We start from the raw sequence: 144179 nt of genomic DNA on the forward strand, positions 1-144179 counted from the left end.
GTCAGTTACTAATCAAACGATTGTTGCCCATTTCTGTTGCTAATTGAAATCAGCATGATTAATTTAAGAGTAACCAAATTACTGTTGCTATGAAATTTTAGCTTTCTTCAATTGTTGATTTCATAGCAACCAACGATTTGCATTAGTATGATGAACTGCACACAAAATACAAATTGGTGTTTGTGTATGTGTTCATGAGTAAGATCCGCAAAACTCTTTGACCACGTGTATGAATAAATATCAAATATAACTCTTTACTACAAAGATTGTTAAAATTTTACAATCTTTTTTTAACACTCAAAACAATTCAAACAATTTTGTTTTACGAACACAACTATAAATAAAAATATCAACACTTTTATTAAAAGGGGAAAAAAAAAATGTCCGCTCTCAGGACATAGAAAGATCTCAGCACTATTGATTTTAGCTACTTTAAAAGAGCATTAATACCATTTATTTGTTGTCTCTAACGTTTTCCAAATACATTAAGGCAGATAAAAATATATTCCTGACGGTTCAGGGTGTAACCGACAGCAAATTCCACCCCATTTGCTGTCTTTGTTTAATGGAACATCGCTAAATATTGTGTATATAGAATTCACTCAAACAAAAGCAATTTTTTTTTTGTTTTTTTTTGAAACTCAACGACACCCCACGAGGGCATTGTGAATGACGCACAACTGGCAATGAGCATTTATCGCGACTGTACAACACAAAAATGAAGTATAATTGTCCAATTTCAGCTCTACTATTGGCTGTGCAGCAGACAATCGAGTCTGTTATGTCTCTTTCTCTCGAGACTGTACAACAATGAATCGTCCATTTCACAATAAGCTCGCGACTGTACAGCTAACAATAAAATTTGTCCATGTCACGAGGAAATTTCCAAAATTACTACAGCGCGTTACTCCTCGCGCTCACTCAACAAAAATCGTCTGTTTCTATAGTACTACACTGGAATGACAACTGTATGTGTACACATTGATAAGCACGTGTCTGAAATAATGCTAACAATGAGTCATTACCCCCTTCCTCCAATTCTTGTAGCAATTCGGGTTTTTTTTTTTTTTTTAAACAATTCGGCATAAAGCGCTAACATTTGCAAAGTAAAGAACAAAACACTGTTCAAGTTTCTCTATCATTGCTATACATTCACTTTCCCAACATTCCCATGTCTTCCAGTAATGGGAAACTCGTATTGCCAGGATCACCTTGCATGACGTGATCAAAGTTTAATAAGTCTGAAGCACTGCAGTCCAGGTTATCCAAAAAGTCCAAACTGAAGTGCGAATTATCGTGGACGGGGGGAAGAGGTGTTGTAGGGGAAGGTTCACTCTGAGAAAAAACCTGATTGGGCATTTGATGATTTGCTGACATTGTGACAGATGATGTCATCTGCATCGTTACAGTTTGTCCTACGTGAGGATTGTGGTCGACGCTTGGATTTCCCTGCACAGCGATCTGCTGTTGCATCATCTGACCACCACTTATTGAAGGTTGTTGAAGTCTACTCATGGGAAGATCGGTCATTGTCCGCATCTGGTTGGCCATTATGGGATTATTGTCTAAAGTCATTGTCGTAGTGGTACCGGTCCCAAAATTGTCTTGGGTCCCTCGAGGATAGGGCATCCGTGTTCGTGGAGAATTCGGTTGGATAAAGGCCTGTCTCCATTCGCCCGACATTGTCTGTGCACGATTGGAGATGCCTAAACTTTCAGCTCCTAGATTCGGATTTACTGGTCGTTTCATTCGGGTCATGGATCCACCGTAAGCCTTACTGGAGTTAGGCCTAACGGCTGGCTGAGGATCTGGTGACACACCTTGGCTAAAGGCCTGTAAGGTACTGGGCATCATCACTTGGTTTGCGATTCCATCACCAGCGAGACCATGCTCGGACCTATTCATCAAAGATGGAGCAGTCGACATCTGTGGGTGCGTACGCTGGCCAACATGACCAGGAGAATTTTCGGTGTAGTTCCTTGGCACTCCTCTCCTGTGATCAGAAATTGGACTGTACCGTTGACCCTGGCTTCCTGGAGTTAACATCATGGATACCTCATTGCCCATGAGCTGTGGTGGTTGTTGAGACTGGACATTAGGGACTGCGAGCTGCCCTTCAATACTACTTTGTCGATTATATTCCGGTGGAGGACGGGACATATAGTGTCGCATCTGAGCTTGACGCTGAGCTGCTGCTACTGAAATACTTGTTGGCTGTTGCGGTGGTGGTGGTTGTTGTTGTTGCTGCTGCGCCATCTGATGTTGTTGATGCCTTAGATGTTGAGCCATTGTACTACCAGGTGGCGTTGAGCTACGGCCGAAGTGAACACCAAAATTGACATTCTGTGACTGGGACATTTGAAAGGATCCTTCGCCTGGCGTAGGAGGGACCTGTCCGTAGCTGAACATTCCCGTTTGTTGTTGCTGTTGGGATGTGGATACAGTTGCTTGTTTCAGGTCTTCACTTATGAGGAACTGCTGTTGTTCTTGAGACACCTGAAAGAAAAAGAAAGAGATTTATGTTAAAGCTGATTTTAAATATCACTGGTGTCATTTGAGATAGGAATAATTGTTAATTTTCCTATTTCTACATGGACTTTCTTAATCAATCACCTCAGAACAGCTCAGTTTAGTTTCGGACCAAAACTGGGCCCTTCTAGATACTAAATAAGATTCTATGTATCAATTAAAACGTAAAAAGAAGTGAAATGTATAAGCATCAAGACATCTAAGGTCATGGATGATCGCCTATTGCTTCTCTGCGTGCATTTCCTACCAGTTTATTTGCAGGATGAAAAACCCGAGTTTCTGCTTTTCTCCACGCAATCTAGAAACCAGACTTCGCTCTCGTTGTTAACAATGCAGCATATTATGTGACGTCGTGCAGATTCGACCACGCGATATGCGGAATTCTCTATTTATTTCTGACTATGCCTATGTATCTGTAAAGAATACACCCTCTCTATTAAAAAGGATTACAACAGCCACTGAAAATTCAAAATAAAAAGGATAGCTTGAACGAAGAAATAAAAAAAGGGTAAAGAAAATAGAACAGGGGAAAAAAATCGGAGTGAGCGAGAAAACAGACTAGTTCTGGGAGAATATACAAGAAGCAGGTCACTAAAACGCATGCAGGACACCTTAACATGCTTCCTCGATATCACAGCCACAAAATTGCAAAGCGATGTTCTGTCGAATAGCCAACATGTGACACGGTCTACAACTTCGAAGGCGATCCATCAAAACGACAGCTCACTAGCGCCACCACAGCTGCTGGCCAAATTTCTCTGAAACTATCGAAAATATCCAGTATTAATACAAAAATAAATCTGACTTTGTAGTATAAGTAAAAGCGTATTTAAACTGATATTTTCGAAGAGATTTAAAAATAAACCGAGTTGTAGTTTGTCACTATTAATGCTATATTAATTTTACAAAAAAAAAACAAAAGTTACACGCGATTTTCCTGGCATAGTTCGAATCTTTTCAAATTAAACCGATGCGAGTCCTCTTCTCCCTTTCTGCACTTAGCACAGCGCCAGCTACCCAGTATCTACTGTGATTAACGTGCCTCTGTTTAAAAGCAATTTCTAGGCAATCTTTAATAAAAGCTAACGGCCAACTTCAAAATTAGCATAAAACAATATTTTATTTTAAGTATCCGACACACATGATAATTTAATATAATGACCTGACACTTTCGCGCTTGCTAACAAATGGTAGAGCTGTCTGTGGGCGTAGATCGCCTGTTTATTATTCTAATTGTGGATTTATCCCAGGGGCAGTTAACTTTACTCATGAAACCGAATCCGCTTTCGCTGCTTTTCTAACCAAACACTTGTATTTAACAACTACGATACAAGTTCTTAAGAACGTGACTAAAATTTGCAATTTCGGATTAACCCACGTATTAAGTGGAAGCCAATTATAAGAATTCTAACTGTAAAGATGAACAGAATGTAGGAGAGGGGGGGGGGAGTAAAACAAGTAATGAAAGAAGCAAGCAAGCTCCCTATTTAATATATTCAATTGATTTCGGCCGTTTTAAACTTCGAATCACTGCATCCAAATTCTTATGGTTAAAAGCCAGTTGGTATTTACAGCAACATGGCCATACACAACGAATGTTTAATACACATCTCGATTGAGGAGTTCCTAAAACACACACACCTCAAAACCAACATTAACGACCTGCTAGGTCAACGGCCGCGAGCCATGGCAGTCGCCCTAAACTGGCGGGAGTCTAAAACTCGTGAACGAATCAACAGGCCAGCTTCGCTCGAAAGCCACAACCAGAAAAGGAACGCTACCTGCTGCGTCTCCAAAGGGACGCGCAAAATTCGACTTTCCCCTTCTCGTGAAGAATGATGGGTACTCTAAGGGTGTCGACTGCGCACTCTCACTAAACCAACAATTAGCCATTGAGGATGATAATTAGACCTAAGAGACTCTACCAGAGATGAGTACTTTGTCTTTGGCACAGATTCTACAAATAAATATCGATTACAAATTAAAATATTTAGTTATTGTAATCAAGTCTTATATACATTCAGCAGTTAGCTGTTTTAATTCTTTAAACATATCAGTTTTAAAAACAAAATCAATGGCAATGTGTGGTAATGATGAGTAAAGAGAGCAATAGATGGGAAAATCATTGAACAAGTAACTGAATTTAAATATTTAGGAAATAGGATTTCAGAAATTAAAAAAGGATATGGAATACAAACGAAATTACGAATACATAACATCAAATGCTGCACTTAAATATGGTTGTGAAGTATGGACACTTGGGAAGAGGGATAAACATCTGGAAGCAGCCCAAATGAAAATTCTCAGACCACTATTGGGATTAACAAGACTAGATCACCAAAGAAACACATAACAGAAAGACTAAACACCTTCAACATAATAGAAGAAATACAAAATTATCAGTTAAAATGGAAAGAACATGTAGAGAGAAAGATGGAAGAGACTACCAAAATTGGCATTGAACTACAAATACCTATACCATTCAAAGAACAGTTCTTTGAATGGTATAGGCTTCATAAGCTAAAATCCACTAAGTACAAGAAGTTGTAATTTTTTTCGATCATCCAATCACACCAAACCATTTCGCCAATTGTCTAATTTTTCGAAACTACAAGTAACCCTAAAAACTTTCAGATGGATATTTTAAAAACAGCATAAATTTTCAAATTTTACTTAAACTCTGAAAATTGTCTTTGAAAAGTATTTAACGTATTTTACAAATAAAATGGTAGCAATAGGGTCAAGTCCATTACAATTAAATTAAATAAAATTAGGATGAAAATATATTATATGATGACATCGTGTACAAAAAAATAGATGACGTAAACGATCAAACCGACCACCCTAAACAGAAGTATTTCAAAACGGAATTGGTTCAAGAAAGATATTCGTCAGATTTGCTGAAACCGGATATTCCACGAGACATGCACGTGTAGTTGTAACCGAACCGTTTGCGAAATCTTAAAACTTCCTTATGTCATCTACGAATACGGCCAGTCCCGAACAACTTTTAAATTTCGAGACAAGTGCCGCTGCCGAAATCAAACAAGCACGCGCAACACTTCGCGACGGACATAAAACACGCGATAGTGCGCGTGAAACGGTAGAAAACTTAAAAACTTCCGGTTTACCTTGGTTTACAGCAAAATTCAATTAACGTGCGCAGCATTAGCATTCCACTCATCGACCACAATCCAAGGACACGTAAATGCTCACTTTTCGGCTGTTCCCTGCGGCCAACCAAGAAAATGTTGAGAGAGTGTGAGTGAGAGAGAGTATTATTCTCTATAATCGGTTCCAAAATCAGCTCTGACATTGTTCGGCAATTCCGGAACGAAACCGCTCGAATCCAGCATGGCATAAGAGCTTTTGAAAGCATGAAAGAAATCAATATCTGACTGAAAAACACGAAAAACGAACTCCTAAAACTTTAAAATTAAAAGTGAATTATTTAAACAACTTCGGTATTTTTCTTTTCGAATTAATGAAATTAAAATATTTCAATATACAGAGTTTTTTATTTTATTTTTTTAATAATTCATTGTACTGTGGATAGCGATCGTTGTGATCACTTTGGGACTCAGCCAAACTGAAAATAATCACGACGAAGCAACAGCAGTAACTGGACACGCAACGTATCGTACTTCAAGAACAAATCGTGATGTAATATCCCGATTTGTTCTTGAAGTACGATACGTTGCGTAATCACTTCAACTGTGCATGATTATAACGAACACCTTTTTTTTCTTTTTTTTTTTATGTATTCGTAAACGTCTTCTATCTTTGTCATCTAGATAAGAAACAGTTCGTCACATTTTGGGAAACAAAGCTGTAAATACCTGAAGTTCTGAATATTTAGTTTCAGTAGCTTGGAAAACATTGATTTCCGTCACAGGTGGTTACAAAAACTTATTATTTATTTGTTTTCGATGTGAAAACATCTTTAGCAGCACCTACTAAATTTTCGGGCTGAAGTAAAACTGATTGGTAACGAAAATACGAGACGGAAAATTACGTAACTTCCTAAATGCCGCTAACTGACAAATATTTTCTGGTCATTTCGTCACTACATTCTGCAAGTCTACCCACTGAATTTGCCTCGGCGTTTGACTCACTTTGGTGGCCAAGTGTCCTCGGCAGACTCAAGGAGCCAAATATTCCAGGCAATCTCTCTGACAGAATGGTCACTGTAACTACTCCCTACTGCCAAGTCACCCGACCTGTTCATCGAAGGTGCCCACCAGGGCTCTGTACTGGGGTCACTACTTTGGAACCTTCTCCTGGACAGCTTTCTGGGCCTGGACCTTGATGGAGTAGATACCCAAGCATATGCGGATGATCCTGTCCTCATGCTACAGGCGGACAGAAGAGCCCAAATGGAAGCTACTACAAACCAGGTCATTGACAGACTACAAAAATGGGCCAGTCTCAATCACCTGAGAATTTCCTAAATCAAAACATCCTCGATATTCCTGAAAGGTTCTCTCGACATACACAGGCCACCGCAAATCAAGGTACAGGATATCACAATAAAACTAGCGACAGAACTGAAGCATCTCAGATTTACCCTTGACAAGAACTTATCTTTCACCCCACATCTTGTACATTTGCAGAAAAAAATTAAGAGGTACTCAGCATTTATTGCCAGAGTTAATTGGAAGAACTGGGGCCTAAAGAAGAGGATACTCTCCCTCTTTTATAATGCCACATTTATTCCAGCCTTCTCATATGACGCGGGTGTCTGGTTTAAAAAAGCCACCATGGCAGTCAATAAGAGAAAATTAGACTATACAGCGCAGAATCCTACTAATCGTCTCAAGGGCATACTGTACCGTGAGCTCGCACGCACTCCAGGTCCTGGTGAGCTGTCTCCCCCTAGATCTGAAATCATCCGTTGCGGCCTACTCTACCACCTTTCAAAGGAAAGAACAGCAACTTGTATTGGTTTCACCACCAATCCAATCAATAACACTAACAAAGAAGAAACGCCTTACAACCTTCCTTGGACAAATCTGGCAATCCAGATGGACGGACTCAACCAAGGACGCCGTGACCCGGAAATTTATCCCTGACATTCTGCAAGTCTACCCACGTCAACCACCCTGGTTCTCACCTGGCCTCTACACCACTTTTCTGCTCACAGGGCACGGATCTTTCAATGCAAAATTGGCCGCTTTCAGTATTGTAGAAACGCCACTATGTCACTGCGGTAAGGAAATCTAGAAGCATTTAATGCACGATTGCCCCCTCTACGAAGACCTTCGTTGCCATCTCATCACGAATATCCATTTCAACCCAAAGGATCAGGAGCACCTCATACTGCTGGAGGAGGACCATTACCGGGCTCTCTCACAATTTGCCCAAGAGATGTTTACCAGACTAAGGACTCTACCGCGATCACCCTAGAGCCTACTGTTTAACCCTGAAAAAAGCAAACAGACAAGACAAAACACTGGTTACCCACTAGTGAATTTCGAACACCACCAACTCGCAGGACCGAAAACACAGCACGTAACCATACTAATTACTATAGAAGGACTAAAAGAAGACACCTGCATCAAAAACAAGAAGAACTGCACTAGAAGACAACATCCCAAACTTAGACCTGCATCTTAAGCATGAAAAAATACTGGACTGGACCACGTATCATCGGATTTGAACCGGACTCTCTTGCCTGGTTCCCTTTTTAACTCTCCTTCCCTTGGCAGGGGGGAGGAGACGTCCCCCGTCTCCTCTCCCCCTGCCGCCCCCTCCTTTTCCCTGGTGAGGCATGGGCTTGCCTCACTGACTCTCTGGGGTCGCCTTCTCTATTATCCCCATATATATACACCTCTTCCCCCCCAGCCTCCATGGCACACAGATGTGGTGTTTGCTGACACACCACATCTGTGTGTCAGCGAACATCCTACACTTCCAAGTTTAACTACACCCAAATTGCTTCGCCCACAAAACTTTCGGCCCTTCAAATTCTAGCGCAATCCCTGCTGCGATCATCATTCCATATGTGTGCGTTTTTTGAGGCCCTAGCCACTGAAATCTCAGGAAATTAGGTGGCAGTACCTGCCAGAGTAATCTTAAAGTAATAGTGTACTTGGTTTGCCTCCACGGAGGCCCAACAGCTAAAAGGTCAGAGGAACAACACAACATAACCTTACACTTTTTAAAAAAATCTGGCCTTTCACAGAGTACACAACAGAGATAAGGGGGACGGTACACAATAAACACTTTACACTTAATTCAGTCACTAACATTGATTACGTAGAGGGCATGAGCATAAAACGTTACATCGTTCATACTAAATATTTCGCACTGAAGTAAAATAGACTGGTAACGAAAATGGGATACGGAAATGACGTCACTTCCTAAATGACGCTAACTCAGTCTCTAACACTGATTCGGTAGAATACGTAGCGGGCGTGAGCATAAAACGTTACATCATTCATAATTTGGTTCTAGCTATTCGATTTTAAAAATTTAAACGGTTTTGATTTTCGTCAAACATGTTTTCACATAAAAAAAAACATCTTTCGTGCGTACAGGGCACACACGCATTTTTATTTTTAAAATTAATTATCGTGTATTATTCTTTGCCACTCAATCAGCGAAATGACTGTAGCTCCAAGTAATATGCAGTTAATCTTTAGGTTTAAAGAGTGCATACTTATCGAGATACCGTTCAACTAAAATGAACCTGCTGTCCACGGTTACAATCATGAATTCAACCCTGACGTTTACTTTGTGGACCACAGAAAACTATCAAAATCATTGCCAGTGTTATTCCCTCAAATTCACATTTTGTTGGCCCCATCAAATCATCGGAGTTTCCAGTTGTTTCTCTGTCAAAAATCGAGGAAAGATGTGTTGACAAACCTGGTCAATGTTCATGAAGATGGTGGGTATGACAACTTCCAACTAAAATTCCAACCTTATCAGCTTTTGTCTGTGCCCCATCACTTCGCAAAATATATTCTACGTACATCAGATGAGGTCAAAGTACACAATAGTTCGTGGATCATCACTGACAGTTTTACGACCTTTACGGAAATGTCTTTTCTTTTTCTTAGCCTCTTCAACAGCGCACAAAATTTAATGTTCGTACGCTGCTCACTTGCCATTTTACAATTTTACAGGAACGACGGAAAGCATGCATAAACCTTCAAAGAATGTAGCTAGAAGACCACGTATACTTGAACATGACTGGTTGTTTCACAATAAGCGCCGAGGCAACTAAGGACAAGAGACGTCGTGTTGTGTCTGAAAGCTGTATTCTATGGTTGGTTTGTCTGTCAGAGAGATGAAAATCACCAAGTTTAAACTGCCCTTCATGAATATTCTCGTCTCAAAGTAATAATGGAAAGAGACAGAATGAAGAGAAACGCACAAACAGGTGATAGAACAGGATGAGTCCTGTAGAGCGAAGAGAAACGAGGGATGCGATAGTAATAATGAGAATTTTCAGGGAAGGAAAGAAAGGGGGAGGAATCGATATTGTTTGTTTTATTGATTTGGAAAAAAATATTTGATATGTTAAATTGAAAAAAGTTGGAGATACTGAAGGATGTGGGAACTGATTGGAGAGACAGAAGCTTGTTAGAGGAACTGTATTGGGGTAAAAAGAGGCTATGGCTAATGATTAGTATGCTGACGATGCAAGAAAGTGGCATTTTTCTGCATCTGCCAAGAAAAAAATAATATATGTTTCCACTCTCCAATATTTTCTCCATCACCAAAAATTTTCAAAAAAAACCTGACCATTCAAAGCAGTTATGAATTTTACCAAACTCTGATACACAGTTCCACACCAAATTTCACGAGATCTAGCCTTCTGTCACTTCCTAAGATATTAAAATTTTAAGCCTAAGTTCTTGTCTCTCCTACCATCGAATATACACCTCAACCAGATCCCCATTCCCTAAGATACCTAGCTACCAAATTTCAAAGCCCGCACTCTCTAAGCCGTTCTTCATATGGACATTGATTCGCGTCTGCTCGCTAATCTGGTTGTCCTTTTTGAACCCCCTCTCTAGGAGCTCTTTTTTTGTAATGTGTGGCTTGCAGGCCTAAGCATAACATTCGAAATTCTCTCTTACCATCGCATAATACAGAGGAACAATATCTTTCTCCCTACTTGCAAAGGTCCTACAAATCACAGAGAACACCATGTGCATTCTTAGCAGTCTCTTTATACTGCATGGTAAATTTCAGATCACACTGCACATAATCTCCGTCACCCCCACCCCCAAAGTTTATTCGTCCAGAGTTCCTGTACTTTCACTCTCGAGATGCCAAACTTTACATTTAGAAACATTAAATCTTTTGAATTTCCATTTTTCAGCCAACGATCCAAGTCATCTTGAAGTATCGTAGCCTGGTTTCGATCGTTAATCACCCTCCCCACCTTCAAATCAACAGCAAACTTTGACAGTTTACCCTTTACTTTCTCATCTGTTTGGGCCCCAACATTGATCCTCTAAGGAACTCCACTGGTCCACACTGACCAGTTTCCATCCATGACTATCCTCTGTCGTTTATCTTCATGTTGTGTGTGTGTATCTAGGGAACAGAAATCTAGGAATTACACAAGGGGGGCAGTGGATTTGAGTTAGAAGTGGTCCAGGACGAAAAGAACCAAAGGGTTACTTTTTATAGAAAATATCAGTGAAACAAAATTTTCCAAGTAGTGGCTAGACATCTGAGGCAAGGGAGGGGCTTAATAAGCGAATAACTTCGAGGAACCAGTACCATAATTTTCCATCGAAGCAAGTTTGACAAAGTATTTTGAACTCCACTGGTCCACACTAACCAGTTTCCATTCATGGAAGCAAGTTTGACAAAGTATTTTGACCCAATAGTTTCTTTTTGTTTTTTTAAGTGATTATTTATGAATTTTTTATAAATATAGTAGGCCTATCAGTTCCAAGTAACAAAACCTACAACCGCATAACGTGTTTTGAGACATACGTTTCAAGTACCCATAAAATCGACTACAGGATCTGCAACTATAGACAATTTATAATTGAGTAGTATTGTTCTGGGGTTTTCGGGAAGTTATGGGCTTTTAAACTTTAAGCTATAGCGAACATAATCGCTGGCTCTTGCTCTTGACAATGATGCGTGAAATTGCATTTCCTCTATACGATCAAAAAACACTAACCGTGAAATTTAACTCCCTATTAAAGAACAGGAATATAAAAAAACAAGTACAAGTAACCACTTGTCGTTGTTATTATCCTTAAAAATAACATCCCCTGTACCGATTTCACCCATTACGAATATTTACAGTAAATCGACCTATGCTGTATTCATAGAGCGCCAACTGGAGGTTAATTCGCCATTTACTACTTATAGGTGTCGCTGTTCAGGGCCACAGAGACAGCTGTAGCCAGAGGGCAGGATGGTAATATCTAACAAAAGCCACTCCACTGAGGAGAAGCACTGATTTCCTGCTTTTCCACGAAACCAACGGAAAGCGGTAAGAAGATGGATTGTTACTAAGGGGTGGGGGGTTCGCCTGGTACGACTGGGGAGGAGGCAAGCGTCTGAGAAGGTTAGTCGACGGAGAAAGTTGGGAAAATGATATCACGGCTGTCTGAGACACGTTCACCTACGAGGAAAATCAATACTAGGGTAAGCAACAATCGTTGGCAGAGCTAAACCAGAGCTTGCACATAGAACGCTAACTAGTAATTACCAGACAGAAGAGATAAAATTAACACTGCCATCATCATATACTGAACAAGTCTTCAAATTAGTGAAACCAGGCCAAGATTTCATACACTGCTGTTCAGGGGCAAAGCTCGTAACTTCAAATGAACCAAATAAATAAAAAAGATGGTCTTGTTCCTGTTCTTTGGCTAACTGGTTTTTATTTCTTACCTCATCTCTCTATACCCTTGTCCATTTTTGTTTTTAATTTATAATTCTTCCCCTCTCCCAACCCACCATAACGGCTCTACATCTAATTATCTATTGTACTGCCCATATTTCACTGTTGGAATGACTGACTGAAACAGGGGTCTACGACCTTTTAAGACAAAGTAGTGCCTGAAAGACAACACTAGATGCAGACTGCTGTACCATTTGCAAGCTAATCTCCTATCTGTCTTTTTGGTTTTCTTTTTTAATTATCGACAAATACAAGGCAATGTTATATGCGCAAATGTATTTGATTTGTTTTAATTCTGATTTCAATTTAATTACTGTAATTTTTATTTCTACTTAAGGATGGGCACAGGTCTCATTCTCTGATTTACATCTTCAAATTGTCGCATGACGCAAAAGTATAACAATATAAAATGGATGCTGCTATCTGGCAGATAATCGATTTATTTACACAGAAATGGAAAAGAACTTTGAAGCAATTTTGAATTGCATATTGGCTCACCATTGCATAATGTCACTTATCTGATATTTCTCACAAGAATAGATGAAAGCAAACAGAACAATACATTTGTAATGTATTGGAACTGGGTTCAACGTTACTTCCCATGGCCTTCAAGAACCTCCAATTTATGTTTCGCATCTGCTCGTGGTCATAGTATACAGCAGAGACACACCTAACCTATTTCTCCCTCTTGTCAATACAGCCAACAAGTGATCGTCCAAGTCCCGGACCGTACTCTCCCCCGCAAGGTTCAATTGTAAAAATAACGACCTAGTTTCTAGTGAAACGCTTAATTTCACGAGTCATTACATTGCATGGCCTTACTGTCCTACATAAGGAAGGGATAGTAGATTCTTCCCCTCATACAAAGTACCCAATGCATCCATTTCTACATCGATAAGACATCAACCACTGTTCTGATTACGTCATAAGTTACGTCACCACACCTCGGTAAACAAGTGACACAATACTGCTCCATGTAGGTAACCTGGACTTACTGGATGAAGTAAATAAGGACGAGAAAAACACGTGAAAGAGATAGCATTAGCATAGTTTCGATTTTTTTTTTTTTTTGGTTAAACGTGTAAAACACATTTATTGACATATTTCTAAGGATCAGAAATATATAATTAAGTCAGTTCAGTTCTTACGTAACTTAACCTAATTTAACTATTCTGGTCTAACTATAGATATTATTTACAATGGACTATACATCAGTTTCATTCAATTGTTGACGAGAATGTGATCTGTTTCAGTTGTTCCATTCAATTGTTGACAAGAATGTGATCTGTTTCAGTTGTTCCATTCAATTGTTGACGAGAGTGTGATCTGTTTCAGTTGTTCCATTCAATTGTTGACGAGAGTGTGATCTGTTTCAGTTGTTCCATTCAATTGTTGACGAGAGTGTGATCTGTTTCAATTGTTCCATTCAATTGTTGACGAGAGTGTGATCTGTTTCAATTGTTCCATTCAATTGTTGATGAGAGTGTGATCTGTTTCAGTTGTTCCATTCAATTGTTGACGAGAGTGTGATCTGTTTCAATTGTTCCATTCAATTGTTGACGAGAGTGTGATCTGTTGCAATTGTTCCATTCAATTGTTGACGAGAGTGTAATCTGTTTCAATTGTTCCATTCAATTGTTGATGAAAGTGTGATCTGTTTCAGTTTCATCCGATTGTTGACAAGAATACTAAATTTTTCGGTTTCATCCGATTGTTTCACGAGAATAGGAAAGCACGTGTCTGTCAATTGACATTCAATTGTGACAATTGTTCAATTCTCGATTAATTATGCAAAACAGTTAATTTAAAATATTAATCGGTATTTATTTTGCATTATTTAAAATGCTGTTTTGCTAAACGTCTTTTTTAAAATTATCTTTCGCAGATGGCCATTTTCTTTTAGACGAACAACAGACGCGTACTTTAATGTTGATGCTTCTATGCCTCAATCCTGCTGTCTCCCTCCCTCCAAGAACCCTTCCGGAACGCTGAGAAGAGGGTAGAAAAAATGTGTGTAGTGATGGCCTTTCGCTCAGCAGTCATCCAGCGGCATAGCATCGCACTTTATAGCTGACTGCACGAAATGCTGACGACACATACATACATACAAGGGCAACCATATACACCATGGCAAAGACCTTTACGGAATATGCCCTGGAGGATTTAGTGAAAATTCCACTCGGTACCCAACTCCCGTGTCTGGGTGGGGCTACGCTTATGCTTTTAGTATTAAAGGGAATTTTGTGGTGGGAACAACAAACAATGACTGTTTTATTTGTGTTTTAGGGGGGATCGTGTGATTTCGTTGAGGCAGGTTTAAGAGAAAATTGTGACCCGCTCCTTCCAAGGAATTCTTTTCTGTGCTTGGCTAATCAGTGGCTCGTGGCCATGAAGCAAACCACGATTACTGGTATTTAGTCATGCTGTACACTAATGGAATCAGTTTTATTTTATTTTTTTCTTAGAAAAGCCTAGAGACACAACCAATAATAGGCTTACAGAACATTACGCAAACACTAATGGGAAAAATCACCGCTATTAGTAGTGAGAATTCCTTTTTTCATTATTGTGCCTTGAATATTGACAAACTACGTTTCCTGTTCAAAATTAGTTATGTGGGCAATTAAGTACGCGAGATTACCATTAAGATGTACCAATAAGTTTCAATTACCATACTGGATATCCCAAGTACAAATGTCCGCTAGACACCATTAAACACAAAAGACGGTGGATTTTCAGGGCTTTGTCACACTTCTTTCTACCAACATTTCTTGTCTCTTATACACAAAGAAGCTTGAACCATACTGTTCAAGCTTCTTTGTGGATCATTTTGACAACAAAATCCTTCTCTTTTTTCCTCCAAGGGGAATAAAAAAACAAAATAATGATATGGTGTAGCAAGCATACGAGATTTTAACTTATAACTCATCCAGTACATTTGTTGCAGTGACATGTGGTTCAAGTGTTAGCTTTCACTGCGCAGAAATCTTGGGGGAGGGGAGGGGGAACTGCTGTCACAGAGGATAATGTGAAGAAGTGGAGGAACTGGTCATAGAAGAATGTCAAGTAACAATTTGTGAATTGGTTCAGCAGCGAGTTTTGGTTCTGTGAACACCGTACAAAACCACTGATAAAATCCGATGGATCCATTGCACTTTGCAAAAAGATGTAAGGGCAGAATTGTGCAGAGCAACTGTTGGCTATATTTACAATGACCAGAATGGCTACGTTTCCCCCTACTGGTGACTACCGATGGGACTGATTTTGAATTCTGACCCTGAAGGGCACATAACTTAGTATCCCAAAACCCATATGTGCTATTCCTTGTGCCTACAAGAAGGCAAAATACACAGAAGACAGCTCAACTTAATTCAGAATCCTCTTAGCAATCAGATAGTATCTTACCGGGTGTAGTTTGTCAAACTCTTAAAACAATCATAAATCTTTGCATTATCAGAAGACGATTTGGATGTTTGAAATGAATGCTGCTCATAACCGATGTACAGTGAAAAGAACCAAAATATTTTTAAGCTGGGAGCTTTCTTAGGATTAATTCAATACTCTAACAGAGTGTATGAAAAGGGTGCAGTCTATTACAAGCACCAATAACAAAACTATGTGACGTTGTTGTAGTAAGGAGCATCAGCAACTAAGGTCATATTGTTGAGTGCATACTGTATGTAAATTGCATGTTTGAATTTTCTGGGAGAAAAAATCATGCTGCCCTTGTCTGACACCGACTAACTGGGCCACATTTTAAAAAATGCCCCATAAAATTATCGACGCGGCTGAAACTCGGGTATGGCGATCTTCTCAACTGTGCTACTCACGAGGGCGTTGGGAGAGGTAAGTCTATGAGATTTCTGGCTTTGTCAGGGAAGTTGTAGTTTGGAACAGCTAAGCGAACCAGATTATTGCTTGTAGCATTTATTATTGCAGGTATTGATGATCAGTTTATGCTGATCACGTAGATAAGCTTGCTTACTTATTATTATTATTTTTTTTATTTATCAAACAGGTATTTAAGAAGATACATTGTTTGAATTAACGCTGCATTAACTAGTTTGGATTAAACTGGTTATACCACATTGTGAATTGCTTTTGAGAAATGGTTCATAGTTCAGCTCCAACTTTTCTAAATCATTTTAAAGAATGCAATTTGTCTTGTTAGCATTAGCAAAAGGCACATGATGCAAGAAAGCAAGCTTATATAGCATCAGCCAAAAAAAAAAATAAAATAAAATAAAAAAAAAATAAATACATAAAAATTCTAATTTGACCCATCCATTTGCTCCAAATATTTGTCTAGTTCTGCCTTGAATCTATTTAAGCTATCAACTTCTACAACGACAGATGGAAGTTTGTTCCTGCAATCAACCACACGTTGGCTAAAGGCAAACTACCGCACATCTATCCTACAAATATCTTTCCTCAATTTGAATTTATGCCCTCTCAGGCGATTATTCTGAGCAAGAGGAAGAATCCCATCAGCATTGAGCATGCTCAAACCATTCAAGGCTTTATACACTTCAATCAGTACACCTCGCAGGTGCGTAGTCTCCAGACAGTGTAATTTGCAAAACTTAAGCCTTTCTTCGTAAGAGCACCCCTTTGTTCCATTCACTAATCTTGTTGCCCTTCTCTGTACTCTTTCCAACAGCTCTACATCATTCTTAAAATGAGGTCTCCAGACCTGTATACAGTACTCAAGTTGTGGCCTGACCATTGTTTTATACAAGGGGACAATCACCTCCTTTTCTCTGCTAGAAAAATTCCTGTATATCACTGACAAGACACCATGAGCTACTCTTGCAGACCGTTTGCACTGCACAGAAAACTTCATATCTGTCTGCACAATTACCCTCAGGTCATTTTTTTTTTTCACTCTACCACTGTCAGTGTAGTACCACACAGTTGATACGTTACTCTGGGGTTACTTCTACCCATATGCAGCACTTTACATTTGTCAATGTTAAACTTCAGTTGCCACCTCTCAGCCAACCTGCTCAACTTTTCTAGATCCTGTTGCAGCAGCGTACTATCATTAGTGTCATTAACAACCCAGCCGACCTTCGTATCATCTGCAAACTTGGACATACCATCATCAATATCATTAATTGTTGAACAGGTTTGTGATCGTTTATCTGTTTGTATTCCAAAATGTGTCAGAAGAGACTCATCGGGAATGAAAAGTGCAATATTTAGATTCGAAAAATTATCTCGTGTATTTTAAGTAAATAGGAGGCTGTGGCTATTGGTTTCACGAGGTGGATTTTCCAGTCGTCTGAAAAGTATTGTGCATGTTCAGCACAAATAGTGAATGTTGGTAACAGGGTACTAATAGTCGCAGTAATTTTGTTGCATGGACTCTTGGAACATTAGTGAAAACAAACAGATAGAGCTGTATCACGAACATTAATGCTGTCTACGTGACAAGATTGAAATGTGGAGCCTGTCCCAGAATAAACAGTTTTGCCATCATTGAATTTTGAAGCTTTGCATATGAGATGGAGCTCTTGCATGCTTCTGAGTTAATCCAGGTGACAATTGAAGAAGAGACTATTGAAGCGCATTTCTCGGATGAGGCAGCTGATTCTCCGCCCATTCTGCACTTGTTTCTGACATTTCTATGAAACATGGCATTGTACAGATCAGCTATCCACTTTACTGTCCCGATCTAGCACAAGCGGTCTTCTTCCACTTTCCCAAGATGAAAAAACTGTCCTCAATATCCTCAGGACGTTGAGGATATGGAGAAAAATGTAACAGCCGAAATCTCTTTGGACGCCTTCGCCGACTCTTTTCAGAAAACTTTTAGATCGGTGTAACAAGTGCATTCAATCAGATGGTGATTACTTTGAATAAAAATAAAACCATTTTTGAGCTCTTTCACACTTTGTGTTCTTTTCAATGCCACACCTCATACATACCTCTATCAGGTCCCCCTAAATGTCTAGCTGCCAAGCTTTGCAGTCCGCACTTTTAAGCCGTTCTGCACATCGATTAGCATCCCTTGCCAATCTGGCTATCCTTCTCTGAACCCTTTCTGGAATTCTGTCCTTCTTTAAAGGTGGCCTTCAGCTTTTAACACAATACTCTAAATGCATTTTCACCACCACCATCTTATATAAAAGAGCAATGACATTCTTTCCCTTCGTGCGAAGATCCTGTATATCACAGACAGGACACCATGTGGATGTCTTGTCTGTGATATACAGGATAATAGACATAAATGGTCCTGGTCCTAAGGTGGATCAGGATTATTTATGACTACTATGTCTCCTATTTTTTAGCTAGCCGTTGATCCAATGAAGGATCTTGCCATTAATCCTAATTTGCTCCAGTTTATATAACAGCGTTTCGTGGAGATCCGTATCAAAAGTTTAACTGAAATCAAGGTAAATAATATAAAAATTATTTCTTGCAACCAAATGTTTTACGAATTCGCTATAATAATCCTGTCTTCCTGCCGTGATGGACATTACATACCTTTTACTTTGTTATTTATTGGTTATGGTACATTCAATAGAGATTTAATTATTTATAATTAACTAGACTTGTCAGACAAGACTTCCCCTTCACGAATCCATGCCGTTGTCTATTGAGGATACCATTTCTATCGAGATGGTCCTTTATTGTATCCTTAATCAGAAACCCCATGACTTTATCCACCACTGAAGTCAAACTCGGGGGTCTATAGTTGCCTATCACGTCTTTCGCATCTCTTTTGTGGACTGAAAACAAGTAAATGCTTCTCCAAGATCTCCCCGGAGTCTAATGATGATCTTATTACCATCCCCAACGGGATGATACACCCACATGCAGTTTTTTTTAGTACACGGGATGCATACCGTCCACTTATGGAGCTTTATCTTCGCTTAGCTTCTGTATTTTTTTCCGTAGACTATTTTCTTTAATTTACAGCAGTCTGACTCCCTGTACCCGATTCTCAGAGGGATCGAATGATGTAGATCTCGTAGAGTGGTAATGAGTGCATCAATATGAATAAGTTTTACAGTTCTTGGTGAAACGCAGCGCAAGCAAAGTGGGAGATCATCTCTTAGCAATGAAAAGATACGCGTACGGTGAGTATTGCCAATACGTGTTCTTGCCAGCACAACCTCTTCGCGTCTGTTGGAAGCTGGATTTCTATAGATGTGGATTCTGTTTCGTTTCTTAACTTGTATAACTGATTATGCCAAATTTCTGTCCACTTTTCATTGCATACTCTGCATATGATTGATTTATATTCTGTATAAGGGATCTGGATGCCGCCGTTATCAGAGGGGTTTCTTACTGCTTTATCTGCACGTTCATTTCCTGGTATTCCAGAGTGCTCACGTGTCCAGCAGAATATGGAAGTCTGTTAATTGTTATCGAGTTGCAACATTTGAAATCTTATTTGTTTTACGAGCGGATGTGAAGATTATCACGGAGGGTCGTCACTGCACTCAAAGAGTCTATAGATTATAGTCTTCGGACTGAAATCATTATTAATTAAGGTCAATGCCATCACAATGGCATAGCGTTCTGCAGTGAACACACTGCATTCCTGTGGTAATGAGAGATACTGTTGTTGTTGTCGGTAGGACCACAGCAACTCCCATAGCTGTCAGTATAAATTTGCAGAGTTTATGCATTTGCCAAGGGGTGGGCTACATGTAGTTTTTGAAAGGTTTGATTGTCTAGGGACTATTTCCCCCAAAGACTAAGCAGTTATCACACAAGGGTATGCGCATTTTCTGTCGAAGTTGCAAGATTTGTGTCTCGATAAGTACTGGTCAGATGGATATTCCACCGCTGAATTAGCTCTTGGGTGGATTACTGTAGGTTCGTTTCCACAAGATTTATTCTAAAAAGGCATACTCATTGAGGGTCACAGAGGTATGACCCAGGACAACTGATGGAAGGAATTATTCTTCTCCATGATAATTCATGCCCACATCTTTCTAACACGATTCATGTAATGATTCAAAATACGCACTGGAAGGTATTCAAATTTGTCACCATGGCAAATCACAACCTCGATTGAAGAATATGTTAGAAATTCCTCTATTCACTGATGGGAATCGAATTGAGACCTCTCAAAAATGTAGAAGACCTGATGATGTATCGTGATCACTAAGCTGCCACCGAGAATTGGTTCACCGAAATAGTCTTTCCAGCCACCGTTTTAAAAGGCTGTTTCAATTTGATCATTGAAATCAAAACAGCTGAAATTATTTTCGAAGAAATATATAAATTACTGAAGCAATGTGACGCATGTTAAATGCTAAAACTGACTTTAAAAATAATTTAAATTATTTTGTTTTAATTGGACAACTTCACACATTATAAAGAAAAATAATTTCACAAACTTCAGAAGTGTGGCGATATTGAATTTTAAATAAATAAAATTTACTGTAATAACAAAAATTAAGTCATCCACTCGAGGGAATGAAAGAAAGCCCAAGATTTGTATTACAACAATACAATGAACAGCTCTTTATTTTTTCAGGCAATTAGGAAAATTAACTTAAGACTGCCGCGCGAGATCGCATACAAATCGATTTTCAACTTCATTTGAAATAATTTTCTCACTCTTGTTGATGTAACAAAGCAAAACCCAGGGAATACTAAGGGCCATTTTAAAAGACTTAAAACGCTAAAGTGACTCTCTGCGTTATCCATTCAGAGAAGGCAATTTGTTAGGCAAATTGTTTCACAGACAGCCAGTGACAATGAAGGTGCTCTTCACAATGATTTCACTGGGTTGTTTTGAACGTGCACGGCCCCATTTGCCCCAGGTAGACTTTAATGTAGTCATCGCTTTTATTGAACCCTCTCGCTCTCTCCCCTTCTCCCGGTTCCTTTCCCTTTCCTTCGAATCTCTAGTGGAAATTATTGTTCGTGACTTGTTTTGAAAAGCCGCAACCCTTTCGCTCACTTTCAACTGAGCTAGCCAGTCTTTTGTATAGCTTCAGGCACTTTCTTCTTTCATTCCCCACAACTCCCCACCTCCCTCCGGGAGTTTTTAGGGCTGTGGTAGGCGATAATGAAAGGTAGATGGATACAGAGCAAAGAGTAGTTGTCACTTAGCGACTCTTCAAAGGATTTTGCTCATCATCATAAGTAACAGGTGTAAGATGACAAAGCTAATTGAGAAATGTAATTGTGGTGATAGTATCCCAGAAGAGAAGCCGTGTAGAAAAGTGATTTTAGCCACTTAAACCAATGTTTCTCAAACAGAATGCCGTCTACGTAAGATGATTGGTATTCTATTTCAGCCATTTTGAACAACCAGTGGAAGACCAAAGTGTCGGGATTTTTGTTTGATGTGCGACGAAGTCAGAAGGAATCTTTTAAGCATTCTTATTATTATAACACAAGTCGAATGGGCAGATATGTTTTGGGAGCTCAAAACTGAACGTGGAATAGGTTAACAAAAAGAATTGCCACCCTCGTTGTTCATTATGGAGTTCGTACGATATTTTTCAAGAAGAATGTGCATAAGCTGTACTACTTAACGTCCAGAACACTAAGGGCTGTTAAAGAGAAGAGTAAAAACTCCGGCGAATTCCACTTCAGAAACAGAGGGTGGGGAGATGGGTGACTCAACAAGGGGCACAAGTCCGGCTTATCGCAGAAATAAGAGCCATGTGCTTACTACGTTTGAGGAAAATTGCGATAAAAACAACATAACTAATACGGGGACAACTGCATCGCAATATTTTGTATATATTTTTAATTTTGATGATAAAATTTTTTTTTTCCTGCTGAAGAACAAATTAATAGACAAATAAATCGATTTTATGTTCACGCTTGGAATGCTGCTCAGGCCATCGACACAGGAAGAAAAAGAGGTCACCATCTTCTCTCAAGTCATGGACTCGCCGTAAATTCCTCTGGATGGTATCAATGAGCTGGGTTTCCGTGGAAAAGGTGTTACTGTATTTGCAAAATCGTTAGCACGATTTTATAGATTGTAGGATGAAAAACCAAAGTTTCTGTGGGTGGGGAGGGGGATAAATAAGAAAACAAATGCAACCCTTATGCGATATTGATCAACACGGCCGAAGTGTGAAAGAGTCTATAAAAGTTCTAATTCAGATGGAATTGGAAGACTGTTCTTATATGATGTAAACCTATTAACTGTAGTCACTTTGCTAGCCCCGAAAATTCCACCAAAGTTTTGCGCATACATTAAAAACATTTTCCAGTTTATCAAGTTCTTAGATTTGTTCTCTGAAGATCACATCTGAACCTATTAAACTGCAAACTGTGGGAGCTATTGTGTTACTGAAAATATAACATTGGCTGGCAACCTTTACCAATTATGATCTTTAAAAACAAACGAGGTCTCCAAATCCAACCTTTACAATCTTTATTAGTGTATCACTATTTCAAAAATATGCATATTGCAGAATTATGGGATGAAAAACCCGACTTTCTGGAGGTTGGTTGTTCTAGGGTTTTAAGCGCATCAGCAACTTGGGCCATATTGCGAGGCATATAACATGTGTTCTGTGGTCACTTTGCTGGATGAAAAAACCAGAAGTTTCTGGGAGAAAAAAACACGGTACCTTGGCCTGAGACCGACTAACTCAGTCACGTTGTGAAAAGGCCATAAAAATTCCTCACTCCGACGGGATTCGAACTCGGGTCTTTCCTTCCTGGTGTGGGGAGGGCGGTGATTAATTTAAATTTAAAATAAACTTAAAGTCACATATAGCGGCCCTCCATGGGGCAAATCTCCATCACATGCATAAAATTTCCAAAATTGTATTTCATAGTTTCTAAACAAAGCCTCCCTACAGGCGTTCCAGCTCGATTCAGCTCCATCTATCATCGAATTGAAGAACTACGATCAGATATGGAAACACCATAAAGAGATTTAATACTAAAATCTCATATATTTTTTTTTTCTTAAGCGATATGATGCTCCTTAATATACCCTTATTATTCAAATTCCGTAGGAGCTAAACAGTAACGTCTTTCTCTCTCCCTTCTTTCCCATAATGTCTACGATTTGCAGTATTTTTCACGTCCTTCCTTCCTCACACACACAGCATCACGAACTGAGCAAGCGATATTATCACTGCTTCCTGCCAGCCCTTCAACTAACGGGGGAAAAGAGCCACAGCGAGCAATAAATCTTGATGTCGTGACCGGTACGCCTGTGCTGGAGGATGGGTTGCGATGCTGCCCGCAGATCCACTAATTGGGTTCTGTTTTTCAGCGGTTGATTTCCATAATGGCCGACACATAATGGCGGACGTTACAAAGACCGCTTTTATTATAACGATTACAGTTTCTTTTCCCATACTTCACTTAAGAAGTCTGGCTGACTGCTATAAAAACTCTAAGCAAATATCCAAATAAAACTGTCCATTATCTGTAATTGATCTCTTACTTCAATGGAGGCTTATTTCTTCAATACCATTTAGCCAATATACTGATTGAATATTTCTTGTAATATGAAAACTCATGAAAATATACACTGCCTTTAGCCATCAAAAGAAACTTCAAGAACAGCCAATAAACCCAAGTACAGGAGGCCGAGTGAGCTCATTGGCCTGTTTTATAAACAAGACGTTACAAAGACCAGAAAAAAAAATTTAATTGGACTTCTATTAGCGCATAGTTCTGACTGGAACTCTCCCAGGTTCTTTAAAGGTAGGAATTCCAAAGAGCATGTAGCATTGGGAATAGAGGATGGAATTCATCCCATGCTTATCACTGACTTTTAGACGACTATGCAATACCAGCTGACCTTTTTATAGCACAATGTAGCCTAATAATATTCTTACTACGGACAATCAGTGCTGGAAGAGTCATACACAATGAGGAATAGAAGTATATCGTGATTGTCAACACAACAAATTATGCAGCTAATATCAAGGTTAGTTGCTGTCACTGCATCATCCATTCTAATTAAGATTATAATATGATTTTCTCTTTTCAGCTGTGTTAAAAATCCTTCATTATATACAGGGTGTTTTGTAGAATGTGAGCCGTACTTTCAGGATCGATTCAGAATCTGAAAACAATGAAAATAGTTCATATAAACAAGCCTCCGATATATAAAAGTAATTTTTTTTTCACTTCGCTGTACATACCTCAACATAATGTTTATTCAACCTTCTGTAATGTATTTCCTTCTGGATCTTAAGTAAAATTGAAGTGCAACACGTATTTCACGTTTCTGCTGCGATTAGTGGAATAAGAAAATATCAATATTTCATAATTTATATATTTAGTAAACTGATAACAAAAAAAAAGTTAAGTTCATATGCGCGAACCAGCCATATTGCTCATTTATTCCTCCAATGAGCGCACAACAATAAATACAATATCCATTGATTCTGCTAAAATTTACAGTACATGGATAGCTTATGTAATATCTATGAAAAAACTATAAATATATATAATAATAATAATCGTTGAATTTTAATTGGTCCCATTTTAATGAAATTTGAAATGGCTCGACAAAAGAGCCAAATATAAGGTGTCTGTTTTAGGACTACATTTATAAAAAAAAATGAAAAATCGAAATCTCAAGGACAAACATTTATCATTTAATCTTCAAAGTATATCGCTCGTAACTCGATACACCTCTTTGCACGGTCGCATAGCTTCTGGATGGCTCTGTGGAACCCTGTTTAACTCCATCGTCACGCTGGTTTGGATCTCTGAAAGGCTGTCAAAATGGTTGCCCTTCAGGTGGAATTTCACCTTAGGGAACAGAAATTAATCAGTAGTTGCCGAATCCGAAGAAATGGGGGATTGGTGGAGTACTGTAACCCTTTACGTGCAAGAAACTGCTTGACGATGGTCGCGTTGTGTGAGGCAAGGACCATTCACCTGACTCGGACGCGCGTCTGGCCTAACATGCCGAAGTCTTAAGTCTGTCCACCACTCCTCTTTAAAATTCAGAGTTAACTGTCTATCCTTCCGGTATAAATTCCTTGTGCGTAACTCCATGTCAATTAAAAAATAAAATAACCAACATCTCTTGGAACCGGAGTCTCTTCGGCCTCGGCGAATTTTCTCCAACTCATGCACCAGGATTCATCACCAGTTATGATTTTTTTTTTAAGGTGCCTTGATCATTGTCTGCCACTTCGATCAAATCTCGACACGCAACAACTCGTTCCTTCTTCGTCTGCCGTCAGTGTATGTGGTACAGAGTGAGAGCACACTTTCCATTTTTTCGAATCTTCGACAACTAAACGCACAGCTAATGTGAAGCTGGTCTGCAACCATTCGGAGAGCCAGACAACGATCTTCCATTAATACTGGCGAACTTTTCGATGATCGAGTCCGTACGACACTGGGATGGGCTACCACACCATCCTGAACATCTTCCTACCCTTCACGGAAACGCCCATACCAGCGAAAAACGTTAGATCGTGATAGTCTATGCCCATAAGCTGCACTCACCATTGGCAACTGTTCCAGTTACACCTTTTCTTCATTAAAACAAAATTTGATCGCTACTCTTTGCTCGGTCCTTGAATCCAGGACGACCTGATTTCACTGCGCCAACTTAAACACGACTTTCCAGTAGAACGCTTTTGTGCACACTGATGAAACTTAGCACAGAGCCAGCCAGCTCAGACTTGATAATGAATAGTTTCAACAGTGGCCAACGTATGGCACTAGTAGTGTCATTAAAAGAAAAAAAAAAAAAAATCAGTCCTTAAACCTTTCAGACACACCTTGTACAGTTTTACGAAAATACATCCTTTGGGCGTCGAGTTATGTCATGTGGACAGACGAACGGACATGTGAAGGCAATTGGCACTATACGCTTATATGAAAATCATGAAAGTACAGCTACGTGTTATGAAACACTGACCTCCCCTTCCCCACACACACCTCGCGAATATATCTACTATCTTGTTCTCTTATAGAGGATGTCTAATTTTGGGAAACAAAGTCGTAAATAAATGTAGAAGTACCGTTTATTTCCACAGTTCTTCCCAATTATTTTCTTTAACTGGAAAGCACTGCTTTCGTCGTAGACGGTCGTAAAATGAGCAGTTTTCCTGGTATAGCGGAAGTTCTTTTATTTTGCATTCGATAAACCGGAAATGGTAATAAAGTACAAAATTCCCCAACTGCGTGTTATTGTAGACCAGCACAAACACAAAACAATAGTATTCGTATCCTATCTAAGCTCTTGGTGTTAACTGGACAGATATTAGGGAATGTGTAGATATAAAACACACAGTAACCAATTTCGTATGTTTAACTTAAGAATTTTTTTTCTTCTGCGCATTCTCCATAATATCCATTCCTTCCTCCAATCAGTGCACTGCAACAAAATACTGTAATGAAATGGAATGGGACGGCTTCACAAATCTTTCTGAAAGAGCCAAATATAAAATCTCATGAAAATCCGCGCACCGGGAAGTGAGTTATTTCATGCGGACGGACATGCAGCAATATTCGCTTTTCCGAATACACCTGAAAAGTTTCTGAAAGTGACAGAAAGATAATATTCTAAAAATCATTGTGGAACCTACGCGCAATAAGAGGCAGAACGGACAATTTCTGAGGACAGAGAAGAGAATGCAATTGGTAACATTATATAGGAAAACAGTGATATCTGACAGACTCAAAGCATCCATTCGTACGTTCTTTAAAAATGGCATATTCTATCAATCAATATTTTCAACACTTCAGTCAACTGTCTGACGGTCGGCTGTCACTTCAAGCACAACGACTGCTGAAGGAAGGTTGCCACGACGTTGTTTCTAGACAATATCCTGCAAGCTTCAGTAATTTTCTTCATGTTTGCTTGTACATTGTTCTGAGTTTATCCACAACGAAGTTAAAGCGACTTACAATTGTCTTATGTTTGTTGTAACAAGTGAAGATACTTTGGGAGTACACTATAGTGACAAGTTGATGTTAGACCAAAGATTTCCAGTTTGTGCACAGGCAATAATATGGTATTTGCGCAATGAGAAGGACATCTGCAAGATGCATATGTTCCTTAGTTTTTAGTATTAAGAGGAAAATTGTTTATCTCTATGACGAAGTGCAATATTTCCCAGCAATCAAAAATAAATGGTTTGCAATGTATTTATAACAGTTTCCCAATCCATATGGCACAAAACGCTATACCCATTGTTCTTTATACATGTATACTGTAAATATAAAGAAAAACAACGGATATACACTGAGTGGCCATTTCATTAGGTATAACCTAACTGCGAGTGGGGCTTCCTTTTGATCCCAGAACACCCTGGATTCGTTTGCATGAACTCAATAGATATTGACCAGCTCCTGGCCCTATCTAAGGATGCCACAGAGATGCTGGTCCATGTGACTTAATTTCTTTCTAGAGTTGTTGCAAATTGTATGGTTACGACTCTCTGCTACAAAGAGCCCTGTTCCACCAGAATGCTCAGTTGAACTGAGATCTGGTGATCACTGGGGAGGCTACCACAGTAGGCTGAATTCATTATCGTGCTCTCAGAACCAGTTCTGTACAATTCTGTTCTTGTAACGCCAGGCATTATCCTGTTGGAAGAATCCAATCGCAGATCGAAATATAACAAGCATGAAGGATGGGCCTGGTCAGGAATAATTTCCAGATAACGTGTAGCATCCAAATGTTGCTCCACTGTCATCAAGAGGCACCACGAAAACACTTCCCACAATATTACATCACAATCATCCCATTGCTGACACCTAGTAAGATAAGTCCACGGGCTCGTCGTTTTCACCATCCAATCAGCAGGGTATATATTACACTGAGTTGTCCGGACACGTTTCCAGGCTCAATCCAAAAAAACTCAAAGTACTAGTACCCATAAAAAAAAAAAAAAAAAGAAAAAAAAAAAAAGTAACCTGCTGCCATTATCAATCCACAACAGAATAGAAACCTCAACAATTCATGTAGAGGAAAAAGCACCATAATCTGCCACGCTGGTCCAGTGCGGGTTGGTAGATCGACCGTACTTAGCAGTCAGGAGCTTGAATCCCGATCTACTCAAAGAGCGTGTGCTACTGCACTCCCGCTCCTGACCACTCGGCTACGGAGGCCATATAAGTAAATAACAACACAAAAAATAATAAATAACATCACTCACCTGCAACTGTTGGGCGTTCTGTGAGATCTGTAACTGCTGACTCTGGCTCAAATGCACAGTTGAAGATGGAGCAGCCGAAGTTGCAAATGGGGGTGGCGTAATTCTCGGCGCAGAAACTCCTCTCATGAATTGATTAGGAAGCGATACGGGACTTTGACTCGATGATCCCGTTGTTCCAACGGCATTAGGGTCACTATAATGAGATAATGGCCTAGTGCTACCATAAGTGACACCTGGTCCCCCTACAGACGATTTCGGATCGGGACTTGGTGCAAACCCAGATGTAATATTTCTATTCGCTGGCTCAGGGGCAACCCTTTGAATCTGTTGGTGTAGCTGGATGGCTTGCCTCCGCTTATGCATCTCTACATCCGGGATGTTGGCATACATTGCAGTTCCAGCTTCTTGCTTAACTGTCCCTGTAGGCCTAATGTTTCCATAACTCTGTTGCTGATTGTAATTCACAGGAGGATATATGTTAGACGGTCCTTTCTGCATGGCAGGCAGATTCGTATTAGAACCATTGAGAAAGCTGGTCCTAAGTGAGAGAGAGTCTGGAAAGGAATCTCCACCAAACGGTGATCTAGAATGGGGTGAGCCCACAGAAATCCCCATTTGTTGATGTTTCTGTTGCATGTTTTGATGTTGTTCGGCCATTTGTTTAAGTGTTTGAGCAGCAGGACTGGGTTCGGTTAATTTAAAGTCCAGTCCCAAACCGAGATTCGCAGATGGTGAAAATGATGGCATCCTTGACGAAGGTGGAAACCCGGTACTCGAAGGTGGAGGAGCATTCGGTGAAGTTGACGTTCCCATGGTAACGGGCTGGAAATCGAACACCGACTGTTGTGTAGGAGTATTTTGGAAAGGGCTAATCACTGGAGTTGTGGGTGCAAACGGAGACTGAGGGGTGGACACAGTGGGCATGATCTTTCCCATTGCCATCATGTTATCTCCAGAATTGGGAGTCTTCTCCTCTTCTTTCACATTCGCTATGGCGTTGTCGACAAAATTAAAACCGTTCATTAGATCGGAGGGGTTTGTAAAGACATCTTCGATTAGATGTTTAAGAATGTCTGGATGTATCTCATCAGAGGCGTCCTCTGGGAAACCCAAGTTCGCTAGAGAGTCCGTAAATCGGTCACAGCCGTTTATGCCACCGTCGCAAGGGGGCACTGCTGATGGGAGGACGCTTTCAGCGCTGTTCACGTGACTGCCGCACTGGGAGAAGGCGTGTTCACGTTCCTGTTTGCACTGAATATTCGTACCTACGGAGATTGATGCTCCGCCTTGTGGCGATTCTGGCTGCCCCTGAGGAGCTGACGAATTTGAGACGTTGTTGGAAGTAGACTCGGAATTCTTAATGTTACCCGTTAAAGCCTTTACAGTGACGTTGGTCTGTATCGTTTGGGAACGTTGAGCTTCCGAAGCGTTTGAACTGGTAAACTGTTGAACGATTTGTACGGAGAAGCTAGGGATACTCGGATGTCGATGATCTTGGGGAATACCACTGTTGACTGACTGAGATGTCTGGCTGTTGCACGGTATTTTTGCTTGATGTTTATGGTCCTCAAGTCCACCGGCGCCACACTCCAATAGCGGAGACTCTGCAGCCCTCTTGGTTAGTTTTGGCTGAAATAAGAAGAAACAATGATCACCAACAAATTATTATTAGTGAGTTTTAAGAAATATTAACATAAATGCTAGTTTTGAAACATGATCTAGGTGATGCGGCGTTATTTTCATAAAACATTTATAAATTAATTATTTATAATTTAAAAGCTAAAAATCATGGAGAGAGAGAGAGAGAGGGGTAAATATAAGCGTGAAGAAAAGTAGAAAAGGAATAAAGAAAGAATACGTATATGAACAGAAATAAAAGATGGAGAGAGTGAAATAGACACAGAGAGAAAGAATAGAATAGAAATATAAAAAAGAGCAAAAGAAATAAGGAACAAGAAAGGAGTAAAAGTAGTTTCCAGATCAAAGTAATAAAAAAAAAAAAAACATATATAAGAAATAAAAATAAATAATACAAATGATGTGATACTAAAGATAAATATTCTTTAAAATTATCGGCTTTACTTTAGTAATGCTGATAATTCTTTAAAACTTTAAACTTTACTAAAGTAAAGCAGATAAAATCGAGTGTCTCTGTTTCGGACATAAAATACATGCCAAAAAAAAGGAATAAGTTAAAACTATAAGATATAATCGTTAATGGAAAATTTTTTACAAATTTAGATTTGATCGAATTGCAAATACATGAATCCCAAATGGATGGTGCTTATAATGCGGGTTGCCAGGAGGGATATCTCTGGGGAGGCCATCTTGCTTAGCTGAAGCAAAGCGAGAAAAAAAATCAAAAAAATCCAAGTTACGCGCCCAAGTCCCTTTTGGCTTCCGAAAAACACCCCTCAATTGGACACCACAAATTTTTATAGGATATATAATTCTGTTGAACAGAAATGGAAAGTTTTTCTAAATTTCTGGGGAGGGGCATTCCACAGATTCGCTCCCTCTTCTTTGCATACACTCAGATTGAAGATAAGGTTTAAGCCTATAACCTTAAACACGAATGCCCTCTGCAGAGAATCTATTATTTTTTTAGCAGCGCAGATAACGTATTGACACTCCATATCCATAGAAAACCATTGAAAATTCTTTAAAACAAAAGAGGCCAACAGAAAGAGATGGAAAAATGTTTTAGGCGATGGAATTAATTTTGTCTTTGGCTTCGAAGAAATAAATGTTTCAACAAAAAAATAAATACTGCACTAAACTGAATTATAAATGCGACTTCCTCCATCCAAGTCTCCTTTTTTATTTTATTATTAAAACTCGGGCACATATCTGTAAGGTGAATGAGGTAACTATGGAGACACCTTTTGCAGGTATCGATCCAACACAAATTTTATAGTTGTGTTAAGTGAGGGTCGCCAGAATGCACTTAAAATGGTCGCTAAGAAGGTTTGGAATCAACGAGAAGAGACTGGATTCGCGGATGAGGAAACTGAAAGTTGCTTTAAGGTAGCAGCCATGCAATTGCCAAAAATTTCCACTCAGGAAATCTGAATTCTAAGAAAAGAATCTTGCCTGGTGGAATGCGTTCGTGTAGTATGCAAGACCTGTTTGGTTATGGTAACATCAAATATTACGTTACCATTATTTTATGGAACATATCAAGATATTCTAATACAATACAACAACAGGGATTTGGGTCAAAGTGTTTTTACACATGTATATACGATGTTACAAAAGTATTAGTTGACCAAATAATCACATTTGTATGGAAATTGTGGTTACATAAATATTCTGGAGAGCACAGGTATGAATGAAGTTTCAGAGGAGTACGGGTACCATTTACAGTTCATATGACACACGGAAAAGCTCAGTAAATTCGAAGGTGGACAAGAGGTGAAACGCCAAGTGTCCATGGTATGTCTTTCTATAAGGTGGATTTCGCAGCTTATCAATTCTCTTAATAATTTTCTCTGAAATACGGTGGGTGGTTGGCCATGCCAAAGTGGAATCGACCAGGGAAATGGAGGATTTGGACAAAAAAAAAAAAAATCTTGCAGTTGATAGTTTTATTCGGAAAAATACAAAGAATAAATCAAAAGGTCCAGGAATACTGCAGTAATTGCCAGTATACAAATTGTACAGAACCATCGCATAAATAGGAATTTCCTGGACAAATTGCCACCCATAAAAGCGTCCATCACGAAAGCTGATGCAATAGTTTTATGCTCAATGGTACTTGCTTCTGGAAAATGATTCTCTGGAGCTGCAAATGTTGATATACGCTGTTCTCGTTGTGGCGCTAACCAGGATAACGCTTTGAAGAAGAATGCACAGTTCCAGATTTAAAGCATGGTGGTAGAAGTCTGATGGTGTGGGAATGCATTTATTTATATGGTTTTAAACGAATGGTTTTTGTGGATGGATTGGCCTGCTCACAACCGATCTGAGCCCATGGACATCACTTGAGTGGTCGATGTAAAAAGATGTAAAAGCATGGATGATAAAAACAATTAACTTACAGTATAATAACTTACGCCACTCACTATTGCTGAATTTCTATTTGTATTTTGGACAAATGATGCGCTGATTGGTGAAATGAATGGGCAATGTTACCGATGCGCAGAAATGAAATATTGTCGGTTCTCACATTAAAGTTGTTCTTTGAGAAGCTCATTTTGTTATCAGTTCGCTAAATAGAAACACAAATTGTTATTTGCTTATTATATTAATGGCAGCAGAAAAGTAAAATACGTGTTATATTTCAATCGTTATTAAAACCCAGAAAGAAGTAAAGCGCATTACGAAATCGTAGTATCAGCATATTACGTCTGAGGAGCAGTTGCTATTTAATTTATTACATCACATATGAAATACGTGTTGCGTTTGACGATCTGCGACTTAAAAGTATTACAAAACGTTGAGTAAAATTAATCACTCAACTGAAATTTCTTGAACATTAAAATTCTCCCAACAGCCAGACTTTAAATCCTTATAAACGAAAACAAGTAATCTTATTAAATTCTGGAAAGAGATACATGTTCTAACGTATTGTGTGTCATCAACCCCCATTTCCCTTCTTGGGCACAGCCATTTAGCATTGTTATAAATCTAAGTAACAGCCACTCACCTATCAACTAGTACTGTATTACTCTCTCATCCTAATCCGACAAAGTATTAAGACAGAAACGAACATTTAAGTGAATTACAATGAAGACAGACTATTCCATTCGCTAAGTGATCATTCTTTAAATAAATGCAACCATTCCTCAACGTAGTGCGAACAATTAACAGTTTACAGAACAACATCTCATTAGGTGCTTTCATAATACATTTCTATGGAGATTAAGAAAATTTCAGGCAGCTACATGCTGAATGAAATATGCTCTCATAGAGAAGTACAAACCAAGTTTAACTTATATCATAACTAGGCATTAATTAATGTTATCATCATGATGTGCCTTCGTGGATAGAGCAGTGGCAACGTACACTATACATCGTATAAAAAAAAGTTTGAATCCAGTCTCAACAGGAAGATAAAACTTATCCGAACTGGCATGTCCTTAACGTTTTTAATCTTTCTTAATGACGTTGACGAGGGGATAAAGTGAAAGATGTCAAAGTTTGCTGATGTTATGAAGGTAGGAAGAGTGGAACCGAGCAATGTAACTTCAGAATTCTTTGGATTGGTTGTAGATATGGTCTGAAAAATGGCAACTAAAGTTAAATGCCTTTAAATGTAAGGATCTACAACTGGGGTTATTCACAAAGTATACTGGTGTGCAAAATTTAAGGACCAGTCAGGTTTTCACCTGTAGGTGAAAACCTGACTGGTCATTAAATTTTGCACACGAGGTTCCTTTGGTAGTCAGGTTTTCCTTAAATTTTGCACGAGGTTCCTTTGGTAGTCAGGTTTTCACCTGTAGGTGAAAACCTGACTACCAAAGGAACCTCGTAAGCTACAGAAATGAAGGAAACAACACCGACACAACAACGGAAACAAAATGGTACAGAGGGACTTTATTCAAAAATGGCAACGTAGCCTGGTGGCCATGATACAGATGCATCACTGCCAAAGATGGAACAAAGGGAAGAGGTGGTCCTCAGTAGGAGATATGGCCACCCCTAATATCGATGCAGGCTTTGCACTATTCAGCGCCATCTTCAGCTGGTGAACATTTTCTGGTGAGTGTGGACGTGCCGCTAGGCGTCTTCCCCAGAGCATCCCATATGTGTTCGATGGGATTTAGATCGATAAAATGGGCAGGCCAATCCATATGAACAATGTGCTCACTTGCCAAAAGCATATCAACAGCTGCAGTGCGATGGGGTGTGGCGTTATCATCCATAAACACGAACTCGGGGCGAATGGCACATCGGAACAGACGCACATGGGGAAGGATTACCTCAATACAGTAGCGTGCACCGGTTACAGTACCGCCTTCCAGTATCTGGAATTGTGTACATCCATCCAAGATAACGCCTCCCCAGACGAGAAAACCTCGACCGCAATATCGATCCCTTTCAGTGATGTTTGCGGGGTGACACCGTATGCCAACCACTCGCCAGATTAGCTGACGTCCATAATCGCTGCTGAGACTGAATCTACTCACATCAGCAAAGAGTACCTTAAGTTTTGCACACCGGTATAATAGAAAAGGAGCTAAACGTGGTTGAGGACGAAAACACAGGGGTTATGGTACGATTAAATATGAAATTTACAATGCAGTGTAAGCATGGTAAGACACGCGGTATCCTGCCTATGATTTATACGCGTAGATCCTTTGAAAATAGGGAGAAGGACGTCATCATAAGACAATGGTAGGATCCATATTGGGAAAAAATAGTCTTCTGGAGAAGATTCAAAGAAAGACAATCAAATTGGAAATGGTTACAAATCGTTGTGCGTACGAAGAAGAATTTAAAAGGTGCAGATCGTAAATTCTGACAACTAGATGTCATGGAAGGATCAATGTAATGAACGAGGGTGGTATACTCTCGCTGGTAGAACCATTAACCAAGGAGAACTAATATAAAATATAGATGGTAACAAAAGGCCGAATTTCATAACTGCGGGAAACGTACTGTGGATCACATGAACGGAATAAATTACCAACAAGTAGCCAAGGCGGAGAGTTGGTTAACGTTCAAAACGGAACTGGATGGTCACTGTTTCAGCGATTGGGAAAGGGTGAGTGGTTTTGTTTTTCTCTTTTTTGTGTGTGATGCAGAAAAGGTTCACTTCCTTCAGCCATTCTAATACTAAAAATAAATTTTCTGCTTATACTCCGGAACGAACAGACTTCTTAAGCTCTCTCCTATTGAGGAACCTCCCCCCCCCATGTCATTTACATGTATGTTCTCAATTTGAATCGAAGCCACGTCACAGTAATAAAAGCAATATTCTGGAAACAATGAAAAAGGTAATAGCTGCACGCGGAAAGATATATCGGTCAAAAGGTTATTAAACTTCATTTTAGGCCTGCTGATCTCCAGGAAGTTCGCTTCCTCTACATTTTTCCACACGTGGGTCATCTTTAATTTGTTTACTCCGACTCTTTTAATTTATATCAAAAGGCGGAAAATTAGGTCACTCGCAATAACCCATTTAGTGACTTATCTTTATTAAATGTTGGTCATGTGATAATTATGGCACAAAAATAAGAAAATATTTCACAAAATCTTAAGGGATACTTGCCACTTCAGGAGTTTTTGGATACAATACTACACTACGTGTTTTCTTTGGAAACGCTGAAGAATTTAAACTTTTTTTTACACACACACACACAATAAAATCTAAAATATACAGTTTAGATTTTATGATTTTTAAAATTTACCTAATAAACTACTTCATCAACGCGAAAGTTGTTCCCCGTCCTCGGTTTAGCCTAATAACGTTATTGGAATTTGAAGAAAGAAAGACAAACGAAATGGTTATAAGACGAGGAGACGCAAAATAACCTCACTTGTACAAATATACTGCTGCACCGCAAAGCGAACATACCCCACTTCCATTTCATTGAAACTGTGTGTGTGCGCGCGCGCACACATGGAAAAAATTGCATCCCTCTGCTTCTCCCCCGTCTGTTCGAAATTTCGTATCCATTTCCAAACATGACATGTTTTACACTCTCCCACCCACCTGTGAAAGATTTATTATCGTGTATCTCCGAGAACATTTCAAATGAAGGCTACCTTTTGTACTAAACGCAAATATTATTTGGGACACTGGTCCTAAAATCCTTTGTCTCTGATCCCAACTGAGCCAAGGTCAGAGTTAAAAAGGGCTTTTTCACTGGGTGCTGAGTTAGTCTGATCGAGATGGAACATAAGCAGAAAAGTTACTGGTATACAGAACAAGCCGATGACAAGATAGTTTAGGAGGAAAATATATACTCGTACACCTGGTGCTTTCAAATACAATGGAGGGTAAAATATATCGCCAAACATCAAGACAGAAGTAATATTAATACATTCACCGGATTGGATACAACTAGCCGACTGCATCAATTGATGCAGTCGATTAGTTTACCAAGACCAGCTAGTGTACCTAGAGTCAAGACGAACGAAATTTGGCAGTCATTGGGCAACCAAAGGTTGCCACACACCATCTCAACAGACATCAGGACATGAGCAACGTGAAGATTCGTGAATAAAAAGTTAGACAAACAACTGTCTTGATTGCAGAATTTTTCTGAAGCTAAAAGAAAAACGCTATAGTAATCTTAATGGATTGCCAAACTGGAGCTCACGACAGTGAATTACCCAAAACTAATAAAAGACTACATCCAGCGATGGATTACACCAATAGATGCCTTCCCCACGTGGTCCTCTGTCCTATCCATCACTTCAAAAGCTATCTCAACATAGTATACTGGATACTAAGTCGGCTAAACAGCACTCTTGGGAAATCCCACATTATCTCCAATTTTCAGAAAAAGGGTATAGGTGTAAGGCTGTTGTTGTTGTTATTTTGGTTTTTAGGAGCATTAGCAACTAAGGCCATATTGCTCCGGGATATGCGGTGGTCATTCCTTGACCTTTCCGCATCCTCCGTATTTGGTGGTGACGGGCTCGAACCCCGGTCTAATCAAGAAGCGTGTGCTACGCACTGCTGCTCCTTCCCACCTGGCTACGGAGGCGCCTATAGGTGTAAGGCACTTTAGGATGTACAGTACTGGCAAATCAGCGATGGATTACACAATCCAAAGAGCTCTTGTCAATGTGTTTTAAATCATTCAACACGTATCATCATCTTCAGCCATTGCCGATCTGCTGCAGTCTAGTGCTTTCTCCTGTCATTGTACTCCAGCAAATTTTACAATTTCATCCATCCACCTCATCTTTGGTCTTTTTCTTGGGCGTTTAGAATCAAGCGATATTCATTTCAAAATTCGTCTGGTCCATCTGTAGTCAGTTCTTCTTAATATGTGATTTGCCCATTTCCATTTTAAGCACTTTGTTCTTCAGTGATGTCACAGACCTTTGCTTGTTAGCAAATCCATGCACATGTTTTTTGGTCTCCTTTAGTTATGTTCAAAATTCGGCACTACATACACTAAGTGGACAGAAATCGTGGAATACCAACCTAGTAATGGATAGGCCCACCGGATAAGGGCAGTCACACGGCGAGGCATTGAGTCCTCTAGTTCACGAAAGCGTTCCACAGGTATTTCCATCCATGCTTGCTGCATTGCTGTCCATAATCCCATTGTATTCCTGGGTGGAGGATCCAAAGCTCGGACAGACCTTTCCACAGCATCCCAACGATGCTCCACAGGGTTCATATCCGTTGAACGGGGAGGCCATTCCATGGTGGTAAAATCTGCGGAATGCTCTTCGAACCATGTTCTAGTCACCACAGCTCTGTGGGGAGGCACATTGTTCTGCTGGAAGAGTCCACTGCCCTGTGGGTGTAGGATGACCACGAAAAGAAGCCGCCGTAGCCTAGTGGTCAGGCGCGCGGGTGCATAAGTACACGTGCCTTGAGTGACCGGGGTTCAAGCCCGTGACTGCTGAATACGGTACTGTTTCTTGTATTCTGTCTATCTTGTGAACTCCTCTGACCGTTTGGTCGTCCCGGAGTATAAACAGAATTTAAATTTAATTTTTAAAGGATGCAGATGGTTTGCAAGGATGAACACGTAACCCGGATCGTTCAGAGATGCGTCTTGGCGTACCAGAGGTTCCATCGTGTGCCAACAGAACATGCCCCAGACCATTACCGACCGTCCACCTGCCTGAACAGTTCCTTGTTAACATGATGGGTGCATAGTTTCGTATGGTTTCTGCCAGATATGCATCCTCCCATCCGATGGCGACGTTCATCGAACACTGTTTTACGCCCAGAGTGCTGTCCACGATGAGGTTTTCCGGAAATGGTGTATTCCCGATACACTCTTCATACTGTCGAACGGCGATGGTGCAATTTCCGTACCACTTCCGCGATAGAGTGACCCATGCGTCGGGCACACACTATCATCCCTCTTTCAAAATTGGTTAACTCTCGACGTTTATCCATACTGACATCGAATTACCGTCTACGTGAATGCAGTGTACCTATATACCTGCCAAGCGGTCGGTTCGTCCACTAGCGAAAAGGCGTTGCCCAGGAACCAGGTAACCAATGAATTGTGTCCTTTCAGTGTACTTCTCAGTGTGATCCTCAGTTTTTGTAAAGCTTTGGCATTCAATGTCCATGTTTCACAGCCATATATATATATAGATATATTTTTTTTTTTCTGTTTATACTCCGGCACGACAACCAAGTCAGTAGAGTTTACAATAAATCGTCAATACAAATATTTATCGTATTTAGTAGTCACGGGTTTGAACCCCGGCCCAATCAAGAACACGTGCAATGCACTCTCTCTCCTGACCACTGGGCTACGTCATGTTAGAATAAGGAGGCAAGTTTGTCTTGAAGACTATATTAAGCTTTCGAAATGATTGCAATCCTAATTTTATGCGCTGTTCAAGTTCCATCATGATGCTTTTATCTGTTGAAATTCCTTGTACAAGGTAAACATACCTTGACACTTCTAGTTCATGTCCATCGGCTATGATTTTCTTTGGTCTGGTAAATTTGTTGCACATAACCTGTGCTTTGATGTTGTTGTTTGAGAGCTATTAGTGCAAGAGCAGCTTAGGCTATAATGCGCCTACCTGTGTTTTTGACATTCATCTTCAAACCGAATTCCTTGCTTTCATGCTGCAGTTCTTCAATGCTTTGTTGCAATTCTTTCGAATCACTGACAAAGAGAATGATACCATCTGCTAATCGTAAGTGATTCAGGTAATCTCCATTTATCTTGAGTTCTTTATTATCCCAATTTAGCTTGCAAAAAATTTCTTCTAAACAGGTTGAAAATAGTTTTGGAGAGATCGTGTCTCCCCGTCAGACTCCTTTTTACTATGTTGATCTGAACTTTATCATTGTTGATAAAGTTCGGACAACAGGTTATCTATACACCGAATATTGTGCGCGCTGATTGGAAGAAAAGTGAGCAATATGGCGGATGCTCAGAAAATAAATGTTTTTCGTTCACGCATATGAACTTGAAAAGCTCGTTTTTTTTTGTTATCAGTTTACTAAATATATAAATCATGAACCTAGAGCTATTATTTTTCTTATTTTTGTGTAGAAGAATTAAAAGTAACTTTCTCACGCAGTAAACAGTGATTAATATCATTTCCAGCTTATTTGTCTTCCTTTAGAGATTTACCGAAACAATCCAACCACTTTCGAATTCATTTTCATAAAGGAATAGCAATAAATAGCACAAATTACCTAGGTAGAGGACGAATCGAAGGAGAAAATTTAAACATCTTGAGAAATAGCTTACCACATCTTCCTTCATTGGTCATGACGTGATATGGGTTTAACAGTAACTGAAGGTTAAGCAATTCCTCTTTTAAGATAACAGGTTCTGGTTGTAAGTCGACATTTTATATGCCACAATACCTACTGTATTGTGTACTAAGTAACAAGCTCATGTAAAAACATCTACTCGGTTAAACGAATCCGGGTACAGAAGAAAAACACTATTATTACTGGATTATATTAAAAAAATAAATAAACTATATTTTTGGTAATGGAAGTATAATTATTCATGGAGCAACCGACCACAGCTACTTTTGTACATTTCTATTGGTCAGCTGAAAATAAAGTAACGTTTCAGTGAACTTGGTTGTTGCCATGGTAACTAATACTAACAATGGTATTACGAAACTTCAGATGATCTTTTGGAGTTTTAAATCAGACGGCAGAGATCATTGTTGTTCATGGTCTTTTGGTGTTTTACATCAGACGGCAGAGATCATTGTTGTTCATGGTCTTTTGGTGTTTTAAATCAAACAGCAATGATCATTGTTGTTCGTTCCCTAATTAACACAATGAAATAGTGACTGAGTATCCCTTAATTTTATAACACGTTTTTCACCCCCTTCCTCTCCATTAAATTGCATCAAATCCTTATATTTAAAGCTGCGGGCAATTACAAAGAATGATAAAATGTGATGTAAACAGAATCAAAGAGAAGGCTAATTCGATCATCCGTTTTTATTCACAATTCAAACATTAACTGAACAGCTGCCAAATTTGATTTAATTAAAGTACGGATGGTCGGTTGCTACTTCAAACGTTGGAATACAAACAAATTCGCCCACACACCGTACACCTAAAGTTTTCTCAATAGTTTTAAAAACACTAATTATTGTTTTCATCAGCAGCTATCCAAACCCCTAATTGTATTAATTAAAGCTAAAAAGATAAAAAAAAAAATTGCCATCGACGTTCCATATATTTTCATTTCACTAACAAGATCAACATTCAACATCGGCCAGCTTTTTCCTGTACGCCTCCTTAAGCCCCTAATTACGCTTCCAATTTTCCATTGTAATGAACAAAGATTAAATTAAGGATCAGCCTGACAACAAAGTAATTAGCACCCGATTAAAAACACGTACTATAATTAAAAACCGTGTTCTTTTCGTTGTTAATTTTTTAATCCGCGTTTTTCCAAACTCGCTCACTCTCTCTCCTGCACGTGCTAACTAGCCTCCCTTCGACCAAAAGACAGGGCCCGTCGAAACCCAGATAGATGTCGCTGTTCTTGCCCTCAGCTATCAAGACTCTACGTTAACTGATAATTAGCAGTGTGGATGTTGTTCGCAGAATGAGTTCATCGGTGATCCATCTTCATTCTGGCCGGGCACAATGTCAGAAACAACAGTGTTCTTCCGTCTGTTCACGATTCTTCACAGACGGCCTCTAACATTATCAGCGGGCGAGTTAAAAGCACTGATCAATAATTCTCTCACCCTTGTGTACAAACATACAGCGTCGAATAACTGATGATACGGTTATCTAGTGGATTTCGGAAGGTGCTTATTTTGTCCAGGAAAAAGCCCTGTTTAAATGTAGCTAAGAAACTGCATTGAGAACAAATACTATATGTAGTCATCATAAAATGACAGGGCACTTGGAGAAATACAAGTCAGATAAGATAGGCAGAGGTAACGCGTTTATTTCAAATGATAGGGCCTTGAGATTCATTTAAGTTCAAAGTATGGGGTAAGTTTCGTATAACTTTTCTATAACAGAAGAAGCAGACGATCAGTTCTGGTTACATAAGTTCATAACAATAAGAGGGAAAAAAATACCAAACGAAATTATTCTACACAATAGACAGACAAACAGATAACAGAAGAAGCAGACGATCAGTTCTGGTTACATAAGTCATAACAATAAGGGGGAAAAAGTACCAAACGAATTATTCTATACAACAGACAGCCAAACGACAGGCATTGAGAGGAAAAAAAAAAAAAAAAAAAATGCAGAACATCTACAAATAGATAAATAAAAAAAATTCGGTTGGTTAGCAATTCCAAATCTTTCCAAAACAGGCAACATTTTATGCTGTCAATTAATATTTTAACTAGCTTTTCATCTTCTCAAAATACCCTCAGACGCCTCCGTAAGCCACAATTAAATAGCACACTATTTTTAAACAGAACCACCTATTTGATTATTTTCCTACCAGAAGGCAGTGTAATCCAACTACCGCGCTGAGCAAAACGGGCTTGCCACTATAAATACACCCCATAACACGACTGCAAGTCGCCATTAAAAATGCATGAGATCCTAATGGCGAATTCATCAAACTACTGCACATACGTACGTGGCATATGATCCTCTACTTTGGATCATACAGGAAACTGGACAAGCTCTACAAAAATAATTAATTACTCATCCAATTAACTCTTCAAAAATAGTATCACGGATAAAAATACCCGGATTATCTGTCATAGTTAATCATTACGTAGCGCTTCATAATCGTGAACGCGCGTTGCTGCCAATGAATATGCTGTGAATGGCGACCCCCACCTCCTTTTTTCCCCACTTGCTCGGTTGCTAGGTTGGCGAGAAACCATTAAAGTCGCTACACATACTGCGATTACACTATTCAGGGCATGCAGACGACTCGAAGGACACGCGTTTGTATGGAGAATTTTAACCTTGCCAATTTCTCAACTAGAGATAAATCGATCGATTATAATGAGCAAAAGCATATTGTGGAAGGCATCGCCAAATAAATAACCTTTTCTAGCAAGCACGATGAAGCTAATTAATTTTTAACAAAACGGGCAAAGTTTCTTGAATAAGATATCCATATTAGGATAATCCGACGATTGTGATGGTAGAGGATTAAAAAGTATTTAAAACTTTGAAACTAATCTTTTAAGAAAAACGTGTCAGTAGATTAATGATAACCCTAAATGCTGAATGGAGATTTAAGAATAAAAAAAAAAAACAAAAAACAAATATATGAAGTACAGCTAAGCCGGATGATTAACACTTCTCAGATTACTGAAAACCCTTACGAAGCTATTCATGAACTCCGGTAGATTTTTAATTTGTTTTAATAATCCTGAAGAAAGTTACACCTTGATAGCCGAAACGTCTGCACCAGTTAAAGTGGGTTAAATGTGGTAAGGGAATTAAAATGCGGTGTGCAACTTCAAGATAACAATTAAACCTTAAAAAAATAAATAAAAATAAAATAAAAATGCGGATCGTTTACTGTTCAGCTAACAAATGGAAACTGAAGAAAGCTTGCTAGATGTTTCTTTACGATAAAAAGCACTTTAGAAAATAGTGTAGCTAGTTGATATGTCAAGACCACCTACTAAGAAATGAAGATAACGCAGATATCATCAATGTGGCGTACAGGCCAGGTTATTCTTCTCTGTAGTTTAACTTATGGGGACTTCCGTCATCAAAGTCACGATTTTTGACATAAACAGAGATAATTTCAAAACTTGTTTCCTACGATTTTTTTCCCCTTCTTCCCCATTTCCGGTTTTTAGAGAACAGCATATCGCCTCTAGTCCGATTTGTCTCTTTGTAATTAATACATTATCAAAAAAAAAAGTTATATATATATAAATAAAAAAAATAATAAATAATAATATAATTAAAAAAATACAGTATTCTATATACCATTATTATTATATATTAGACACTTTTGCTGATGTTATCTACGCCTTTTAATTTTTATTTAACTTCTAAACTTAAATTAACAACTGCGAAAAAAAAAAAAATATAAATTAAAAAGTTGTTCTTTGCTACTGCGCAATAATTACCACGCAGATTACGTCAGCAAAAAGTTCATGTAAACAGTCTGGAACAAAGTCAACAAAACTAAATGCAGACGACAGAGCCAGCATACATACAAGTTATTTAGTTCCAACTAAATACGCAACAGTTGCCACAGCAACGCACGTGACACATACAACCGAGAAACAGGAAAGTTACAACGGATACAAGTTTTAATACGTAGTTTCTCTAAATACAAAACAACTTCTCGAACGATTAGCAACTCGTGTTGTTGCAAAACTACTTCAAGGAAGTTTGAATGATATTTGAAAGGTGGAGGTAAGGTTGTCTTGTTATTTTCACCGTTTGATTAACGATTTTCTATTGCAATATGCGCATCAAATAAAAACAGTTTCGTAACACATCCTGCCACAAATTTGCATATTTTGTTCTCCTCGTAATATACTACTGCTGATGCACTATCACATTATACTGCTTCTTATTACTTACTTAGCATCGCCTCCATGGTTTTCCTACCACTTACAGTAAGGAAAATCATGGAGGCTATGATGTACTAGATGATTGAGAGGCTATGATGTACTAGATGATTCGGAACCCTTGATCTGGTGTACATTAAGGGAACTCAACATTTCGAGGAGTGTTACTGTTGGATGTCTCGCTGCTGATCAATCGATTCCTGTAATGGCCGACAGCCTACACCATTCAAAATCAACCATCGATGATATTATCATGAAAGCGAAGCGTCACAGTATCAATACCATCAACGCAATGGAAGCTCGCTGCACGTGACCAAAGGGTATATGATAATCTCGTCAAACATTCCTGAAAAACATTTACCGGGAGTTTAAGTCACCAACAGCGGCTGAGGACCGTAAGTATGGAACTCCACAGCTTCGGTTTTCAAGAGAAAGCGGTGGCGCATAAGCCAAATATCAACTGCAATAAACAGCCTCATTGCATGGCGGAACAAACGCAGTAACTGGTCTATAGAGCAGTGGGGGAGAAAGAGACATTTTCTCTCTCTGTATACCTTATTCCAATTAGATAGGCTGCTGTGGAGGATGCCTGGAGAATGTCTGCGACCAGAGCATCTTGCACCAACAACGAAGCTATCGTGAATAGCACAGTTGGTATAATCATCCAGAGGAACTTATGGAATTTTTTTTTTTTTTTTTTTCAAACATGGCAGAGTTAGTCGGTCTCAGGAGAATGTTTTTTTTTTTTTTTTCCTCTCCTCTGGGGGAAACTCAGGTTTTTCGTCTAGAAAACCGACACCAGAACACACGCAATTTACAGACATACATGGCGCAATATGGACTAAGTTGCCGATGCGCTTACAACCCTACAACAACGAGCCAACCAACAACGAAGTTCGGAGGAGGCAGGGTTATTGTTGTTGGATGGTTTTAGGAGCATCGGCGACTAAGGCCATATTGCTCTACTATATATTTTCAGTAAATTGCGTGTTCTAAGGTTGATTTTGTTTGCTGGATGCTTCCATATGCCTCTACTAATGCCAATGCTAATAAAACCCGAGTTACCGGGAGAAAAAAACATTTTACCCTCGCCTGGGACCGACTAACCCAGCCACGTTGTGAAAAGGGCACTCAGGTCTTTACCACTCGGTGTGGGGAGGACGGTGATCCTACCAACTATGCTACCCACGAGGGCGGTTATGGCGTAGACTGTTTCTCATGGTGACCCTAGGTTATGTAGGGAACTATGAAATTACTCTCATCTTAAAAATTTTGACAATTACGATGCGGCAGTTGGGTACAAATCCATCTTTCTTTCAACAGGATAATTCTCCATGCCATACCGTCGTGATATTCGAGAATGGTTCATGGACACGAATGCACAAAAGTTTGAGCGACGAACGTCGGATGTACCAGGACGCCCCACATCAGTAACTCAAATGGTTACAGTTCTGCAGGAGGAATGGAGAACTAGACGCTGCAATGTCGTTCAATGGTGGAAAGTCTATCGAGGGTGGAATCCGTCACAGCAGCCAATGGTAGAACCGATACGCTACTGAAGTGAGTGGCATTGACGTCTATGTGAAACCAACGTGTGTTTGGGTTACTTTTTCGGAGGGTAGTGTACACTAAATAGGAACCCAATATCTCCAAAGCAGCTCAATTCAGGTTGTAAAAGAGAATGAACAATGACATCAGAGCCTACCATAATGGGTTAAACAAGGAAAATGAGGTCTGGCTTCCCAAAATCCCTTCTTCATCAAGACATTACATTTATGGCATCCCCGCCTCTATTGTACAGGTCAGTCACTAAGTCAGCACAATGAGCCACCATTTAAATTCAAACATCGGGGATTAATCACCAAGGTAGCTCGGTGAGCCCCATCTGGAATGAGTCCGTAAGATCTATGATCTAACTATGAGTCACAAAGAAATGTGCCATCATCCAGAATCAGGTAAAAATTCCCCAAGAACGAAACAGAATCTTACCACCAATGATGAGACTGGACAAACTCTGATAACTTGTATGACAGTGCAAGATTTAATTTTAGTCATCCTAGGTAAGCTCGCGGTACAAAACCATGATACAAGAGAAGACGATCAAGGTTCACCAGAGTACCTTAACGATTGTGAGAGAGCTCCATAACAAACCATCCTAATTCAAAATATGAAAGCTCTGACACGCAAAAACCAACGCCTACTCTCATATATTTTTAATTCTCTTTTTTAATTTTTTTGTTTGACTCATTGAAAATTTCAATAAATAAACTCATTGTGTAGGGTTTAACAATATTCCTGGGCATTTGGTAGAAAGGAAGAAGGGGCGGTCTGTTTCTTCCTGGATTTTAAAACAGCATTTTATACATGCAATGTATTCCAAATTACATGTCCTCTGACAGAAAAATTTCTGACTACGGTCATGCCGATGTTCTGTTCTGTTGCGATCTCTCCTCGCAAATAACTGCAGAGCTATTCTAAAAAAAAATTATAAAATAAAATACAGTGCATGCCGAGGTTGTAAAACTTTATTACCAACGTAATAAAAATACTTGACTTTTTTCGGCACGCAAACACTTTTTAATTATCTTGGAAACGTTGCAAATTTACTTTGTATCCCTACCCTGACCTCTTTGGGGAGAAGGGGTTCACGATTTGCTCTCTTACAAACACTAACTTAAGATATTTCCATTATGCAAAACACTTTTATTACTTTTAATGGAACAATGTCCTAGAAGTTCCAGGAAGTCACCTGCAAGAAACAACTTATGCCAGAAATCAAAATATTTATAAAACTATGACGAAAACAGTCTCGCGTGTTAACTCATCGAGAGATTCCACTATTCAAATAAGCACATGCCAGAGTTTGCAATGAAGATTTTTACTCTTTTCTGGAATAATTTAACAACCTGCTCTGATCATACTGCGCCGAATTCATATGGTCCTACATGTGTAGGACTTTATGAATGAATGTGTAGGACCATGAAACGTCCAGAATAACACGGGGAGGGCGGGGGGGAACAATATACTATAGCCCAGATTGAAGAGGCCTTTAAGAATTCCTTCAGTCTTCGTTGGAGAGGTCTGGATTCGTTGGATTCGAATGCAGACCCCTTCAAATGAGAGACAAGTGAAGTACACATTGTATTCTCAAGGAGGACCATGAAACAATTTGCCAAATTTACTATATAGTGTCTTACCAAAATATTCGAGCAAAATTCGAAAGGCAACAAACAGTATGTAAAAATCGTGGACACCTAAATAATACTTAGAGCTGTCAAACTAAAATATACAGTACTTATAAATGGCTACAGTTATTTTTATGACACGCTGTTCAATTTATCTAATATGTTTAGTTACTGTTGGCTTACACTGCCCTACCAAAATATTAGAGAATCTAGCTTATTAGTGACCATGAAAATTAAAGTATTCATAAATAACTACTTTACAATTATTTTGTCTGCCTTTTGTTACTACAGGCCAGTTTGTCCTGAACCAGGCTGTCATTGCATTCGCATCTTTTAAAAAAAACTTTGAGAGTTTGAAAGTAATGCAATACTAAGGCAACTGGTTGTAAAAGTAAATTTGTTCTGAGAATTAATACCACTGCGTTATCTATGCAGTTGATAATTCTACTAGCAACAAAAGCAGATTAATTGAAGAGAGACAGTCCAGTTTTTACTATACTGCATATAGTTGTGGAAAAATATAATAAGTTCCAAGTTTTTCTAACGCTTTTGATAAGGTACTCTACCTCTTCAAGAACTACAACATTTTACAATCTTATACGAAACTTTGAAGAAACAGAATCTGTGTGAGACAATCGGTGTTACTAGAAGTAAGCGAAAGACAAGAACCAAAGGAATGGTGTCTGCTTAGAGAGGGCACTGAAAGAAATCCAAGAAAATCAATTTCTCAAGTCTAAAAACAGATTCTGCTGCATCCTGCAAAACTTGCATTTGGGAGAAATCTCCAACAGGAACATTGGTCTAATGTCATAATTAGGCCAATGTTCCTGTAGAAGAGAAATGAGAAAAAGGACTTGCGCCCACCTTCGCAAGAAATGAATTGTAATTTCACTGAAATGTTTTTCCCAGTAAGATTAGTCACAGATTTCCAATTATATTCTGGAGTCAATGACTAATTTTCAAAATCGCCTTTTGGCCGCGTTGGATTTAGTGATCTTATTCTCGAGATATTCTCATGGCCTTCCTTGGAAGGGTGGAGATATTCTCCACCCTTCCGGTTACTTTTTACAGCTCTATCTAAAAGGGAGATTTGCTTAAATCCTCAGCAAACTGCTAAGTGATCTTTCTCTAAAAACTGAAACATCCATTATCACAAAGAATACATACCCCTACAGAAGTTTCCTCACGTGTTTACATCATCTAGAGTTCTTAAAATCGATGATCTACGGATACGTTATTTTCAGAGTACGAAAATAATCTGGACAATATGAAACAACAACATATTTATATGCACGCATTCAAATGCACTTCGATTTATTATTTTCGTCGTTGAATAGCGCAAAGTGTAGAGGATCCGTGACCAAAGACTCTGTTAGAGGACTTAAGACTAGTAAACAAAAACAACACATTACACACTCAAGAATAATGACGTTTGAATGCAGAAATGGAAGACAGTAATATCCCTTATCACGGCAAAACACGCGTAAGAACCTACAAATCTAATACGAATTAAAAACAAGACAGAGGCTGTCTAGACAGGCCCTGGAGCATTATAAGAATGAAACAAACTGGACGTCCTATAAATCCCCCAAAATCTTCAAAGCAAACAACGTTAGAATTTCACATCAATTTATAATTATAAATTATTACTACAAAACAATAAGTCCGCGTGTGTTTGTAACAAAGAAGGGTAAAACTGATTAAGATGTCTCAAAAGATTGCCTCCAGTATAACCGAAACCTTGTAAGAAGCCAAGTTTACTTTCAGGTGCCTCTAACAACCGCCTCTATTCCATATGTCGGGCCAATTATTCGTAACAATTGCCAACGTGACTAGAAGCAACACCTGAAGCCAGGAGAATCGGAAGCAACCCCCCCCTGGTAACTTAGTGCAAATATGAAAGGAAAGCGTGAGTACAGTCTCCCCTCAATTTCCTTTATGAAAACACTGAACGGCTGGCTAACGCTAATGGCGTGTACAAATAATTAACCCTTACCATACAAGATTAGCCACCAGGTGTCACTACTTTCAGTGCCCAATTTACAGTACAGAGAGACTGCATTCCTTAGAACTTGTTACCAATCCACGTTTACATGAAATGGCGCCTGCATGAGCTTTTATATTTCGGTGACACTATTTTTTGTTGTTTTTGATCTCTGCAGCAACAGGTTTTTCAGAATAAACAGTATGCTCAGATTCTCTTTACTCTCACACTGCGCATTCTAGTGCTGTCATCGGACACCAAGAAAACGTCAAGAGAGGAAAAAAAAAAAATGGTTTCATATAAAGAACAATTAGGCTGTTGAGCAAGTACATCGTCGTCTGACTAATCTTTACCGTTTTTCATCCCCATTCTTTGTGGATATGAATCTCATTTGCATATGATTATAAACATGTATATGCACTTTTGTTGTTCTCATGAAAAAGTATAGTTCGACTCGAAACGGATTAATCCTACAGAAAATCAGGATCGTGCATACCATGCACATATACACTAATCAAAACAATTAGTAGATCTCTGCACATTCTACCACATCTAGTGATTGCAATATCCGATTTTCGAATACCGGTATTTTGGTTAACCAGTGAAAGTTTTTCCAGTTAGAACATGTGGTGAAATAAAGCGCAGGCTTAAAGAAAACGTCTCCATGGGAGGCCTTCATTAGAATTGGATATGTTGAAATGCTGTGAAAATATCTGCGTTCTGTATTGCTTACTACGGCACATCTCGTCGACTTCTAGAGAAAGACTGCACGGCGGAATTGTATATGCTGGAAGTGTTATTGCGCTTAGAGAGCCATTCGGTTTTACGAGTGCAATGTTTCCTTTCTTCTCCTTGATGATCTGTTAATACTCGGGTGATATCACGGGTGTCAATCTCCTGCGTCATGAGTTCAGACAATGTAGTAAGGTAAGGTTCCTAGCAGCAAGTTGTTTCCAATGGATAACTAAAAGGTTAACAAGTATCACTGACTTCGATCTGGTTGGTGGTTTCCAAGTAATTATCTAGCCATCGGAGGATTCAGTGCTGAAGAATTTTTAAAGATGAGTGGGCGGGGCAGAAGAGCAAATTACGGAGGCATACAAAGTGGTGTAACGCATTGTTGAATATATCGTACAATCACTTTGGTTGCTTATACAGGTAGGCTCCTTTTTGACTTTCCACAGCGCTTCTAATAGTTTGCTTTTTATTTCTTTTAAGTGCTGGTGAAATGAAAGATTCCCACCCATGGTATACCCAGTCTTTATAGGATTTGACTTTTTGGATTTGAGTGTTGGTGATTTCTATAGTTATGCCATTCTTGTCTTTTTTTATTTTTCTTCCACCTTCTTAGTAAATATTATTTGGGCTGATTTGCTGTGGTGAATTTCCAAGCCAGTTGAGTTTATGCCGCTTCGAAGTTCAACTAATGGTTGGATAACTTCTGGAGTATACTGTGTGGGGACTTGCTTTGGGTCATCAGAATAGATGAAGAGCTTGAGATCGTCCGCATATAATACAATATCGGGATGATTGAGCAAACAATAACGTAAAGAGAACTCCTCCTTGTAGTGGTGCTGGTTGGTTGTTTTAGGAGTTTATGTGCATCAACAACTTATACATTATTGCGCCGTGTATAATGTCTGTGAATTGCGCGAGTCCTCTGGTCGATTTGCCGTTTCCTGGAGAAAAAACACGCTACCCTCGCCTGAGAACGACTAGCTCAGTCACGTTGTGAAAAAGACCCAATAAAAAGCTTCCTCACGTCATTCGAACTCAGGTCTTTTCCAGCCGGTGTGGGGAGGGCGGTTATTATACCAACTGTGCGACCCAAGAGGGCCTGAAATGGTTTATTCATGCAGAAATTGGTGGATGACTGAAGCTGTTTCTCCTGAGGATAGCTGTCAAGATTAGAAGAATATTAAGAATAACCAGAAGAGTGACTCTATGAAAGGTACAATTGATGACGAGGAAGATGAAGCCAAGTTGGAATTTGCTGCAATTGAGTTAAAAATGTAAACGAAAAAGACTGTTGAAATAAGTAAAATTTCTTCAAATCGTTTGAATTTCCGATATTTTTGTGCTCCGTTTAGATTAGAAAAGGATATAACACCATTTGTGAAAAAAATGTATATGCGAAATACGAGGAGGTTTCAGAAAAGATTTGTATTCACCTAGAAGTAGCTGTGATTGAAAGATGAAAAAATATTTTTTTTATACCTTGAAAACTATAGCAACAACCACACATTTTAGATTCGATGTGAGGATTTTTTTTCTTCTTTGCAGAAGCGCTGAATGAAGAGGTTTCACAATGGATAAAGTGGAATACAGATCAGTGATTCGGTTCCTCTTTCTGCAAGGGAAACACCCAAAACAATCCACGAAGAAATGGTCTGTTTATGGAGAAGATTTCTCAGATTGCAGTGTTGTTGTTGCACATTATAAACAATTTAAATGTGGAAGAACCTTAATGCATGAAGAAATCCTAGCAACTGCTGTAAAAGAAGTGTTGCAAAAATTGAGGCATTAATCCTGGAAGATCGCCGTATCAGCGCCAAAGAACTAGCTGCGCAACTGCAAACTAGAGTAGGATCTGTGGAGAACATCATCCATCAACAGTTGCATATGAGTAAAGTGTTTGCTAGAAGGGTTCACAGACTTCTGATCCTTACCAGAAGAAGTAAAGGGCACAATGTGCACATGAAATGTTGTCGATGTGCCAGGAGAAAAATTAAAATCCTGCTTATTCTCCCGACCTGTTCCCCTCGGATTTCTACCTCTTCACTGCCCTGAAGTCCTTTCTTTCTGGAAAACAGTTTGCTGCTGCTGATGATGATGATGAGATGGTTTTTGCTGCCGAATCGTGTTTTGATGGATAGTCAGAGGACTTCTACAAAACTGGACTGCAGAAGTGTATTGAGAAGTGGCAAAAGGGTGTTATTTTGTCTGGTGACTATGTTGAAAATGTGTAATACATGATGTTTGTTCCAAATCTTCTGTCACTACCACTTCTGGGTGAATACAAATCTTTTTGAATCCTCCCCTCATATTTTGGAATTTTCACTGCATGTTTTCGTTAATAACTTCAGTTCCAACTCAATCATTCAATTTTTTTCTCTCACTGCTTTCGCCGTATGTATTCGGATTGATATTTTTAATGCAAATTCAATTATTTAGTAACACACACAACGCCAAAGTATTTATCAAACGAATTTATTATAAAATTTATGATGATATTTGATTTTAAAAATGAGTAATTTCAATTTAAAAAATTTAATCATAAAATTAAGTTTTTACAGTTACTAATGGCTGATAAAAGCTCACTAGTGTTTGGAGAATTTAAAAAGGAAGTTTGAAGTTAAAAACGAAAAATGACTGCAAAAGATTTTTTTTCTTTTTAGTACCCCGAACTGAACATAGTCTTTAATGGCACTAGGTTTTCGTGAAATTCCTAAGTCACTGAATACGATTTGAAAAATTGTTATGGAATACAGCAAAAAAAAAAAAAAAAAAAAAATTGCAGTGTAATTATAAAGGAATTAGTAATGCTGAAAATGGATGGTAAAAAACTAAAAAAATTCACTGATGAATGAAGTTCGGTGAGAAACAGGGGATATTTGAACATTAAAGCTAATAAAGTTTTGGAACTTAGGATTAGCTTGAGCATTAAGAGAGATACTCTTTGTTTAACCACTGATCAACTATTATGTTTGACACGTGGGTTCCATCTGGCTACCATTTCGTCCGCTATAACCCAAAAGAAGCAGATGTGACACCAACTGATGAGACTTCGTCTTCGGCGCCTTCTTTCAGATTCCCATCTCAAAGAAAGAGGAGATATGCGATATATTCTAGGATGAGAATATTGGATTAAATATATTGCTGATCGATACATATGACTAAGGACCTACAGACGAATTTGGATTACTTCCAATAATAAACAAAATCAGGAAGGTTGTAGAAGTATTCCTTCGCTCACCAACGAAAAATGATGAAATTCTTCAAAATACATAAAATCTGAGAAAAGCAAAGAACTTTCATTAATTTTGGACTCAAAAGAATAGTTTGTTGGTTATGCTTGAACACGTCGATAAGCGTGTACTATGCCCTAAGAGGACTCACCTCAGTCACAGACACTGGCATTGTGGCTAAAGTGGAACAGCTAGCCCTTAAAGATAGACGTGTGACTATAAAATTTTATAGCAAATGAAGCGAACATTAGCCATGGATCTGTTCGCTCCTCAATGCATGAGTTCCTGTACGCGTCTAAGGTGGCAGCCTGAGATTGTTGACACCACCTCAAACGCTCTACAGGAAAGAGTGTTCCACATAATTGTTGGAACGTGGTTGAGAGATGGTTCATGATTGTTTGATCGAACTGCGACGATGGATGATAGGTACATCACTATGACCCAGAAACAAAACGGATGAGCAAACAATGGAACCATTCATATTCATTAAACCCCGAAAAAGACAATGTTCAATTGTCTGCCAACAAGGTCACGTTATCAGTCTTTTGGGACTATAAAAGGTATCATCCTTACAGATCACCTCCCAAAAGGCAACAGCATCACTTGGGTGTACTACAGAAACCTCCTGGGAAAGTTAAGAGGTTATCAAGTTGAAGAGACACGGGAAGCTATCCAAAGGTGTTCGCCTCCTAGCCGATAATGCTCCTGCTCACAGTACACTTTACAATCAGGTGTGGCTTTGAAAATCTGCGGCATACACCTTCTCCAGACCTCTCACTTTCAGACTTCTTCCACTTCCCTAAAATGAAGAAACCATTACGAGGCCGCAGATTTCAGACTGATGGGGTAATTTATGAGTGGAAGCCTGATTTTCTGCTCAAAGTGAGTTATATTCAAGAGGCCTGAAAGAGCTTAATAATCACAGATGGCGAAAATGTGTAGCTCTAGAGGTAGCTACATAGAAAAAGGTAAAATTTCTGGCTAGGTTCAAATCCCTAACACGAATATTTCTAGGCGGGGGTAAATACTTATTGACTGCTCCTCGTACATTTTAATTTAATTAATAAAAATGTCACTTTATGAGATTTTTCCCCCCTCAGTACCAGTACTGCTTCGGTATGGCAATCCATAACCGTATAATTTACATGTCGAGAACATGTAAATTCAGGCATGTGACACCTTCATCAAAGACTCAATATGTCAGCTGGAGCTGGGGTGGCATTAGCCTCTGTGGTCGTACAGACCTTCACACCATCAAGGACGACACGCTGACTGCATGTATAGAGATGACATCCTGAGACCCATGGTCCTTCCTTATGATGGTGTTGTCGGGGTTCTTTACGATGGCCGACAACATTCAATCCTAGAGCACAGTTACTGGTCAACAATAAGCTAGAAGATAAGGGTATCAACCGTATGAATTGGCCATCCTGCTCCACTAATCTGAATCCCATCGAGCACGTTTGGGACGCTATAGGAAGACGTACTGCAGCCTATCCAGTGTTCACTTAATCAGCTGGAAACTTCACTTACTCAAGAGTGGTGACTGATTCCACAACAACTAATCGATTTTTATCGATGCATCTGCAAATGCGAAACATGTCTGGCGATTAGCAGGAACCATACACTACAATAAAAACTGTTCCTACAAGCTTATAGTACATTGATTCTGATATGTTGCAAAAGAGCAGCAACTGCTGTTTACTTTTGAGTTGCTTTTGAATGCTTTTTTTTCGAGAAAACTGAAAAAAATTCAACAGTAAAGTCTTCCATCAAGATGGGATTGCAATCAGCCCTTTTCCACAAGATGTCGGAGAACAATGATTATAACTACTTTACCTAGCCAAGCAGGAAAATTGTTTTGGGCACCCTACTGAGGACCAATATAAAAATTTATTAAGCAGCTTTCCCCCACCATTTAATGCCCAGCGGCAAGAATTTCGCGTATTTAGGTCACGTAAGCTTGAACCACGGTCACTGGAATGCGTGTACTTGTGTACACTCTCGATTGACCACTCTACTACATTCACCAAGGGCACGTTCGTCCCCAGGTCTGTCAGTGGGTCAACAGCCATTACAGGCGCTCAGTGATTTCTACTTGTTTCCAAAATTGAAGGAAATATTTAGGGGAAAATATTTTCTGGTAACCAGGATACATTTACTATGATTAAGTATCATCGGGAACTGCAAAGTGTAAAGAAAAAAAAATATAAAACAAAAATAACGATACGTATGATTCTTTTTTTTCTTAATTTAAAGACCTAACTACTGGGAATGTGACTGAAAACAGTTGGCTGACAGAGAATCGTCACTAGATGACACGATGAACGAAACTGAGTTCTACTCCCTAAATGATACAACTATAGTCTATAATTAACACATTGAATGGCCAAAAAAATAACATTTTGTCCAAATACTAAATCTGCCTCTAAATATTTAACAAAATGGACATTGTTCAATAATTTTGGGTGGAACTTGCTGTACTATGGCAAAGATAAAGTGGTATTAAGGCTATCTGCACAGCCATATTTTAATGGATCAAGGCTGTAAGCAAAGTATGACAGCGGGTTGAAGCGTGTCAAACGTGATCGACATACAGCAGTCAGGGGTGAGCACACGAATTTAATTTTTTGATCAAACTGATCACATCCGATAAAGATAGCAAGACCTTATTTCAAGTCCATTAATATGGCGCATGACAGTTGCAACTCTCTCACCCACCCCACAGTGGTTCTCGGAGCATATAAAGAACGACAGTTTACTAGTCACTATTACAACATTAAACTACGAAGGTCAAACAGGTAAGTAGCAGGTATTACGGAATTTTCGCTTGAAGTTCCTTCAGGGACTGGTGCCTGGTTTCAGATGGTAGAAGATCATTTTGTAGCGCGAAAAATTACTGATTCATTGTGGTGACTGGAAGTACGCGGAAAATAAATGCCAAATGGATATCAGACTCGTAATACAGTCAAGCTGAAACTCGTTGGGTTTTCATTTATTATAAAAATCATTCATTTATTATAAAAATCATTCATCATGATTTTCTTCAACGTTGATATGACCTCTATTGCAAGGTATTCAACCTCCTTTTTTGTTGACGTAGCCCTTAAAATATTTTCAAAGACCTTGGTATCCACTTTGTATAATTGCAACTAAAACACCACCTATACGAAATTATTTTTATGACTACAAAGAGAAGAAAAGTACCGTATAATTCAACGTACAAGTCGAACATTACTTTAACATTCAACACTACAGTAAGAAGAATGCCATAGACAAGTGGTCAAAGTATTATTGTAAGTTAATGAAGTGGTCAGGCGCGAGGGCGAACTCGGACTCCTTCAAACAGGAGAAGTGGTGAAATCACCATCAGGAGGCCAGTTTATCGGATTGGCCATTCGCCAAAGCAGGTTTCAAGTGATTGTACACGGTAAGGATTTCACCTCAGAGCCATAAAAGTTTTTTTATCACGCTTCACCGACATCGAGAAAGTTGTTATAGAACAACTGTGTAATTGCTATTCACGAACAAGATTTGAGGCCGATTACTCAGTGTTTCTAGGCTTTGCGATTTGTACATGAAACATTAGACTGGGTTATTCACTAAGCACGTTTACTTTTCAGGAGTGTTAAATATTTATACTATCATTTGTAAACAACAATACAAGATTTTTCATCCAGATGCCGTCTAAAAGAAAATTAAGTGGCCAGAGGATTGCGGCAGCTCGAAAAGCATACACTGGTCAAAGATGCTCCAGATTGAGACTTTAAGAAAAGCAAATGATGCATTTCTGATGTCTGGCCAGAGGTAACAAAAACAGAGAAAGAGAGGTTCACTTTCGGAGGGTCGGTAGAGCCCAACAGTTATTGGTCCGGGCAGGATAAGATTTGAAAATTTTGGTTCCTGTACACCTTTAATATCACCAGTTGGAATATACTCTCGATTTTGTGAATCCTGTGCAAAGGTTAAATATTTCTCTCCTTTCTTTCAACCAAAGCATGGCAACAAGCATAATATCTAGTGCTTCTTGTTATCATGTGTGAAAAAACTAATAACTGCCAGATTCTTGATTTTAACGAAATTTAGGAAGGTTATTATTTATGTTATTTGGTTTTTAGGAGCATTAGCAACTAAGGCCATATTGCTCTGGGATATGCGGTGGTCATTCCCTGACCTTTTCGCATCCTCCGTATTTGGTGGTGACAGGCTCGAACCCTGGTCTAATCAAGAAGCGTGTGCTACGCACTGATGCTCCTTCCCACCTGGCTACGGAGGCGCCGAATTTAGGAAGGGTCGAAAAATCTTTCTACAAGGATCAAATATAATATTTCATGAAAATCCATCCACTAGTATGTCGAGTTATTACATGCGACTGTAAATTGTATTCCAGGTTCGATTTGTCTTATTTAGCTATATGGGAGTGCTAAATACACATGCACATGTTCCAAGGTAGATTTATCCGCGTGGAATGAAAACACAAGGGGAGAGGAGAACCTATGCAACTCTGCCCGATGTTGAATAACTCAAGCTCGTTTAAAAGTCCTTAAATTCCTTCATTTAAAGATTGGAAGAGGAATTTTTCGGAAGGGTGCAAAATAACAAAGCTTTCGCAATTCCATTATAGAGGCCCCCAGTATGAAATATATTCTACCTTTGCGTTTGGTGTTCAATCTACACAGCTGCCTCCCGTCCCGTCACTTCCCTTCTCAAAGGGAAAAACCAGCGTGTAGAGGGTGAGGAAGGGAGAGTAATAAATTATACATAACAATTCAGTCACCCTGCTAAACCTGTCTTAAAAACAAATTTCTTAAAAAAATAATTTATAACTTACTTAGTTAATGCTTCAATAACATGCGTTTAATAACGTTAAGTAAAAACTGGCAATTAATTATAATCCAAAGGTGTATGGAAAAAAAAAATAAAATCTATTCCTTTTATACAACATTAGAAATTCTTCTTTCATGGGATCACGCCATTTCTTTTCAAACGACGCATTCTCCCAGGCTGAGAGTTCACGGTTTAAAATTTTCGATTTCGGTCGACTGACCCCCCACGCCTACCGCCCTACGTTGTGCTTTGTATATACACACCCTCCACTTAACTGAACGGAAGTGCGGTTAAGGGATCATATAGGGATCTCAATGAATGGTCAGGTCAGGTAATATTAGGCTGCAGTGGAAATTTTAATTATGTAACACACGCAGGAAGTGGAAAATCTCACGGTTCAAAATGCACATATAAATGAGCACTGGAATGGACTGTGGAAAATATTCTTTATAAAAAAAATCAAATTTTTAAAATTTATTATATCCAATTTATTCTTATTCTATTATATTTAATTCATTGCAGTTTCACTGCTTCAGACGCCTGATCAAAATCATGGTGGCGCAAGACTTCTTCAAAATTGCTGGCGAGTTAAGGAGTAGATCGAAAAATTTTTGGCAAGATTTTTACCATGGACGAGACATGGATCCACCACTATCAGCAGGAGTAAAAAAGCAGCAGTCCAAAGAGTGGAAACATCACAGTTCACCACCTACAAACAAGGTAAAAACAGTTCCTCCATCTGAAAAGGTGTGGCGGCAACCTTTTGAGATTCTAAAGGCACGACAACAATGGTGGACAATGTTCCAACAGGTCAAACTGTAACCTGAGTACCATGATTTACGTATGAGGTGCCATCAAGTCTAAAAGAAAAGGAATGCTAACATACATGACAATCGCAATGACAAATGCAGTGCAGGCACGATTTTTGCTGTACCCTTTTATTCACCAAATTTGGCCCATTTGACTTCTTTTCATGCTCCAACTTAAATTCAATTTGGCTGGACAACAATTAAAAACAAATGTTATTTCAGCTCCGGAAGTTCTTTTTTTTTTTTTTTTTAGGCTTATCCAAATTATTCCACAAGAGCGGGACAATTGCAGAATCATTGGAACAAGTATGTCAGCTTCCTTTTAAAGGTGCCTATATTGATAAAAATAATATCCAACCAGTGGTGTGAGTCCACTGCTTCATAGCGCAGTTATGAACTCCAACTTATGTTATGAACAACATTGTTTTTTCGATTTTCTGTTTGCTGGACGAAAAATCCGAGTTTCTGGGGAAAAAAAAAACAATGTTACCCTAAAACTCTACTACAACATTACTCTCGTATTGTTGTAGTAGAGTTTTAAGGGCATCAGCGACTAAGATCATATTGCTCTATGTATAACATTGTCTGTAAATTGAGAGTGTTGTGTGGTCGACTTTTTGTGTGTTGAAAGAAAAAACAATGTTACTCGCGCCTGAGACCGACTAACTCGGTCACGATGTGAAAAATTCCCCAATAAAAATTCTTCCCGTCATAGATGGGACTCGAACTCGGGTATTCTCCACCCGGTGTGGGGAGGCCCACCATGTTACCCTCGGGGGAGGGTAGCATGGTTTTTTTTCTCCCGGAAACTCGGGTTTTTTGTCCAGCAAACAGAAAATCGACCCCAGGACACACGCAATTTACAGACAATACACACGGAGCAATATGGCCTTAGTTGCTGATGCTCCATGCTCCTAAAACCCTACCACTACTCTATCAACTGTGCTATCCATGAGCGGCCCTCGTAATGACCAAAAGAGATAAGTGATGTGAAGGAATATCTTTGTTAGCTCAGCGGATGCATTATGAGCTATCATAACGAATACAATGAGGAACTGAAGTGATCTGTACTCAAACCTTTGAAAAGGTCTAAGCTTGAATCTCTTTAATGACCAAGACTGTTAAACTCCGATCATTCAGCAATTCCAAATTGTTGAACACTCGCGTGCTTATAAGAAAGCTACTTCTTTCTATGAGAGAAAAAAAAGAAAAAAAAAATAGAAAGGTATATTAGACCAGAATCATTGGTCAGAGGCCTCCGTAGCCGAGTGGTCAGAAGCGGGAGTGCAGTAGCACACGCTCTTTGAGTAGACCGGGGTTCAAGCCCCTGACTGCTGAATACGGTCGATCTGCCAACCCGCACTGGACCAGCGTGGCAGATTATGGTCCATTACCCTCAGCATGAATTGTTGAGGAGGCTTCCATCCTGCAGTGAGTTGATAATGGCTGCACTTTACCTTATTTTTACCATTGGCATTGGCGCCAAGACCAATGACAAAAAAAAAAAAAAAACCCACTTCCCATTTCACCCATCCAATCACTCCAAAAGTTTGTCCAGTTCTTCCTTGAATTTATTTAAGCTATCAACTTCCACAACGACAATGGAAGTTTGTTCCAGCAATCAACTACACGCTGGCTAAAGGCAAATTTCCACACATCTATTCTACAACTACCTTTCCTCAATTTTAATTTATGTCCCCTCAAGTGCGTAATCTGAGCTAAAGGATACACCTCAATCAGATCACCTCGCAGTTGCCTAGTCTCCAGATGCTGCAATTTGTTGCAGAAATGAAGCCTTTCTTCGTAAGAGCACCTCTTTGTTCCCCCTCGCCGATCTTGTTGCCCTTCTCTGTGCTCGTTCTAGCAACTCTACATCCTTCCTAAAATGAGGCTTCCAGACCTGTATGCAGTACTTAAGGTGTGGCCTGACCATTGCATACAAGTGGGATAATCACCTCCTTATCCCTGCTAGCAAAATTTTTGTATATCATTAACAATACCCCATGATTTGATCTAGCAGCCTGTCTGCACTGCTCAGAAAACTTCATATCTGACTGCACATTTTTCTACTGTGGAACAGTGAAAAGATCATGTGATCTGAGGAGTCTCGCTTTTTTTTTGCACTTGAGATTGACTAAGAACTCGAGGAAAAAAAGCAACACTCCTCCACATCCTTATAAACTCCATTTTGGTGGTGGTGGGGGGGAAATATAATTTTCCCTTGGGATTGACGAACTCCGAAAAAATAATCTTCACCCTCGTCATTTTCTGACAAAAGTGGGTTAGTGGATGTGACCATTGAGTGATCTATGAATTCCACTTTTCAGAATTCTATTTGCGCAGGAGCTATAAAATATGTCAAGTATCCCAATCGTATGTACACTACATTCCCACACACACCAAGAAGCTATTTGCAACAATTACCAACACCAGACTCGATCTTATAACCTACCTGGCAATAATTCAAGTCCATTTTGGCACAACCTCCATTAACGGCACGTGGGTACACAAGTTACGCCTGACGCACGCATTGTTCCGCTTGCTGCACAATGATATCGTGTGCCAAGGCGTAACGGTTGACATTAAGGTATTTACACAACCGCCTGTTTCTTTACCGAAACTCCCGAACTAGCAGCTCTTAACCCCCCCCCCCTTTAGGATTTACTTTTTATATAACGCTCTTCTACCCTGTGACACTGTTAGCCAACTTGGGTTACCCTGTTTCCGAATGAGATTCTTTATCTGTAGGGGTGAAGTCATAGGTAATCGGCTAGATATGGATTGTGACGGATGCGCTGATACCAGAAATATGTCAACAGAAACATGCAGTGGCATGTACTAGCGTTTCTTCAAAAGTAAAAGGAACGCCCAAAGCAACAAATTTGCATTTCCTTAACAAATTTCTTCCCATTATTTCAGTCATGAAACAAGAAATCTTACATTGTAAAACCAATGTATTTATATTATAAAAAAGCAAAAATAAAATGTTTCTTGATTTGTGGGCGCCCTGTAGAAGACCCTGTGCTTCGCTGAGGATGATGAATTGGATTACTATTTTTAGGAGCGTTAGCATATACGCGTAATGCGCCTATTGTCTTCATCATGTCCGTCCGCATCTAATAACTCGGCTTCCAGTGGATGGATTTGAATGAAATTTTATATTTGGGCTTTATAAAAAGATGCAGTGAGCCATCCTATTTTTCATTAAAATTGGATCCACAGAAATCAGGCAATTATTATTTCTCCGTCCGTCCGCATGTAATAATTCGACTCCCAGTGCATGGATTTCATAATTTTATATTTTTCTCATTTTAGAACGATTTGTCGAGCATTCCAAAACTTAATTAAAATCGAGCCAATAGAAATCAGGCAATTATTTTTATTTTTTTCCACACTTATCTAGGATATTCACATCCTATCCCGTATATATTGTAGCTGAAGCAAATAATTAACATTACGAGGTGCGATCAAAAAGTTCGGGGACTAACTTTGTATCTTGATATTACGCGTCACAGAGTTTAGACTTGTTGTAACATGTCCAGTGACTTATCCTGACAAAGTAATGCATGAATAGCCCGTTCACCTGCAGTCAATCTGAATTGCGTTGAATAAAAGGTATTTTGTGCGTTTCGCTGGATGCGATGAAAACTATACAAGCCACACGTGATATAGCAAGATTTTCACATATGTGAAACGGAGAAAACAGTCGATTCAAATTATCGCATAAAATTCAAATGCAATAACCTTATTTTCCATTCCTGCAACAAGACTGCACACATAAATAAACTGTCATTAAAAGCAGTTCTTTTTTAGAGGACTGTTCTGAATTGTCGGAAACACAGACGGCTGCGAGACCTCTAAGTCAATGAAACTCTGAACCAAGGATCCGCCCCTCATTACCACTTTGACAAACCCCCAGCTACCTTCTGTTGGCGACTTCTCGGACAACAATGATTCCACAAGCCATCACAACTCACACAAACATCATCGATGGACAAAATCCGAATAACGCGTGTGCCAACTGCAGTTGTTCCCCACAACATGAGCTCTCACACGCTCCACAATGCAGGCAAATTGTTAACTAAAAGCCATCCTCTAGTTGCAATTATACCCACGCCTATACCCAAATCACTACGTCCTTTCCTTCTAGTGCTTTCCTAGCACACCCTCAACAGTGATTCAAAAAGCCATAGCCGATTTCTGCACACCCAATACTGAATGGTTGATCCAGCTACTGTATTCACCACCAAAGATATCCTCTGTGACTCCTGGTATCCTAAAAGGTGACAGCTGTATGCTATCTACGCTAAGCTCTATTCATCATTCATAAGGCACAACAGAGTTGTATTAGGTACTACCTCAACATCAAGAATTCAAGCCATTGGACTACCAGGAATATTTGCCGTAGCATTTTCGTTTTCCACATGGATCCAAATACACGACCTGACATTATCTCTCACAGTTCATAAAAGAAGAACCGAACATAATGGCTACAGCGGAACGCACTCGGCATTCAGAATAGAAGTGGATGCGCGCGACCTCCAGATGTTAACACAACCAGCAAACTGACCAGTGGGTGTAAAAATTAGCTCATTCTACAATCCAGTCAAAAATTGTCGGACAACCAATTTCGCTAAGCAACGAAATTTACGCGAATGGGAGGTGGCTATTTCCCCACTGTGTCTTCAATACTACGAATCCTACTGACTCGACTAGATGCCTCCAATCCACCCTTCAACCCTCTCCCAGAGTACTACTGATTTGCTACTGCTCCCACAAAGCCCCCCATGCATTAAATGCAAAGACATGCCTACCACAAATTAGTCAAGAACCACAGCCATCTAACGATACCCCTTTCTCAATCTGCAGAACTATTCAGACTGCACCAAGATATATAATAGTGAAAATGATCCCAACCTACAGGTTCTTTCACAATACCAGGTCGATCCGCAATAAACTGTACATAACTGTACAATTTTACCTGCCAAACACCCTTGAGGTTATATGCATCACAGAGACATGGTTAGATAAAGACCAAGAATCTTTCTCTTTTGCTGTCCCAGCAGGTTTCCAGCTACACTGTGCCTCCAGAGATGTTCGCAAAGGAGGCGCTGCTGTCATCCGTTTCGACACTGAACTCTTCTTTGTCTGCTGTGCCGATTGTAGCTCAACAGTTTGATGCCATACTTGTTACCCTGAAATACCCTCTGCACGGTAGCACAGTGGCATCATCATCGTCCTTCCCATACCGGGTGCAAATAGAACAGAGAACACAAGCAATTCACGAACATGATACACTTGGGTAGATGAATTGTTATTCCGAGTATCCATAGTGTGATATTTATTATTAACCTAAAATACTATGGTTCCCTAATTGGCATTGCTTCCATCTATGTGCGACCTGTCCCGAATCTACAGGTGAACTGATCAGCTGGCTCATCAACCAACTCCACACGAATAGAAAACTGAAAGCTTTCTTCAAAAGTTTAAATATGACCTTCATCCAACGGCCAACAAGAGGATTCCACTTACTCGACATGGTATTTGCTTCCTTAACAGATATTGCTGAGGAATGCTCCAAAGAGGAGTTCAAGTCTGATCACACCATCATCATTTGTTTCAGCATACACATGCCTAAGTTCAATAAGCCCAGTCAAATGCTAGTAAAAATCATAACAGGACCTAAATATCTGAACCCTGCACGCTGTCTTGAAGCAGCCTCAGCCATTCCATGGGACTGTCTTCAGTGTTGATCCCAGCCTAGCAAGAAATCTAAATAAATGAATCCAAACAAATTTCAACTACACTGCCTTCAAGAAAATCAACATAACTGCACATTCTGAAGCTCGGTGGACTCCATCATTAAACAGTAGTTTTATGCCAAACAGCTTCTTCACACTAAGTGGAAACAATATGATAGCATGCAAGACAGAATTACCTTCATGCGCTCCACAACCATTATCAATAGGCAAAAAGCTGCAGCCATCTCTCTCTCTCTCTCTCTGGTGGTAAGTCTTTAAATAGCAAACTAGATGAAATACTTTTAGAGCTGACACCATTATTCCAACTTTTTCTTTTCTTTCTCATCTTTGCCTTAGCCAAGTTCCGTTTCGGTTTAGGTCCAACTAAGAGGCCCAGAAGAAACCCACATAATCAAACAACTGGACATTTTCTTGATAAACAACAATTTTATCAAGAGCTGTAATTCATAAAGTGACGAACCTTAAAAAATAATCTAGTGAAACAGGATTGTCCAGATTCGTGATGCACTTGTTAAAAATTGCAGACATCCTTTTCGGGATGATTGTGCCTTAATTGCATAGTTAATATTAGTATTCTGTTAGGGGAACAATTACTGTCGGGAAAACCTGAAATTCTGCAGGTTAGTTAAGTTTGTTTTTTTTCAATTAACGTAGTTTTTAGTGAAAGGGAGAGTTTCCTTTAACAATCTTTTTTTTTTTTTTTTTTTATTTTGTAAGAAGAGTTCCATTTATACTCCCGATCAGCCACATACAGAGGATTTTATACAGAGAATACAAGAGCATTACCGTATTTAAAGATCACAGTCAACTCAATGGTAATATAACCAACTTTAAATTATTGCATAAGTTAGAATTTTATACTTTGTGTAAAGTGGCGCAGTTGAAACTGTTACAGCTATAGGTTCAATTGGCTCTTCGCAATGACAGCAACAATCTTTCTTAGCATTGATTCTACAAGATGTGCATATATCCAAGAGTGAAACCAACCCGTTCCTGGCATGAACAGGTTTCTCATATTTATCAGCAGGCGTTGCTCTTTAATATATCTATACAAAATGTTTCCCAAAGGTCCTCGACTGGCTTAAAATCTGACGATTATAAAGCTAAGGAAGATGCTGCATAGATACACAGTGATCATAAAAACAACCATACACAATCTTCGTTCTGTAGCTACTGGCATTATCATCTTGAAATATTCCATTGTTCCTGAGAAGAAATATGAGCAGTAGCACAGATAGTTATGCCAGCGAGTTCACAGAACCCTCAAGGGTAATAAGGCCTGGTACCATACAAGAAACCCGTACCGGAGGTCTGAACAGTGGTGGTACACATCGAAGGATTCGTCGGATCACATTATTGGTTTTGGCTGCTCAAGCAATCACTGTTGATGTTCACCACGCCAATAAAAACGTATGTGTTCCTGTTTAAGATGCGCGAAGCTTACAAAGAACAGTGCTGGTCGACACCTCTCTGGGCCAAGCATTGGAGGAGTCTAATTTTATGTAGTGTTGTTTTTGTGTTTCCTTGCATCACTACAAAGAAATCATCGATCCCAATCATGGAAGAACACATGCAAAGATTATCCTCTTGTAAATTCGTTGACGACGCCTGCTTTTTCTATAGTAAAGCGAGACAACAAAGATATTGCGCGTTACTCCTTGCATTATAAATAGGTACTAAAGAGAGCTGGTGGAAGATTATCCTCAAGACAACTGAGACCTCAGTATAGTATGGTTCTATCCTGTGTTCTAAGGCCGGTTAGTCCATTCACGAGGTACACCCGGAGATGGGATTAAAAATATAGTTCTGCTAGGGACTAAACACAGAGTGATTTTTTATTTATGTACTATTTCTTTTCTTTGCAGTTTCACAAGCTTAAGATTTTTCGAACCAACAATGTTACAACGACACAGTTTCTAACCGATACCCTAAAGTGTATGGCAAAGGACTAGCATGGCCTACAATGTCACTGATTTAACCCATCTGAATTTTATCCCTGAGGTTCTCAAAGACAAACTGTTTCAGAAAAATCCATGAACTATTCTTACGCTAAAGAACTGACGAAAAATTTTCTTTGTGTCTGACACATTGTGGTATGAATTTCTCAACACTGCTAAATATAGTTCATGTGTCCAATTTCTGTTTCTAAACAATATTTTCTTCAGATGAATAAAATAATACGATGAATTATAGAAAAAAATCACCTTGCCATTCCTCATATTATCATTTGAATTAGAGTCCACGAACTTTTCACTCGAGCAACAGATGAAAAAGTTCCCTGAAGCATGGTTTCCAACACTGGATGACCAGCTGACTAGATTTAATAAAAATGAATACGTGCAGATGCCTTCTGATAAGACAACAGATCGGAATACAGTATCAGCTTTATCACAGCTGATTATATAAACAAACGTTACTGTGGTTAAAACTGTCTGTGAAGTGCAGACAGTGCGGTGTATCGAACCCACTAACTGACAGAAAAAAAGTTTTACCGTTTATTTATGGTTTAATAAATGATTTTCACTAATGAAACACTTTTGTCTCTTATTTCATTAAATCCTAAATAATATATTTAATTCCATCACTAGATTACCGACGTTAACGAGTCAGCTCTGAGGCATCCCTTTATTGCATATTTTCAGGAGATTATTTCTATGTACACATGTACCCAAATTAATCGAAATAAACTACACTGATGTGAACGTATATGCAGGTCTAATTCCTGTCTAGGTTTTCTGTGGCGTACCGGAAGACCTCATGAAGCCTTTTCCTCGCCGGTTGTAATTATCCAATCTTACATCTTTTTTCCCTAATTTTTCATCCAGTAAACAAGTCTGTGAAAGCACCTCAGATGGAATAGTTAAGAAATTTCGTATTTTGACTAAAGAAGTAAAATACTTTAATGGTTCTGCATTTTATGTACATAAATTGAACTTTTGTTAGGAGTGAGTATCAATTAAAACATTCTTTTTAACATTTCTGGGCTGCCAACAGAAGAAACTGGAAAACTCAAAATATTTCATGTGGTCTTAGGTCTGTCATATTAAGCTTATAAGCTTCTAAAGCTTCTACCTGTTTTTTCACTGTGAAAAAACAGGTAGAAAGAACTTTTGGGCTTTTTCTGAGTTAGCTGAATGAGGGTTGCATGGTGTTTCCCTCAGGGAAAATCAGATTTTCCATCCCTCAAATATGCAAAACCAACCACGGAATAAACGTAATTTAGAGAAATAAAGAAAACTGTAAAATCCGGAACATTTTGACAAAATAAATAAAAGTGTTAATAAGTACAGTTCAGTTGTTAGTGCGTGTTCATCGAAACATGTTTCTCAAAAATTGCCCAACCATTAGGTAAACCTTTCTGAAAATTTTAAAACCCGGCTCTTGTCAGTTCTCGTTACATGCTGATTCTCTTATTAAAAATCTTCAAGTCAATGCCCTTATAAAAGCAAAACATATTAGAATAATCCTAAAAATTTGTACACGAACGAATATCTACATTAACGCGCATAATATTTAAAGCCAATATCAACAATTAGGAATAAAAATATGGATTTCCCAGCAGATCGTGTGGCCAGAGAGCTTAAATAGCCATCTTAAAGAAACAAAAACTCGCCGAAAAGAAAACTCAATACAACTCCAGTTTCCGGACATTGTTTTGCCCAAGCCTAAAAATTCATCTACAGCAAAAAAAAAAAAAAAGTGCACACTTACATCAAAACCTGTTTTTACACAAGAGTGTTCCTTTATTTTGGCAGTGAGGAGAAAAAACCAACTAAACCGTGAACAACATAGTGCCTAGGCCTTTTAAGGAAATGCTTTCAGGGATCTAAAAGTATACGATGTTCAGACAATTAGACCTATTTATGGGCGCTACTGGCAACAGACCAATGACAGAAATTAGGGAAACCATCATATAACAGTAAGCTAGCGTGGATGATGTAGTCTCCTTGATTCTTCCGTCTACAACTATTTGAGAGCAGCTTTTGACAGAAACTGGAACAAAGCTTATGAGTTTTTTTTATGCTTTTTATATTACTAAACGGTTTATTTCGTAGAAGAACGAATAATATTCTGATAATTTCAGTATTCAGAACGGAATTTATTGGGTCTTTAAAGTAAACATTCGTCCAAAATTTGAATCCAGAGAAATATCAACACTAGCTTCAAAACATTTCAACGCACATGCGCGAACAGTCATAAAATCGACCAGGGACTGTCATGGAGACTTCGCCTTCCACAATTCTAATATAATCACTAAATAAATACTCCGATCCTAATACCTGCACAAATCACGAAAAATTATAAATCCGACTAGTTAGCTTCAAAAATCTCTCTGCAGGTATACCAACCGATAGATAGGCTTATCATAAATGAGGGAGGGAGGAATAGTTGATGGGAGGGGGAGAATGGAAACAAATAAAAAAAAAAAAAAGCAGCTCACCATCACCATTCATATCCTAGTCTGTTGAAGAGAAAGTTTCCCAGCGAACTGTGTGAAATGATAATCGTACCCACACCAATAACTGACACTACAATGGGGAAGGCTGAGTGATGTCTGTGTAGCTGCTAATGTGAACATTATCATGACACATCATGACTAATGTGTTTCTGATAGTCTTCGTCAGCCAGAGTCGGCGGTCCAATGTCCACACTTATCTCTCCCGAGTGTCGATAACTAGCAAGTTACTGAAGGCAAAAATGGAGAGATAAAATTGCACTTAATGCAAACACCAATAATATTTTTAATTCAAATGCGTAGACACCAGGGGGCGTTGAGGTAAAGTAACCGAGATTGTTCGCTGTTGTTTCAAACAACCGAATCTATTTATAACAATTTTAATCTCCTTAAATGAATACAGTTTCATCAACAAGACCAGAGCCTATTTTTTAAAAGCTTCACTAATGAATTTATCATCTCTCTTGTTTTCCCATTAGAAGTTTCGAATCAATTTAATGGATTTAATCTATTTAAAGCAGTTCGTATAAAATAAAGTACGATATGCAAATAAATGATCTCAAAGTGCATGCTTATTTTCATTAGAGCATTTTGTCACACTGAGAAAATCGTGAGCGCCAAAACAATTAAGAAATGCAATCCATACACTGCATTCCTCGCTGCACTTTCTTTGATCAGGATCTGAATGGCCTAAGGCAACGAAGAGGTAACCGACACAAGAGAGATTAAAAACAAAAAAAAAACCTTGTTGACATGTAAGCAGAGCCCCAACTTCCGGAGTGAATCTAGAGTAAACGAATGGGAATAGGCGTACTAAGATTGTGTGTAAAAAGAAGATAAAAGAAGAGAAGGAGGGGGGTAAATCTTGAAAAGAAATTTAAAACAATTCTTAACGTATTTATGAAAATTACTAAAGATTAATGCTTTAAGTTAAAACATGAAGACAAAAAAATAACATTAATAAAATCTTAAAATCAATCCTTTGAAAACTATAAATGTACCGAAATGCAGAAAGCTTTATAAAAGAAAATCCTAAACGGATTTTGGAAAAAAAACTCCACCTAACTGTTCTTCGGTTTCACTATGACAATAAAACAAAATTATGAGAGAAAACAAAGCCCAAATTTAGCCCAATTCCCACGATGCAAAGTAAGAAAGTTACCTATCACTACGCTTTGCTGCAGGGTTCACAGAAAACGGCCGACCTATAAACCTAGAAGGGTTAGATGTAGGTCGGCAGCCACATTGTTACGGCTGACCTAACAGGGAAATAACGTACGGTTGTCAACAACACATGGCAGGCAGCCCAAGTATGTAGACCACCTACTATAACAACCACATGCTGCCTACGTTTAGGCGTAACGGTAAACATACAGTTTAAAAGATCCAGTACTCATAACTAGCTAAATTTTTTTGCCAAATATCACACTTTTTGGTGTTCTTTGAACTCCAATCAAGAACATCGTCAAAATCCGGTCATATTTGCAGCATCATCATTATTCTATACATTGCAGAAATTCTTGCGTGAGTTTAATGCATAACAACGACTTCGTCTACTTTGTTTTTCTTATTTTAGACCAGCGTATGCAAAACAGATAAAGTTCTTTTCGATTCACTGATTATAGAGGGCACTGAGAAAACAAAAGAGGACATTCGTTCCGAAGTATTAAAACTTAAATATTTCACGTACTGTACTTGATATACTGCAAGTTTAACGATGCATGAAAAGTAATACAAGAAAAATAAAGAAATAATCCTCTGGGAATTGCACAGAGGTGATCAGATTAAAAAGAAAATGACAGTGTACGTAAATATTATGAAGTTATCCAATGCCAGTTCAATGCATAAGGGCATGGTATGGTTTTATTGTAAGTAGCTACTACGGGCAGGTAGAAAGGGCACATTACAAGTGTGCATCTATTGAATGGAGCAGTTGTTCTGAAGAATCAATTTTCTTATAGAAATAAGAGATGGGAGGAGTTGAAAAGTTTTAAACCCAATATAGATCATAAAGGCTTTCAGAGAAAAACAATATTGCTAATCTGTGCTGTGACTCCCCTTGTGTGTTCACAGAAAATGTCAGGTTTGTAACTATATTCTTCTCATTTTGAGAGGGCGTTGAGTGGAAGATGAATGAAGATGGCGACTGTTGAGAGAATCAAGCATCGGGCAGTCATTGAGTATCTTCATTTATAAGGAATGTTGCCGAAATAAATTCACTAAGACATGCAAAAAACATTAAAAGAATCTTGTCCTTCATACGCCACCGTCAAAAAACTGGAATGCAGATTTTATGCGTGGACGAGACGGTGTTGAGGATGTTACCGGGTCGACACCTGCAAAACTGTGGATGCCATTCATAACCTGATAATGCAAGATCGCAGAATAACATTGTAGCACACTGAGACAACGTTCAATATCTCCCATGAGCGAGCTCACGGTATTGTGATGAATGTTTTCGGAATGAAGGTTTCTTCGAGATGTGTCCCTAAAGCACTGAAGAGAGAGAGATCAGAAGCGGGGGGGAGTGAGGTATTGTCCTGATATTGTGCAGAGCATTTGGAAGCTAAGAATGGTATCTGCAACAGATCCCAGCACGGATTCGTTAAGGGTAGATCATGCTTTTCCAATATGGTAAATTACTATGATGTATTCATTAAACAGTTGGATGCAGGTAACAATTTTGACATATACCTGTATATCTAGTCTTCAGTAAAGTTTTTAATATTGTCCCTCATAGAAGGTTGCTATATAAATTGGAATAAGTTGGAGTATTGGTAAGATCCTGCACTAGATCGCAGGCTGGTTAAAAGATAGTAGACTGAGAGGGTTCATAAATGATTGCGCTTCAGGGTTGAACAGCGTAACAAGCGGGATTCTGCAGTGATTGGTGCTGTATTCCCCTCCTATTTCTAATTCTCATAAATGATATTGACGAGGGTATACAAGGTAAGTTGTCAAAGGCTGCCGATGATTTGAAGGAGGGAAGGGTGGTTAACAATTCTAGCTACGGCCATATTACTTCAAATAGACTTGAATAGGTTGCATAATATGGTCCGAAAATTGTAATGCTTCCAAAATCAATGTTATGCATTTGGGGACCAGAAATCCTGGAGTCACGTATAGGCTAGGAGGAGGAGGAGGAGGTGAACCAGAAGTGGTTAAATACGAAAAAGATTTCTGTTAAGATTCAATCTAAAATGAAATTTTCTGGGGTGGGTTCAGAAAAGGGTGACAAAATTGATGATGCGTGCATAGCAATGCAGATATGAAGAAAGGATTGACAGCAAAGTTTGGCAAGTAGGAGTGATTTAACTGAGATGTATAAGGCATTGAAAGGTATGAGTAAAATGAATGGGGAAGATTGTTCTCCCTCGTAGGCGAGACACGAACCAGTGTACACAAATACAAAATCTCAGGAAATAACAGAAGACTAGATTTCAAAAAGTTCACCAGCAGGATATTAAACAGTAGAATAAACTACCTCTCAACGTAGTGGCAATTTATTCCAATGTTCCATAACCAGAGAGAGTTTGGTTAAGTTTAAACCAGAACTGGATGATTACCTTGTGGGAATGGGAAATCGGAATATTCTGTTTAATTTTAATTATCTATTTTTTTTTTCTGATGCAAAAAAAAAAAAGAAAAAAAGTTCGCACTAATGTTTTATAATAAGAATTTTTTAACTTTCCGGATATTGACTGGAACTTATGGTTGTTCACTCGCACAGTAGATCTACATGACCTTTTCTGGATTTACTGGACGATTGTTTTCTACACCAGCACATTAGTGAGGCAACAAGAGAATGATCAACAAGTGATCAATCTACAGTACTAATGTGGAATTTACTTAAAGATATAACTACTGTCAGAGTAAAGGGAACAGATTTTGCTTTTGTGAAGGTGACTACAATGATTTTAGTTATTATTTTTTTTTAAACTCTTTTCAGTGGGTACAACTGATACTATAAACCTCAAATTGTAAATAGGAAACGTTCAGGAAGGTAATCGAAGAAGCAATTAGGCTTTTTATAAAGCGATATTATTAACAGCAAGTGAAAACTAGTTTGCAATTAAGTCACTAAAGAGGTCAGGCAAGCTAAAGCAGATGAGAAATCTTTGACTAAGAATACAAAGAAAAATATCAAAAAATTCTTTGTTTATCTCAAAACCGAATAAATATTTATATTCACGCTTGAAGAGGTTTTTAAGGATGAGTATACCAGAAGCACACGAAGTTCCAACTGGAAGCTAAATGATTCTGTAAGAACTAAGAGGAAAGCGGAAGAGAAATTAAGCTACAAGTAAATAAAACACCTGGGGCTATCAGAATCTATTTACTTATTAAAAGCAGCAGCAAAAGCGGTAAGCAAGCTTACATGTCATTATGAGAGCATCCTTGGATTCATGGGAAACCCCCTACAGATTAAAGATGTGCGAGATGGCATATGGATCTCGAACACAGACCTCGGCAAACGGGTGACAAGTGATGAAACCACTATACTGTACTGTCACAGAGGATAGCGTTTGGTAGCCAAGTTGAAAGTAAGCATGTAAACAACATCTTCCACATCAAAATCAACTAAACAATAAGCGCACTCATATGCAATGATGGCATCCTGATTATCTTTGGCTGAAACACCTATGGTAAATAAACAAACATAGTGAATTCATTTTAGAGGCATGCAACGGTATTCTACAGAGTGGGCTGCTTGAGCGCAAACAACTTCGATCATGATGCATCGGTGCGTGTTCTAAAGATCAGTTTGACTGTTTTCAAAGTGGAAAAATGCAAATATACACAGATAAACATATCACTTAGAGTGACAGTCTATCCTGCGGTTGGATAAAATATGGAATACAAACAGAGAAAAGGCAAAATAAAAAGACAACGCACAACTGGTTTAACAACGTAGCTCTGTTATAATTCCAGCGTTGTATAAGCCTATTTATTTCCGATGATGGAATTGCTTTGCCCTGGAGTTTAAAGACCATTAAGAACTACATGTTTCATTCATCGTGCCACTCCCACTACAGCAGTTCATCTCCTCCCTTTCAGTGTTAAAATACTAGACGTAATATAAAATGTTACGTATTAATGATCAAATATGCAACAAATGAGCAACCTTGACTGAGAAATTAAGCGAATGATTGTAATAAGCATTACACGCACGTTTCATTTTTAATGATGGATTTGGTTAAGTGAGTATTGCACATCGCTTGATATAACGTCATAGGCTTTTGGAAAGGTTAGGTCAAAGAATAGGTTGATTTAAACAAAAATAAAAATGAAACAAAAAAAGGGGGAGGGGAAATATGGTAGAATGGAACTATGAGGAAACAAAACAGTTTCGATAGTATGTGAATTATTCCTATAAATGATAAATATACAGTCAAAACTTAATTCGATTTTCTAAGTGAAAGGTACTTTTCCGAAAAAAGCATTTGGCTATTATTGAAACAAGATTAGTAAAATATTTACAGAAGTAAATCTTCTACAAGATAAATCTGGCTTTGCCATTACGCCTAGCAAAGAGTTCAACCTATAAAAAGATGAAGTTAGGAGCAGGAGGTGGGGAGGAATAATAACGGTTATGACTGGCCTGAATTTAGAAAATCTTTAGGCAGATCTAAGTGATTTTTTTTAACCTCTGTCATGTCGTCGCAAACTTAGGCATTAGTAAAACATCACGAATGAAAAAGGTAAAATGAATGTGGCTAACGATTAATCCATAAAAAGAAATGATCAGCAATTTTAAAAGCAATGAAGGAATATCCCTTAAGTCTGCAGAATATTTCTAAAGAGTTCAAAATTACTAGAGGTGAAAAAAAAAAAAAAAAAGAGCTAACAAACTACGTCCTGAAAACAGCTGATAAGCTTATAAAATGAAAGACTTAAAAATAACATCTACTTCAGTTTTTTTTAATGAAAATTTTTTTAATTCGTTAATATGGAAACAAATTACTCGGTTTTTTTTTTACCTCCAGCTTTTAAGTGATTCATTCAGGTAGCTGGGAATCAGGAGAGGAATCGCTGTTGTGCCAAAGCATCATCTCTTAAAAATAGTCGAGAGAGAGAATGGAGGAGCAACAGGTAAACATTAAGTGCTGCCTAAGCACATACAACATAAGCAATGCACATACAGCAGCCTCAACCTATTTATGGTGATGCAACTTTATTATGTTGGCGCAAAAAAAAATAAAAATAAATAAATAAAAATAGTCGCATTCGCAATAGAAGGTAGATGGCAAGCATAATCCAAACTGTACACTTGTACGTAAAATAAAGTACTGATTTTTATTTCGTATACCGGTTTTTATTCTTTTTTTATCCATGTATAACTTTTTGACGGAGTAACCTATTTCAAGGGTTACCAAAACCCTTATTTTTACCCTTCACGACTCTGTTTTGGTGCATAAAAAAACTCCAAACCAACTAACCAAGAATAATCCCAGGTCGAGTGACACTTTCTCGTCATGCAATGATGATCAAGTACCACAAGTGTTCTGGTACCACTATACACGAATGTTCTCGCCCTCATGAGTTTTCTGCATCAGGAAAGTAGAATAGTCCAATGCAAACAACCTTATACCACATAATGCAAATGTAATGTTACTGTAATATTTGAAAAATGGCGAGAACGTTGTTTGGATAATTCACTTTTAAAATACAGAACTGTCTAAATGGAATCACGCACCTCGCAACTTATCGAAATCATGTTGTCCGCTCACACACGTGAAAAATTTCCTACTGTAAGAATAAGCGAGAGTTTATAAAATGCATTTAATAAGTTTAACTTCATAATAAATTTTAAAAAACCCAACACCTTTTAAGACCGAAACAGTCACAGTACCCAGTTAGGTTAATTAGATGAAGTCATTTCGTGTGCCAGAGGTCGGCAACCTTTGGCATGAGTGTTGTAGGTTGCCGACCCCTGGTCTATATATTCAGGTCTGTTGCACACCTTATTCTTCAGAAAATACCATAAGAAGAAACGCAGTGGCCCCAAAATGTCACATCCATCGAGATCAACTTTTTTTTTGTAAAAACTGATTTCTTTACAAGTTGAAAAGAAATCAACTGGTTGGTACAACGGTGATACTCTCTGCCGTTCGTACTGATAGTGTTCGCATTTGTTTCCAATATATCTCAGAGCTCAGTAACGGTATTTCTTCACTAAAATTCTCTTCTGAAAGATTGAGTTACTGAACTGGATTTTAAAATAGGGTTCCATACTAAGTAATCTGATACCTTCACTGATAAATTATTGTACCTACATTTTCCTATAAAATTTCGATAATGATCATCAGAACTATGTACAGAATAGATAAGTTCAGTTATTATTATTCTATGAGGAAACACTCTGTATTATTTCTTAACTCAATCAGTTTGGTCCTCTACACCGGTGTTTCCCAACCTATAGTTCGCATAACTTATGAAAGTCATAAATATACAGCAGCGCCCACCTCATAATGATTAAGTTAGTGCTTGGTGTGGGACGTTCAGCCAATAGTATAACGGAATTTTGTTTTGTGTTACGCTGGAGAAAGACAGAGTGAAATGACTGACAGCTACTTTAGACCGGAACTGCAAAAAATTTGCAAACACAATGAGGTTCCATCAAGGTGAGCTACTTATTCCAAGCAAGGGTAGTAATGTTTGAAACGTTTCTAAACACGATAATCTTCATGACAGTGATGAATTCAACACTAAACATTTTGTGTAGGTTGCGGGGGGGGGGATTTCAAAGAAAAACTACTTTTTATTATTTAATGCACCCTATTTAGTAACCTGGTGTTTCCCGATATACTGCATCAAATGGAAACATCCTGAAATATTCTAGGTAATCTTAGAATAGATAAGGAGTAAATCCTCAAGTGAGATTTTGCATGCGTTACTTACTAAGTTACAGAATCCTTTTCTTCTTTGAAACGCCATGAAGTTCGTTTGAAAATACAAATCAGATTAAAATCAAAGGTGAAAAGAAAGCAACACTAACCGTTCAAGCATGTAATATCATAATTAGGAAGGTGAGTCAAATGAAAAAACAGAATTCGATTGTTAAAATTTAAATACGAGCAGATATTGTGGTTAAATTTAGGGAGTGGGATTGTCTATAGAGCAGTTAGCACGTTTGATGTCCTATAAGCATGGGGAATGATGTGCAGCATCAGAGACTATATGACATTCACAATGAGGGTTGAGTGCATCCAAATGTTGGAAGCTGACAACTGTGTTACGCTGAAGGAAGAAAACTGGAGGATGATGACCTTCCCCAACGACAAGCTCGTCCACTTGCTACAGAAGAAACTATCTGCCTTTGCATACACCTGGGCCGATCGATAAATTATGTGGTTTGGGAACTGAATATCAATCATGGGTCTGCCAACGTCATCCATGACAGATTGCACTACAGATCCCTGAAATGTTGTCCCAACGATGAACAGAAACGTTTGCGAATAGGGCTGTGTCTGTACCACCTAACGTAATATGAAGAGAAAGGAAGTGACTTTTTGGATCGCACAGTGGCAATTGATTATACATGAATCCAAAAGTTAATCTGTGAAGTGCTGTCAAAAACAAGACATCCAGACGTTTGACTCCCGGTATACCATTTTGTTACATGAAAATGTGCAATAACACAGCCAGAACTGCACCTGGAAGAGACTGAGCACCTTCCATATATAAAGACCTGTAGACTTGCACTATATTTTTGGAGGACTGAAAGTGATCTAGCAGGGCGTCGATTCGACGAAAGTGTGTTAAGCGCCAAAACAATTAACACTATGAGGACTCAGTATGTCAGAAAATTGTTTATTCTGTGGTCGATTCGCCTTCTTGCTAGGCAAAAAATTCGGGTTTCCGAGAGAGAGAAAAAAATATATATAAAACCATAAATCCTGGCACGAGACCAACTATTCAGCCATGCTGTGAAAAAAAAAAAAAAAAAACCACAAAAATTCCTCACATCACTGACGAAATTCGAACCCAGACCTTTTCACCACACTCAGCGTTAGGAGGATGGTGCGATGGGAGCTGTCAAGCAATTGTGCCACAAGCAACCAAAAGCTTTTTATGGGCAGGGTTTGTTTTGGACGGAAAAATATTTAAAAAAAAGAAAAATATAGCTACCAATTATTGGAAAATTTAAATAAAGATGTAATCAAGAGGTTCGCCAACTAATGAAGTTTAAAATTAGATACTTTTATGCCATGTCTGAAGAATTACTGCCTAATTGCAACAAGCAAGTACGATTTATTTTCATTATACAGTTCAGATAATCAAAAATTTTAACGAAGCACGTCAACTACTTAATGTAATAGTAACATTTGTTGCAGATTAGCAACAAATAGTATTATTACATTAAGTTGGCTTACTTGGCTTCTAGAAATATCGTAGCTGGGTTGGTTTATCAACTTGCCATTTCGTTGATAAAATTCCGGTTTAAACTCAAATGGGTTTTAAAACGAAATTTTTTCGATGGTGACGTGAGAAAACTTGCAGGCCTTAAAAGTTGAACTAAATTAACGTAAAACAGGGATTATATCTCGCATACAGGAAAACGAATCTTAGAAAATACCAATGCCTCGACACTAATCCAAAACAACCAGACACCTAACTGGGTTAGAACAATCTCGAAACGGTCAGTTTTTCAGATGCAATCAATATCACATGCTACTTTGGCGAGGGCGTAGTTCGGCCGATTTCACAATAATACAGGATATTTCCTAGTGACAACTTTTATAATGATGCGACCGACAGTAGCCAATTGATGTTAGACGAATCAACCGTCAAACAAACCCATAACAGACATGTCAATCAGGACAACTAATCCCTCCGATCCAATGGCCACAACTTGCTGACTCCTTCCTTCCGGTGGAATTACTCTGGCCTTGCAGACCTTTACTGTCCATGGGCTTGGGTGATCTTCCCGACCCAGGATTGCCCAACTTCATTCCTTCCCTATCTGGAGGATGCCTTCTTTCTTCATCCTTCCGTCTTCCTCCCCGCTTTGACTCCCAGCCTTCGACTATCACCCATGCTGATCCTTTTTTCCCCCTTTTTCTCTTTCTTTTTTTTTTTCTCTCTTTGTTTATAACTTGGACTTCGTCCAGGAAGCTCAGGCAACCTTGGCGGAGTCCAGCCAGAGAATAATGGACAGCTTAGCTTGCCTCCTAGTGGTGGCGGTGGGAAACGTAGGGTCCTACTAGGGGCCTTGCGGAAGCCAGAGAACAGTAGCCTAGTAGCCAGAGAAACAACAGAACCCAAAGCAATGCTACACACACACACACACACTTCTGGCATTTACAGAGTTCTGTATACTTCACAAGAGTAGTGATGGCGCAGTTGTAGGAGACCACCGGTGGCACATTACCCTAAATACTATGCCACTATGAAGAAAGCCGTCCTCCACAATCACCACCGGTTATGATTAGCAGAAGCCACTTTGCTTTTGAATTAAGTTAAAAAAAATTGTCAATTTTAAAAGTTTCCATGTGGCGAAGAACATATAATTAATAATTATTATTCATCCATTTCTATAACCTGATGAGATGCCTTTGCAACTGAAAAATGTCCATCCCTGTTTTTATAACAAGACTATGTTCACACAAACTGATGCTCATTTCGATCATAACACAGGCGACATACCCAAGGAACGTCATCCATACTTTGGGCACATGTCCAAGTTGGTGGCATTTGTTTGATGACTATGTGAGGTTGGCAGTAACGAAAACATAATCGATGCCAATTCTTGTCCCAGTGTGAGGAAACATATTCAAAGAACTGAAATCCCCAATTCAGATCATCTTCATTCAGTGTGCGCACAAGGAACTTTTTACGGGCAATATCTTGTTCTTCGTAATTTGTGGGTGCAACTGGAAATCCCTGTCTCGTGTTGAATTCATTACTGCCCTTCCTTTCTATATTTTGTTTGTTGTGCGGCTTCCTGAATAGCTGGTTCATTCCTAGGATCACTTCTTCGAGCTCTCTCAGTTAAGACTTTCTATACACCAGTTTTGCGATACGGTAAGGGTTAAATACAAAAATCTTCTTTGTCCTTTTCTGGTCACTGGTGCATTCACGATTTTCTTAAGACAACTCTGGCCTTCAGGATCAGTTCTCAGTGTGATACATGCAAAATTACGTATGTTATTTAATCTATAAAAGATTTAGAGGTGATCAAATTTCACCGACTTCTGAAACAGTATTTTTAAATTTTATGCCTTATTACTGTGCGTATTCCACACGATTCAAATTCGAATATATAGAAGAACAATGAGATCGTCGCTTACTGAAATGAGTAAACTACAGAGAAAGGCAACAAGATTGGTGAGGGGAATGAAGGGATCCTCTTACCAAGAGAGGCTTAAGTTCTGCAAATTGCAGTGGCTGGAGACTAGGCACCTGCGCGGTGATCTGATTGAGGTGTATAAGGCCTTGAATGGGTTGAGCACGCTGAATTCTGATGGGATCCTTCCACTTGTTCAGATTACGAACCGAAGGGGGCATAAATTCAAATTAAGAAAAGACAGATGTAGAATAGATGTGCGGAAATTTGCCTTTAGCCAGCGGGTGGTTAATTGCTGGAACAAACTTCCATCTGTCGTTGTGGAAGTTGATAGGTTGAATAAATTTAAGGAGGAACTGGACAGGCATTTGGAGGGAATGGTGTGATTTTTTTTTTTTTTTTTTGGCTGATGCTGCATAAGCTCATACACTTGCTTTCTTGCATCACATGCCACTACTACTACTAACTCATAACGTGCCACACCATAACAGAATCACCAGAACAACAAGCAAACCCTTACCAAGCAAAATGTAAGTACCAGTATAAAACGAGGCAACGTAGGCTGGAAAACTGGACCTGCTTTGGAGAGCGAGAGGTTTGTGCAGAGCAACCAGGCCGTGGTATCCTGTTTTGTGCAGTTTACTTGTAAACGTTTTTGCAGAAACAAGTCCTGATCTAATGAAAAGGGATGTCCCTTAGCAACAGGGGCATCCCTGTTGCTAAATGTGCATTATTGGCCGCTGTTACATTTTGGGACAGTTCCTCCTGATACGTTAGTGGGTTCTGCTAGTCACGTATGTGCGACAAGTGTTTCCAATATTCCATCTACCACCTGCCCTTGCATTTCTTAGAAATAAGGCAACTTAAGCATGGAATAATATAACGTGCAACTGCGCAGACGGTCCCAAATTTTCAGCTTCACCCCTCCAAAATGAATGACCAAAAATAAGGAAATACTAAAATGCTCTTTTTTTTTTTGAATTTGGGAAAGAAATCGAATTAGAAACAAACAAAAATGCTGTAGCTCATTCCACTTCATTATTACGAATGCTCATCAAAACTTTTTTTTTTAGCCCCAAATCCTCTTCAAATAATGTCGAACACAAAACCTGCAGTGAATTAAAATTTCAATCACACCTTTTACAGCGGAAATGAAACGAAAACGTAACTGGTGTAATTTATTATCGCGTGCCTTTTTAACTAGTTCATTTAGAAATGCAAATTCGCAATGTAAACAAAACAGGAAAAAGCATTCGAAAATTCATTACAAGTCCTTTCAAATATGTTAAATGCGAATTTAAAGAACCCTTTAAAAAAGTAGAAACTTTGTTATTTGTTCCAAAAAAGCATTAAAAAGTATTCTGAAATTTTCTGACGGTTTGTGAAATTTCTGGTTTAATATACAGTCGTTGGCAAATAAATCTTGCTGCTCCCGTTAAAATTAAAAAAAAAAAGACTCGCACAAAATTCTTCCTTTTCACTTGCTGAAATACAAAGTGTCAGATCTAAGAAAAGAGCAAACAATCTTTGATTATAAACTTGCATGTAATGAAATATCTTTTAAGAATTTGCTGGAAGGATTTGTATTCATGTACTAGTGCACTGTTAAACTCAGCTATGTACGAGAAGACTTAAAAATATTGCAATATTAATTCTATAATCACGAAATCGTTAACTTCATGAGATTTTTCTTGGTCTGGCTGATAGCTGGAAGTTTTCATACATCAATTATAAAATGTTGGTTCCTCCTCCAAGATTATATATATATATAATTCTATAGAAGTGAGGCAAATAAAAATTCTTGCCCGAATGTTTATTTATTTATTTTTTTTTTTACTTGAAATACATATAAGGATTACTGAAGCAAAGTTAGTTAGCATTAAATGAGACTGTTCTGGTGATGAAGAAACGTAGAAAAGAACAAACATAATGTGTTTCTAAGCCTCTTCTTAATAGATGCAAAAAGAAGCAATGGAGGAAAATGTGCTTTTTCACATACAATAACAAAAATGAGGCGATTAGGCTGGAAGTTAAATCCACGCTTACTGCTATGAAATCCTAAGTGGAAGTGGTACATTTTTCTAATTATTCTGTGTAGCCAGTGTACCTTAAAAAACAAGACTGGATGAAATCCATGCATTACGCTATAATTTCAAAATCGCTGTCAAGTAAAATACAAAATTAGTGGAGACCAAAAATGTATTTTACAATTTTTAGTTTCTGCAGCTAGGAAAAAAAAAAAAAAAATCATACGTTGTTTGTGTGTCTCGGCAAAAGTAAAGGCAAACTGAATGTCTGTTTTTTTAGATGTTACTTATAAAGTCCGAGTTGAAATGAAAAGACTTTTCTCCTCTGTGCTCATCTAAAAACATATTACAAGCTTTTAAGAACTTTGGTATTTCCACCAGGGCAAACGGGGCTTTGTAGCATCGCTATATAGTGTCTAAATTACGTTTACATATTTTCGGGATGAAAAACGAATTTTTTTCGATACGGTCTAGAAAGACAGCAACTGTAAATGCTGCCATTTTGTTGACTTTCATGGACGAATTGGGTGCACAAATCCATCATCAGCGACGTTTGGAATGGTCATACTTTCAGGACTGGACGCTGTAATCACAGCATACACTGTTTTCACCTTATGCATTTATCTGGATCTGACGACAGTCAGGAGAATGCTTCCAGCGAATGCCATCGTTTCAATTATGAAATACTGTGGTGGAAGCATGTGATGGCATGGCGCTGGATTACCGATTTTTTTTTTTAAGACGATACCATAAATTGTCCTATCATTATATTTTAGATGCTATACTTCTCGCGGTTATGGAATTTTACGATACATGTTTCAGAAGGGCATGCTCCCTGGCATAAAGCTCAATGTCCCATGATTTGGTTTGAAGAGAAATTCTGCCACTGGAATGACTGGCTCAGAGCTTGATCTTAACTCTATTGAACATTTATTGGTTGAATTGAAGTGTGATAGTGTGCGAATCGACCAAGGACGCAGATTCGCAAGCGAAGAGAAGTGCAAGTCTTTGCTGATGCCATAGAGATCTTAAGGGTCTAGAAAAATTGCCTAATTGGTATGGAAAGTCTAGTTCTTACCAAGGATCCAAGCAGTAAAATATGACAGTTCAGGAACTGATAGTGGGAAGTGATAATAATGTCATACCCAAGGAAATTTCGGCGGTCAAAGGGAAAGATCGGGTCTTTAATTTTCAGGAGTAGCAAGGTTAAATGGCGCTCCTAAATAAATAGCGCCATTTTAGACAAGCATAAAGGAAACGCTATAACCACAGGAGACAGATCTCGCACGGTTCTCTTGTCAATAGGGAATTTTTCAAAGTAGCATACATAATACGTCCCAATTTCCTCTATTAATGTGAAAACTGGCACACTTGCTACCTTAATTAGATAGAGCATAATAAATCGATAGGAGCAAAAATAAACTTATTTGGCTTAGCAAACGAATTTTTCCGAACGAAAAGACCATCTTATGAAGGTTAATTGGTTTCACAAAATAAAATAATTGACTCTTAGAAGAATGGTTAGTTCTAAGAAGAGGCAATGAAAACGTGGATTAAAGACGAGAATTTGCACGAGCAACATAATATTAGATTATGAGCTAGGAGCGAAAGGAATCAATAAAGTTACGAACTAATTTGAAAACAAATTAACAGGAATATAGATTTCTCACAAAATACGCGGAAGTAAACGAAACTGCTCGTATTAATTGTAATCTTTGCTATTCGTTCCTGAAACGAATCCCGGAATAAAAGCCGAGGATTTAAAAAATATTCCACATTAACGATTCATTAATTTTTTTCGATTTTTAAAAAAGGACGTGTGGGGAGATCCTCTATCCCAAAAGGTATATTGATCGGCTTATTTTTCTGTTCATGGAATGTATATAAATTATCAGACGATGTATTACAAATGCCTGATGGATATAAACTAGTTTGCAATGAGGTCACAAAGGTTTGGCAAGCTAAGGCAGATTACGAGAAGTCTCTGACAGAGAAAAGCAGCAGACTTCTTTACTTTGGTGGAAGGAAGGCGTTGAATCACATTGGTCCACTAGATGTGAATGGATTAACAGGTTGATGACAAACAATGGGTATTTTGCATCTACATTCACACGATGATGAAATTTTTAGGGATGGGGATGTCAGAAGTGAGTTAATTGTGGAGAGGAGTTGAATGATTTTGTGAAAACTGAGAGGAAAGCAGAAGAGAAATTGTTGAAGCTAAACAAAAGGTACCTGTAGTGGATGGAATCTATCCAGTTATATTAAAGGAGACAGCAAAACAGGGTAAGCAAATCTTTGGCTATTATTACGAAAGCATCACTGGATACAAGGGACGTCCCTATGGACTGAAAATGTGCAAATACCCAATTTATAAAGGCAAAATCAAAAGGGAGACTGAGTAATTACAGACACGTTAGCTTGATTTCTATTGTTACAGGGAATCTAATGGAGTCACTGGTTAAAGAAGTACTGCAGCACCATCTAGATAAGAAAGCAATTACTGTATATTGCAGTCGCAGCATGCATTTGTTAAGGGGCGATCTTCTCGCAGCATGTATTTGTTAAGGGGCGACTAATATGGCGATAGTCTGACACAGTAACAAAGGAACTGGATGCAAACAATAATTTTGACATTATATACTTAGATTTCAGGAAAGCTTTTCATACTGTTGCACTTAAAAGATTGCTATACAGATCGTAGCAATGTGGTATTAAAGAAAAGTTTCTGCTGTGGATAAAAGGATGTTGAGTAGGAGAAGACAGTTATCAACGGGAAATGCTCTTTTTGGACTAATATTATTAGCGGTGCCCCAGGGTTCAGTGCTGGATCCACTGTTTTCTATATTGATTAATGATATTGACGAAGGCACATCAGGCTTAATGTCTAAGATTGCAGATGATACGAAGGTTGTAAGGGTAGTTAATCAGAGTAATCAGGATATGGTACTGCAGCAAGATCACAGATTAGGCAAATGGGCTGAGATGTGGCAGTTGAGATTTAATATTGACAAATGCAAGGTACTCCATAAGGCGAGCAGTACTTCCTGATTAATGTACCAACTATGTGGCACCATACTAACTGAAGTGGAAAATGAAAAAGACCTGGGGGTAATTGTGCAGTCCCATATGAAGTTCTATGAACAGTACAGACAGGTTGCCAACTGGGACAGGGAGATGAATGTCCCTTTGCATAAACAATGTTTAGGCCACATCTTGAATATTGCATACCGGTCTGGAAACCTCATTTTAGGAAGCCCATGGTTTTGTTGGAACGAGTGCAGAGAAGAGTAACAAGATTGGCGAGGGGAGCAAAAGATTGCTCTTACCACGAAAGGCTTGTTTTGCAAACCGTAGCGCCTAAAGACCAGGCACCTGCGAGGTGATCCGATTGAGGTGTTTTAAGGCTTTGAATGAATTAAGCAAGTTCAATGCTGATGGCATTCTTCCTCTTACTCAGGCTACACACAGAGGGAATAAATTCAAATTGAGTGACGATGGTTGCTTGTTGGAACAAACTCCCATCTGGTTTGTGGATAGCTTGGATAAATTTAAGGAAGAACTAGATAAACTGTAAGAGGGAATTAACAGGTGAAATGGGAATTGTTGGCTTTTTCTTTTCTTCTTTTGGTTGATGCTATATAAGCTTGCTTTCTTGCATCATTTGCCCCATACGACTAAAACAGAATAAATATAATTTTAATTTTGTCTCTCAACGAAGTTCGAGAAATATTGTTGGGAATGAACAATTAATTTCATAATAATCAACAATTGGTTTAAATTAGTTGTAATGAGTCAAAAACTGGGGACTTTTAACGCACTGCTACGTCCGTTATAATGCACCAATTAATATAGTCTTTAACGAATACTAGTGTACAAGTGTTTGTTCACGAGCTGAAAATCACGGCGCGTGAACAAACACACTCACGGAAAACCCTACTACACCCTCCTGAAATGAGAAGAAAATATCTCCAGTCTGACGGGATTTGAACCCTGACTTCTACGAACGAGTAAAATGTGACGAAAAGTTATTTTTGCTTGTTACATAAAATAACTTTTCAGCGCGTGCGATTTTTATTTCCTAAATTAACAACTGTATTTTTAATTTATCTATGATTAATATAAATGAAAGGGTAATAACTAATTATCTTGTTACCAATGAAATAATTACGGTTCTCCGTGATAGTTTAGCGATTACGCCACTTGTCACTCGTTTAAAAGTCTGGGTTCGATTCCCGTTGACACACGGAAGAATTTCTAACGTCCTCTTCAATCGAGGCTGTAGGTAGCCAATCTCAGCAGGGGAGTAGGGTTTTCAGCCCACACAACCTGCAAATCGGCCCGTGAACACACTTCTCTAATAGACACACAAGGATATAAGTAACACTTGAGAATCGTTAACATAATAATACATAAAAGCAATTGTTTTTACATCACTGCACATGTCTCACAATTAATATTCGCTCAACGTTTCGAAATAGTTCACTTATTTCCTCCTGGATTTTTAATTAAAAATTAAAATGCAACACGTACCTTAGGTGGTAGATGCCCTAAGCACTTTTCGTAATTCACTTATTTCCTCCTGAATTTTAATAACAATTGAACGACAAGCATTGCGTTTCTGTTGTGATTAATATAATGATAAAATAGAAATAATTCTCATGATTTATATATTTAGTAAAGTGATAACAAAAAACTGGCTCCATTTTAACCGAAAACCGAGAACATTTTTAATGCTCATTCGCAATACTGTGCGTTTATTCTTCCAATGAACGTACAGCAACAAACAATATTCAGTGGTTCAGGTATAGTATACGAGCAGTCTATGTACATGTATGAAGAAAACAAATAATTGCCGGATTTCTACGTCTCCGATTTTGATAAAATTTGGGATTGCTTGGAAAATCATTCTAAAAGACGCAAATATTAAATTTCACAAAAACCTGTCTACTGGAAGTAGATTTATTACATGGGAACAGACATGGTGAAGACAATAGGCCACAATCCATCTAAAACAGATATAGCGTGGACTTGTTTCTTATTTCAAGGCATTTAAAACCATATTTTCACTGAGCCAATATCAGATAAAGATTGTAAAATATGAGCATCGGAGAAGAGAATCGATTGCCCATGTAGATTTTAAGGTCATCAGAAAACAGCTGTCGTTTAATACTGAAAGTCAGGTGGGTTTCTGCGAGGTTAATGAAAAATGTATGAAGAACAGTAGCAAATAATGATTTATGCCAACATCAATGATAAAAAAAGCAATTTTTTTTTTCATCTCGTAGTGAAAAATATGGACGTCCAGGTTTAATTTTTAAAAATAATTAATATTAAGAATAATGCCAAACATATTTAATCCCAGTGTGAGCTCTATGAAGAAGAATACTCAGAAAGAGAGAGAGATACGAGTGGCCACTTTATTAGGTGCACCTACTAATAGGAAGTAGGTTCCCATGTAGCCAAAAGAACAGTCTAGTTGATCATGGCATGGAACTTCAACGATGTGTCCATGGCATTCTACAGAGCTAGTGGCCCACACTGATTTAACTGCTACCCACAGTTGTTGCAAATTGGATGGTCGTAGATCTCTATTCTGAAGAGCTCGTACCACCCACAGGTGCTCAATGGAAATGCCACTGACGTAGACTGAATTCACTTTCATGTTCTTTCACTGCTCTAAAAAATTAACAGAACACGTAGAAAACGTGGTGTAACTCGTGCAGATTGTGATAAAGCGGGAAAAAATTTGGTATGGTGGGGTACCATAGAATAACGATGAAATGAGGCAGGGAGAAACTTCAGACAGGTATAAGGGACATTTATAGAGGTTGTATAAGAATTACCAGTAAGGTCATATTACGGAAGCTGGTACAAGATGCTCGAAAATATGGTCACATGTACGGCGTATGATCAACTCCTTAGCTCACCAAGTGACCGAGGAGTTGGCTGCCGGAGCGCAATGCGACGCCCAAGGGCGTCCCACACATGTTCGATGGGATTTAAGTCTGCTGATCGTGCTAGCCATGGCAGTCGTTGGATATCTTCAGTTACAAGGTATTCCTCCACCACTTGAGCTCAATGTACAGTGGCATTGATCTCCATAGAAAGAAAATCTGGGCCAAATGCACTCTAAAACGTCGCATACAGGGTTCTTGGATCTGTTCCCGGTACCTCTGCACAATTATGGTTCCGCTATCAAAAAATTAATGAGAGGTGAGCGGCCGTTGATCACTGTTCCACCCCACACGAGAATACCGCCTCCACCATACGTCACCCTTTCTCTGACGTTGGAGGGATGGTATCGCATTCCTTGTCTCCAGATGAAATAACGCCTACAATCTGTTTGTAGGCTAAAACGGGACTCATCAGAGAACAGAATTGTACCCATTTGTCAGGGCTCTAAGACATGCTCATTGAACCAGTTTCGATGAGCCCTGCGGTGGTTTGGAGCTAATGGGATACAAACCACTAGCTTCCTTGTTAAAGTCCACTTGAATTGAGCCTTCTTAACACAGTCTGATTGGAAATGTTTTCACCTGTAGCCGCAGCAACCTCAAGAGACAGTTGATGACAGGATATCGGGGTTTCCCTCTTGCTGTTATTGCTAGATAGATATCTGTTCCAGTTGACATAACCCTCAGGTGACGTTGGCCAGCTCTTCTTGTAACGTCTCCTCTACTGAAACTGCTTCCGTAGTGCCGAGACGACACTGCGTTACACATTAAACCAAAGTGCCACCTCCACCTGAGACTGCCGGGCTTCAAGTCGACCAACGGCCCGCCATCTCAAAGAATCTTTAAAACGTCGATGACTTGCATTCCTGAGTACTGGAGATGTGACACGCCAAAAAACGGGAATGAAGTGATGTGGTCGCAATCCACATTTTTATAGGCATGAATAAATTGCATAATTTCCGGCTCTGTAAGGTGGTAGATCTATTTCTATTGGATATTCGAAATTTGTATACCATGATGCCTATTATATCAAATATTTGTTTTCAGCGAAACTATTCACAATAAAGTTTTTTTTTTTTTTTTGGTAGTTGTTGGCGCATCGGCATCTGTGGCCATAATGCACCTCCCAAGGTTTTTGCAGTACTCTGATCCAAGCCCGAGGCGGGATTCGAACCCGCGACCTTTGGGTTGCTAGGCAGGTACTTTACCCACCCGGCTAGCCCGGTGGGCTCACAATAAAGTATTCATGAAAGCTATTTCGCTCTAATTGAGCAATGTAGAACCAAGTTCTGTACAATTGTGGTGTGGAACAATACCCTGTTGGAGAAAGTTATTCGCAGACGGATACGCTGCAGCTATGAAGGAATGCACATGGTTGGAAACAACTTTCTAGATAACCCGTGGAATCCAAATACTTCTCAATTCGTATCAAGGTGCCCAAATGTGTGCCACAAAAAAAAAAAAAAAAAAATCTCAGTATCACACCAGTCTATGTTGTTGACAAACAGCAGGACGAGTCCATGGACTCATGCTATTTCGCCATATTCTACTCCTCCTATCAGTACAAAACATCAGGAACGTGGATATTCGTCAGACCAGCAACTTTTTTCCAATCCCACCGTTTTGGTGTTCCCGACCTGATTCCAAAAAAATAATAAATTTTTTTTTTTTTTTTTTTTTTAGCTGACAGGCGTGAAACCCTGTTAGGTCGTCCGCTCCAACACTCCATCCATCAAAAGATACCACGGCGTGTGCATTCTGAAATGCCTCTTTGGTTCTGATACCCTGCACAAGTCTTGTCAGCCTCCGTGGGTCTATCGCATCAATGAGCTATTTCCGACAACAGGACTGCACGTTGGCTGGACGTTATTTAGTTAGTGAAACAATTTGATAAACTTGAGATAAACAGTCGTACTGCAATCCAGCAGAGTAGCAGTTTCTGAAATATTCATAACAGCGCATCTATCGCCGACTGCCATACCATGCTCAAAGTCGCTTAGACCCTTCGTATTGGCCATTCACGCATTCTTGACTAGCCCTCGTGAGTAGCACAGTTGGGAGAATCGACATCCTACCCACACTGGATGGAAAGAACTGAGTATGAGTCCCGTCGATGAAATGAGGAATTTATTGCCTTTTACACAACGTGGCTGAGTTAATTGGTTTCATTCAAGGGTAGCATGGTTTTTTCTCCCGGAAACTCTGGTTTTTCGTCCAGCAAACAGAAAATCGACCACAGAACACACTGTAGTTGTCGTAGGGTTTTTTTTAGGAGCATCAGTGACTAAGGCCATTTGCTCCGTGTATACTGTTTGTAAATTCCATAAAATTTTCTAACGTCATTGACGGAACTCGAACAACTCGGGTCTTTTCCACCCAGTGTGGAGAGGATGGCGATTCTACCAATTGTGCTACCCACGAGGTCCACAGAACATACGCAATTTGCAGACAGTATGTACGGAGCAATATGGATGGCCCTTGCCGCTGATGCTCAGAGCCCTAACACAACAGCGTATATTCTCACCTACTTTATATCGTATCGTATGAACACGTAATGCTCTTACTGAAGAAGCGCTCGATTTCACGGAAAGGGTGAAATGGTGTGTACCCAGCGAAGTGGCCACTCAGTACATAAGATGACGGAGTCAGAAGGAAAGAAGCCGAAATTAAAAACAAAATGAAAGAAAAGTCCCGGCATGTCTCTTACGACAGAGTCAGGGATAGGCTGAGTTTAGACTGTACATAAAAGGTGAAATACCAAAAAGGACGGACAATGACAAAATTAATTAATAGGAACTGCAACATAAAACTACCTAAATTACAGGGAGACTCGCGCAACCTAAATACTTAATTAAAATTTATTCTTTTGATATCGGATTATGCAATCAAGTAATTATAATAACTAAAATGATAATAGGATTATTTGGTACTGGTGAATTGGGATACTTTTCTGGAAATTCGGCTTTGATGTTACATATGATTTTGAACAAAAAGTATTGTTCGGCTAAAAACAAAGTGAGACAGGTCGTGATGGCATCGTCACGAATAAACCAGCATGCAATGAGTGTGCCAGTGTAACCTAACCACTTCTGCACGAGGTATACATCATTGCCAATAAACTGATGTGGATTTGTAAGAATCGTACAGCTACAAATTTAGAAAAATTAGCTTTCATTTTGGGTTGCGCAAAATTTGAATAATTCGGTAGAACTGGCTGGAAGGTCGTTTAATTTGAAAACGGGATAATTCTATAACGGATAATGTAATTATGCGTACACCGCTAGATCAATAAGCCCCATCATGCGCAGAGAGTGGTCACTTCTATGGATAAACCGATTATTTATTCTGTCTGATTAAAACTGAAAGCTTTCATAAAATTTGAAGTTGGAACTTATTGGAACGTTATTTGCCCTTAAATTATCTTGGACAGATGAAAAGGAAGTGTGTCATAACGATTTACTAATATAGTGGTTCTTGAAACACAGATACCGATTAATGAACATATTAAAAGAAACATCGAAATGGAGGGCCCAACTTGGTCAAGCCAAGTATCCTTCGGCATCGATTGATCAGTAAACCTAATTAATGAAACAAGGTTTGGCTACCGTTCCCCAATTAATGAGGAAACATTTCCTGTTTGCTATGGTACATCCAATAAAGATTATTTATTTAATTTCACCAAAAGGCTTACTAATATAGATCTAGACATAACACTTGTTGAATCACTCCGATATAGTAAAATTAAGTTTTTCCCTAACTGGATAACTGTTACCAGTAGAGCCATTAAGAACACTTACTGGATCCGGTTATGTTTTAAATTATCGAAAAATTTACAGGATGTTCTTTTCCCACGTTGCGAGAGTGCTTTAAAACATCCATATTTATATATTATTATATCTTAACTGGATTATACGTTACATATTAACGTATAATACAACACAAGTTCCTCTTAACAAATTATCATTTTAATAATTTTTTTTTTTTTTTTTTATGAACATCAGTCTTGCACAGTTTGATTTGTATTCCCTAGTTCTACATTTTGCCCTTGGTTGAATAATCCTGTGATAAATGGTGGCATGCAAGTTCCTACGTAAGCACTATTGAAATATCACCACCTTTAAAAATGATGGATGATCGTCCAGCTGAAATGTCTACCAATTTTCAGCTTAACCAGATGCGGAAGAAGAAGTAGGAGGAAGATAACATCGAATATTTGAACATGACATATGATGCGGTATCTTCTCATCTGGTGAGGCAGGACTGGAAAACTCTGAGTTGACAACAAATTTTATGGATGAATACAGAATGCATTAATGCAAAAAGAATTCAAAGAATCTTTAGTATTTGATATACAAGTATAAAGAAATGATAATGATAACTAGCAGTGTGGGAAAAATATTTCCTTTTTGACGATGTGTCAGAACTTTCGTTCTCTATTGGAGAAACATGAATGGCAATGTTCGAAACATTCTCCAATGCAGAAGTACAGAATGCAAAACAGCATAAAGAAACGTATCCCATCCTTTCTTCCTTACTTCATTTGTTATTCCATTATACTCTAAGGCACAACATACTTTGTCATATGGATGACACCAGGACCACGCAACCAATATAACTTAAATAAATTTATGCAATTAATAGACAATATTTAAATTAAAACCGGCTATAACGATTGAAAATTTAATATTAGCAACGAATTCAACAATTGAAAAATTTAAATTTAACTTTGGAAGAAGTGAATCTTTCATCTCATCTCGTTCTTTTATCGATATAAAACACATGAAATTAAATGTTGGGCACAATTTTGAAAATTATACTAACATCGAAAAACAATATTTTTCAATATTAAATGAGTTAAAATGAATATACAGCAATCATTAATCTGCACGTCACCGTGTTTGAATTATAAATATTAACTTCAGATCAATTCTAATGCGATGTATTTTAATAAGTCTATTTTGTAGCTTTATTACGAGTGCAGACATGAGTTCTGCTAGTCGTGATAACATGCCAATGATGATAATCGTGGTGTCGTTTCGATAAAAACTGCTATTAACTATTGATAATATAGAAGAACTTCCTTCGAAATTACTGAACTGTAATGGATTTTCCACTGAATGTTCCCGTATCTGGATGAGTGAAATCACAATCAGTGTGATGGCTTCAAATGTTGAATATCTGCACCTCCCTCCGTCATAATTATTGCTTTCATAAAAAAAAAAACCTACATACTAGAAAATTATCGCAGCTCTCCCTCCCTAGGTGTGTGTGTAAAAATTATATAAAGGGAAACAGAAGTGAAAATGAAAAAAGGTCACTGACAGACTAAGTAACCAACGACCATAACGAATATAACTGATATTAAAAGAGCGAAGAAATATAGAAGAGTAAAGAAATAAAAGAAATTACTGTGTGTGTGTGTGTGTATATATATATTAAAAAATTATATTATACGACAATGATGTATATAAATTTCCATACCACTGCCACGGTATACCGACCATATAAATTTCATATCAGAAACAGAAGCCCGCATATTGCTGTCTTTCCAATGATTTTAATTGTTCACCTCTGAAGACGACATTGAGATCATGAATTATGAGCGATATGTACTTTATGTTTTCATATTTTTTCGTGTTTTCCGTAATCCAATCGCAGTTTTGTCTATATTCTATGTTCCTCCCCATTATTTTCATTTAGCATTTACACATAACCAAGAGAAGGAAAAAGAAATAGAGGCAGCCAGAAAGCAAGGTAGAGAGGTGAGTTAACATCCCTTATGGGCCCCACATAGACAAGACTGGCACTGAACCGAAAAGAATGGAGAAAGTCGGGGGAGGCCTTTGCTCAGCAGTGGGACTTTACAGGCTAACACAACAAGAACAGAAATTAAAATTATGAATTACACTGTATAGTAAAGAAGTAGTTCTATGAGAGAATTCTTCTTAACGTCTTGCGCATTTCCCGGCAAAATACCAATAACAAAGACGCTATGAATATTAGGCTTTAACTTGCTAACTTACAAGAATTAAAACTAGCGTATTAACTATAATTTGGTAATACTAAGAAGGGGGGGGGGAGGGACTACTTCAATGCAGGTTAGATGAATATTTTTCTCTGCTTTATTTATGAGAATATTTCAAATTTTACAATTTAGAAAGTTGTTCCAAAAACCTGTTTTCAAGAGCTTCCAAATCCGTCCGTTAGCATCACACACACAGTGTAGCCCCAACCCGAGGAAAGTCAGTATTCATAAACACTAACAAATTAGTAGTTACCAGATTTATGGGTAGTTTTGAAACTACCCATAAACTTAGTAACGCTTGGTTCTGTAACACTTGTTACAATTAGTGGAACTGTTAACATATCGCTCAAGGGATATGTTAACAATTCCACAACTGTAGCAAATGGAGAAAATTATAGCAAATTATGCAGATTAGAACATAAAGAGTAGCTGGGATTATCAATGTTACAGCAAGACATTCATTTACAATATTATAAATTAAATTATATTTTCGGTAGTAGCAAACTTCGACTTTACTGGTGCGATAATTGCTAATTTAAAATCAAGTAAAAGAATATACAGTATTACGACAAATTTTTGATAGTGAATAACGTGTCCATACGAAACAAAAAAATAATAAATAAATATTGTTTTAACTTTGGCAATTTAAAAATGTAATCTGAAACTTATATTATGTACAAGTTTTTAATTATCATAATTAAAACTGACTCCTTTCTATATACCTTTTGATATCACAATTAAAACATGAAAAATATCCTAGTCTTTGTAGCATATTTTTTCTTTTTCAATAAACAGCCTTTTGGAACTTTTTTTTTTTTTTTTTTTTAATTGGAAGAGACGCAGAAATGCCTCCTAAGGTCGGCTCTGTTTCTAGAACATGAAAGGTCGCATTTAATAGACATTGTGGACAAAGGACAAACCGTAAACTTTGAAGCATATATCGTTACTTTCAATAAACTCAGTCGTTTCTAGCAAGTCTGACCAAAAAGAAGACATGGAAGATGCCTTTTCCTTGCATGACAATGCAAGAAAGCACATCAATTTGCAAACTCGCTGGACTGTGTTGCCCTATCTACCATAAAGATCGGATATGCTCATTCGGCGGCTTCCACCTTTTGTGCCATTGCTATTCGTGAACAAGAGTTAAGAATGATGAGCATGATATTCTGAGGTGAAAAAGCGGTTCTGTGTGAGAGAGAATATATGAGAATAAATATTTTCAGATAAAGAGAGAAGGAAGAGCCCCTGTGACTTTCAATAGCGAAAATAAGTTTCTCTGATCCCCCTAAACCTTAGAATTAAGGTTTAGCAGGATCAGAGAACCGACTGTTTGAATTTAGTTGAAAATGTTGAATTCAATGGCAACTGAGGCATCAGTACAAGTAAAAAAACCCCAGGATTTTCAGAATGAAGATTATTGTTGCCAGCCGCCTATAGATCAATACTTTTATTTTAATTAGAAATATCATAATTGATTATTCATTTATATGGCAAGATAACCCTTCAAAATTAAGTCCTTGAAGCTTAAAAATAGCTAGTGCTACATGGGGGATTTTTCAATTAATGCAATAATTTACAGGGCAAAAGCTTGCAAAATGATATTTGTAGGAAAGAAAAAAGTGACCATACAGTGAATTTGCATAAAATATCTTGATGACAGTTCTAAATGTGCAAAGTTTTTGAGAACTTTGTGGGGAAGAGGATGAAGTAGTAAGGTGTTTAGAAAAAAAATTTGCACTTATAAGGAACAAGAAATTATTTCTTTCACCTGACCATTGATAACACTTAATATAGAAAAAACATTTTACCTGCAGAGAAAATTCGCATGAATATTTGGGGAGCACTATAATTTTTAATCTAAGAATAGAAGAAAGAGCCTTTTCCAGTTCCCATCCAGGAAACAGAATTATAATCGAGTTGCATGAAAGGTTATTTCTAGCCTCTGAAAAAATAAAGTGAGCACAGTAAAGAGTTGAACCACTGCCAAGAAGTGAAAAGCCGACATGCATTAATATTATAATTAGGCTGCAATAGATGGGTTATGCCAACCAGGAATGGTGCTTCTACTATTCCAGGTCCTTGCGAGTAGCATGGTGGTTACGATCGCTATCCTTCAAGAGTGCAGAAATGGCCAGGATTTGAGTCGTCTACCCGGCAGCAACTTTGTATGGCTTTTATCACACCGCGGCTGAGTTAGTCGGTCTCAAATGGGTGTTCCGTGTTTTACGCATCTAAAAATTCAAGGTTTTTTCATTCAGGAAACAAGCAAACCGACCATAAAATGCATGCAATTCTAGTGATAATTATATTAGTACTTAATAGACTTGTTACCTTGGCATAAATGTAAAACAACAAATAGTATACTGTATTTGTTGTTTTATATGTTGCTTTCTTCTGTTCCGTTCTTTCAAATTCAATATTAAGCTCAAAAATTTAACTGTACCAGTTACAAATAGAATTTACTTACTACAAGTAGTTATGGCATTTCATTGTCGGTTTTTACAGCCTTTTTTATAATATTTGAACAACAAAACTTGAAGTACAGAAAGCATTTCATAAAAAATACAAGGTGCTATCTGAGAGCTTACACTTGACAAATTATTGCTAAGTGCCCAAAATCATTGCACAATTCGAGAAAATAAAATCTTTTGTCTAGCCCCGGTTGTTCCTAAAACCAATTAGTCACTACAGAGGTGGAACATTAGCCCCTGAAACCACGAATGGCCAAACAGAAAATCACATGGTGAGATCTGCACTATGCTGAGATTGGTCAAAAATCTCCGATTACGGACTCAATAACGTTATAAAAGGCAATTACAATTTCCATTTCTCTCCTACCTCCTCTCTCTCGATATCTACCCAAAATGTATACTATATTTACTGCTAAATATCTTATTCAGAAACATATAGAGAACATTGCGCTTTATTTCTACTCATATCCATTCTTAAGACAAAATTAAGGGAATTAAGAAAAATATACTGGGTATCTGTTAACAATTATACAATAACGACGAATATTATTATTAGCCATATAGTGCAAGGAAGCCTGAGGCTTATGCTGCACTGACCAAAAAAATTTCCGGGTTACCCTGAGAAGGAATCACCAAGAAAGAGAAGAATGATAATATCCGGCTCAGGACCCTGGGTGTGCCAAGCCCATACTCACCAATGTGAGCCCCTGGGGTATCTTTGATAGCTGTCATGTGCGTTTTTATTATAAATTATACAATTAGATAACAAACTTACTTCTGTTCTTATTTTAGTATTCAATTCAATTTTGAAATATCAGATATCAAGTGCAGTAAGTCGTCGATTGCGTTTAAGAAAATTATGGTATTACCTTGTGTTATGGGATTATCTTGTGCTACCGTTGTCCTTTAAACCCTGGGGTTTAAAGGACAACGGAACTGTGGGTCGCGACCCCTCCGGGGATCGCGAAAAAGAATCTGAGGCCACTAATAATTTTGTCTTATGAAAAGGGGTCGCGGAAAAAAAAAAAGGTTTAAGAACCTGTACTTTAAACTACCATTCGACGATTCAAGGACACTGGCAGTTTAAAGGTCAAACCGCGGTCAGAACGACCACGCGTAACAACGGAAGCACAAGATAATACCATAATAATGATTTCTTAAACGCAATCGACGACTTACTGCACTTGAAATCTGATATTTATGAAATTCAGACTCGCGGTGGTTGTCTGTGTCAGAAAACTATGACATCTGTGCCATAGTTTTCTGTAAAACACCAGTACTGTACTACCTAATAGTACTGGTGTTGGTGGCAATAAGTCACATAAATTTGTTTTGCCAAAAGTTTATTCAACACACGTAAATATTGGCTACTCTTTAGGACAATGTGCTAATAGTGTGTTGGACTGCCACTGGGCCGAATCAACGCTCCGATAGGACATGACATGGTGTCGACCAGGTGTTGAAAAGTGACATGAGGAATGCTGGACCATTCTATAATGGACAGAGGATTGTGTGGACATTAAATGTTCTTTGAATAGTCATTTTATCTCACAGATGGGATTGCAATCCAGCTATCCTGGCAGCCTGTCTGCATTGCTCAGAGAATATCACATCATACTGCACAATCACCCTTAGGTCTTTTCTGTTCACGACCTTGAGTATGGTATCAACCCAATTGGTATGTTATTCTGGGATTACTGTACCCAAATGCATTTATCAATGTTAAACCTCAATTGCTGTTTAACATTTGCTAATTTCTCTAGGTCTTGTTGTAATAGCACACCCTTATTTCATAAACCTCCTGTCAGCATCTCTATCATCATCAAACTTAGACATTAAATTTGATTTGCCTTCATTACAGACCTGAAGTTAAGCTTGCAAGTCTAATTACTTTACCCTTTGATACCCTTTATGAAAATGAGACATTTGCACATCTCCAGTTTGGAAAGATCTCCTCTGAATCCAAGGATGTTTATATAATTGTGGTTCAGGGTTTGCTCATATATTGCTATTTTTTAACATGTGAATGGCCAATTGGTGATAATAATGACTTACAATGCCTACTTTGGTGCTAATGAGGCTTCAAAAAGGGCCAAAACCTGGGAATAGAATACATCTTAAACAAATAGAAATACTTCTACACTAGAACACCACTTTTTATTTAAAGTGCAATACCAAGGAAACTCATGGTGAAGGGTCTTCACAATATCAGATCTATATACTTAGAAATGCTACACAGAAACTGAGGCTATACTGTCCTACATGTAGCAGGGAGGTTTTTGCCCTAAATTTGAGCTTTTAGTACAGGGTAGTTATAATTAAGTTAGAAAAATAGCTAAATCACACAGAGCTGAAATTTGAACAGGCAATATTCAGACTATACAAAAATAAAAAGTATGATAGCAAATGATCACAAATTCAATATTTCATATTTTGAATGAGGAATCATACATTTTTAAAGCTCTATTACCAGAACAACAGCAAGTCCTTGACTGTTTGGGTTTGGGTTTTATTGGTGCATCAGCAACTGAGGCTATAATGCACCAAATACCGGTTCCTTGACTGTGCTTCAGGAATATTGCCATTTGAAAAGATTGGAGTCTGAGAGATTGAGAAGGGTGGATATATTCACAAACTGGTCTGCATAACATGAAGAGATTTGACTTAATAACAGGAGCTCAATGATTATTGCCAGGGTTGTTTCACAAGAAGTTATCAGTCTACAGTCAGCTGTCCAAAGTGCAATGAAATATACTACACTGGTGCTGTACAAGGTCCACATGGTTCACCTTTTAATACCACCTGATCTCCAGAAACAAGTCTTTACCTTCCATTTTATGCTTTGGGATGGAGAACCTAAGTGGCCTAAAAATCTTCTATGTACCAATAAGAAAAAAAAAAAAAGTTCTTGGTTCTTGTTTATAGTCCGGCATGACCACCCAGTGGAGTTTACAATAAATCATCAACACAAACATTAATCGTATTTAGTAGTCACAGGCTTGAACCCTGGACCACTCAAAGAGCATGTGCTATTGCATTCTTGTTCCTGACCATTCAGTTACGCTAGGTAAATATCCAGCTAAGTAGCAATGTGAACATGTATAACTGTCAGATGTGGGAACTCCTTATCATTCACAGAATTCTATTGCATTATCAATGTGTCACTGTATGGTGCAGTTGTACAGTACTTCATGTTTGCAACCCCCAAGAAAAGCATTACGATGTGCAGTTGCATATTACTATGAATTCATTACTCAGTGGTATCTTTCAAGCAATAGGTTGGCTGGACATAATGGTTTTCATGCAGGATGGAGTACCATTCCATCCTTTAGCACAGTTTCTTTGTGACACATTCCCCATAACTACATAATTTCCTGTTATTTCTAAATTAGTATTAGTAAGGCTGAATGATACATGGAAGAAAACTTTTTCTGCATTGGCCAAAAATAAATAAAGTAATAATAATAAAAATTGAAATAAAACATCGTCCCATTCACAGAAGATAATCTAATCATCGAATTCTGTTTTAAACTTATACCTCCACCACACTGAGTGGCAGCTTATTTCAATTTGACAACCCCACTATTATTGGCAAACTTCATGAGATCTAATCTTTCATTATTGCCTGAGATTTTATATTTGTGTCCCCTCTTCATGTCTTAGGCATGAGGAAGAAAAAACTTGAAAGGATAGCATTACAAGACACATTATGATCATTCCACATGAAATGTTGGAAACAATGCAGTACTGCAGTTCTGGCACATTGACAGCAATGGTCAACATTTTTAAATTAATTTTTTTTTCTGCCTCTTTTCCCAATTGGTCCAGACATCACTGATTCCAAATTTCCACCTCTCTATGATTAATTGCTTTCTATCTACAATCTTCCAAAGGACAGTGCTACCAACCTGTATAATTATATTTTTCTGAATGAAAATTGTTCCTTGGCTTGCCACACTTCACATATAATTTAAGATGTAAATCACTCACTGTAGCAATTCGGGGAAAAAAAAACAAAAAAAAACATGTTCAACAGGTTAAATGAGTGCTCAGTGTTAAGTCTCTGTTATAAATTAACTTCAGTCATTAACAAACTGTACAAAAAGGTATTTCTGTGTTAAAATTATTGTAAAAGAAACTTCCTCACAATTACTACCAAGATATTTTTTCCTTTTCTGAAAAATAACTGGGCAATGAACAAGAGGGCAAGTGATGGCAAAATACACAAGCCAAAAAAGAAGAAGAAAAAAAAAAAAAAAAACCCAAAACAGTTATGGATCACATATACAGGGGTTTTGCTAGTGCAAAGGTATGTAACACACGTTAAAATTCTCTTCCCTCTGAATACATGTGTATGTGCTGGGGAAGCTATGCTATGAAATAAATGTTATAGGATGTAATGACAGGTAAAAGACTATAAAAGCAAATAAGCCAAGCATTAATTAATTGCATTCATAAAAAAAAAAAACATTTTCCACATTTATTGTTGTGCTTATAGCAACTTGAAATCTATAATTTCGCTCTTTTCATGAAGGTCACGAGTTTGGTTTTACAAACTCATACCACTGACTTGTATTCTAATCATTCTGAAACACCACAAATATAACATTGCAAAAATTTTGCAAAATGACTTCTGTTCTGGGACAAAATTTGATTTGATGACATAATATTCTTTATTAGATGTATAAAGGTTTAATGTGCATATTCTTTCATATTTAACATATTTTATATTACTACGGCAAATAGGGTATTGTCCTTAACTAACTTAAAAGATATATCAAAAAGAATTCTAACCACACACCAAAGAGATTTATGTTCAAAGCAGTAGTCATAAGCTTAAGCAGATTCAAGTAAGCAAATAAATGTATTTACATTATCATATAAAACTAATGGAAAGTTTTCTTGTTTTGGGCATCCAAAGCATCCAGAACCAGTAACAATTCAACTATGAATTGTTAAGCATGAAGCCAGTAGAGTGTGTTCCAAAAGCCTCCAGACTTAAAGCATCCGACTCTGCTCTCCAGGGCTATGTCAAGTAGTAGGTTTATTCTGTGAAAACTGAATATAGTTCATCTTCAGCAGTCCCAGGATTTTCTAATGAAAGGGGGCTTAAGCAGTGTTCCGTGGAACCATGGGGGGGGGGGGCTATAGCCCTTATCTAGGACTACACCTGATTTCCAGTATTGAATTTGAAAAGTTGAGAGCATGTATATCAACACATGCATTCCCTCTATGACTTCTCTGGTTTTTCAGGTGACAATTATTACATATAAGTAATATGAATCACACAGTTAGGAAGAACATCTGGCTATAAAATAACTCCAAACTTAGTCAATATTGACAAAGGTTAGAACTAACTACCAGAATGCAGTAAACAGGAGGAAAAAAATTGAACAAAAATAATGCCTTCTTACTCTGTATACCTACTGAAATAAGTAAGAAAGCATAGTAAATTCAAATAAAGTCCTATCTGAAGACTCAAGTAATATGCCCTCTATGATGATGCCCTAGGCCACTTACGGAAAACTTTTAAGTTTCATGTTTTTACCTTTTGGCTATATAAATGCTAAAAGTCCAGCTGGGCCAATCCTTTGGAGGCAGTGGGTACAAGGCACCCAGGATTTCTATTTGATTTGAACCTTACATCAATTGTGTGATATCAGTGGAATCTCATTTTTTGTTTTAATTATAGAAAAAAAAATTTTTTTTTTACTGAATTAAAAATATTGAACAAAAATAAAGAAAGTTTTATCGTATTTTTAGGGTCCATAGGAACTTTTTCAGTTACCATAAAGCTCTCTATTGGAGATACTACACTAACGACCATTCACGACTACAGACCCTTCATCATGAGTGCCAGGCACTCAGTAGTTGACCGATTTTTAGAATTTATTTAAAGTCACTGATCCTTCAGATTGAAACCAAGACACTTATGGCATCTGGCAGATGCAACATGAACATCTGTATTTTTGAATACAAATGTTCACATACACATTCTACTGTTTGCATTTAGCAAGGTTGACTGGTGTTTAACACCTGGCGTAGAAAGGCAGACTGGTGTTTAACAGATGACAGGTGAGCAGAAGCTTACCTGGCATCTTTTAAACACCAAACAAAAATTTAATGTCTTGTAATTCAGAGTATATCGAAATGAAAATAATGAATGCCTATTTAGAGAATACTGGTGGGTAGAAGGACATAGGAAGTAGTTGCATAACTATGGTTGATGGTGTTCAGGGCAAATAAAAAAAATGACACCCTTTGAAAACTGTTGTTTGGTATTTTTGCATTTTTTAACCATAAAAAGGAGACCCCCAAACTTGGTGCCCAGGGCACATGCCCCACCCTAGTTACACCACTGATCTGATTTTATTTACATATTTAGAAAATAACAGAAAAATTTTAAAGAGTGATGCCTGTCAGACACCCTGTTAGCAACAGATCATTAAATATATAGAAACAGATATATAAATTCATCAAAACTGTGGTAGATGGGTCAAACACCAGTGTTTGCACCCTTGCCTCTTGTATTATCTTAGAACTGACCCGGCTTCACATATCACTCTAACCAATTTTCAAAACTGCTACATAGCAACAACTTTTAAAATAGTATATAAATAAAAATATGTATTTTACAATTTTTTTCATAAAAAGTAACAAAATAAAACAATAATAATGTAATACTGCTCATGTGTGACATTAGGCCCTATTGCCAATTATTGTTTTATTTTGTTAGTAGTTCTGTATTCTCAGCAGAAATTTATGCTTTTCATTTATTTACTTACATAAATTACTTTTACAGAAAAAAACATTACAACAGTGGTCGATATGGTAATAGCTATACCATATAAGAAAGCAACAGGCTTTTGCTGCACTGGCCAAAAAAAAAAAAAAAATAGATAAGAAAATACAAATTATTTGCTTGCCTCTTCCCTCCTCACATAGGCAACTATCCAGTTGACCACAGTTTATTCAAACTGTCAGCCTCAACTACCTGCAAAAGCAACCTGTTCCAACAATCAACCAACTCACTGGCTAAAAGAAAACTTCCTACAATCTAGTCTAAACCTTTTCCCGTTAATTTGAATTCATATCCCCCAGTCCTGGAATTCTTTATAACAGTGAAAATTTTGCCTTTGTCATTTTACTAACCCCTCTCAGTGCTTATAAAGCTCAATCAGGTCACCTCTGAGATGCCTGGTTGCCAAGCTCTATAGCCCACATATTCAGTCTTTCCTCATATGAGTACCCTTTTGCCAATAATCATCATTTGAGTTACCTGTCTTTGGACCTTTTCAAGAAGTTCAATGTCTTTCTGCCTACGAGGTCTCCATACTTGAACACAGTATTCCAAATGTAGTCTTACAACTGCCTTATACAGTAGGACCTGACCTCCAAATCTCTACAGGATAATGTTCAATAAATCATCGATGGGACACCATGAGCTTTCCTCACTGCCTGTTTACACTGCTCATCAAACTTCATATCTGCCTGAATTATAACTCCCAGATCCCTTTCTTCCTCTACTGTTTTTAATTCAAACCTGCCAAGTGTATAATTTATCTTGGGATTGGTATTCCCCAAGTGTAAGACCTTGCATTTTGCTGCAAAGTCATATTATACTGAATATCAATATGAATGAACAAGAAAACATAAAAAATAAGGAAAGATCACTGTTTCTGCAATATGAAATTGATACATTTTTTGGCAAACTGTTTCTTCTTTGCTATGCAAAAAAAAAAAAAAAAAAAAAAGAGAGGCTTCTGCTTGTTTTACAGCTTTCATATGCCTATCATTTAACTTGACTACAGACTATTTTATTCTATTAATTTTGTAATGCCCATATTTTTCTAAACTGATTATTTATTCCTAATTTTTTGCCCATAATTTGATAACCTAGGCTGCAAGAGTGATTCTGAAAATTGTGGAGCATGTCCCACAATTTTCATGTGAGGCACAGTGTGATAATACATTTTCGGTCACATGAGAGTTTGAAATACAATTCTCTTATCAAAGTGTACAGGATGCCAAGTATATCATCTTGTTAAGTACACTTAACAAGATGACACATCCTCTATCTAAACCATTCTTTTCAGCATTCATGATTTTAATGGTGATTTACTGAGGAAAAAAACTATGGCAAATTATCAAAATAAGAGAACAGGCCGTGAATGCCTAAAAATTATATACAATATGCATATAAAAGAAAGAACAATTTATCCACCAAAAGCTCTGCAATGTATACAGAACCAGTCCTAGTGTGCAGTGGGCCTGGGTGCAAGAAGTTTTTGCTTCAAGCATAATTCATAAAAAAAAAAAAAAAAGAATCTATCACATTAATAAGGGAAATTTATATATACATTATGAATACTAAATTTTTAAAAACGTACAAAAAAACTTTACTTGTGGAAAGCAGCAGCTGGTTGCCACTCAAGAAAATTATAACACAATATAAGAAAACCATGATATAGTAAAAAGAGTACAATTTTTTCCCTTTAGTCTAACATTGTACACTTTGATTTAGACAGAACGATTTGCTTTCAAAAAATAAACTATTCTGTTTCAATTCTATGTTAGAAAGGGATACATTTTTAGGTCATTTTCAAAACTATTCAAACAATGACAAATGTATAATAAACTATTTTCTACCTGTTTTTATTACATATGTTGTTGTTTGTTATTTGTGTTTTAGTAGCATCAGCAACTAAGGCCATATTGCTCCGGGGATATGGCGGTGGTCATTCCATGACCTTTCCGCATCCTCCGTATTTGGTGGTCACGGGCTCGAACCCCAGTCTAATCAAGAAGCGTGTGCTACGCACTGCTGCTCCTGCCCATCTGGCTACGGAGGTGCCTTTTATTACATAAAACAGGCCTTGTGAATAATACTATCTCATTCATCTTCAAGTTTCCACCTTTTGCTTTAAGTAGATTGGTAAAAACAAATTAAACTGAAAGATCAGTTAATACAATGAGAGCGGCATGCAAATTTTAAATTACAGACATTAAATATAAAAAATAACACTAAAAGATCACCCTAGTCTTAAAGATTTCTTCCTTTTTTTTTTTTTTTTTTTTGAGATGTTGACATTTATACACCTATATAAAATTTCTTCAGTTTGACAGAACAAACAACCTGCATGAGTATTTTGCTGGCTGTGCACAGAGGTAGTCAGAAGGTGAGGCAACATGAGTGAATGCAACTGAGTTGCATCATTCTCTCATAAGGTGGCAATGGGTAATGATGTCAATTGCTGCATCAATATATAAAAAAATATAAATAAATAAATAAAAAAATAAAAAAAACTCTTTCTCTATAGAATGGTGAGGATCCCACTGCCCATTAAAATTTATCACAGTCATTTTTGACCACCTGAGGTGGCAGTTTATTCCGGTGGTTAAGAACACTGACTAAAGTAAGTTTTCTGAAGTCCAGTATTAGTTTAATTTAATGGTTTTACTTAAGATCCCTTAGTTTTAGTACTGATTTCAATGGGGATATTCCAGTCATTCATCTTGTGTCCCCAGTTCCTTATACATTTCAATGCTTCCCTCCAAAACGTACAGTTTCCAAGCTCCTTCATATCCATTCTTGTTGTTCCTCCTCATATGAATATTACTTTTCTATTCTCACCAGATGAATAATGAGTCTTCAAACTCTTGCAAGAAGCTTATGACCTTTCTTTGGATGCAACTTCCAGACCTGAACACAATTTTCCAAATGCAGTCTTGCCACTTGACTCGTATAATGGAACAACACCATCCTCCCCCTTAGAAGCAAAATGTACAAAAAATTTATTGATAGAACACTTAAGTTCCTTCCTAACCACCTCAGAATACATGGTAAACTTTGTTTTCTTTATGTCTAATGATATAATAACACCTAAATTTCCTTATTGAGATCCTTCAGTTCTACCCACCCAAGTGTTACTCTCAAGTTATTTCCCACACACAGAATCTTAAATTCTGTGTTTGGGAAATAACTTCAGAAATTGATGTTTAAAAACATTAACTGCCATTTTTCCAAAACACCCTAGTCAGTATCCAGGGATTTCCCAATTTCAAGCACAGTAGTTTTCTGTTAGACTTTCCTCTGTAATATCAATATCATGGGTGCTGGCAGAATATTTTGCAAGGTGATGCACGTGGGAATATAATTTTTGTTCACCAAAATATATTAATGAAAATATTAAAAATTGTGTATTACTTCAAAATTGAAAGGTGGTGCACTTGCACCACACTTCCAGTGCCCATGATCAATATCACTTATCTTACCCTGAAGTATACTAGCACAATATCTCCCAGTATAAAAGGGCTTTCTACTATGAGATCAACATCAATTATCTATCCAGCTCACCAACCACATCAGCTGGATAATCTATGATTGTATTATTTGCACTGCACATAGGTCTACCCTATTTAATCTTTTCTCTTCGTATTTACATACAAGACTCCTCCATAGCCAGGTGGGAAGGAGCAGCATTGCGTAGCACATGCTTCTTGATTAGACCGGGGTTCGAGCCCATCACCACCAAATACGGAGGATGTGGAAAGGTCAGGGAATGACCACCGCATATTCCCGGAGCAATATGGCCTTAGTTGCTAATGCTCCTAAAAAAACCAAATAACAACATTTACATACAAATAATTCTTGTTCTCACACCTGACTCTTCTAGACAGTGATTTCTCATACTCATGAGAAATCACTTCTGGCTACCTCTATGCACAGTCATCAAGATTTTACCTGCCTACCTGTATAATTTGTATGGCTTGGAAAAAAGCCTTGTGCATCAGGAATAAGCATATTATAAAATAAGTTATATTTCTTCCATTTTATTGGCTGTGACAAGATTTATTTTATAATTTATGGTTTTTGCATAAATCAACATAATAATCTTAGCCCCCCCTATCATTGTATGGTAACTGCACCATGCTACCTCCTTGTCTTCTATCATGCTCATTAAATTCCTTTTCACCCACATTGGCATCCTCCTCCTTGCACAGTACTTCCTAAACAACTTGTGGCTTCAATGTTGAATTGCCTTAAAAGTTCTCTCATGATCCATTCAACTGTAATTTCCCCTCTTGTATATTCCATCTCAGTTGATAAGCGTCCAAGGAGTTTCTTAGTCCACAATTCTCTTTCTTGATATTAAAATCCTTATCCTCGACTGCCAAAATCTCATTTTTAGTTATCTACTTTAAAGCACTCTGATCAACGACTGCTCCTGTAACATCACATTTGATATTACCCAGTTCACTGGTGATAACTAGAACACTGATAATTATGCAATGGTGATACAGATAACAGTCAAGTTTGTTAAAAAAAAAAAAAAAAATTGCCCACAGATCACATCACCAGTCCATAATTTCCAATCAATGAATAAGTTGAAATTTCCCCTAACAAGGTTTCATAAGGTTTCTTTATCATCTTTTATAAGGTGATCAAGGGATGACAATATCACATCTCATCCACACAATAAAAATATCTAGGGATGCCACCAGTTGTACGCATCAATAGCATAATAACTGAAATAAAGCTAAAACCCTGTGATACAGGGGAGCTGCTCAAAGATAAACATACACTGTTCAAAGGGAAGTCCAAAAATATACATTTCAATAAACACTCTTAAAGCATCCCTTTTAGATTATTATTAGCATATGGTGCAAGGAAGCCTGAGGCTTATGCTGCACCAGCTAAAAAAAATAATTCTGAATTACCCTGTGAGAGAGAGAGAGAGAGAGAGAGAGAGAGAGAGAGAGAGAGAGAGAGAGAGAGAGAGAGAGAGAGAGAGAGAGAGAGAGAGCAAGAATCAAAAGTAGAAGGGAATCACCAAAAAGAGAAGAATGATGATATCCAGCTCAGGACCCTGGGTGTGCCAAGTCCATACTCACCAGATGTGAGCCCCTGGAGATAAATATTTGTAGTGGTGAGCAAGCAGAAACTCTGATGTGCACATAAGATTTTTACTAAGATGTAGCTTGTTTTCTATCACTAGAGCATTAGGAACATATCACTACAGTGTTTGTCAGGAAGAAATAACATCCATAACACCATAGGTACAATACAAATAATTATGGACAACAACAGCTGTTTTATGTTACTCACCTTCAGCACAGGGGTCTGATTCCAATCTTTCAGTTTTGAGGGGCAATTCATATAGTCTTACAATCAGCAGTCTGGGTATGACAGATATGTTGTCCCTTGCAATGGAAGGACCACAATATGACCTCATTTAAGAGGTTTTTTTTTTTTTTTTTGAGGATTACCCTCACTTATCAATACATGGTGGTGCACACACCATTTTGAAAAATAACTGTCTGTTCCAAGATTCAGCATCCTTGCTGAGTTGATATCACAACTGTCAGCATTTCTGTACCATTCTGCTGTGAATGGTAAATGCCAATCCTATACTTTCCCTTCAAAGCATTACACTGGCTGTAATGTTTTTTAACCATCACAGAATCCAGTAACATAAACTGGACCTACAGTGTTTGCTAATTTTACCCTTGGGTATTTTGAGTGTATGTACAACAGAAAAAAATTTAATGCAAGGTGCTATGTAATGATCCACTTAAAAAGCTATACACACATCAAAATTTGCATATAATAGTTTATATACTGTAATTATACATACAGATAGTGGATAGCATTATTTTGTACATAGCTATAATTATAAGCAAAACAAAGATTATGCAAGACAATCACTATATTACATTTCATATTGGGACTCACTTCACAACAGTAAGGAGACTAACAAGAAGACAACTATGTTGGAAATAGTGCCATCTAGGCAAAAGTACTGCACTCAGAATAAGTAACAATATACTTCTTGCATGGGGAAGCCTTATTTTTATTTGAAATTTAAAGAGTACGAAACTCATTATAAAGTGATTCACAATACGAGATACAATATAATAATGCCCTTGTGCAAATTTTGTTTTGTCCTTAATCGTTACAGCTATGTACAAAATGATGCTGTGCAATGTCCGTACAATAATTATATACATCTTCCATAGTTTGAGACTTCCTGTCCTAATTTATTAGGAAATATAACCTCACTAATTCATATGCTTGGCAATGCAATTTAACTCAACAATTGTTTGACTTCTTTCTTGTTATACTGGACCTACACTGTTTGCTAATTTTAATCTTGGGTATCTCAAGCGTATATATAAAAGAAAAATATTTCATGTAAATTTTAAACTTTCTATAAAGTGGTAGAAATATACACAGCTGTTAATGAAAGAAACTGTGTTCAGCAGACTATTTCTCTAAAGTGACATTAATCCTGAATGACTGATGTTTCTACTTTGCAGAAGAACCAAAGTATCTTCTGATGGAGACATTTCAGGAATCGGCAAAATGGCTTGAGGGAATGCTATGCTATGACTAATAGCATAAATGTGAAAACAAAAGGGACATAGTAGTTGTCATTTGTTTTCTCTCTCTTTTTTTTTTTTTTTTTTTTTACAAATGCTACTACGAAATGTATAAAAGAACAATCTGCAGCTTGGTTATTTTTTGGCGCTACAAGAGCACATATCTGTCAAAAGCCATGCAATGTATACAGGGCCTGTTCTAGAGTCCACAGGGTCTGGGTGCAAGAATTAAAGTTTGGTCCATCCAACCTTCCCAACTTGGGAGCCTTTTGTTGGGGTCCCAGGTCCATTGCATCTGCTACACCTCCCCATAAAAACTGGCTCTGAGTGTATATCCAAAATTCTGTCACTACATAATTGATAGCTACCCATTTCCCAAATTTATACTGCTGCATACATAGCATGCACATTTTTAGACATTTATGTGCACAAATAAGCACACTAAGCAATTCTTCAGTACTGAATCCCTTCCCCACAAGGGCAATCACAGGCTAAAACAATCAAGGGGGGGGAATAAAACAGTGTTCAAAATCCACATTATTTTTATCATAAGAGAAGACTAGGGCCCTGCCTGGGACCACTCCTATCTCCTTAACTGCAAGTTTCATAAAATATTGTGCATTAGAATGAATTATTCATAATTAGAATTATTTTCAGTGAAACTGAGACTATGATATTGATTGTATGTTTATTATTCAATTTGTTCTATACATTTAATTGTACATGTAATAAAAGAAATATTAGAATTTTGTTTGTACTTTCAATTTAACATATGTAAACAAGTTTCTTCACGTGAATTTTTTTGTGTGTGAGCAGTTGTTATTATATATGTTTTTAACATGTATTTCAAACATGATCTAGGCCTATTTCTCACTGCTGAAGCCCGTTTGTTTATATGGTTTCGTGAATAATTCACTTTGCCCCATGTTTAATTAAATATTAAAATAAATATTTACTGTAATTTTATTATAAATATTTTAAAATAAATATTATCGCAAATATTTATTTAAAAATAAATATTATCGCAGCAAGTACCCATCATTTATATAATTAAATCAAAGGATATACAAGTTGAAGTATACCTTATATGACTGACAACCTGCATGTCATCAAATTGGCTCCATCCTTAATTTTTGGAAAACTACAACTAAAGAGCCTTTGGGAATCTGTGCTAGCCCTTCACACACATATGCATGCACACTTTAAGTGATAGAAAGAATAATATAGATTACTAAGAGTTTTGTGTTTATCGTTTTTCTATCCTTACAGGCCGTACAAATAGTTGTTAACTGTCTTTGTCATGGTTTCCAACTAACATGAGCCTTTCCATAGAAGAAAATACAACTTCCCATTAGATGCCTACAAGACTCACTCTCTGACATTTGCCAACTGACAAGAAAAGTTTCCCTTAAAGTTTTTTACTACATATAACTTTCAGATTAGTAGTAAAAAAACTTTAATGTTTAAAATAACATTAAAAATATATTTTTAGCTACATTGAATATGAATATTTCCCTCCAGAAGTTTAGTTCATTTTATACTACATCGATTTACTGAATTATTGTTTCATAAAGCTTGCATATATTCATTTACATCACAAATCAAAAAAAAATTTGTCTGTGTACACACATATCAGTTATTCTGAGTGATAAAAGCATCATATCTTCCACTTTAAACACAGTAACTTTAAAGTAGAGATTTGTACATCAAAATTGGGACTGCAGTCTGTAAAGTCCTAGGAGTAATAGCAAAAACTATTCAAATCCTTTTCCATTTAAGTGCACTAGTTCATTCATCCTTACTAGATGACAGATTCTTGATTAGACCGGGGTTCGAGCCCGTCACCACCAAATACGGAGGATGCGGAAAGGTCACGAAATGACCACCGCATATCCCGGAGCAATATGGCCTTAGTTGCTAATGCTCCTAAAAACCAAATAACAAACAAACAAACAAACAAACTAGATGACAGAAAAATATTTATCTCTTTGGTAACCTCCAAATGGGATCAAGACCTACATAAACTCTATATCAGTGCCTCTCAGAATTTTTCATGTAACGACAGTACAGATTCTACAGACTGGGTGCACCACTGATTTTTGGAGCACTACTTGTATAAAAGCATAAATGGAGGGTTTTGCATCCATCTCACTCAGGATAGGTAAGGGCTAAAAGGGGTTATCCCCCATTATGATAAAAATAATGGGAATTTGTTTACTACTATATGATGATTAAAGCTTAATGATTCTATGGAACACTGCTTTAAGCCCCCACCCCTTTAGAAAATCCTGGGACTGTTCCTGATCTTGCTCCACTACTTTTGAACAGTCCCGTAATCCAAATTTTCAACACACTCAGTCAGTTCTCACAAGGAGAAAGTAATGTATGCAATGCTTTTCCTAATGACCCATTTACTTATCAAAATTTTTAAAAATTTTATGAAACAAGAATACAAATTATGGGACATCAAATACCATTTGGTAAAAAAGCATTGCTCTACAGAGTGGTATGTGCACCCTTGGAGGGTGGAGTGAAGCATACAGAAATATTAAAACTTTGTTTTCTTTCTCATTATACTTTCTCTCACACACTTCTATATTTTCATATACTCTTCCTAACAATAATGGCACTTCTTGGAAAAGAAGTGTGTTCAAATTCTATTAGAGACTGGGAATTAAAAGGCTTCTTCAACCAAGACTACAGTTAGCTCATCTCAGGCATAGGAGTAGGGTTTACCCTCTGAGTTAATCCCGGTTTTCTGCCCACACAAATTTACCAATGAACTCAGTTGTACAGACATAATATACTATACACATATGACCAAAACACCCCAAACTAATCAACCAATCTTTAAAAAATTAAGTTTATATATAAGAATTACATAATTAATGATCAGTTAATTATGTAATTTTACTAATCATATAATTAATATTTTTGCTTTTTATAAGTATTATCTATTATGAATTATGCAAGTTTTCTGACATGAAATTGGCACTACAGACCAATGATCTCTCTATTACCTCATAATTGTTCACATGTTTCCATAAACCCTAGATCCCATCTTGTCGGCAACCTAACATTAACTGGTCAGCTGAAGAAAGCTACTAGAATTGTCAAGCCCATAAATTAACACCCACCCACCCCCAAAAGTAACCATTATAGTCCAATTTTCTGAAAGCACATAGGTATACTACAGCCCATAAATATATCTCTTGTTCTACACAGACAAAGAAGCACAGGAATTGCTTGCTAGGTCAAGCTGTTTGGGTTCATTATTCTCTTTTAAAATGAACCATTCCATATTCCAGAAACTGAATATTTACTTATGATCAAAAAACCTGCAGACAGACCATAGTTCTAAAAAAAAAAAAAAAAAAAAAAAAAAAAAAGGCAGAATTTTAAAAGAGACCTCCTCATTCCAAAATTTGAGTAGACTTCCTCAAATATACACTCATGATGTCTGATAACAAGTTTTCCTGGAGTAGTTTTTGTAGGACATTATATAGGTTTAGGTTAGCATGATCTTATGTTGCTTTTTTCTTCTTTGTCCAGCTTATATTCTTTACCCAATATAAATTCAGTAAATACTATAAATATATTAGAGAAATTTTTTAAGCAAGGGCAATTAAATAAAGTGAGCAATTTTCTTTTTTTCCTTTTGTGGTGGTGCATAAGGCTTTGCGCCCTTGCATCATGTTGCTAATACTAAATGTTTGCCTCCACAAAGTACATCTTCATTCTTCTATTTTTCCGTCATACATATTTGTATTTGTCCTTATAACCTTGATCTCTGCCAACCACATTAAAATTCAGCAGGTGCCAAGTTATAAGTGGTAACACAAGAAAGGAAACATAAAATTATCTTATTTTGGAGTGTTTCTGCAGCATTGCTTAGATGCATTGGTTGACGTATGGTGGTTTAGCACTGTCTTGTATAAACATCATTTGCTCCATGATCCATCATTATTATAGAGTTGTTACATCATATAGTAATAATCCATATAAGTTTTGTACTATTTTTGTTACTCTTTACCAAAGAGGAAATGCATATCACCTCTTTGACAAAGTGAAGTCTGAGCACTGGCTTAAAAACTACATTGTAGTGTCACTTTATTGTGAAGGCATGATTTAAACACAAGTTTGATTCTGCACAGATGGCACATTTTGGGTTTCACACCTCTGGACAGGTTAAGGTCCACTTCAGTTCAGTGCTCCCCAACACCAAGCCAAATGAAGAACTGCAGTGGACACATCAATCTAGATCGATATCCTGAAGAAACTTTACCACAAAATTTTTCTGCCAAAAGGACTTGAAGATCCATAAACTGGATACAAACAACTCCAACTGGGGAGAATATTGCCTTTGCACTGCTGCCACAAAAATGTAGTATATGCTTCAGTAACATAGTCAGGATTTTTCTCTGGAGGAGGCCGAGGACCACAGCCATTGCTTTGACCTACAGAAAGAGGTTCCCCCAGTTGAGTCTATTTGAGAGGAGAGGAGCTGAAGCCTGGCAGTTCTCCAGTGCAGTACTTCACCTGTTTGAACTCTCACAATTAAAATCACTACACATTTAAGATCAGCCATAATTAAGGTAGGTTGGTTATGCATGCACTGATTTCAATATTTAGTCGTCAAAAATTCATAAAATTTAGTGATATATTAATTAAAAAGCACTGGTGTAGAGAGGTCATTCTACCTGTGTCCTACCATGGTTGCTTAAAACTTTTTTTTTTTTTAATAAAATTGGGCAACCTGAACACAATTTCCAATAGACTTATACAAATTTTGAAATTTGCACAATACTGCCACTGAAATTATTGCAGTCATGCAGATAGAATTATAAATACTTCAATGCACCACATTCTGTAAGCTGACATATGACAGGCGACATAATAGGACTACATCCTTATACACATCTAACCTTGGAAAATGACAACATGAAGCTATACAAATCTTAAACTCCTCAACAAGTTATTGCAGAAACAAACTATGAGCCGTAATGAAAATTTAGAATTATCTGTGCATATAACTATTATTATTATTATTTATATAACAATAAAAATCAGCATATAAGGCCATTTTGTGGTGTATGTATTATGCTGTATAAGTGTGTTCATGGACCAATTTGCATGTCTCACACTGAAAAATCCCCTCCATATACACTGCTTGTATATTATGGATTATAATTACTCTTAGGAACATTACTAATTTTATATCTATGCAATACAAAACATTATTTACCAAGATTTATTACATATATTCATTGATAGAGGGTAAATATTATATCTGAAGGGGAAAAATAGTTAGATGCCTGCTATGGACTACTATTTAATGATATTTCACAAAAGAAATTATATGCAGTAGGCTCTACCATACTTAAATGTGATTCCCCTGTTTTTTTGTAATAATGTCCATAAACGTGGTTTGCCCAAGCAAACCACATTTATGGACATTATTACAAAAAAACATCAGCTTGCAAATTTTATGACATATTCATTTTCTTCATAATGAAGTTTTAACCTCTGTGAGATACTAGAGCAATTGGGATAACAACAGATCTAGGAAACATTTCCTCGATAGACATTGCATGGATATTATTGTATTCTGGGGTATGCACTGTTATGTTCACATGCCTCATTGTTAGATCAAATAGTTCCCCAAACTACAGTTCTGACTCACTTTAATTGTCAACTGGTAACACAAATAGTTATCTCAATTGTGTGTGGCAATGTACATACTGTACTTGGAACCAGGAAACCATTGCATCCTGCTAGATACAGAAACAGATTATCCAGTTTGCTTTCTTAATATTTCCAGATTTTAATTTTTTTTTTTTTATGAGCACAAGAGTTCCTCCCAGATGTCAAACTCCAAATTTTACACCACCTCTTCCACGAGAGATTTCTTCAAGCACTAACCCCCCCCCCCTCGATGTTCTCTAACAAATCATACCAACCCAACCCCTACGCTGCCGCGTTAGTGGTATGGCAGTTTCGCCATAACGCAATTTCCCACATATTAAACCTCGACACTCACTGTAAGTTCATGCAAGTTCTCCTTAACTTTAAAAAATGCCAAGATTTAAACAATTTACTAATTTGTGAAAGCTACAGAAATTACTGAGTTAATTAATAATTTTCATGCATTTAATAACTATTAAGAATATATTAAAATATATTTGCTAACAATTTTACGCAATTGTATAAATAATAATGAACGTCAATTTTTGAAAGCACAATTATACTATATCCCTTTTCTAAGTGATAGAATTTTATTACATTAACAAATAAAAAAAGAAATTGAAACATGTACAGCATATGGACTTAAAATTTTGAGGCCCTCGTAATGTTTAAATACGATCTTGAAATAAAACTCTTATACGCACACGATGGAACGGAATCCATTTTAGTAATTCAGAAAATAAGAACCACATAGGTATTCCACCTTCACTGGAATAGGCAGGCAAATATATCCCCCAATTATTATTTTACTCGTTTTCGTAGTCAAAAACATACCACGCTATAACAAAATAGAAATACTATTTAAAAAAAATATATATACAAAGGGGGTAAAATAATTTTATAAGCTAGAAAACTGAGCAGAGAATTTGTGAATCTCTTGGTTAAAGTGACATCCACTCCTAGGAAAGGTAACAAGACCCCTAAAATTAGTCTGTGATATATGGTTACTCATACCAGATATTCATTAATTAAGACAATGCTTTGATATACCACTACACAAACTTTATAGTGCAAACCATCCATTATTTATTAATCCCTAAACTAAAATTAAACTCGGTTACTTATTTCTTCAAGTTAATTCGCATTTGTGCTATTTTAAAGCACTTTTTGTTACTATTAAAGCTCAAACATAATCCTATTATAAAAACTGTGAACAAAAGAGAAGTTTTAAAAGCAGCCAAACATTACAGAACTTATAAGCTGTTATTACTCGTAAATAAATATTAAAGATTCATTTCCTCTCGAATAAACACAGATGGCGGATGTATGACTTACGTCACGGTTTCTAATGTCTCATTTCCTCTGAAAGCTCACATATACTGTCATTCATTTAAAACAATTTTCTGAGTATTATAAATGACTTCATGGAGATAGTAACAAAATAATCGATACGCATTATCATGAAACTTCATGTTGCAAATATTTCACTAACTGAATGTATCGACTATTAAGTGTTAAAAACAAGGATATGCGAGGGAGGAATGAAATTTTCTCCTATGTTTAATTCATTGGCATATCATAAAACACAGCATGTTTCTCGGCAACCCTTAACCCTTCTTCTCAACCTGCAGTAATAGGGTAAACAACGTACTGAATACAGAATTTTTCCGAACTTTAAAGCAAAAATTACAAATCAGGGACACATGCGTTACAACATAGCAAAATGGTGAATAATTAAAAACTGTAATCGGTTCACAGCATGCCAGAATCGAATTTGAATCTGATGGGTCAACTAGAATAATTTTTATTAGTATATAAATACTATAATCGTGTAGGTCCTTCTTAAATCAAATTAATAAGAAACTTACCACAAGCGAATTCCTCTGAATATCCTGTAAGCTCAAGCTGGTATCCTTAGCATGTCTCTGATCACTTCTTCTAGACTTTTTAGTTTTTGCTTCTAAAAAGCGCTGTTTTAATAATAATGTCTCTTGACGATGATTATCGTAAAGTCCATTCGATGTCTGATCGTATTTAGGAAGACACGAATTCTGATGACGACGATAGAGCTCGATTCTACGACGTAAACGGTCCACAACTGTCTGCCTTTTGGGGGGCAGGATATCCCCCATGCCTTCGTTCAATGGCCCCACAGCGCTACCTACATATAGCGACAACGGCGTGTTGCAGCTGAGAGACAAAGGCTTCGTCCACTTAGTCAACAACACACAGATAAAAATTACAACAGTAAGTATATGAACCAAGTACCTCTGGGACTCCCGCTAGTACTTGACAATTGCTTCATATTTGTCGAAAAGTATTAGAAAGTATTATAACAATCCAGAATATACACAACAATATCACTTTCCGTTGAATGTTGACAACTAAAATGCTCGCAATCAAAGTTAACGTCTAATAATATCCCTGTCGACATTGCAAAACAGATCTGTACACGTATTTCAAGTATCACGCCAGATCGGCGCTTAAAACTGCGCTCTCACTAGTTAACCCCTTCCGCGCCCTTCGCAGCCAACTGCCAGACTGGCAATCCCACGCTCACCGCGACTGCAACGTGCCATCGGTGCCGCCGAATTTCATAAACTTCCAGCGTCTGGCAGTCGATCCCAAGTAAAGTCGACAGGTTAGCATAACGACAAAACGGCGCCTGGTGAGCCGCTGACGACAATCGTGCATGCGCGAGGCTAGATGGTCGTTTGCGCGAAAGCAGCTGGCTGGTTGGCTAACGTCCCACACCACCCGAGATATGGGGACACATTATTAGGCCTACAAAGGCCTTCTTCGACTCTTCGGACAGAACACCAACAAAATCCCAAAAGTGCACTAATAACAGTATTGTATCAGGTGTGTGATAAAATTAACGGCATATTCTTGACAGAGTACCACGCACATTTTCTTGACGTTTCAAAATAAACTGTCGGCAAATACTAAGGCCATACACGCCGCTTCCATCGACACTACCACTGATCACATAGCGATGCTACCAGTTCGCGAATCACAGATATTACTATTGTGCCACCAGGTGGCGCTGTACTAACCGCAAAACTTCTCACGCTTCAGTGGTTTGTCCTACATCCGGGAGGAAGGTAACCCCACATTGCTGTGAGCAGTCGGGGGATGGGACTAGTACCCACCTCACGTACCGGAAACCTGCGTTCATACCGACACTCGGGATTTCGAGAATGAGTCGCTTGACGGCCGATCCACCCGTCCTCCTGAAGCACGTGCGCTTTACATACTTTTAAAAAAGGAAGCCCACTTGGAAAACTAACGACTTTACGTAATGGCGTACGTCCTGTATCCGCATATTGTAAATTTACAATTTTTTTTATCCACTCTTCGGCAAGTTAATCTACCTTGAAAGATGACATTCAAATTCAGTAATAGCCTGAGCAGGGATTCCCTAAACACCTTTCCTTTCAAAGAGTTTTTATTGATTTTGGAAGGGTTTAGCCATTAACGATCACCTCCACTCAACTAAACTCTTATTTTTTGTTCCTGAGCACTTTATACACGACTCCATATTCTTCACCGAAAAGTCATTCAAATTTTATATTTTTGCTGCTACATAACACATTTCTCACGGATCTAGCGCCACCTAACGTGTCAATCGCATTACTTTAAGTTTTAAAAGTAAAATTAAAATAAGCAGAGACTCCCCAATGTTGTAGTAAATGTGTTACAATCTATTTTTTCCCCCAAATAAATAACATATTTTGGTGTCTTAGTAGTTTCACGATTTCGAGAATAGCATATCGAAATAAAAGCTATTTCGATTACACTTATCAGGAGAGTATATTATACCACCATGTATTTAGATACGAATATTAGCAAAGATCGGATAAATATCATCATATTATTAACCCTCAATTTAATGATATTATCGATTCTATATACACTGTGCTGCCACGTTATTAGGTACACCCCTGCTGTGCACACAAATGGTTGTCCCACAACGTTGCAAGTCACATGACCAGAGTCGTGGATATAAATGCAGCAGAACAACCTTTCTAGTATCAGTTAAGCGTACAAACCGTAGCAAGAATGGGGAAAAGGAGTGATCTAACGGACTTCGAACGTGGCATGGTAGTAGGTGCAAGACGTGCTGGACAATGCAACTCTGAAACGGAAGTTCTCCTGAACTTTTCACGCACTACAGTTTCAAGGGTGTAGTGAGAATGGTGCAACGAACAGAAAACATCCGCTCAATAGCACTCCTGTGGAAGAAAATCGTTTGTTGATGAGAGAGGTCAGAGGAGGATGGCTAGAATTGTGCAAGCAAACAGACGGGTCACAATGTCGCACGAATCCCGCCTCGGGCTTGGATCAGAGTAAATGCAAAAACTTTGAGAGGTGTATTATGGCCACAGAAGCCGATGCGCCAAAAACTAACAAAAAAAAAAAAAAAAAAAAAACAGTCGCACATCACGTCAGAATACAACCTTTGTGCGCAGAACAAAATATCGCAACGGACCACTAGTCGCACTTTGTCGCAAATGGGCTACAACAGCTGACGGCCATATCGCGTACCTTTGTTATAAATGAAGAACAAAAGAGCACGCCTCCTGTGGGCACAGCAACACCAGCACTGGACTATCTAGGATTGGAAAACAGTTGCTTGGTCTGACGAGTTGAAGTTCCTGGTGCATCATGTTGATGGAAGGCTCAGCATTTGGCGAAAACAACATGAATCCATGGATCCGTCATGTCTGACGACTACTGTGCAAGGTGGTGGGACAGTGTTATGGTGTGGGGAATGTTTTTTTTGCCACACGTTGGGTCCATTGATACACACAGATTCACGTCTAAATGTCACATCGCATCTAAACATCGTTGCTGACCAAGTGCATCCGTTCATGTTGACAGTTTATCCTCAGTCAAATGGTTATTTCCAGCAAGATAATGCGCCGGTGCGCAAAGCCCAAATCACTATGGAATGGTTTCAAGGACATGACAATGACGACTTTTCTTTGCTGCAGTGGGCCGCTCAGTCCGCGGATCTCAATCCTATTGAACATCTTTGAGATGAGCTGGAAAGGACTGTTCACTGAAGGCCTACACCTCCGTCGAATCTCAAGGAACTGCGTGACACACTCATGTCTGCATGGTACTCCATTCCTGCACAACGTTTTCAGCATCTTGTTCAATCTATGCCTAGACGAATTCAGGCTGTTTTGAAGTCTAAAGGAAGCTGAACACGCTATTAGGTAGGTGTACCTAATAAAGTGGCAGCACAGTGTATGTCGATAACTAATTCGTAAATAATAAGATACGTGAAGTGGTCAAAAAGTTCTATGGGCAAGTTATATAAAATGTATTAATAAATTATGGAGTAAGTTATTTTGATAGCTTGATGTCTTATAAACTAAATTGAAAAAAGTGAATATCAATTTCTCATTCAGTTTCTAAAATTCAATTTTTTTTTATGTTGGTAGGTGAAAGAACAATGAATATCCAGAAAATCGAGCATTATTCAGTAATCAAATTTTTGACTACGTTGGGTAGGATTGTAGAAATGCTAAAAAAAATCGTTGGGAAGTCATGCTACACTTTCAAGCTGGTCGACACAGTTCAAAAGAGAATGTGCCAATTTCTGGTCGGCTATCGGAAGCAATTAATTTTAACAGAATTCCCATTGTTGATGAAAAAAAAATTAAGAAAACAGATTTAAAATTTCTCAACTTGAAAAATGCCGGAAACATTTCCCATGGAAGTATTTTAACAATAATGCGTTAGCATTTGGGAATGTCCAAAGTTGGTGCAAGATGGCTTCCAGATGCCTATCCATTCATGACAACTATCATAGAATGGTGTCATCAACCGACAATTAAAAATTCATTCTTATTAATCCAGATAGATTTTTATCCCATCTAATGATTCATGATGAAATTTGGCAGCATTTTTATACCTGAATCCAAATTAAAGAATATGAGGTGGAAGCATAAGGGATCTCCAACTACCGAAACTAATCATCAGCTGGAAAAGTGTTATCCCCAATTTCTGGGACACAAAAGGGTGGCACACCTCTGCTGCTGCTGCTGCTGCTTACGTTGGTTAGCGCCTGTGTGGCCCCCCCCTTTACAATATGCTAGGTGCCGTATTTCAAGGCTCGCACATGAGGGTTATACCCAGGGTTACTAACAGTCCCACTATCGTGAAGGTGCAAGTAGAGGATGACTGTCAGAGACCGACCGGACTTTGTCGAAATTAGGTCCACTTGGCTTGAGTGTCACACGAATATCAGTTCCATCAGCGTTTTAGACTCCCAAGTAGTAAACGAATCTTGGCATATCTCATAGAATGGCTGCGACAGCTTCAAGGAGTTGTGCGAATGTATCTCCAGTCCATAAAGGAGGATCAAAAGGTGAATTTCAGATCTGTTAACTTAACGTGTCTGCGCGGGTAGCACAGTGGTATCGTCACCGTCCTCCCCACACCGGGTGGAAAAGGCCCGGGTTCTAATCCCGTCGATGACGCGAGGAACTTTAGTGGGGTTTTTTCACTCCGTGACTGAGTTAGTCGGTCTCAGGCGTAGATAGCAAGGTTTTCCCCCAGAACTGGGGTTTTTTCATCCATCAAACAGGCAAATCGACCAGAGAACACACGTAATTTACAGACAAAATAAATATGGGTAGATGTAATCATTTACAGGAGACCCTAATACCATAATTTGATTTTTGTTTTTTTGTTAGCTTAACGTCTGTTTCAATGAAAATAATGGAATCACTGGTCAAAGACGTAATGAAAGACCATCTGGACAGGCATGCAATTATATTGCAATCACAGCATGGATTTTTTCAGGAGTGGTCTTGTCTAATCAATCTAATCAGTTACGATGATGCACTGACCATGGAACTGGATGCAAATAATAACTCTGACCTCTTATACAGTACTTGAAGTTCAGGAGGGCTTTTGATACTGTTGCACGTAAAATACTGCTGCTCAAACTGGAGCAATGTGGAATTGAAAGCAAGTTACTGCTGTGGATAAAGGGATAATTAAGTGGAAGAAGACAGAGAATAGTTATCAATGAGCACTACTCTTCGTGGACTAATGTTTTTAGTGGAGCTCCTCAGGGTTCAGTGCTGGGCCCAATGTTGTTCCAATATTTGTCAATGATATTGATGAAAGTATATCAGGCTTAATGTCTAAGTTTGCAGGTGATACAAAGGTTGTCAGGGAGGTTAACGACAGTCATCAGGGTGAGCTACTGCAACAACATCTACAAAAATTGGGTCAATGGGCTGAGAAATAGCAATTGAAGTTTAACATTGAAAAATACAAGGTACTGCATATGGTTAGCAGTAACCCCAGAGTAACTTATCAGCTGTGTTTTACTACACTTCACGGTAGTGGAGAATGAAAAAGACCTGGGGATAATTGTGCAGTCAGACATGAAATTCTGTGAGCAGTGCAGACATGCTACCAAGACAGTTCACTGGGTTTTGTCAATGATATTCAGAAACTTTTCTAGCAGGGTAAAGGAGAGATTATCCGTTTGTATAAGGCCATGGTTAGGGCGTATCTTGAGTATTGTATACGTTTGGATGCCTCACTTTAGGAAGGATGTAGAACTGATGGAACGGGTGCAGAGATAGGTGACCAGACTGGTGAAGGGAACAAAAGGTTGCTCTTTCCTAGAAAGGCTTCATTTCTGCAAATTGCCGCGTCTGGAAACTAGGCACCCTGCGGGGAGATCTGATTGAGGTGTTTAAAACCTTGAATGGATTTAGTAAGCTGAATATTAATGGCATTCTTCCGCTTGACTACACACATGAGGGGACATAAATTCGAGTTGAGGAAGGATGATTGCAGAATAGATGTGCGGAAGTTTGCCTTCAGCCGGCGGGTGGTTGGAACAGACTTCTATCTGTTGTTGTGGAAGTGGATGGTAAAATAAATTCAAGGAAGAACTAAACAAATTCTTGGAGGGAACGGATGGGTGAACTGCGTTTTTTTTATTGCTAATGTTATATAATCTTGCTTTCTTGCATTATTTGCTATTACTACTACTACCAGAAACTGCGACTCGGCCGCAGAAATCACCTCATCATCAGCTGCAAAGTTTTCCCTCGAAGAAAGGACCTCGGGGCAGAAAAAATGAAGAAATTCGAGGGTGCAAGGTCATGTGCTCATTGTGCTCTTTCCTTCTTTTGATAAGGAGTTAAAAATCTAGGAACCCATTTGGTAGACACTTTATTCATATGTAAATCAACATCATCCGTGAACTATTGACGGATGATGTTGGGATGAGTTTTAGGGATTTTCTCTTGCAGAAAGAGGAACCGAATCACTGATTTGTATCCCGCTTTTTCTCTGAGCGGTAGCACAGTGGTATAGTCACGGTCCTCCCCACAGTGCATGGAAAAGGCCCGAGTTCGAATACCATCGATGACACGAGAAACTTTAATGGGCTTTTTTTCACTCCGTAGCTGAGTTAGTCGGTCTCAGGCGTGGAGAACAAGGTTTTTTTTACCCAGAAACTGGGGTGTTTTCTTCCAGCAAAACAAGCAAATCGACCAGAGATCGCACGCAATTTATAGACACAATACACATAGGTATATATAAAAAATTACCGGGTGACCCTAATATAATAGTCTGGTGTTCCGCTTTATCCATTGTGATACTTCACTTTATTCAGCGCTGCTGCAAAGAAAAAAAAAATTAATTATCAGATCGAAACTAAAGTTGCTATAGAGATTTCAAGGTATTAAACAAAAAAAATTCATCTTTCTATCGCAACTACTTCTGGGTGAATACAAATTCTTTTTGAACCCCCTCCTCGTAGGTTTCGCTCTGATAAAAAAAAATCAAACATCAGGAATTTTGCTCTTATTCAGGAATTTTTCAAGATAATTTCTAACCAATATTCTAAGGCAGAATTATCCAATATGTACTTTCAGCTCTTTTCAGAATTTTCTTGCATATGCTGATCATATATAAGGATCTTTGTCTACATTGTCATCAACCCTGGAGACAATCTCCAATTCTCTGTCCACGAACTCAACGGTGACATCGCATAACAGGTTCACTACTTTCAGATGATATCACTATCACTCAGTCCTCATAAGGCTGCCTTCATGCTCTCCGATAAAGAATCCAACTTCTTTACCGACTATGGTTTTTAACATTCCAGTATCTCTTGTAACCAATCACAAGGATCTTAGCATAATTGTCGAACGTAAACTTCAGTTTCAGTTTGAAACTCACAAAGCTTCGCTGGAAAACCAAATTCTTCTTTTTACACAACTCCAAACGTAAGATCTCCTTAGCATACGTCCACAATGAAACCATACAATATCCTATGGTCCAGAAATTTGAGCACGACTTCACTTCAGTTAGCTGGGTTACTGAAATGGCTAGTATACAAACATGGGATCCAACCGATGCTCAAACTACCGAGGGTATATCATTTTACAATAGAATCGACCATAATCACCTGACAACCAGCAACAAATAGGATTTTGGTTGGATTAATGCTCCAGTATTTTAGGATATTTACCAGTGGAAGATCCCCCCACAAATCAGAGGCAAGCCAGCCTTATCGAAGGTCTGGAATAAACACTCCGGTAGCGATGCCAGGAGCGATCATTTGATTCCTTCCATCACGAATGCTCGATCTTACAGTTTAAGAGGCTCTTCATAAATTTTTATGGGTCTTTTTCTCAATGTGACTGAGTTGGCAGTCTCAGACGAAGATAACAAGTTTTTATCTTCCAAAAAAACTCGAGTTTCTCGTCCAACAAACAGCAAATCAACAACAGAACACACTCAATTACAGAGATTTTTTTGTTCTTATTTTATTTTTATTTATTTTATTTTATAACAGTTCGAAAATTGTAGATCTCTTAAAGTACCATTTATAACTGACACAATATAATAGCGTAGTTTAATTTAATTTATTATGGTACTCACCTTTTTATAATCTGCGTTGATGTTGGAATAAAATGGATGATAATTTTAAATTTAAGTTAGCGTGAATAAGTTAGAATTTAAAAACAGTATTAAAATATGCGCAAGGAAGTAGAAGTACACGTCTTCGTCCTTGGTTGTCAATGTTGAAATTTAAAACAATTGAAGTTATATAGTTGGAAACAGAAGGCCAATAGCCATAACAAGTGGCTTTCGTTTTATACGTCTTCAGTTGGCAATGGTAGAATGAGAGTAAACGCGTGTATTTAAGAAGACTAAGTTCCCGTGATGCTCCTGGATACACGTGGGAATCTCAGGTGCATGAGATTCCAGACCGGTGCTATGTTATAGGGTAGTTTGGAATTTAATAATTGGAGAGTGGAATGGCGGCGAAACCATTCTATAACTAGGGCTTCATATTGGAAAATTTTAAAACTGGATTTTAATTTGATAATAGGAATGGCTGAATCTACTAAGGGGGGTGTGGTTGTGGGATTGAACATGTGTTGCTAATTCGGTATTGGACTGTTCCGTCCTAAAGCTATTGTAGTGGTAGTACGCACGTGTGTTTGATGTTTTGGTAGAACCTTATTTTGTGGTGGTGCTACCAATGCAGCAAGCGTTACAGTTATCTTGACGTTTTATTAAGTAGATGATATTATTCATGTCACTAATGTGGTAATTCTGTGTATCTTTATATGAGTTGAATAATGAACCTAGTTTATTATAAGATGAGAATGTAAGGATGATATCGGTACCTTTGAATAAACGGCGGAATTGGTTGGCAAAATTACTATGGTAAGGGAGGATAATACGTGAATTATTAGGGGCTGAGATCCCTAATCCCATAGGTAGGCCATAGGTTTGCTGGTAAATCTGATTAAGAAATCGGAAGTATCTGGCATCTAATAGAAAGGTTGTGAGCTCTAGTATGCTGAGAGGGAAGTGCGATTGGATAAGATTTTGTCGTCTGTTAAGAAATTACATAAAGTTTGTAATGTGGACGGCAAATGTACATTAGTGTACAATGAGACTACATCAAAAGATGCTAGGATGTCATCATTGGTTATTGTGATAGAATTTATTTTTTCAAAGGTTTGGGAGGTATTGTTTACTTTAAATTTCGAAAATCTGTTGGGGGGGAGATAATTTTGACCAGGAAGGAAGATAAATTAGTGAAAGCTGATTTGCTGAAGGATATGATGGGTCTTAGTGGGTGGTTGGGCTTATGGAGTTTGGTAATACCAAACATATGCGGTAGAATGTTGTTTTGGATGCCAATCTGTTGAAGGGTGTATAAATTAATTTCATTGTCGAATCTTAATTTCCTTAAAATAATGTCAAGCTTATTTTTATGTTTGGAAATAGTATATGTGTTATCCAGTTTGTATGTACCTGAATCAGAGAGTATAGATTCCATTTTTTCTATATATGTGCTTTTGTTTATAATTACTATGGAATCACCTTTGTCAGCTTTCTGGACTATAATATTTGGATTGTTACGTATTTTTTGTAAGTTAATTAACTGTTGTTTGTTTATGTTGGGTTTGGGTTTGAATCTGGAGTTAAGAATTGAATTACTTTGGTGTATAATTCGCCATTTATCTGGATGGTTATCTAATTTGGTTTGTAGTTATATAAAGATACACAAAATTACCACATTAGTGACATGAATAATATCATCTACTTAATAAAATGTCAAGATAACTGTAATGCTTGCTACATTCGTAGCACCACCACAAAATACGGTTCTACCAAAACATCAAACACACGTGCGTACAACCACTACAATAGCTTTAGGAATGGACAGTCCAATACCGAATTAGCAACACATGTTCAATCCCACAACCACACCCCCCTTAGTAGATTCAGCCATTCCTATTATCAAATTAAAATCCAGTTTTAAAATTTTCCAATATGAAGCCCTAGTTATAGAATGGTTTCGCCGCCATTCCACTTTCCAAGTATTAAATTCCAAACTACCCTATAACATAGCACAGCACCGGTCTGAAATCTCATGCACCTGAGATTCCACGTGTATCCAGGAGAATCACGGGAACCTAGTCTTCTTAAATACACGCGTTTACTCTCATTCTACCATTGCCAACTGAAGATGTATAAAACGAAAGCCACTTGTTATGGCTATTGGCCTTCTGTTTCCAACTATATAACTTCAATTGTTTTAAATTTCAACATTGACAACCAAGGACGAAGACGTGCACTTCTACTTCCTTGCGCATATTTTAATTCTGTTTTTAAATCCTAACTTATTCACGCTAACTTAAATTTAAAATTATCATCCATTTTATTCCATCAACGCAGATTATAAAAAGGTGAGTACCATAAAAAATTAAATTAAGCTACGCTATTACATTGTGTTATTTTATTTATATTTATTATTATTATTTTTTTTTTTTTTTTTTGCGAGCTTCTAGGAGTGGGCATCCTAGGGGCGGGATGCTGGCACCCAGGGTCTTGCACTTCACTAGTGGGCGCGGGAGTTAGGTACATACCGTACCGTCTACGATACTGGAGCCAGGTCTGGCTTTTCGTGCAAGGGCGGCCACCGGATGATATTTGCCCAATTGTGGCTATCACCTGTGGCTGGTCACTATAACATACTACACACACGCCTGTCCATACACGCCACCATTCATATTTAGATGAGTATTATACCTACAATTATATTGGTGGAGATGGATGTAGATCCGGGTGCTACCTTGTGACAGGAAACATACATACATACATACACTGGCGTGCAAAACATAAGGACCAGTCAGGTTTTCACCTGTAGCTTCTCATAGGAGTGGCCTGGATATGGGAAAAGCATACCAAAGGAACCTTCTGAGGTACAGAAATGAAGGAAACAACACCGACACAACAACGGAAACAAAACGGTAAAGAGGGACGTTATTCAAAAATGGCAACATAGCACTGGCTGCCATAATACAGATGCATCACTGACAAAGATGGAACAAAGGGAAGAGGTGGTCCTCAGTAGGAGATATGGCCACCCCTAATGTCGATGCAGGCTTTGCACCACCTGTCCATACTTAGAACAATGTTGTTGATAAGTTCTTGCGGGAACATCGTTTATTCCTCTGTCAGCGCCATCTTAAGCTGGTGAACATTTTCTGGTGGGTGTGGACGTGCCAATAGGCGTCTCGCCAGAGCGTCCCATATGTGTTCGATGGGATTTAGATCGGTGGAATGGGCAGGCCAATCCATAAGAACAATGCCCTCACTTTTCAAAAGCATATCAGCAGTTGCGGTGCGATGGGGTGTGGCGTTATCATCCATAAACACGAACTCGGGAAATATGGCACCTCGTAACAGACGCACATAGGGAAGGATTACCTCAGTACAGTAGCGTGCACCGATTACAGTACCGCCTTCCAGTATCTGGAGTTGTGTACGTCCATCCAAGATAACGCCTCCCCAGACGTGAACACCTCGACCGTCATGTCGATCGCTTTCAGTGATGTTTGCGGGGTGATACCGTGTCTCCGTAGCCGAGTGGGTAGGAGCGGGAGTGCAGTAGCACACGCTCTTTGAGTAGACCGGGGTTCAAGCCCCTGCCTGCTGAATACGGTCGATCTGCCAACCCGCACTGGACCAGCGTGGCAGATTATTGGTCCATTTCCCTCAGCATGAATTGTTGAGGAGGCTTCCACCCTGCAGTGGGTTGATAATGGCTGCACTTTACTTTACTTTTTACCGTGTGCCAACCTCTCGCCAGATCAGCTGACGTGAAGAATCGCTGCTGAAACTGAATCTACTCTCATCAGTGAAGAGTACCTTACCCCATTGCGCTGCTGTCCAGTCCTTGCGTTCGATGCAAAACGTAAACGGTGTCTCCGATGGGCAGGTAGTAAAGGGACACAGCGTACTGGCTGTCAGACAAACAGTCCACCTTTGTGGAGTCGCCCGGCCACAGTAAACCGCGATGTCCTGTGCGGCTGGTTTGCAATGGATCCCGCTGTCTGGTGTCGGTCCCTCTTGGCCTGTAGGAGTATATACGGTCATCATTGGGCGTTGGTTTTCTTGGGCGACCACCACTGGTCCTTCGAACAGCTGTACTTGTCGTTCTGAAGGCCAACCACGCACGTGAGATGATGCTATAGGCGACCTGAACTCTGCAGCCACACTCCTCGCACTTCGAACTTCATCGAGCTTCCCAATTATTCGACCCCTGGTAAAGTCTTCCAGATGTTGTCTACTAGCATTTCGTTGTCTGTACCACTGTATGAAACCAATCTAACGTCTGTAACAATCGTGCTCAACATTCGGTAATTTGCACTTAACTGCTGAACTTCTGCTTTTATCTGTTTATGTGAGCCCTCTCATCACGTTTTTGGATGTGCACCAGCTTTCTACTGAACGGTCACCACAGTTATGCAAATCGCCACAGGCTGTTTCGTTTGATTTTGTGGTTGTAACCTTTAGAAATAGTGTTTTGGTCTGTAGGTTTTGCACACCAGTGTACATACTCAATTACAGACATATTACATGCGGCACAGTATAGCCTAAGTTGATGCGCCTAAAATCCTACAGAAACCAACAACCCTTAGACGATCATTCTCCCACCGTTTTGTTTGCTTGCTAGCCTTTTAATTTCACTTTCAATTTTTACAACACCGACCAACTTGAATACCAGTCATTTACTTCCATATACGTCACACTTATGACTGTTTTCAGATAAATTCGTCCATTCTTTCTAAGTGGAGCAATTCATCAATGAGCAGTGTATTTCAGAATGTGAATACAAATTCAAGTCTTCAACACAAGGACGAAGAAAATCAGCTTCGGTCTCATTATTACCTACTTACTTTAAAATTTATATTTCAATAGGATATGACGACATTCTTCCCTAGAATTTTTTTCTTTTGGAGGACTCTCAGATAACCAGTCTTGGCTGACGTACGGACTCTGATTAGCGTGGACTTTTTGTAATATGTTTTCTCACGCCTTGCACAATTTTAGCAGAATGACACGAATATGCTAAATAGTGACATGGGGCAACCTGCATCTCCTTTTTCAATGACCCAAACCTGTCAGATATAGCGACTCTGGTTGATTAAAATCCTGGATACAAGAATTTATGAGGAAATTGTACGTGTAAAAGTTTCGTTACAATGTCACAAGTTATTGTTGTTTAAAGAACCTGTCACTGTAGACTTCACCCAAACCTTTGTAAAAAGCAACATACTGAAACATCTTCAAGGAGATGGAAACAGCAATTATCTAATAATTGAATTTCTCTATTTGGAGATTAGTTGGCAGTAGTTAGATATTAGGAAACTGTATAGTAGAGATTTATTTATTCATTATCCAGTCTGTGTCCACGTTTATATGTGTTGCTTGTTACAAGTATATTTTTCATTAATGTAATGGATCAACGTGTTCTCTTCATTTAGTTGTTTATGTATCATTTATTATGTATGGCAATGTACGAGCATATGAGGTATTCAATAAATTGCTCTCTGGCCTCAGAATTTTGAAGTATTTAGCTTTCTATGTGGAAGTATACGGACTCATATTCTGTCTTTGTCAATGTACGAGTAAGTACCACGTCAGAACATCCCTCCAAATATTGTACTCTTAGATTTGGTGCAAAAACAAGATTGCAAAATGAGTAGTGCTTAGCTGTCGTATTTATATTGACGCAAGACAGAATTTCAATCCGTATACTGTACGTAAAAAGCTAAATAATTAAAAATTCTGAGGCCAGAGGGCAACTTATTGGACGGGTCCACGCCATTTTGTTGCAAGATATTTCGTTGAATGACGGTTTTGGTGCATGACCATTCACTGCATGCGACAATTTGGTGTCTGGCGGGAGCGTTTTGACATTTATGGTCAAAAAATTTTGAAAAAAATCGCACCACTCTTAGAAATACAAAGAGTGGCCACTTTATTGGTTATACCTAACCTTTTCATGTGATATAAAGCATGTAGGCATATACTTTGGAGTGTTGTAAGTCTGCAGTTCAGTACGAGAATGAGCATGATTGAACATTTAAGTGACTTTGAATAGTGGTACGGTATTCGTGCCAGACGCACCGGAATGAGTATCTGAAACTGCAACCCTGATGAGATTTCACAAACGACCGTGTCTCATGTACATGGAGACTGCTCTAATGACTAAGGAAACAGAAAAGGTGACGGAATGGCTACAGTCAGTCAAATAACAATCCAGTATGTCAAAGGTAAGCAAAGAGGTACTTCAGAATGCAGAACTCGTTGTACCTTGTCACAAATGGAGTAGACGAAGCCCGAACACTGGACTGGAGGTTGTCTGAGCTGACGAATCCAAGTTTCTGATGTTTTGCTTTGATGGGAGGACCAAAATGTGGTGAAAATAGCACGAATCGATGGGCCATCCTGCCAGGTGTCAACAATTGCAGGATGGTGGCAGTGGCGGTATAATGTGGTACACATTGGGGCATCCTTCATATGAGAGAAACAACATTTGGATGACACAGGTTATCTAGAAATTTATTTCGACTAGGCGCATTCCATCATGGCTGTGGTGTATCTGCGAATAAGTTCATCCAACAGGAAGAATTCTTTGGAGTAGAGATCCATAACTATCCAAGCTGTGAGAAGCATTCGGGTCAACACGGATTGGGATCCCTGTGGCATGCTTTCGAAACCTCGTTGATTCCATGCCACTAAGAATCCAGATTGTTGCGTGGGTCAATCTATTAGATTATTAGATGTGTGTTATGCGCCAAATATTTACGCAATAATCAACTGATAAAAACAGTATAAAAAGAGTTAGTTGAATATATTTAGTATTCAGTCAGCCAGTGTAAACGAAAAGCGTACACATAACAGTCTCTTTGCACTGTACTCACTTCTAAGAATATTTATGTTTTATATACTACTTTTTTCACTAATATTACCTTAATATTTTATCATCTGCATTTCCAAATAATGTCTTCTTCATTCCTCAGTATGATAATCAAGGCTTTATTTTGTGAATTTTACAGTTATTTCTGCTTGCAGATATAAGCTATCCTAACCTAACTTCTGAAGTGTACAAAGTTCACTTAACAGGGACCCGCACTCCTTGTTATCAGTACCCCTTCAAAGTGAAGCTGTTATCATTAAAAGTAATCAGTACCTGGTAGCTATGAGTATTAATTCTAAGATTACAACTTTAACAGTCAACATATGTATGCTAATGAGAGATAATTAATTAAAATTCTCATTAAACTTTAAATTTATAACTCCTGAACTAATTATCCTATTTTAATATGACCTTCAATAAATAAAATGTTAGAATACGGACTATTTTTAAAACTATTTTCTATAATTCTAAATATATGTTCAGTATTATTTTGTTACCAATGGTAAATTAATTTTAAATCATATTTTTATTTGGAAGGATTTGTAGCTTTGTATTAAGAATATCTGCCATCTAATTATCATAATTTTTAAAACTATTTTATCATATATGAAACTAATCTTTTAATTTTAGTTTATGAATTCACCGTTTAATGAACGATTTAAAAAAAAATCACACCAGTTTATTTTCATTTCATGTGTATTAATAAAATGCTCAGATAGGTATTTAGTTAATTGTTTCCGGTCTAATTTGTCTAATAGTTGCTCAATGTCAAATAGTTGCTCAATGTCAAATAGTTGCTTACTGTCAAAAACAATAGGTGGCTTTTCTGAATCGAAATGAAGTTTCAAATAATTATTAAAGAAATCTAATTCATAAATGCCATTAGGACACGTTACTACTTTCCATTCGTGACTATAAAAATACTTTAAGTGATTATTGTCATACTGATTACTCACATTAAATCACAAATAATATGAATTTAACTTAGTTAATGCAATTTCATAAGAATTATCAAACATAAAAGGTATATCTGAACATAATCTCAAACACTGTGGTGTTTGTTTAAAGTCTTAGAACTAATTTAATTCTATAAAAATTTAAGAAGTTTTTATCAGCACTTCTTGATTGTCAGCTACTTTACTTATTATTTTATTCCTTGCATTAAAACATCTGATATAGGAATAAAAGAAACTGAAGCATATTCAACAAATGCTTTATTTGCTGGATCATTGGGATCCTCGCGAGGATTCATTTACAATTTGTTTTCTATTTGCATCATAGATATCATTTTTAAGAGTTAACACATTCTCCATTTTAAGTTCAGAGATTTATCTGAAGTTTCTTTATCAATTTTGATTTTGTAGTTTATCACTTAACATCTGTACTTTTTATTGGTATCAGTATCCAGCCAAAGAACTTTTTTGCTGTTTGATTCAATATAAGTTTCAAAATTTGATTTAAATTCTCCCTGTCTTGTCTGATATATGAATCAAAACTTGACTTTGCACTATCAATGCTTTTATTTGTAGCTCGTTAGTTCACTATTTAATTTTTGGTTATCTTCTTTAAGATTAACTAAGTCATTTTGAAAAGTGACATTTCTTTCTGTAATACGAATAACATTCTCATGTACATATTTTTAGTGGTTGAATCCATATCATGCACAGGATTTTTTACATTTTTGAACTGTTTATTGTTAATATTAAAATTACCATTTTCATCTAACTTAAAACCTATACCAGGAGGTCCTCATTCACCTTTAATAAATATTTGTTCATAAATGAAAAATCGTCGTGATATAATCAGATTGCTAAAATCTATTACAAAGAAGCAAAAGAATATTAAAGCTCATCTACCAATTTAATTCCTCCTTTGAGTAAATATTCACTCATCACCCATCCATAAGTTATATGCAGTCTAAGTACATTAAGAATGTTGATAATTCATTTATTTAAAATCTTTTAGATATTTATTATTTTCTTTTGCATATCTAGTACAACAATCAGAATTCCTTTTTCTACCATTAAGTACATATCGATATCGGTTATTAAATGTAATTGAATATTTATCATCGTTAACAGGTCAATACTGATATGTGTTAAGCACTGAATTGATTCTAATGCACTGGCGGGTATAAACCTGTCGGCCATCTTCAGTCTGTTGGTTTTCCTTCTCAAGGATTTGGTGCCTCTTAATGCAGATGGCAGGATGTGCCACTCACAAAGTTGTCAGAAGCACCGTGATGATATCGTGCCAGTCATCATTTTGATTGTGGTTATTAATCGTTTCCAGGTAATGATGTCTGGTAAACGCTGCAGTTTAACCTGTTCAGAAAGCTGCGTGGTCCTTAACTGTTGAGGGAAATGGTGCTTATGGTTTGCCCACTTCAGCAGCCAGAATTCATTCGCATATATTCTCCTAATGTAGGGGTGGCTGACGCCCGCAATTCGGCGCCATACAAACTGGCTGAATACACTGTGGTTCTTAAATATCGTGCAGTTGTTGTAGTCTGTTTCACGTGCAAGAGGTGCTGTTTTATTGCCCAACCTAAGTAGTTAATTTTCTTTACAATCAGGTCAATATGCGATTTGAACGTAAGTTTAGTATCAAATATTACTCCCAGATCTCTATGCGTATTAACAACTGAGATAGGTTTGCCATTAAGTTTCGGGTGAACGAGCGTAGGCGATTTTTTGAGCGAGTACACCATTATTGCAGTCTTCTGCGGATTTAAGGCCAAGCCAAATTTATCTAAGTACACGAATATGCTCAGAAGCTTATAATTAATCTGGTCACACAATGCACTATTGGTCATTGACGGTTGGATGGGTACTAGGATCTTAATATCGTCTGCGTAAGTGCATACATCATCCCTACCCTTGCAGAACGGGATCATCATGGCGGTAAAGAGGAGTCCAGATAAGACTCCACCCTGTAGAACTCCTGCATGGAGTTGGCGTTGGAGGATCTGACTGTCTGTATGGTAATAAATGGACCGACAAGTAAGTAGGGTTTATAGGAACTTCAGCAAATATCTTTGTATTTGGAAGGCATGTTGGAGCAGATGAAGGAAGGCATATACATCCAGACTATCGAAGGCTGCTTTTAAATCAGCATAAATTATTGCAATTTCCTTTCTGGCTTGGAAAGCATTTAGTATCGCGGCTTGAATTGTGAGGAGGTTAGTAATTGTTGATCTTGTAGTTATTGAATAATGAATTTGTTGGGGTTGCCCGTCCAGTATCTGATTCGACAACTTTGGCAGTAGAGCTTTCTCCAGTACTTTTAATAGGGTAGATGCAGTAGATATAGGCCTATAGTGCTCCACGAGGTTAGGCATTGTAATTTTCGGCATTGGAATTACAGAGTACTTGTTCCAGTTCTCAGGGAAAACTTGGCAAGCAAGGATAGAGCTATAAATTGCTTGGAGTGGTTCAATTAGGTAAGGGCTGAGACACTTTGCCATAAAGTGGGGGACTCCATCAACTTCAGCTGTCTTAGTTGCCCTGAGGGAGTTAATACTCTGTATTACTGCTTCTTTAGTGATAAGAACAGACTCCATCTCATTGTCAACTAATTGATCCCACTGAAACTCCCTGACTTGAGACTCATGATATATGCTGGAGAGTCTGCTGATGTGGTCCATCCACGCTTCTTTGTCAATTCCCTGATTTGTATCACTTTTATGTGTGCAACGAGGTAGCTTTCCCCTGTCAAGTGTGTCTTTCATGCAGTGGTTGACTCTAGATTTTTCCCTATTAAATATTGCTCTAGCCCTCGAATAGTTAATTGTATTTTGTGTATCATTAGACAGTTTCCAATTTCTGTGCAGGGTTTGCTTTAGTTTAAACAATACAGTTAGGCTAGAATTCCACCAGGTTTTCGATCTTGATGATATCCTTACTACTTTGGAAGCCGCAAAATCTGTAATACAGTTGATCCAACTGGTTAAGAGAGTTGTTGCAAATAAGGCATCACATTTGAGTAGACATTCCCACGGGATACAGCTGGCAGCAAATAAGCATTTATTTGGGTCCAGAAAGGCTGGCGAAGTGACAAGCTGGCTCTTAATTTTTTCCTTGACATTGAAGTCCACATACGGTAGCATTATGAGCATTGCAAATGGGCTATGATCGGAAGAAAAGAACATTTCGGGGGTTACATCAATTATACATTTACCAGAAGACAGAATTAGGTCAAGTCTATTTTTACCTCTTGTAGGTTGGTCATTGATAAGTGAGATGGAGCATAGCTGTAGTCTATTTAGCATGGTGTCCAGCAGGTTATTGAGCTGAGGTGGAAGGTTGAAATCTTCACATACTATATGTGTGGCCGACACATGTAATTTGTTGAGAAGCCAGTCTGCTACATTATTTATCATTTCTAGACTAGGAACAGGTGGAATGTAAACGACTACTATATCTAAGAGTACTGTGTGGACTTTTAAAGTGACCAGTAATGCCTCATAAAGCTCTGAGTCCGAGTAGGCGACCGAGATGATTTGAACTGCTACGTCACGTACAAACACGAGGGGTGGAGGAGGGCTACTCCTCTATCCCTCGATATAGATCTGGATTTGAAGTAGGCCTTGTATCCAGCAGCGTCAGCAGTGACTAAAGACTCTTGATGTAGCTGGAGCCAGGTCTCGGTAAGACAGATAACATCAGCAGACCATGACAAGAGCATTTGTTCTAGTGTGTCCAACTTGTTTCGCATGCTCCTAACATTCTGATAAAAAAATCTTCCCTATGGATAATGGTTTTATCTGTATCCTAGTAGGTCTTCTGCGGGGTATAGTCTTACTTTGTATCATGTGTCGGGTAGTGACTATTGTAGGAATTCGATTGCCTGGCGATCCGGTAGAGGTTCATTATCCTGTGTAACTGAGTTTGCAATATGGCTGCCGTTCAGTGTGCACGTGCTAATTAACGCTCCGTTAATTTCAGTATAAATTAGTGATTTTAACTTGTGCTACAGCTTCGATTTTCTGCATAACAAGGTTCTTAAGGGCGAAGAACAATATGGCGAGGTTTGTTTCTTGATATTATGGATACATTCGTGTGTGTAAAAGCGTTAATTATTCAACGTCAGCGATAATGTGTCTGCTCAATATGGCCGTAACGGAGGAAGACGGTATGGCCACCGTACAGTGAGGACGCTCGTATCATCGCTCGTACATTTTGGATTAAATATGTGTCTTAAATTTAGATTAGTGTCCAAATTGAGTTCTCCCGTGAAGATAAACAACAGTGGATACCATTGGTGAGAAACTTTTAGCATTCTACTGGGTATTTAGTTAGATCTCAGCGTTATCTATCTGTTTCCTTTGTTGCCAGACCGCACTGGTCACCATGTGGCTGACAGAAGGGAAATAGAGAGCTAGCCAATATAACGTGGCTGGCACGCTGATATCTGGCCCCTGACTGGGTTGGAAACCTTCCCCTTGTGTGACAATATATTGCCTGCAACAACAATTGCGAATGATTTACGAGAAAATTATGCTCAAAAATGTATATTAACGTATGCAGGTGGTAGATGACTCTCATCAACCGGTGAAATACCACCACTTTGCTTATTGGAGGCTTGAAGTGGTGGAACCCATGTTTAGTCTCTAGAGCTAAGTTCTGGTCAACCCTTCCCTATCTCTTCCATCATGCAGTATGATTGATGATTTTTGAGGTTATGATGAATGTCGTGGCGAGATCCAATATTCCTTACATTTCGAGGGTACAGCTCTAAAACGGTGTTCGCAGGCCGGCCGCTAGTTAGTACACCGGACTGAACCTATTGGTAACTCTCTAGGAAGCTTCCGGATCAGCTAGTGTATAATCTTGCTACCTCTACTCTGTCAGATAGTGACTGGAGGGAGTCCGAGTAGTGTGTATGCGGGGAGCATTGTCGAGGCCACGTTATGTCAAGGATCTGGGTATATTCTTACCACATGTACGCCATATCCAAAAATTTCATTACTTCATACATCATGTCCCACCCACTTTTTCTTACTATTGAATACACCATGAATTGCCAAACTAATAGAGCAAGCTTATCTGCGAAAAGATCTAAACCTCCCAAGGACTTCCTAATTCATTTCACAAATATACGTGGTCTCAATTCTAATCTCAACGATGTCCATTTCCACTTGCAGTCTTCCAAACCCCATGTACTTTTTCTGACTGAATCTCAGTTATCAGTTGATTCAACTACTGCTCATCTCAGATGTCCAAATTATTTGCTGTATGATTCCTTTCGCCTCAAAGGTGGTACTTGTGCATATGTCCGTTCTGATATTCCCTGTCAGAGACTTGGCAATTTGGAATCTCCGCTCTTGCAACTTTCCTAAAAGTGAGGTAATTTTCCTTGGTGATTTTAACGTTCACAACTCCAGCTGGCTTCCGTTTTCTAGTCACACCGACCCAGCAGGTCGAGATGCTGCGGCTTTTGCAATTACTAATGACCTAGCACAGATTGTTCATTTACCTACAAGAATACCGGACAATCCTAATCATACAGCCAATACGCTTGATCTTTTTCTCACAAACAACCCTTCTAAGTACAAGGTTGAAGTGAGAGGTCCTTTAGGCACTTCAGATCACAACTTGGTGATTGTCTCTTCTCCAATGGAACCTTTATCTCATGCCTATTCCCAACCTCGTAATGTTTGGCATTACAAGAATGCAAAATGGGATGACCTGCGAGACTTCTTTTCTTCTTTTCCTTGGTCTGATTACTGTTTCAAAACTTCTGATGTCAACGTTTGCTCAGATCGTGTCAGTGAAATTATTCTTGCAGGAATGGAATCCTTTATCCCACACTCCACTTTAAAATCTCGTCCTTTATCTAAACCTTGGTTTTCCAATAAATGTGCTAAGGCTGTTCAAGAGAAGAATGTTGCATATCGTAATTGGCTTGTTTCTAATTCTTCAGTTTCACTCAGCACGACACTCAGCACGACACAGTTTCTCAACTGTGTCGTGCTGAGTGTTCTAAGCAGTTATACAGTCTGTTCAGGAGTTATTTTTCTGAGAGATATGTGACTGTAAGGTCTAAACATTTTCTCCTTCAAAGACAAATCACGCGAGGTTGCCCTCAGGGCTCTGTATTAGGTCCTTCCATTTGGAATTTAGTGTTACAGAACTGGCTGGTTCGACCACAAGTAAATTGTCACGTGATAGCTTTTGCTGATGATGTCACATTAATTGTGGCAGGTCGATCACGACACGATTTGGAGCAAAATGCAAACCGTGTAATAAATGATATTAATACCTGGGCACAAGGATTTAAGCTTACCATTAGCCCCCAAAAGACCAAAATGATGCTTTTTAAAACCAAACTTGATTTGGGACGACCGCCGCAAATAAAATTAAATGGGAGACAGTTGACTATGGTTTCTGAAACTAAATACTTGGGGCTCATTATTGATCACAAGTTGTCTTATTATGCGCATATAACACATCTACATAGCAAGATTAGGAAATTTGCCGGCTATATTATAAGAGTATCAAGAGGAGATTGGGGTGTGTCCAATAAAACTTTATTTTTATATTATAAGGTGGTGTTTCTGCCTATGGTTACATATGCAGCGGGAGTTTGGTCTCACAGAGTGGCTCTTGTTAGATTTCAGGCTAAATTAAACTCACTACAAAGAACGATGCTTCTCAGTATATTAAGGGTATGTAGAACTGTAGCTACGACTGCACTTCAAGTGATGGCTGGGGCAGTCCCTTTGGATTTGTTCGTGGCTTATCGAGGGCTGTGCTATGGCATTAAGAAGAAAATATCTACTAGACTTGTTGGCATAGAAGTTGACATAAATTCTGATATTAAGAGGGAGAAGAGAAGATGTTTAAATGAGATTGTTAACTTGTGGCAAACAAGATGGGACACTGTATCTACTGGTCGAGTGACAAAGAAATTTATTCCGGATGTTACCTTTTTAAGTGACAGAACAGTTCGAAGTTGGTTTACGCCAAGTTTACAAACATCATTTTTACTAACAGGTCACGGCTCGATGAAAGCGAAATTATTTCAGTTGGGTCTTTCGGATACAGATCTCTGTTTTTGTGGTGAGAGTGAAAGTTGGCACCATATATTATATGTGTGTACAATTTACGATAATGTCAGGGAAATAATCAGGGAAATCATTGCTGAAAATGAGTTAGGTCGGGAAGAGGTGTTTGTATCTAATAGGAGTGTATTTCAATTATTCCAGGATTTTGCAAAGGGAGCCTTTGAACTGAGGAAACGCCTGTTAAACAGTTGAACCAGAATAGTGTGTTGAAAAGAATACTGAAGTGGGTCCAGAATGCCCAAGAGACTATTGGTGATGATGAGGAGGATTTATTTATTTATTATTATTTTTTTTTTATTATTTTTTAAATTTATTTATTTATTTATTTTATTATTTTTTTTTTATTTTTTTTTTATTTATTTTTTATTATTATTTATTATTATTTTTTTTTTATTTTATTTATTTATTTATTTTTTTATTATTATTTTATATATATATATATATATACGTGTGTTATTTATTATTATTATTATTTTTTTTTATTATTTTTTTTTTTTAAGCTCTGGATTGGGCCCCCAGAGGGTTTTTTTTTTTTTTTTTTTGTTGTCTCATAACCTGAGACCTTATGCGTCCCATCTACTGGAACTGGCCCACCTTCCCGTGGTGTGGACGAGTATCTAGAAGCAGCCTTCCTGGTGATAGCTGCTTCTCGGTAGCTAAGAGGTCAGCATAACACAACAACATAACATGCATTAAACTACACGAACATTGCACTACTACACGCTGGCCTGTTTTGCAGAGTCTGTTCAACGTACAAAGAAACGAGGTGGATTTGAACGGACGTTCTAGGAGCCACCCTACCTATACACACACATGTCCACATGTCCACATATTCTTGCAGGAATGGAATCCTTTATCCCACACTCCACTTTAAAATCTCGTCCTTTATCTAAACCTTGGTTTTCCAATAAATGTGCTAAGGCTGTTCAAGAGAAGAATGTTGCATATCGTAATTGGCTTGTTTCTAATTCTTCAGTTTTATTTTCTGCCTACACCAAAGCTCGCAACAATTGTAAAGCAGTTATTAATCAGTCCAAACTAGAGTTTGAACAGGCTAAGAGTAGAAAACTTGCTTCTTGCCCTAATGGTAGCCGAGCATTCTGGTCTCTTGCCAAAGCTATTGGCCGCAACTTTTGCCCATCTCTGCTCCCACCTCTGTCCAAACCAGATGGTTGTGTTGCCACTTCAGCCAAGGATAAAGCTGACCTACTAGCATCCCATTTTTCTTCCAACTCATGTATTAATGATCTGGTAAAACACCTCCCACCATTCCCAGCACGCTCCATTCAATGCCTCCTGTGGTCTTCCGTCAAAAGGATATCAGAAGGATTTTGAATCTCGATGGTAAGAAAGCTCCAGGTTCTGATGGTATTTCTCCACTTGTTCTCAAAGCCTGGCTCCTGAACTTACTCCTATTCTTTGCCGCCTTTTTTCACTTTCTTATTCCAAAGGTGTTTTTCCTTCTGCTTGGAAATTTGCTCATATCCAGCCAGTTCCTAAAAAGGGTGACAAATCCCTCCCATCCAATTATCGTCCCATTGCAATTACTTCTACTCTTTATAAAGTAATGGAGAAATCAATTAACTGCTAACTCTTAAACTACCTTGAAACCTTCCGTCTGATCAACGATCGCCAGTATGGATTTCCGTCAGTGTCGATCCACTGGTGATATTCTGGCTTATGTTACCCATTTATGGACTAATTCAATGGAAAGGTTCGGTGAAACACAAGTAGTTGCTCTTGACATCTCAAAGGCTTTTGATCGTGTTTGGCATAAAGGTCTTCTAAACAAGCTTCCATCTTATGGTTTGCCAACTGTTTTTAGTAATTGGTTATCCAGTTTTCTCTCTGATCGCTCACTGAGGGTGATGGTAGATGGCTCTCTGTCTTCTAACTTCTCCACTAATGCCGGTCTCCCCAAAGGTTCAGTTCTTTCCCCCACTATTTTCCTCTAGTATATTAATGGCCTTCTTCCATTGACTGGAAATCCTATCCATAGTTTTGCCGATGATAGCACATTGCATTCAACTTTCCATTTTGAGAAACCTTGTCCAGCTCAATCAGCTTCAAGTTCTCGAAAATCTGCTGCCAATTCCTTAAATGCCGATCTTCAGGTAATTCTCCAGTGGGGCAAAGACAACTTAGTTGATTTCAACCCTTCTAAAACTCAATCTTGTCTTATATCTCGCAAAAAGGATTCTTCTGCTCCTATGCTTATCTTTAGTGACACTCCGATTTCTAGGCAAAATGATATATCTCTTTTGGGGATTACCCTGACTTCTAATCTCTCTTGGCACAAGCACATTACAAATATTGCTTCCTCTGCATCTAAAAAACTTGTTTTCCCTTTCGCTCTCGGCGCTACTTTTCTTCCAAACAGATGCTCACTCTGTATAAATCGCAAATCCGCCCTGCCATGGAATATTGTTCCCACATCTGGGGTGGTGCCCCCAAAACCTCTCTCAGGCTTCTTGATTCCATTCAGAAGAGGGCAGTTAGATTAATTAATGATTCATCTCTAACAGAGTCTCTCCACTCGCTTTCTCATAGACGTACTGTTTCTGCTGCATGCCTCTTCTACAGATACTTCCATGGGCACTGTTCTTCTGAATTGGCTTCTATAATTCCCGCTCTCTCTTTCAAAACAGTCCGAACACGTGCCGCCACCAGCCAACATCCATTTACTGTCCAACTTCAAACTCACAGAACCAACTTTTCATCTTCCTCATTTATTCATTCAACTGCCGTTTTCTGGAACAACCTTCCTTCATATGCATTTCCTGAAAATTACAGTCTACAGAAGTTCAAGTCCAATATCAACAAATATCTTCTTTCGTCTTCTCAACCTCCAACCCAAGCACGGTACTAAGTACTATAGGTTATAATACCTCTCGTGTTTGGGGTTCTCATAAAAAAAAAAAAAAAAAAATTCCCCCCCCCCACCTTCTTCCACAAACTGACCATGGATAAGTGTAAACTCTCGACCAGTGTGATCTGTGCCAAAACAGACTTCGGAATCGTGACTGGCACCTCTGCAAACCCCCAAAGAAAGTAGTCCCGTCTCTGTACCTGTTTTTTTTTTTTTTTTTTTTTTTAACTTTTGTTCTCCCCCCCCACACACACACACACGTGACAGGAGGGAATCCCCCAAATTTTGCTGGTCCACTGAGAGCCGTCTAATCTAGCTACGGACTTGTAGTAAGCGACATTCAACTGCCGTTCACGAACCTCTTCACGTGAAACAACGAAACTCTGGATAATCCGAATCGGCCCGCTAATTCGGAACTCACTAGACGTGGAAGGAAAAGCTGACAAAACTAAAATCATGCAGCAGAGTCAAAACGACGATCCCATCATCACTGAACAGCAAGAAGAAGTGGA

The 144179-nt window shown here is 38.1% G+C and overlaps 1 protein-coding gene across 1 annotated transcript; it reads right to left on the bottom strand.

The window, feature by feature from the left end:
- Window positions 1-399: 399 nt before the first annotated feature.
- On the bottom strand, window positions 400-118920 carry LOC150082133 (uncharacterized). The gene is made up of 3 exons (XM_090379116.1): window positions 117813-118920; window positions 28501-30129; window positions 400-2496 (listed from the first exon to the last, which is right to left on the bottom strand). Exons 1-3 carry the CDS (start codon window positions 118074-118076, stop codon window positions 1153-1155), a joined length of 3237 nt encoding a protein of 1078 aa, XP_090235242.1. The 5' UTR covers window positions 118077-118920; the 3' UTR covers window positions 400-1152.
- Between the last annotated feature and the right edge of the window lie 25259 nt (window positions 118921-144179).

Source organism: Mastigoproctus giganteus, chromosome 8 (assembly GCF_048544385.1).
Source record: "Mastigoproctus giganteus isolate SK-2022 chromosome 8, ASM4854438v1, whole genome shotgun sequence".
Lineage (NCBI taxonomy): Eukaryota > Metazoa > Arthropoda > Arachnida > Uropygi > Thelyphonidae > Mastigoproctus > Mastigoproctus giganteus.

Coding starts and splice junctions, on each gene's coding strand:
- LOC150082133 (XM_090379116.1), bottom strand. CDS start 118,076: ATGGGGGATATCCTGCCCCCCAAAAGGCAGACAGTTGTGGACCGTTTA. Junction 30,130..117,812: donor TTCAGAGGAATTCGCTTGTG/GTAAGTTTCTTA, acceptor TTCTTATTTCAG/CCAAAACTAACCAAGAGGGC. Junction 2,497..28,500: donor AGAACGCCCAACAGTTGCAG/GTGAGTGATGTT, acceptor TTTTTCTTTCAG/GTGTCTCAAGAACAACAGCA.